This window comes from Sus scrofa, chromosome 3, assembly GCF_000003025.6.
Source record: "Sus scrofa isolate TJ Tabasco breed Duroc chromosome 3, Sscrofa11.1, whole genome shotgun sequence".
NCBI classification, from domain to species: domain Eukaryota; kingdom Metazoa; phylum Chordata; class Mammalia; order Artiodactyla; family Suidae; genus Sus; species Sus scrofa.
This window is the reverse complement of record NC_010445.4, coordinates 23,026,659-23,170,837: the sequence shown is the minus strand read 5'-3', so window position 1 is coordinate 23,170,837 and position 144,179 is coordinate 23,026,659. Positions and strand designations below refer to the sequence as shown.

Genomic DNA, 144,179 nt, shown 5'->3' with positions numbered 1-144,179 from the left:
TTCCATTTTAAAAAATGAGTTCTATTTTAAAAATCTAGGATGCTCCCCCCAAATCCTCTGCATTTTGTCAAAAACCAGAAGACCCGATGATGTGTCCCTGATGGCACCATCGGCTGAAGTGGGTCCTGGGAAACCCCATGGACAGGTGCCCGAGCTCCAGGGAACTGAGACACCACCCCCACCCCCACCCCGCGCCGGACACTCCCTGATACCCCTGGACCCTGAGGTCACAGGCCAATCACCATCTGCTCTCACACTTGCCCTATTCTTTCATTCACACTCTGACTGCTTCATGTATTTATGTTACATTCCTGTCCTGGAGTCATTTCGGTGTTCGAGGTCATGACCTCCAGGCTAAGGTAATAAGCTGAGACATAAGAGTTTCCTTGTGACCCATGGGGCTGGAGGGGAGCTCAGGATCCCTAGAGGACCCAGTACTCTTTAGACGAGCCTGTAATTGTTGGAGCGCTGCCTTACCTGGTTGACGGTGTCCTTCCCATTCTCACAGAAGCTGTTAAAATGTACCTGCATCCCTGCCCTCTCCCCCCAGGTGACATGCTAGCCTTCATTCCCCTCTTCCCGCTGAACCCCATACTTCTCTTTGGGGAGCACTCATCACAAGCAATATCTGACACCCATCAGACCATCAGCTCCACAAGGGTATAGACAGTGTCTCTCTCTTTTTTTTTTTCTTTTGATATTTTTAGGGCCACATCCACAGCATATGGAAGTTCTCAGGCTAGGGGTTGAATTGGAGCTGCACCTGCCAGCCTACACCACAGCCACAGAAATGTCAGATCTGAGCAACATCGGTTACCTACACCACAGCTCATGTCAATGCCAGATCCTTAACCCACTGAACAAGGCCAGGGATCAAAACGGCAGCCTCATGGTTTCTAGTCTGATTCATTTCCCCTGCGCCACAACGGGTGCTCTCTTGGGAGGGATTAACGCACCACCCAGGAGAGTTATATAACCTGGATGCCTGGGGCCTCACTGGCCCGGGGGCACAAATGAGGTCATATCAGCATTTAGACTCATAATTTGCTTGCTCCTATTGACTGTATCAGTTAAGGCACAAGATTCGTTGCTAGAACAGAGAGATGCAAATACAGAGCAGCTGAAAATAGAAGTGTCTGTCATGTAACAGCCCAGAGATGGGGGACTGTGACCCGAGCAGGGAGGTGACTCTACAGTGTTGCTGTTGGTCCCGGGTTCCCTCTACCTGAGGTGTTGTCCTCATCCAAGTCAGAGCTCATGCACCACCACCAAGTCCCCCACATTCCAGCCCCCAAGGAGGGGGAGCAGGGGGGAGACAGGACATAAAGGAAAGCAATTTCCTTTGTTTAAATTCTTTTTTAAAACATCATTGTCAATTTACAGTGTTGTGCCAATTTCTGCTGTACATCACTTGACTCAGTCATACATATACATACATACATATATATATATATTTTTTTCTTTTTCTCAAATCCTCCCCCATCATGGTCTATCCCAAGAGACTGGACACTGTTCCCTGTGCTATACAGTAGGACTTCATTATTTATCCATTCTCAATGTAATAATTCCAAGCAATTTCCTTTTAAGGAAACCACACATCACTTCCTCTCACGTTCCATTCCTGGCCATGCCCACCTGCAAGGGAGCCTGGGAAATGTACTCCACACTGGGTAGCTGTGGAGTCCTATTACTACAAGATGGGAAGATGACATTCTGGGAAGCGATAAGGAGTTCATGAGACGGCACCACCCCGAGTGTTGCTGGGAACCTTGGAGTATGTTTCTCATGGACTTGAACACCATCTGAGCACCACAGGTCCTGGGCATTGGCCACCTCTGCTCTGTCAGAGCTCTGGAAACCAGCAGAGAAAGCCCTGCCCTGCAGAGCGCTAGCCCCTTGGGCTCCCAGCACTGGGTGACTGTCTTAGTTTGTGATCCCTCCAAGCAGAGCCAGGGGCAAGATTGGTTTTTTTTTTTTTTTTCTTTTTCTTTTTGCTTTTTAGAGCTACACCCATGGTATATGGAAGTTCCCAGACTGGGGGCAGAATAGGAGCTACAGCTGCCAGCCACAACCAAAGCCACAGCCACAGCAATGTGGGATCAGAGCCACATCTGCAACCTACACCCCAGTCAGTTCACAGCAATGCCGGATCCCTGACCCACTGAGCGAGGCCAGGGAGTGAACCCGACTCCTCATGGGTTCGAGTCAGGTTTGCTTCCACTGCACCACAATGGGAACTCCAGAGGCAAGTATTTTAGTGTGGGGAGGTGATTTGAGGGGTGATTTCAAGAAGCAGGATTAAAGAAGCAGGGAGAGGAGTTCCTGTCGTGGATCAGTGGTTAACGAATCTAATGAAGAACCATGAGGTTGTGGGTTCGATCCCTGGCCTCGCTCAGTGGGTTAAGGATCTGGCATTGACATGAGCTGTGGTGTAGGTCACAGACACAGCTTGGATCCTGCATTGCTGTGACTCTGGCATAGGCCAGCAGCTGTAGCTCCGATTGGACCCCTAGCCTGGGAACCTCCATATGCCTCAGGTGCAGCCCTAGAAAAGCCAAAAAAAAAAAAAAAAAGAAGAAGAAGAAGAAGAAGAAGCAAGGAGAGTAATAAGAGAAGGAGGAAAAGCCAATACATGCATGCTGTGCCCTTGACCTGATTATCACCAGCGGTAACTGACACAGTCCCAATATGGACATTCCAAGGAACAGGCTCTCTGAAGGATGCAAGGCTTGGGGTATTTATCTCTTGCCCCCCAAGCCCCTTGATTGAGGACTATCCCTGGGGGCAGTACCTCCCACGGAGGCGGAGAAGCAGAGACAGAAGGTGGGCGCTTGGAATGGGCCATCGTCCACATGCATGAGAACTGCCCACCGTGGCTGCAGCTGACATCTAACGGGAGACAAGGGATGTGGGGTGGGCTGGGCTGGGCCAGGCCATCCTGTCTTCTCTGAGCGTAGAAACAAACCCTTAAAACAGCCTCATCACAGTCTCCTTGTCCTCCTGCAAGCCACCCATGCAATGAATGCCTCGGGGAGGCCCTGGGCTTCTGGGTCCAGTCTTGGCTGGGGCACAGCCTTGCCCATCACGAAGCGTGACTATTGCTGGAGATGAAGCAAACTCATGACTTTCAATAACACTGATAATAGCAATATATTTATGACACAGAATGTGTATATATTATGTTTATATCATATATGCTATAGATTATTATAGTGACGGTTTATGAACAATGCCCAGCTCCCAGGAGGCAGGCGGAGACAACATTATTTTAGGCCAAGATTACGCAGTTATTATATGGGGCTAGGATTCAATGCTGGCAACCTGATTCCCATCTCTCCAGACTAACCACCAGCTGGCAGCTTGATTACATCATAATATAATTGTGATCCTCCTGTACAGGGCTCCCTCAGGAAGTGCCCAGGGATGAGAAGGGACACTGCAGAAATTCACGAGAAGACGCCTCCGAGGCACCTCGCTCCATCCTGCCCACCTCAAGCAGGGCCAGGCATTCGGCCCTGAGATGGTCTCCGCAATTATCACCTGAGCCCTTCGACCCCTCCCAACAGATGGAAAGGATTAGGAGGCAGGGATGAGGTTGGGGCCTTGGAGAACCCTAAATATTGGTACAGGGGTTTCAGAGCCTTGGTATCAGCGACTTCAGCGTGGTTAGCTTTTTAGGACACTGCAAAGAGACTGGACGTGGAGGGGCAGGTGCAGGGAGCAGCCGCTGGTCCTGGAAGGCTGCCATGCCACCTGCCACAGGAGCCAGCAGTGGAGGAAGCTCATTAACCATCCCCGGATCATTAACTCTCTGTCCCCAAGGGCACAATCACTGAGTTTGGACTTTCCATATATCCCCAGGGGCACAATCACTGTGAGTTTGGACTTTTCCTGTCATCAGTCTCTCTGCAGAATCTCTGGGGGCTCCAGCCCGGACCAGGGCTCTCATCTTGGGGAGAAGGAGCTACAAGCCTCCCTTCTGAACAGAGCAATCAATGACTATTATTATTTGGGCAAAATAACAAAAGCTGTTGTTTACTGAAAGCAGCTCTGCTCAGGTGGGGAAACCGAGGTTCAGAGCAGTTAATTAACTGGCCCGGGGCACACAGCTTGAAAGTGACAGAGCTGGAGGCCAAAGCAAACCCATCTAGGTCCCCAATCCATATTCTCTTTCGTTCTTTCTTTTTTTTTTTTTTTTTCCTTTGTCTTTTTAGGGCTGCTCCTGAAGCATGTGGAAGTTCCCAGGCTAGGGGTCCAATCGGAGCTGCAGCTGCCAGCCTACACCACAGCCACAGCAATGCAGAATCTGAGCTGCATCTGTGACCTACACCACAGCTCACAGCAATACTGGATCCTTAACCCACTGAGCGAGGCCAGGGATCGAACCTGCATCCTCATGGATGCTAGTCAGATGCATTCACTGCTGAGCCCCAACGGGAACTCTGGGATGCCCAGTTTTTATCGTCAGGTTTCTGTCTCCCTTCCTCCAACCCTTGCCTCTGATCTTACTTTATTTTCAGGCCCACTATTTCTACATGGGGAGAAAATGGCACTCAGAAATTTGTTTCAGTTTGGGATTGACAGATGCACGCTTTATACGGGATGACTGGCCATTAGGGACTTGCTGTAGAGCACAGAGACCTCTACCCAATATTCTGTGATAATCTGTCTGGGAAAAGAATCTGAAAAATAATGGATGTGTGTATATGTATGACTGAATCACTTGGTTGTGCAGCAGACTTTAGCACCACCTAGTAAATCAATGATCCTTCAATGAAACTTTTAAAAATGAACAAAAAAATGTAAGAAATGAAAGGAAGTTCCCTTGTGGCTCAGTGGTAATGAGCCCAACTAGTATCCATGAGGATGAAGTTTTGATCCCTGGCCTTGCTCAGTAGGTTAAGGATCCTGCGTTGCTGGGAGCTGCATTGGAGGTCGCAGATGCAGCTCGGATCTGGCATTGCTGTGGCTGTGGTATAAGCCAGCAGCTGCCGCTCTGATTCAACCCTTAGCCCTGGGAACTTCTACATGACGCAGGTGCAGCTCTAAAAAGACCCCCCCAAAAGTAAAACAAAGACATTTCCATGTCAGTGGTCCTTTCAGAACTAAAGAATCTCTCCTTCTCGGTGTCGGCGTTCATTCCTCTAACCCGAGACACGGCTCCCAGCCGCCCTGCCTGTCCCGCACTCTGTGTTGTGGGAGTGGTGGGCGCAGAACTCACATGGGCCGAACCTTGAGTGTGGGGAAGAGCACGGGCCTTGCAAGGAGAGTTCAAGGCCCCTTTATGGACCACATCACTGGAGTCAGAGGCAGAGACAAGTGGAAGGTCCCAGCCATAGCCCACGGAACAGTCTTCTATTGGATGGGGAGGCAGCACAGAGCAGAGGATAGGGACCCTAGGAGTCCAACCGCCCAGTGTGTGGACTTGGATAAGAGCCTTTGCCTCCTCACTCTGTCCTCCCTCCACCCACTTCTCTCATTGATGTTAAACAACAACAACAACAACAAAAAAAACAACCTTTTCACTTTAAGAAATCGTGGCTCCCATTGTGGCTCAGTGGATGAAGAATCTGACTAGTATCCGTGAGGACACAGGTTCCATCCCTGGCTTTGCTCAGTGGGGGAAGGATCCAGCGTTGCCGAGAGCTGTGGTGTAGGTTGCAGACAAGGCTCGGATCTGGTGTGGCTGTGGCTGTGGCTGTGGCTGTGGCTGGCAGCTGTGGCTCCGAATTGACTCCCAGCCCTGGGAACTTCCACATGCTACAGGTGCAGCCCTAAAAAGAAAAAAAAAAAAAAGAGAGAGAGAGAGAGAGAGACAAGAAAGAAAGAAATTATAGCTTCACGTGCAATTTTGAGAAAAAAAAAAAAAAAGATCGTAGATCCTTTTACCCAGTTTTCCTGCAATGGTAACATCTTGCATAAATAGGGGATAATATCAGAGCCAGGAAATTTACATACAATCCACCAATCTTATGCAGATTTCACTGGTTTTACATGCACTGTGCCTTCGTGCGTGTGCGTGTGCATGAGTGTGTGTGTGGGTGTGTGGGTGTGTGTGTGTAGCTCTATGGAATTTTATCCTGTGGGTCAATTTGTGTCACCATCCCTACAGTCAAGACCCATCACCACAAAAAGCCGCTTGTGCTGTCCTTTCAGAGCCACAGTCCCCTGCCTCCCTGTCCTACTCTCTAATCCATGGCAACCTGGATTCTCCACGTCTGTAATTTTGTCATTTCGAGAATGTTATTTAAATGGAATCATATAGAGTGTAATCTTCGGGGACTGGTTCTCCCCTCTCTTCCCCCCTCCCCTCAGCCCAGCCTAATTCCCTTGAAATCCATCCAAGTTGTTGCATGGATTGGTAGCTTGTTTCTTTTCACTGCTGGCCAGTAATTCACAGTATGGATGTTGCAGTTTTTTTAACCATTCACCCGCTGAGGGCCATTTGGACTCCTTCCAGTAATTGGTTATTATGAATAAAGCTGCAATGAACCTTCATGTATAGGCTTTGGTATAAACATTAAGTCGATTTCTCTGGGACAAATGCCCGAGAGTGCGATTGCTGGATGGTATGGCAAGCACATGTTTGCACATGTTTAATGTCATAAGAAACTGCCATATCCACTCGTTTTGTTTTTGTTTTTGTTTTTGTTTTTGTGTTTTTTAGCCACGTCCATGGCATGCGGAAGTTCCCAAGTCAGGGCTCAAAACTGCACCATAGCAGCAACGAGAGCCACAGCAGTGACACAATGCCAGATCCTTAACCCACTTGACCCATCAGGGAGCTCCTGCCGTATTCTTTTTTGAGAGCTACTGTATCATTTTATTTTATTTTATTTTATTTTTGTTTTGTTTTTTTGCTTGTTAGGGCCACACAGGCCACATATGGAAGTTCCCAGGCTATGGGTCGAATAGGAGCTCCAGCTGCCGGTCTAGGCCACAGCCACAGCAACTCAGGATCCAAGCCACAGCTCCTGGCAACTCCGGATCTTTAACCCACTGAGAGAGGCCAGGGATCGAACCTGCGTCCTCATGGATACTAGTCGGATTCCTTTCCACTGCGCCACGGCAGGAACTCCCAACTGCATCATTTTAATCCCCCCAGCCATGAATGAGTGATTCAGGTCTTCCACCTTCTTACCAGCATTTGGTGTTCAGTTGTTTTTTTGTAATTGTAACTGTTCTGAAAGATACATGGTGATATCTCCCTGAGAGTTTAATCAGCATTTCTCTAATGACTAATGATGTGAACGTCTTTTCACATGACACCCACAGACTTTGAAAAGCTCAATCTTGAGAAAGTTTGCTCACTTAGTAAACGAAGCTAATAATGACAGGACCACTTTCCACGCAGAGAGGCTGTGAAGCCTCTGAAGAGTGATTGGCACAAAAGTATTCAGGAAATGTCAGCTGGTACTACTTCTGTAAGACAGGGGGTAATAGCATCTGTTGCAAAGTCGAACAGAACCCATTCTACGGTAGCGGAGAACCCCCTCCCTAAATCTTACCTTACCGCTCTCTAAAATGGGAAGAAAACACAGCCTAGGAGTTCCTGTCATGGCGCAGTGGTTAACGAACCCGACTAGGAACCATGAGGTTTCGGGTTTGATCCCTGCCCTTGCTCAGTGGGTTAAGGATCCGGCGTTGCCGTGAGCTGTGGTGTAGGTTTCAGATGCAGCTCGGATCCTGCGTTGCTGTGGCTCTAGTGTAGACCAGTGGCTACAGCTCCAATCAGACCCCTAGCCTGGGAATCTCCATATGCTGTGGGAGCGGCCCTAGAAAAGGCCAAAAAAAAAAAAAAAAGAAAGAAAGAAAGAAAGAAAGAAAACAACCTACAGGGCTGCCAGGAAACTCAACTCAGATAAGACAAGCAAGGCCCTTTCACCTGTGCCTAGCAAGTACTAAACTCTGCTTTTCCCTCCAGTATTCAGTTTTTCAGAGGCCCCTATTAAGCCTTGTCTTTTTTTTTTTTTTTCTTCTTTTTTTTGGACCACAACTGCAGCATGTAGAGGTTCCCAGGCTACGGGTCGAATCGGAGCTGTAGCCACTGGCTTACACCACAGCCACAGCAACGTGGGATCCGAGCCATGTCTGCAACCTACACCACAGCTCACGGCAATGCTGGATCCTTAACCCACTGAGCGAGGCCAGGGATCGAACCCACATCCCCATGGGTCCTGGTCGGATTCGTTTTGGGGCACCACAGCGGGAACTCCAGCCTTCTCTTCTTAACCGACTCTCCCTCTGCTGCTTTTCTGTCCACCATGGTCACTCTGCTGGGGCTGAGGCTGGGGGAACCCCAGATCCAAACTCTCCCTCTGAGGACTTTTATTCCACAGGGGCCCTCCAATGCTCCAGAAGAAGCAACAGATTTGGCCAGGGAGCTGGGTGAGATCACATTTATCTAAGAAGCGCCCAAATGAAAACTAGCATTTGTACTTATTGCATTTCACCTCCAAATTTGATTACATTTCTCTCCCGCTGTAAATCTGCCTTCCCTTCTGCCAACTTATTATTAAAACCAGGATGGAATTGGTGGAGTGATACGTAAAATTTCCATCTCGGCTTTGACATTCCAGGAAGTTACAAACCAATTACAGCTGCTGAGCCTCAGGCCCTGATGAATCACAGAGCACAGCAAGGCATGGAAGGGGCCCGAGCGGGGATGCAAGGGAGATAGTGAGCCGGGCATCAAAGGTCAATTAAAATAAAACATTCAATTTTAATTGGAATGTCTTGCTTCTCTTCATATCCCTTGCCCCTAAATGAGAAAGGAAATGAAGTTTTTTCATTTGTGTGGGTGTGTTGGTGTGGTGTGTGTGTGTTTTTTTGTTTTTTGTTTTTTGGTTTTTTTTTTTTTTTGAGGACAAGGAGGGCTTGGGAAGTCATTTCAGCATCTCAGAGATGTGAAATTTGAAATCCCCTGGGAAGAAAACATGCAATCTGGTGACCTGCCCACATGTCAGCAGCTGCCTAACAAAGAGCCATCAGCACTAGCCTGAGGGGTGTGGGGGTCAAATGTCATCCATTCCAGCAGGCGGAATAAGCACCTCTTTGCCTGGGTCCTGGCTCCATCACTTAACAGCTGTATGAGCCGAGCTAAAGTGTGAGTGACTTCCCTGTGCCTCTATTTCCTCATCAGTAAAATGAAGATACCTGTGTCTACCCCTGCTGGGTTATTTTAAAGATGAAGATAAATGACATACCCAAGGGTCAAGGTCAGGCACGATGCCTTCAACATTATTGCCTTTCTCTTGGGTCAGTGGACCAGCCCAACTACAGAACTTCAACCAACAACAGTTTAATTAGATTGGGGGCGAGGGGGCTGCACCCACAGCATATGGAGATTCCCAGGCTAGGGGTCGAATCAGAGCTGCAACTGCCCGCCTACACCACAGTCACAGCAACACAGGATCTGCGCTGCCTCTGCCACCTACACCACAGCTCATGGCAACACCAGAGCTTTAACCCACTGAGGGAGGCCAGGGATCAAACCCGCATCCTCATGGATACTGAGGCACAACGGGAACTCCCTAATTAGAACTTATGCACTTTCCTGATGGGGACTTAGGTTTCAGGACAGTTTTTGTTTGTTTGTTTTGTCTTTTTTTTTTTTTTTTTTTTTTTTTTGCCTTTTCTAGGGCCGCTCCCACGGCATATAGAGGTTCCCAGGCTAGGGGTCCAATTGGAGCTGTAGCCACTGGCCTACGCCAGAGACATAGCAACACGGGATCCGAGCCTCGTCTGCAGCCTACACCACAGCTCACAGCAACACCAGATCCTTAACCCACTGAGCAAGGCCAGGGATCGAACCTGCAACCTCATGGTTCCTAGTCGGATTTGTTAACCTCTGCGCCACGATGGGAATGCCTCAGGACAGTTTTAATTTCCTTCACATGGTCTTCTTGATCCTGTTCCTCCACCCAGAGGCAAATGGGTGGAGGTTTTCAGCACCATGGACAGCAGTTGGAACGCCTGCCCAGGAGGTCAGAGTTCATTTCCTGACTGGCACTTTGTCCCCTTCTGGTCACCTCAAGGCTCAGAGACTTGCTATGAACTGTGCAACTGACATGGTGTCAAGAGGGCGTCTTGTGGCTCTGGCCTCAGAAGTGGGGGAATTTTGCTTCCAGGTTTGTATTTCTCTTCTCCAGGTCAGAGCACAGATTTCTCTTAAAGCAATTCCCTGTCTTTTCTTTTGAGGAGGCTCTGTCTGCAGGCATGGGTGCTGGAACGGGAAGGGTGAGACAAAGTTTACTAGGGAGAATCAGGAGCAGGAATTTCCCATGGTAACGCAGGCCCGTGCAGCTTGGGTAGAGAACTCAAAGAATGTTTGAGAAGAGCAAAGTTGGTGTGAGTCTGAAGGATGAGGAAAAGAGACAAACCAGAGAAGGTGTAGCAAAATCAATAGGCAGAAGGGTCAAATCCACAGCGAAGCAAGGTGCAATGTATGCATGGATCAAAGGGGTTCAAGAGTAGGACCGTGAATGGAGTTCCCGTCTTGGCGCAGTGGTTAACGAATCCAACTAGGAACCATGAGGTTGTGGGTTCAATTCCTGGCCTTGCTCACTGGATTAAGGATCCAGTGTTGCCATGAGCTGTGGTGTGGGTCTCAGATGCAGCTCAGATCCTGAGTTGCTGTGTGGCTGGTGGCTACAGCTTCGATTAGACCCCTAGCTGGGGAACCTCCATATGCCGTGGGAAGCGGCCATAGAAAAGGCAAAAAGACAAAAGATGAGAAAAATAAGACCATGAATAGCGAGTAGGCAGGATAACCCTTCTAAGTTGACGCATAGAACATACAGGAGAAGGTATCTTGTTTGTTTGTTTGTTCTTATAATGGCTTTTATTTTGTCCATGATAGCTGGTTTTGGAGAAGGTATCCATTTTAAAGGAGCTGGGTCAGCCTGGTGAGAACAAAAGATAGAGCATCGGGGGAACAGAGAGCAGAAATGGAACAAGGCCCAGATTGTGAGTGAGGAGCAAGACAGTAGCAGCTCTTGTTTGTTCTCTTGCATCCCTCCTCTGACCTTTCTTAGGACATTGAGAAAAATCCTAGCAAAAGTGGTGGTGGTGATGGGATTGCGGGGGTTTCGAAGGGAGATACCCCCCCCTCCTTTCTCATATTCCTCATTATGCCTCAAATCATTGCTCGGGCTGAAGAAGCCAGAGCAACACTCTGTACGTAGGGTAACGCCCCAAATTAAGTCCCAGGATGCATACAGGGAGAGTTCAAGGGCAGCTCTAGCTGAGGAGGGTGAGGTGGTGGTGGCATTAGCCTGAGATGGAAGGGATAGGAAGGCGGAAAACAATATCCACACACAACACACCTCTGCGTGGCAGCAATCAACACCTGTTAATTCATTTGCAAGGTTTGGCTCCTGAGAACACCTGCTCCTCTCTGCCCTGAGCATCTGACGTTATCCTTGAAAACAGAATGCCAGCTTCCCAGGGAGGAGCAGAGATGCCAACAAACACAGCTGGCAGAAGTCACCCAGCTGCCCCTGCCCCCAAGGCCTGCATCTTTGCTGGCAAAGCCAAACCACATGCCTTGCCCACATCTTCCTCCCTCTGCCCACAGCTAAGACCCGCTCTGCAGGAACCCCTGGCATTCATGTTTGCCAAGGAATCTGGCTGCTTTTACCTGATGCATGCTCTGAGGGATCAGGTCACGGCTCCAGGCCTGTGGACAAGAAATCAAAGGGAAACTCTCACCCCACTCCTGGACGTCCCTGTCTCTGACTGCGCTACTCCCAGATCTGGATTAGGTCATAGGTGAAGAAAGTTTTTCTCATTTCTCTCCATAATCCGTGATCTTCCATTTATTTATTTGTCTTTTGAGGGCCACACCTGTGGAGGCTCCCAGGCTAGGGATCGAATTGGTGCTGCAGCTGCAACCTACACCACAGCCCATGGCAACTTCGGATCCTTAACCCACTGAGAGAGACCAGGGATTGAACCTGCATCCTCATGGTTACTAGTCAGATTCATTGCTGCTGAGCCACGACAGGAATTCCCCTACCAGTGGTTTTCAAAGTATGACCACACTTTGGGACCCACAGCATCCCCTGGGAGATTATTCGAAATGCAAATTCTCTAGCTGCACCCCAGACCCACAAAACCAAATGACTCTGGGGACAAGGTCCAGCAACCTGCTTGGGCAAGCCCTCCAGAGGACTCCGATTCACACTGATGTTTGAGAACCCTTGTCTATGGGAGTCAGAGAAGAAACTGCCTCAGATTTCACCACATGCGATTATTCTCTTGTTCACGCCAGTCGCTGGGTTCCTGGGTTAGTACCGATTTTTTGGTTCCACAACAAAAAGTCTGTATTGGACATTCTGTCACACGCATCTTCGTGGGCCCATGCAAGTATTTCTGTAGGGCACATTCTTAAAAATGGACTTGCTAGGATAAAAGATGTACATACTTTCAAACACTGAACCATATGCCAAATGGACCTCTTTTTTTTTTTTTTTTTTTTTTTTTTTTTGTCTTTTTGTCTTTTTGCTATTTCTCGGGCCCCTCCTGCGGCATATGGAGGTTCCCAGGCCAGGGGTCTAATTGGCGCTATAGCCGCCGGCCTACGCCAGGACCACAGCAAAGCCAGATCCAAACCGCATCTGCAACCTACACCACAGCTCACGGCAACACCACCGGATCCCTAACCCACTGAGCAAGGCCAGGGATCGAACCCGAAACCTCATGGTTCCTAGTCAGATTCGTTAACCACTGAGCCATGACGGGAACTCCCAAGTGGGCCTCTTAAGGCAAGTTTGTATCCCCAACACAGAAAATGAAAGGGCACATGTCCTCCACAGTCTTTCCAGCTTCAACTGTGTTCTCACTGTTTCTGTTTTCTTTTCCAATCTGAGAGGTAAAAATTATATCTTGGGGGTTTTGTGGGGTTTTTTGGCTTTTTTGGTTGTTTTTTTTGGGGGGCGGGGGGGGGCGAACCAGCAGCATATAGAAGTTCCCAGGATAGGCCGGCCTACACCACAGCCACAGCAACACAAGAATCGAGCTGTGTCTGTGACCTACACCACAGCTCAAGGCAACTCCAGATCCCTGACCCACTGAGCGAGACCAGGGATCAAACCTGTGTCTTCATGGATATTGGTCGTATTTGTTTCTGCTGTGCCACAACAGGAAATCCAAATATCTTGTTTTGATGTACCTTTCCTTTTTTGCTGCACCCTCGGCATATGGAAATACCCAGGCTAGGGGTCGAAATGGAGCTACAGCTACCAGCCTACAACACAGCCACAGCAACTTGGGATCCGAGCCATGTCTGCAATGTACACTGCAGCTCATGGCAACACCAGATCCTTAACCCACTCAGTGAGGCCAGGGACTGATCCCACATCCTCATGGATTTTAGTCGGGTTGGTGACTGCTGATGTGCCTTTCTTTAAGAGTGAAATTGAGCATCTTTTTTAATGCTTATTAGTCATTTTAACATAGACCTTTTTTGATTATCTCTATTTTCAGCAATCAACAGGCATGGCTTATGTAATAAAAAGAAAAGAGGAGTTCCCGTTGTGGCTCAGTGGTTAATGAATCCGACTAGGAACCATGAAGTTGTAGGTTCGATCCCTGGCCTCGCTCAGTGGATTAAGGATCCGGTGTTGCCATGAGCTGTGGTGTAGGTTGCAGATGTTGCTTGGATCCCGCATTGCTGTGGTTGTGGGGTAGACCGGCAGCTGTAGCTCTGATTAGACCCCTAATCTGGGAACCTCCATATGCCATGGGAGCGGCCTTAGAAAAAGCAAAAAAAAAAAAAAAAAAGAAGAAGAAGAAAAGAAAATGCTGGCCTTTTTCTGGAAAGTGCTTTGCAGTCCATGAAGGAGCCAGACAGATGTTTGAGGGCTGCATGCAGGGTGACCAACTGTGCATTGGTTTCCAGGGATGGGGGTGGGTCCCAGGATGCAGGATGTCCCACGCTAAAACTGGGAAGTCCCCAGCAAACTGAAGTGATTAGATCCAGTCATTGAATGATTTGCTCAGGCTATCACATAGCAAATCAGCAGCCATCCTGAGGGGAGGCTCCCAGACCACTGACCGCTCGTCCAGGGCTCCTCCTTCTTCCCCAGCCACCTCTCGTGGAGAAGCAGAAATGGACATGGAAGTGAAACCATTTAACTCAGACTGGGACTTGAATCCACAGGCCTGGACTTGAAAGCAACCAAAAGCCAGGTTTGGTCTGGAACCCACTGGTTTTATTTTTTCATTTTTTATTTTATTTATTTTTTAAATTATTTTAATTTTTTACACTATAGTTGGAATCACTGGGGTTTTTTTAAATTAAAATCATACACCTGGGGAGTTCCTATCATGGTTCAGCGGTTAACCAACTTGACCAAGATCCATGAGAATGCGGGTTCGATCCCTGGCCTCACTCAGTGGGTTAAGGATCTGGCATTGCCGTGAGCTGTGGTGTAGGTCACAGATGAGGCCCAGATCTCATGCTGCTGTGGCTGTGGGATAAGCCAGCAGCTGCAGCTCCGACTCAACCCCTAGCGTGGGAACCCTCCATATGCTGCAGGTGGGGCCCTAAAAAAAAAAGTAAGAGGTAGATTTATTGAAAGAGATAGAGTGTGAGCCATCTCAGAAGGAGAGCAGCCCTGAAATATGGGGTAGAGAGTTTTTATGGGCTGGGTAATTTCATAGTCTAATGAGTGGGATGGTTATTCCAACAATTTTGGGGAAGGGGCGGGGATTTCCAGGAATTGGGGCACTGCCCACTTCTTGGCCTTTTATGATGAGCCTCCAAACTGTCTGGTACCTGTGGGCGAGTCATTTGGCATATGCCAATGTGCTACAATGAGGGTATAATGGGGGCTCAACGAACAGTGGAAGTCGAATCTTCTGCCATCTTGGACCTAGTCAGTTCTAATCAGTTTTTAGTGTATCCTCAGCGGCTGTGTCATTCTTTTTTTTTTTTTTTTTTTGCTTCTTAGGGCCACATCTGCAGCATATGGAGGTTCCCAGGCCAGAGATTGAATTGGAATGACAGCTGCCAGCCTACACCACAGCCACAGCAACATCAGATCCTTAACCCACTGAGCGAGGCCAGGGATCAAACCCACACCTCATGGTTCCCAGTCGGATTCATTTCTACTGCGCCACATTGGGAACTCTGGCTGTGTCATTCTTGAAGGGTTGTGCCCTGCTTTCTTCCCTCTTATTTCAGGAATGTTAGGTGACAGGGCTTGTCCATCCCACCAAACTAGACAGGAAAGCTTCTTTCACTCATTTCCCTCTTAAACCTAGTGCTTCTCCCAGAGCTTGACAAAGAGTCAGTAGCTCAAGTTAAAGGAAAGGCATCATCAGAGGGTTACGTAAGGGGAGAGACCCGACACTCCAGCCGTACAGTCTGACCTTGGAATTTCAGCCGCAGGTGGTCCAATCCACGGGTTTGGAGGGCCCACTGTATTCATTGGACTGCATCATTTGATATAAGGGACCTGAGGATTTGGGTAACCATGGGAGCTCCTGGAACCGTGGAATCCCCATGGATACCAAAGGATGACTATATCCTGATCACAAAAAGTCAGAATCTCTCCAGGGAATTTCCAAGGAAATGTAGTTGAAGGACCACAGATGTTGGACAGATTTGTCTTTTTTTTTTTTTTTTTCCTGTCTTTTTGTCTTTTCCAGGGCTGCACCCATGGCATATGGAGGTTCCCAGTCTAGGGGTCGAATTGGAGCTGTAGCCACAGCCACAGCGATGCGGGAGCTGAGCCTCATCTGCAACCTTCACTACAGCTCATGGCAACGCCGGATCCTTAACCCACTGATCGAGGCCAGAGATCGAACTCGCACCCTCGTGCTTCCTACTTGGATTTGCTAACCACTGAGCTACGTGGGAACTCCCAGATTTGTCTTCTAATCATCCAAGCCCAATCACTTACAAGCTGCATAGCCTTGGGAAACTGCTCGGATCCTCAGTTTTCTCATCTCTAAAATGGGACCCACAGTCCCTACATCATAGCAAACGGTTAAGACGCGGGGAAGATGTTAGATTTGCCAAGGGAGGAACATGCAAGGTCAAGTTAGTAAAGCGAGAGATTCATGAAGATATCAGAGGGGCATGGGCTGAGCTCAAGATGGCACCAGCCGTGACTATGAGGAGATGCTAGGCTTATAAAGGATCTGTGGTGGGTTAGGGTTAGGCATCAGTGGCTGGAGTTTATGGCGGGAACTTGAGGCAGGAACAAAGAAGAAGGAGGAGGGGACGATCAAGGGAGGGGGAGGGGGTTGAGTCCCGAGACAGAGGGCAGTTGTTCCTTGCAGGTGGTTAATCTATACGGGCAGTTGTTTTCCCACTGGCCATTGGTTCTTGCTGCCCAACTTGAACCCACATTGCAGGAGAGCGTGTCCACAGCAGGTCTCCCGCATTTGGGGGCTGGGGGAGGATCTGTCTCCATCCTCCTGGGAACCTATCAGAAGACAAGAGAGGAGAAGGCAAAGAGGTTAGATTACTCTTTCCCTCCAGTGCGAAGAAATAGCACGGGGAGAGGTTCACCCAAGCTCCCACAAGAGAACCAGTGGCATTTGCTTCAGGGCTGTCTGTGTTCTAAAGGGCCCGGCCAAAGAGTCAAGCAGCCATGAAATACAGTCCATGCCTCCTCACCGTGGCACAGGGCTGATGTGCTGGGAGAGAGTCACATTTCTTCCTAGAAGGAGCCATCCTCTTCTCACTGCGGCCGTGGGGCTGTATCTACCCAGAGGAGGCAGCTTTTGCCGTATACACGGTGCTGTAGAAGCCAGCAGCAGCCCTGATCTGTAGATACCCCCGCACACCATGGCCCCTCGATCTCTCCAACCTTTAGAACACAGAGCGTGGCTTCCTGTCCTATGGACCCCAGCACTGGGTCAGGCTAACCTGGACGGATCTTTGGCTCATTACAACCCATAAATCATTTGCAAAAGAAGATGCTGCTGAAATGCTGGCATGAGGTCTCTGTGAATGACGATGTGAGGCAGATGGCTGCCCATGAAGGAGGGACTGGCCTTCCCGGATTCAGGAGGGCCTTAAATGCGGCTCTGTTCAGCGAGGATCCAGCTCTAAATCCTGAAGGACCTTTGCCCCAGAGTGGCCTTGTGTATTTACAGACCCAACAGGAGCCCAGCTGTGGATGCTTGGGGACATCTCTGGGCAGAAAACCAGTCCTGCCAGGAGCCAGTCCCCATTCAATTAAGAGACGAAGAAAAAAATGATTGCTAAATGTTTAGCTTACTTCCATCCCTACAATGATCCAACCCAAGGGAGAGGGTAATCTAATATATTCTGCAATGATTTAAAGTCATTTAAATTTAAAAAAAAAGAATTTTGCAGAAACGAGCTGCAGAGAAAACGGGGGCAGGGGTTGATGACTCCAGAAAACAAGCCAAAAATGTGGATCAGAAAACAGAGGAAATCTCTTTCCCTTTTTAGAGGTGATCTAACGTACGACCCCTCAACCAGCTAGCTAACTAGCTCAACAGATAGGGGAACCAGGGGAAGGAGATAAGCCTGCGACACCCTGTGAAATCAGGATGGATGGACCTGAGCTCTGCTTTCAATGATAAACCTGAATGCATTATCCTGGAGGAAGGAGAGCTGCTATTAATTAAGCTGAAATAATAGACTGATCAAAGAGCTGTGTGATGATAAAAATTAGGAACATCCATTCAGATGCTGTGCATACGTCTCGCGCCCTCTGTTCAAGGCACCGGCTCCTCGTCTGTCACATCCAGCCATGATGCCCGCACTCGCTCTGATGCCATTGGATGCAAACCCCCTGTCCTTCAGCCTGCACGTGGCTCACCCAGAGACCCCCCAGGGACAGGTGGGTCCACATTCATTCCTCCCCCACCCCAAAGCTGCACAGGTACCAGTGGCCAAATATCCATGCCTAATAAGACGACAGATATGCAGAACTGATTCACTTCTCCGTACCCCTGAAATTAATACAACATTGTAAGTCGGCTCTACTCCCCCAAAATGTATACAAACCAAAACCAAGATGACAAGATGATGGAGATTTTGCAGCTGCAGTGGTGTCACTCCATTCCTCAGGAAGGCCCCCCCCCCCAATGGCTTGGTGTGGCCCCCCGGCTCAGGTCACAGAGCTTGCAAGCACAGCTCTGCTCTCCCTATGAGCGTGTAGGATCCTGTCCACCTGGGGCTCCACGTAGGGTGTCAGGGAAATGTCATCTTTGGCTGGGAGCCATGTGCCTTCAGACCCACTGCAGAGAATTTTGAAATCTCCTTGTGGTTGACAGCCTCACATCACCCCCGAGGCAGGACAGATGTTAGTGAAGGAGGAGTCCTTCTGTATCCAACAAGGTTGGGTGGTTGTCATCCACCCAAATGAGCTTCTCACATATTTGCAGTGTAGACAATCCAGAGAAGAGCTGGGAGTTCCTGTTGTGGCTCAGTGGAAACAAATCTGACTAGCATCCATGAGGACATGGCTTCAATCCCTGGCCTCACTCAGTGGGTTAAGGATCTGGCATTGCCATGAGCTGTGGTGAAGGTCACAGATGCAGCTTGGATCCTGAGCTGCTGTGGCTGTGGTGTAGGCCGGTGGCTGCACCTCTGATTTGACCCCTAGCCTGGGAACCTCCATAGGCTGCAGAAGCGGCCAGAAAAAGACAAAACCAAAAACCAAAAAACAAAACAAAGAAGAGCTGGACAAGGGAGGGGAGTATCTAGGGGAGGCAGCTTTCCTGAGTTCCAAAAGCCTTGCAGAGCAGCGTTTGCTTTGGTGCATTTCACAGGTTCATATTCAAGTTCTCAGTTTATTAGGCTGAGATGTCATCCAGACTCTGACAGTGGACTTTTACCAGAAGAGTGGCTCTTGTCTAACATCCAGAAGTGAATCGTCCAGAGTTCCAGGTGTGACACAGCAGGAACGAATCTGACTAGTAACCATGAGGATGTTAACTCAACCTGGCTGATGCCCTGGCTGATGCTCTCTACAGAGCACCTGAGTAAAACGTCCTCTCACATAGGTGTTTTAGAATTAGCTTCCGGGAGTTCCCGTCATGGTGCAGCGGAAATGCATCTGACAAGGAACCATGAGGTTGCGGGTTCGATCCCTCGGTGGGTTGGGGATCCAGCATGGCCGTGAGCTGTGGTGTAGGCTGATAGCTGGAGCTCCAATGCCACCCCCCAGCCTGGGAACATCCATATACCATGGGTGTGGTCCTAAAAAGCAAAAATAAATAAATTAGTAATAATTATTATTATAATTATAATTATAAAAGAAATGAATTGTCCAAGGAGATACACGTGCTACGAAAGCACAAGACTTTATTGGGAAGGGGTGCCCAGGGGGAGAGCAGCAGGGCGAGGAAACCTGGGACTGACCTGCCATGTGGCTGACCAGTCTTAGGGTTTATGGAGGCAGAGTTAGTTTCTGGGTTGTCTTTGGCCCAGCATCCTGCTCCTGCCCACATTTGGTCCAAATCAGGGCCCTCCTGGCAGCATGTGCATCTCTCAGCCAAGGTGGATTCCAGTGTGAGGGTTTCTGAGAGGTTGGCAGGACGTATTATGGGCTGGTGTTGCCTCCCTCCTTTTGGCCCCTCCCAGATGCTTCCAGTTAGTTTCCTGTGGCAGGCAGTACCGTGTTTCTTAGCAGGACCTCCTGTTGTGAGACCACCCATGCAAGGGGTTAATATCAGGCCAGGCCAAGGTGAGTGGTTTCTGCCAGCGGTTCCCTAAGAGACCCATTTCTCTGACGTGGTCTCACCCGAAACTGAGGCTGGAACGTAAGTTATAGTTCCATGCATTTACAATGAAAAATACAGTTGCCTACTTGAGGCTAGTGGCCTGCATGTTCCTTCCTATAAAGAAGCTTGCATGGGAAGCCCAATTATATTCCAAGGCTTGCCAATTAAAAATAAAGCTGAGGAGTTCCTGTTGTGGTGCATCGGAAACAAATCTGACTAGTATCCCTGAAAACTTGGGCTCCATCTCTGGCCTTGCTTAGTGGGTTAAGAATCTGGTGTTGCTGTGAGCTGTGATGTAGGTCACAGGTGCAGCTCAGATCACGCATTGCTGTGGCTGTGGTGTAGACTGGCAGCTGTAGCTCCAATTCCACCCCTAGCCTGGGAACTTCCATGTGCCATGGGTGCAGCCCTAAAAAGAATAAATAAATAAATAAAAATAAAGCTGGGAGTTCCCATTGTGGCGCAGCAGAAACGAATCCGACTGGGAACCATGAGGTTGTGGATTAGATCCCTGGCCTCGCTCAACGGGTTAAGGATCCAGCCTTGCCATGAGCTGTGGTGTAGGTCGCAGACACAGCTTGGATCTGGCGTTGTTGTGGCTCTGGCATAGGCTGGCGGCTACAGTTCTGATTCAGTCCCCAACCTGGGAACCTCCGTATGCCGCGGGTGCAGTCCTAAAAAGGACAAAAGATGAAAGAAAGAAAGAAAGAAAGAAAGAAAGAAAGAAAGAAAGAAAGAAAGAAAGAAAGAAAGAAGGGAGGGAGGGAGGGAGGGAGGGAGGGAGGGAGGAAGGAAGGAAGGAAGGAAGAGACAGAGAGAGGGAAAGAAAGCTGAAAAAAAAAAATTGAAAAAGGAGCTCCCATCATGGCTCAGCGGTAAAAAAATCCAACTAGTATCCACTGAGGACTCAGGTTCATTCCCTGGCCTGGCCAGTGGGTTAAACGATCTGGCATTGCCATGAGCTGCAGCATAGGTCCCAGATGCGGCTCAGATCTGGCATGGCTGTGGCTGTGGTGTAGGCTGGTGGCTACAGCTCCCATTCCACTCCTAGCCTGGGAAATTCCATATGCCACGGGTGCGGCCCTAAAAAAGACTACAAAAATAAATAAATCTGAACACAATGAGCTTGATTAACCTCAAATGTGGCCAGGATGAGTTTGGCCAGGACCCAGGGCCCCTGATTTTCATTCGGATGCTGAATGCCATCGCGGGTTCTCAAAAGAAGGCATATGTTCCAGGCAAATGCACCCTTTGCACAGAAAGGTGTTTGTCCCATGTCTAAACCTTTGGGCCCATTCTAGAGGCAGACCAAAGTCCTCCTTCAACACAAACTGGTCTTCCTCCCAGCTCCGGCCCCCTGTGCTTACTGCTGGATCTTGGGACTTATGGAAGACCCGGAAATGCACCATGTAATTCTCCCTTCAGGAGATGCATGCTGCCCAGCGGCAAGCAGTGTGACTGACTGGCAGCCTCCAGCTGGCAGCTCCTTCCAGAGCCTCAGCTCTTCAACCAAGGTCACGGTCCTCTAGGGCTGGCCTTCGGCTGATGCAGCAAGGCAGTGGTACCATGGCCTGGCCATTTCTGCCCAGTGCAGGACCTCTCTAATGGGAGACCTGGGCTCCAGAGTGCCCCCTTAGACTGGCAGTGACCTTATACGGTCAGCAATATGGACTGCCTTCTCCCATTTCCTTCTTTTTCTTTTTTTAAATTTATTTTAATTTTTTCATTTTTTGCTTTTTTAGGGCTGTACCCAAGGCATATGGAGGTTCCCAAGCTAAGGGGCCAATCGGTGCTGTAGCTGCTGGCCTACACCACAGCCACAGCAATGCAGGATCCAAGCCACGTCTGCAACCTACACCACAGCTTGTGGCAACTCCAGATCCTTTGTTTGTTTGTTTGTTTTGCCTTTTCTAAGGCTGCTTCCGTGGCATATGGAGGTTCCCAGGCTAGGAGTCTCACTGGAGCTGTAGCCTCTGGCCTATGCCACAGCCACAGCAACACAGGATCCGAGCTGTGTCTGTGAACCATACCACAGCTCACGGCAATGCCGGATCCTTAACCCACTGAGCGAGGCCAGGGATCGAACCCACAACCTCATCGTTCCTAGTCGGAATCATTTCCACTGGGCCATGATGGGAACGCCAAATTCATTTTTATTTTGTTGCATTCTCTTTTTTTTTCCTTTCTTCTTTTTTCCCCTTTTCTGGCCACCCTTTGGCATACGGAGTTCGCAGGGCAGGGATGAGATCTGAGCTGTAGTTGCAGCCTACACCTCAGCTGTAGCAATGCTGGATCCTTAACCCACTGTGCCAGGCCAGGGATCAAATCCACACCCAGAGCTCCAGAGACACAACCGATCCCGTTTCACCACAGCAGGAACTCCTCCCATTTTCCTTACACAGGAGTTACTCCTGTAAAAATCTCTTGCTTCTGAGTCCATTTCTTCGTCCTGAGGAGCCCAGCCTGCAGTCATCCCCTAGATCAGAGGTCAGCAAATTATGGCCCATGGTAGTTCCCACTGTGGCTCAGTGGAAGCAAATCCAACTATTTTCCACGAAGATATGGGCTCCATCCCTGGTCTCGCTCAGTGAGTTAAAGATCCAGTGTTGCCATGAGCTGTGGGGTAGGTCAAAGATGCAGCTCGGATCCCGTGTTGCTGTGGCTGTGGCGTAGGTCAGCAGATGTAGCTCCAATTTGACCCCTACCTAGCCTGGGAACCTCCATCTCCCACTTGTGAGGCCCTTAAAAAGACAGAAAGACAAAAAAAAAAAAAGAGAGAGTGTCTCTTCCCAAGGCCTAGATCCACCAGCCTGAGGCACCCACTCTTGACCTCAGTTTTGGCCTGTTTTTCCCTGACTCATAACTGGTTTCAAACAAGACCCTGAGGTCGATAAAGTACTACAGGACTAGAGTTGGACCTAAAAGATTTCAGAAGATCAAGGGTAGGATCTGTGTCATCTCACTGTGTTCAGACTGGCTCTTCCCACTGGCCACTGCCTTCCCGATGAGGTTACCAAGCCATCCTGCCATACTCAGCATGTGGCTGAGCTTAAAGGGACCTACAAATACAGGGGGCCAACAAACACATGAAAAGATGGTCCACATGACTCATTGTTAGAGACATGCAAATCAAAATCACTATGAAGTGACACCTTACACCAGCCAGAATGGCCATCATCAAAAAGTCTACAAACAATAAATGCAGGAGAGGGTGTGGAGAAAAGGGAACCCTATGACACTGTTGGTGGCAATGTAAATTGGTGCAACCACTGTGGAATACAATATGGAGATGCCTCAGAAAACTAAAAATAGAATTACCATTTGATCCAGCAATCCCACTTCTGGGCGTCTATCCAGAGAAAACCATGACTTGAAAAGATACATGTACTCCAATGTTCACTGCAGCACTATATACAATAGCCATGGAAGCGACCTAAATGCCCACTGACAGAGGAGTGGCTACAGAAGATGTGGTACATATATACACAATGGAATATTACACGGCCATAAAAAGGAAAGAACTAATGGCATTTGAAGCAACATGGATGGACCTAGAAATTATCATGCTAAGTGAAGTTAGTCGAACAATGAGACACTAACGTCATATACTCTCACTTACATGTGGAATCTTAAAAAAAAGGACAAAATGAACTTCTTTGCAGAACAGATCACTGATTCAAAGACTTTGAAAAATGTATGGTTTCCAAAGGAGATGGGTTGGAGGGTGGGGGAGGTGGGCTGGGAGTTTGAGATGGAAATGCTATAAAATTGGGTTGTGATGATTGTTGTGCAACTATAAATGTAATAAAATTCATGGAGTTTAAAAAAAGGGGCGGGGGGACCTACAAGATTTTGACCGTGACCGTGAAAACCAGGAGGCATGGATGTGGGTAATCTGTTACTATTACCAAGCAAACATCTGCCCCTTTGGGGACAGTACTCTGATTTTCCTTCAGGAAACCAGCCCTTTTTCATTCATAATCATGTGGTCTCTGTGGAAAATCATCTCACCTCTGGATCCAAGAATGAACATATGACATGAGCCGTCTGAATGTTCCATTTCTCCTGCCACCTTAACTGGATTGGGGATAAGCACATAGGCCAAGATGATCTTTGGGGTTTTTTTTTGGGGGGGGGTGTCTTTTTAGGGCCACACCCACACATATGGAGGTTCCCAGGCTGGGGGTCAATTGGAGCTGTAGCTGCCAGCCTACACCACAGCCACAGCAATGCTGGATCTGAGCCACATCTTCGACCCACACTCACAGCTCATGGCAACACCAGGTCTTTAACCCACTGAGCAAGGCCAGGGATCAAACCTGCATCCGCATGGATACTGGTTGGGTTTGAGACCTACTGAGGCACAAGGGGAACTCTGAGGTGAGTGATTCTAATTAAGCCAACATGGGTTCAAGTCCCACTCTGTGTTTTGGCTGGGTCTGAGTCTCGGGACGGGAGTTCGAGTCCCAGTCTCGCTTCTGGCTAGGTTCTAGTGGCAGGTGTTTTTAGTTTCAGAACTCCTAGCGAGGGGAGGGAGATGCTGAAAGGATAGAAGGAGGAGGTGACCTGGGCTTGCGCCTCTGCATCCCTGGTAGCGGGAGTCCTGTCTGCAGAGACTCAGATCTCAGCAATGGATGGGATCTTTATCCCAAAGCCTGTGCTGTGACGGTGGTGCCCCAGCAGGCATTTTTCCAGCTGCAGGGAAGCCATTTCTTCATGGAATGGTTTGAAGTTATTTCCAAATCCTCAAAGCTGGGTAACCAGGGGACTTTATTAGACGTATTTAGTCTATAATCCAGCATCTCACCAGACATCCAGGAGTGTCTTTTAAGCTGCTTCTCCTCCCTCCCAGGCAGAATTCTCATGTTGCTGCTCAGACAGTAAAAATAAGATGAAAAAGCCCCTGTTGCTCAGGTCCAAACCAGCCTGGCTAAAAAGCTCCTGCCCCCACGCCAGCCAGCTGGCAGACACGTGCTTCTTCTATGCCCTCCCTGCCCATGTCTTCATCCATCCTGATCACACCGGCTTTTGGATCCACAAGGCTGATGAAACAGTTGAAATGCAACACAAAACTACACTATTTATATTTTCATTTCTATTAGACTTTTATAATGATTTCTTATTGAACAAAAGCTTAAATGGCTCAAGACGGATCGTAATAGAACGTTTAATTGTTTGCTTGTCTAACTCTCTCAGCCCTAATTAAATATTGTTTTTCACGGAGCAGCTTACACAGTGATGTTTTTTCCCTGTCACTGAAGAGAGCAAGGGGACAGAGGCAGAATTCCGATGAGCCAGGCTCACTGGGCTCTCCTTCTGCTCATTTTTCATCCAACGATGGGAAGCAGAGCCCTCTGGAGGGAGAACCACGGAGTGCTAGGGAACAGATTTTGGAGATGATCTCACGCTGATCCTTGGAGATGACCAGGGTGGTTCAAAGATGACTTAGGCGCTCACGTGCCCTTGTTAGGGTTTCCTGTAGAAGGTATGTGTTCTTCGCATTAAAAGCTGGTGTCGGTGCCATTGCCAGCATCTTTCCTTCTCCCGTGCTCCCCTTCTCAGGGGCACTACCTTTATTTATTTAGTTTTGTTTGTTTGTTTGTTTGGTTGGTTGGTTTTTGTCTTTTGTCTTTATGGGGCTGCACCCATGGCATGTGGAGGTTCCCAGGCTCGGGGTCCGATTGGAGCTGTAGCTACCGGCCCATACCACAGCCACAGCAACTCGGGATCCAAGCCGCATCGGCAACCTACACCACAGCTCACGGCAACACCGGATCCTTAACCTACTGAGCAAGGCCAGGGATCGAACCCACAATCCTCATGGTTCCTAGTCGTTTTCGTTAACCACTGCACCACGATGGGATCAAATACTCTTCACGTGCTTCCTCTTTAGGGCTTATCAGTTGTCATTCCTTCTTCCAGGAATATGTCCCTTCCAGAAATCTGTATGCTCATGCCTTCCCTCCTTCATGCTTTCATCCAAATGTTGCCTCTCAGGGGCGCCTCTAACCATCTTATTTAAAACTCCAACTACCTCATACTCCCTCCCTCCATCCAGGTTTTATTTTTATCCATAGATTTTACCACTGACCTACATTTTTAGCTCACCTATTTATTTTCGTTTCTTGTTTATCCACCCTACTGGAGAATGGTAGCTCTCCAGTAGGGCAAAGATTTTTCTCTGTTCATTTCACCACTGAATTCCACGTCTAGAAAAATGCCTGGCACTAAGTAGGTGTGCAGACAAATATTTTTTGAGTGAAGGGAGTAAATAAAGAAATGTAAATATGTATAAGTGAATGAATAGTCTGTCATTTGTTTCTGGCCATGAATTCCAACAGCCAGGGTCTACTGCAGGCCAGGAACGTGGATGCATTTGCACTTTGCATTCTAGGATTCAGGGTGTTAAAGAAATCTTCCCATGGGATTTGGAGATGCTAGGGGCAGAGTGAGGTCCAGAGCTCAGAATGAGCCCTAACCTTCCAGCCATAAGTGCAAAATGGTGAAAGAGGAGGAAACTTGAACCTGAGTCGGAAAAGGTCCCTGGTTCATAACATGAGAGGGGGCAAGTTGACTCAAGGAGCATCCCTGGAGGTGTCAGAGACAAGGGCAGCTCAAAGAATGCATAAGGCACTACTGTGAACACCCCTAGATTTTGTGGGTGTTTGGGGAGATGATTCTGTCTTTTGGAGCACCAGGACAATCTAGGAAACCTTTCTGGAAGGGGGAAGAAGGAAGGAAGGGAGATAGTATAGCAAGGACCATCCCCCTTGTTCAGGATTCATAGGATCATGGGGCCAAGGTCATGTGGTCCATCTCCAGGAGCCAAGGGATTGAGACACATCTTTCTCCAAAGGCTGTTGGAGAGGGTGTTCCACTTTGTCTCTATGTACCAGGTCCAGGGTTCCAAACTTCTTACAAAAAGTCTTCTTTCCTGCGAGGCTGCATTTGAGAACCTCATTCAGTTCAATCTAACATTTACTTGTTCATCAAATTTTCAAGGTATGCATATTTTACATTTTGACAGTTGCATCAAACCTCCCACAGGAAATGTTGTGCCAATTTATACTGTCCTGTTTTCATACCTTACACTGAATATCTATCATGTTTTCACCTGCTTTGAGGGGAGTCAAGCTTCCCAGAGATTTGTCTATATGATTTATCTTTTCAAAGTTCTGGTTCTTGATTTGATTAATCAATTCCACTGACTTTTTTCCTTGTGATTAATGTAGGCTCTTATCTTTATTAATTTCTCTCTCTCTCACTGTTATTTTGCTACTTGTTTCCCAGCTTCTTATTTTGAATTCTTAATCCAAGTATTCTCAATTTTTTTTCAACATTTAAGCATATTTATTTCAGTAAGAAGAGGTTTAGCTTATGGGGTTTACTAAGAATAACTTTAGTTGTATACTCATGTGTACTTTTGTAAACTGGTTTCATCAAGATAAATGTCTTTAGACACTTCATCTGTCTTTTCAGTATCGATTTCCACTTTGACAGAAGAGTTATTTTTTACTTTGATTTCCAAATGTCTATCATTTGTCTTAATCTAGACATACTCTTGCTACTAATATAACCAGGAAATATAGTTTGTAAAATTTTAATTTGGGCTTTGTTGTGGATGTCTTTATCTGATACGTACATTGTATCAGTCAGGATAAGTTAGTTTAAGCTGCAGTAACAAACAACCCCCTCAAAATTCTCAGTGGTTTAAATAATGTGGGCAAGCTGAGAGTTCTAATCGCAGCCATTTAGGGATGCAAGCTGATGGAAGCTCCATTTGAGACATACTTCCAAGATCACAAAGGCAGAGAGAGAAGCCAAGCTCTTTAAGCCACGTCTGTGCCTTCATTGACCAAAGAAAATTCAGATTCCTGAGTTCAATGGAGGAGGGATAGCTTATCCTCTAAAGGAAGGAGCACTGAGTATTTGTAAATAAACATTTTACCATATGCATTCAACAGATATTTATGAAGGACTATGGGGAAATCTACCATATTCCAAAGACTGTTGGGATCCTGGTGGATGATTTTTAGTTGGCATCCTCCCTTCTTTTCCTATCACTCTCCAGGCAGAAGTGACCATGGGACACAGATATAAATGGAAGTTGGCGGAGTTCCTGGGAAGGATTTTGTTTTTCCGCCCTATCTTCTTCCTCCTTCTCTGTCTTGACTGCTAATGTGAGAAAGGCCAAGAGAATCCCAGAAATACTTGTCTTGGCCTTGTTGAGCATCTGAACCACTACCAGTAGCAATCTACTTCCAGATTCCTCAGGTGAAGAAAAAAATAGACTCATGTTTGTCCAAGCCACTATTGCAGTTCTTGTTACTTGCATCTGAAAGCATTCCTGAGCCACAAAAGAATGCAGCATTCAACAAGATAGACAGTCTCCACCTTCAGTGACTAATAATCCTTTGGAAGTATTCTATTGTGAGATAATAGGAGAAATATATGTATTTTTACCTCTGATCCTGGTTGCTTACACAGCTCTCCCTAATCCCTTGGAGTTTTCTACATGATAGCAGTGTCTTTTGCTCCAGTGAAGCCACTCTTGGTGGACTCCTGGATGGAAATCGATTACCAGAAAAACCAGAGACATAATGAGAAGCTTAGAATTTTCAGCTGCACCCCCATTCTGGAAATGAGGTGAATAATTGATCATGCCTATGTGAGGAAGCCGCCATAAAAAAATCCAATAGTATAGGGTTTGAAGAACATCTAGGTTGGTGAATACATTCACATACAAGGAAGGTGACACACCCCTTCACAGGGGACAGGGACAGACGCTTCTGTGCTTAGGGCCCTCCCCAATCTCACCCTATGTAAGCACTCCATCTGGATGTTCATCTATATCCTTTAACTTTTCTTTTTTCTTCTTTTTTTTTTTTTTTTTTGTCTTTTTGCCATTTCTTGGGCCGCTCCCGAGGCATATGGAGGTTCCCAGGTTAGGGGTCGAATTGGAGCTGTAGCCACAAGCCTACGGCAGAGCCACAGCCATGTGGGATCTGAGCCACGTCTGTGACCTACACCACAGCTCACGGCAACGCAGGATCCTTCACCCACTGAGCAAGGCCAGGGATCGAACCCACAACCTCAGCGTTCCTAGTTGGATTCGTTAACCACTGAGCCACGACGGGAACTCCGGTATCCTTTAACTTTTATCATCTCCTTTATTACCCTGGTAAATACATGTAAGTGAGTTCTGTGAGCTATTCTAGCAAATAACAGATTCCACCATAGGGTGCACGGGTGGGAGGGATTGTGGGAGCTTCCAATTTATAGCTACATTGCACAGAAGCTGTGGGTCCTGGGAAACTATTACTTGCGATGGGCATCTGAAGTCAGGGGCAATCTCCTAGGGCTAAGCCCTCCAGTTAGTGTAAGAATGGAATTGGGTTGTAGGACACCCAGCTGGTATCACAGAAAATTGCGTGGTGTTGGAAAAAACTCTGCACATTGGGTGTCAAGAGGCTCAAGAGTGTGGTAGCGGTAGCAGTGTGAGAGTTAAGGGGGAAAGACACAAGCAGGGTGAGTTTTTTCTCTTTATCTGTAGACAGCTGAAAACAATGCTAAATATGCCTTCTAAATATGCAAAGGAATTTATATGGTTCCAAATGATCACAACATATTTATCTTTAAAAGTACGCCATGGAGTTCCCCTTGTGGCTCAGCAGTAGCGAAGCCAACTAGTACCCATGAGGATGTGAGTTCAATCCTTGGCCCCGCTCTATAGCTTGAGGATCTGGTGTAGCTGTGAGCTGCTGTGTAGACCGCAGACACAGCTTGGATCTGGCATTGCTGTGGCTGTGGTGTAGGCCAGTAGCTGCAGCTCCAATTCAACCCCTAGCCTGGGAATTTCCATATGCCACTAGTGCAGCCCTAAAAAAAGATAATAATAATAATAAATAAAAATAAAAACATGCTATGAATGGCGTTCTTGCTGTGGCACAATGGGATCAGCAGGATCTCTGCAGCATCAAGACACAGGTTTGATCCCTGACACAGTGGATTAAAGGATCTGGCATTGCTGCAGCTATGGCTTAGGTCACAACTGCAGCTCAGATCTGATCCCTGTGCTGAGAACTCCATATGTCACAGAGCAACCAAAAAAGAAAAAAAAAAATGCTATGAAATAAGATTTGCAAAATGTTAATAATTGCTGTACAAAGAAACTATTCTTTCTCAATAAAACTTTTTTTTAAATCTTTTTCTAGGGCCACTGTGGTGGCATATGGAGGTTCCCAGGCTAAGGGTCTAATTGGAGCTTCAGCAGCTGGCCTACGCCACAGCCACAGCAACACCCGATCCTTAACCCACTGAGTGAGGCCAGGGATCACTCATGGATACTAGTCGGGTTTGTTACTGCCGAGCCACAATGGGAACTCCTGCAGGGTATATATTTTTTACATCCTTTTACTTCCAACCTACATCTGTCTTTGAGTCTAACGTGTATCTCCTGTAAACAGCTCTAAGTATAACTATAAACCTGTAGGAGATCCCTTCATGTTTCAGTGATTAACCAACCCAACTAGGATCCATGAAGTTGTGGGCTCAGTGGGTTAAGGATCTGCTGTTGCCAGGAGCTGTGGTATAGGTCACAGACATGGCTCAGATCTGGCTTTGCTGTGGTTGTGACATAGGCCAGCAGCTGCAGCTTTGATTCAACCCCTAGCCTGGGAACGTCCATATGGCACAGGTGTGCAGGTGTGGCCCTAAAAAGTAAGTAGATAAATAAATACCTATAAATATGGTTATATCTTGTTTTTAAATCCAATCTGACACTCTCAGCCTCTTGATTGGATTATTTAATCCATTTACATTTATGGTTATTATGGATATATTTAGAACCACTGTGTTTTGACTATCAAGTCTTTCTTTTGTTTATTTCCTTTGAAGTTTCTCATTTTTCTAGAGAGCTGCTTCTAGTAAATTTCATATGGCTCTATGTGGATGGTTTCTTTTCTGAGTTTTTTATTTTGTTTTATTTTTTGGGCTGCACCTGTGGCATGTGGAGTTTCTCAGGCAAGGGGTCAAACGGTAGCTGTAGCCACCAGCCTACACCACAGCCACAGCAACTCAGGATCCAAGCCACATCACGACCTGCACTACAGCTCACAGCAACACCAGATCCTAACCCACTGATCAAGGCCAGGGATGGAACCCACGACCTCATGGCTACTAGTCAGGTTCATTACCACTGAGTCACAATGGGATCTTCCTCTTTTTTTGAGTTTTTGAACATCTATTATCTTTAGGCAAAAGCAATAGTTTGGAAGGGTATAGAATTATGGGGTCTCAATCATTTTCCCTCAGCACTCTGTACATTTTTTGACATTGCCTTCTAAAATTCAGAGTTTCGGGGGGCAATCTAATGCATCTGCTTTATTCCTTTTTAATAATCACATTTTAACCTGATTTTAATATTTTTTCCTATTTAGCATTTATAAAAATCCACAAAATATATCCAAGTGCAGATTTTTTTCCCCAATTAATCCTGAGGATAAATCAAGAAGCCCCCCTCCCCTTTTTTTGGTCTTCCCTCGGCATATGGAAGTTCCCAGGCTAGGGGTGGAATCAGAGCTGCAGCTGCCAGCCACAGCCACAGCCACAGCAATGCAAGATCCAAGCTGCGTCTACAGGAACTCCCAGGAAGCCCTTTTGACACAAAGGTTTAAATATTCGGGTCAAGCAAGTTTTCTTCTTTTCTTCGATTATTTCTTCTCCTCCATCTACTTCACCAAGTATTTCTGGAATGCCTTTTACATCATCATTGAGTCATTCAATTTAGTTTGATATCTTGTTTTGACTTTCAGGATTTTGTCTCTTTGTCTCTGACAAGTTCTAGAGGAGTTTCTTGTTTTCTTTCTTTTCTTTTTCTTCCTTCCTTCCTTTCTTTCTGTCTTTTGTCTTTTTACGGCCACACCCATGGTATATGGACGTTCCAGGCTAGGGGTCGAATTGGTGCTGCAGCTGCTGGCCTCCGCCACAGCCACAGCCACAGCCACGTGGGATCCGAGCTGCATCTGCGACCTACACAAGCTCATGGTAATGCCGGATCTTTAACCCACGGAGCAAGGCCAGGGATCAAACCCACATCCTCCCTCATGAATACTAGTCGGGTTCATTAACCACGGAGCCATGACGGGAACTCCTAGAAGAGCGTCTTAATAAAGACTTTTAATTAATTCGATGGTGCGATTCCATTTTTTCAATCATGGTTTGTAGCTCCCCAAATTCCCTTTGCTTCTCTGATCATACCTTTTCATCAGAGCCTGCTTTCACGTATATCATTGCTGTATCCTCCCAAATCCCACGTTAGGAACAGACTTCGCAAGAGGTCACTTGTTCTGAGTCCTCAGAGACTCACTCTGATGAGTGTTTTCACACAACTAGAGAGTTTTCTCAGAAATAAGGGGAAGATAGTTCAATGCCAGTAGCTGAATGAGCTTCATTAGCAAGTCCTCGTGTTGACGAACTGTGAGACCAACAGAGAAGGCAATTCTACCTTAGAATGTTTATCGGATTGACCTCAGGTGCAGGAAGTTGAGATACACATACCCCTCTGTTGATGGCCTATGACCACCTTCAGTCCATGAAAATCCTTCTTCTCTTCTTTATGCACCTATGTCACTATGCCCCTCCCCCCCTTTAGTGGACACCCCCTTTCCAGCTGGCTACACAGCAGGTACGGATCATGGCATGACCTGCGAGTGGTGAGTACAGTGGCGAACGCAGGCTCCAGGCAGCACGTGGACACCCCCCTCCCTAGACCCGTCATCCATGGTTGGAAGCTCAGGACTCATCCCTCTGCTTGTTCTTGTCTCCATCCTCCCGCTGATTCCACAGAGTCGATGGGGGTGAAGGTGGTTGGAGGTAAGGGGATCCTGTCACCACTTGTTTGGCAAGTATCTTCTAAAGGCCATGGGTTGAGCTATTCCCTCCCCTACATGGAGCTCTCCACGGATGTCTTGTAAGGTTTCAGGCACGGAGGAATCCACTTCTATGTCTAGGAGTGGCTGAGAGCTTTCTGTTTTGTTTTTGGTGGGACACGTCAGTGGGATGTTGGAAGAGAGAGAGTCAGACACACAGCTTTACATAGCCCTTGGGTCTGTAAAAATCCTTTTCTCCCCTCATTTCTTTGTTGTCTCATCAGAGGGAAAAATCTAAAATCACAGGAATCAAAACGACACTAGGATTCTTTCTTCCAAATTTGCCAAACAGAAAAGCTACCAGTGGCTACTATTGCCCTCTTATTTTTTTACTAGACCTGAGCAAAGTAGAAAAATACATATGTTTTTCTGCAAATAAGGTGGGTCAATGGGCTTATTCTATTTCTATCTTCCCCTTATGGTCACAGAGCACATAGGACCCCACATAAGATCAAAGAACGGTTTTGCCCAACATTCTGTCCGCAGAGTCTAGCAGAATGTGGCTGACACACAGTAGGCATTCAACCAATGCTGGTTGTGGCAAAGTTAGGAGGGATTCCAGACTAAGAAAACAGCACAAACCAGGAGAGAAGTAGCATCTTCAAGGCAGGGCTGGCAGATAGTCAGATTAGCTCTTTGTTGTCAGCACTGCGGTTTCTGCCTTTTGTTGTCTGAGGCTCCCATTTGAACAAGAGAGCAGGTCGCCTCACAGCAGGAGTGCAATTGTGCACCTTGTCATCTCCCTCCCATCTTTGTCCCGCACTAGAGACAAAAAGGCTCAAGTGAGTGACTGTGGCCTGAAAATCTAGGGTCCACTTTTTCTTGTCATCATTATTCTTTTACTGAGCACCAGCTATGTACTCTGGGCTGCATGAATTTTATGAAAGGATCAAGTTCTTTCTTCTCTAAAAAAAAAAAAAGGAGATCCCGTCGTGGCTCAATGGAAACGAATCTACTAGGATCTATGAGGACTCGGGTTCGATTCCTGGCCTCATTTGCTGGGTTAAGGATCCAGCGTTGCCGTGACCTGTGGTGTAGGTCACAGATGTGGCTCCGATCTGGCGTTGCTGTGGCTGTGGTGTAGACCGGCAGCTGCAGCTCTGATTCGATCCCTAGCCTAGGGACCTCCACATACCGTTGGGTGCAGCTCTAAAAAAACAAAAAACAAAAAAACCCACAAATATTTGTTGAAAGAATGAGCAGATCTTCAGCAAGACACGGGACAGCCAAGTAGAATTACAGTGGATATGCAGGGCAACAGCGGGGCCTGCAGCTCCATCTTTGGACCCCAAGAACAGGGCATGGAATCTGAATTGTGGCTTCCTAAAGCTAGTGGGAAAGGGGGGTTCAAGGAATATGCTGCTCCTCTCTGGCAGGCTTCAGACAACACACCTAGAACCTGAGCCAGGTGAGAGCCAACCCGGAGGTGACACAGGAGTCAAAGGCATGTGTGGTGCGCCTGTGACAAATGCTGTATAAGTCAGGAGGAGGCCTTTGGTGGTGAAGTTGGGGGGCCAGCGGGGATGGACTTGGTCGCAGAGTCCGGGAAGACTTTTCGGGTGCTTGAGAAGAGATCATTTCAGAGTGACTAGGTGATGAAAGGAAGGGGAAAACCTCCTCTTCCCTCCATTTGTCTTCTCCCTCCTCTCTCTCCCCTCCTCCTGTTTTTTTTTTTTTTTCCTTTTATTCTTTCTTTTTCCTTCCTTTTTTTTTGGCTGTGCCTGAGGCACATGGATGTTCCCAGGCCAGGGATCAAACCCACTCCGCAGCAGTGACCCGAGCCACGGCAGTGACAATGCTGGATCCTTCACCTGCTGACCCACACGGCAACTCCTCAATGTTATTTTTTCATAAGAAGTTTTAAAATTACTCCGTGAATTTTATTACATTTAGAGTGGTACAATGATCATCATAACCTGATTTTATAGCATTTCCATCCCAAACCCCCCAAGCCCATCCCCCACCCCCCAACCTGTCTCATTGGCTCCCTCCTCTTTCTACTCTGCTTGTTCTCATCCTAGAATCCTGACTGGGCCAAAGTTAGGGCCAAAGGAGGCATATATTTGTTAGGCTGCAGGCTATGCTGTTGAAACAAAATCTAACAGTGAGATATCATAAATAAAATGATGGGCTTTTGGGAGTTCCCATTGTGGCACAGTGGAAATGAATCTGACTAGGATCCATGAGGATGTGGGTTCGGTCCCTGGCCTTGCTCAATGGGTTAACCCATGGGCTGTGGTGTAGGTTGCAGACTCGGCTCGGATCCCGAGTCTTAGTCTCATGGCCATGCCTACCTGTGCAGGGAAGAAGGGATAAAGAAGAGGAGTTACCAGTTTTGACGGGCAGAGAAATAAACTCACTCTCAAATCCTCTTAGCACTTGCCGAAGTGGTTTTGTGTGTGTGTGTGTGTGTGTGTGTGTGTTTTCATTTTTTTTAGGGCCTCACCTGCAGGATATGGAAGTTCCCAGGCTAGAGGACTCATCAGAGCTACAGCTGCTGGCCTACAGCACAGCTCATGGCAACGCATCCTTAACCCACTGAGCAGGGCCAGGGATCAAACCCACGTTCTCATGGATACTAGTTGGGGTCTTTACCACTGAACAAGGGGAACCCCAGCACTTGCTTAAGTGTTGCCAGAAGTTCATGGGCTAGAGCAGGAAATCTGATGGCCCCCCTACCCCAAACCACAGTAAATGATCAACCCGAGTTGTTTCCCAACTTCAGTCATTCACAGTTTTTGCCATATTTGTGTGTCCCATGCAAAATCATGTTGCAGCTCTTGTACCCGAGCTGCCTGCAGCTTCCTGATCTGTCCTCATCACTCCTCCAAGCTCCCTGAAGATGCTTCCGACTCTTTCATCACATCCCTGGTTAACACGGGAATGAATACACCCCATCTGGGAACCACAGAACTACCCGGTCATCCTGACCTCACGTTGGACCCAAGGGATCGGATCTGAGACAAAGGTTCCAGATTTCAGACAAATTTTAAAACTCCCCAGGGATGGAGTTCTCATTGTGGTGCAGCAGAAACAAATCCAACTAGGAGCTATGAGGTTTCAGGTTCTATCCCTGGCCTTTCTCAGTTGGTTAAGGATCCAGCGTTACTGTGAGCTGTGGTGTAGGTCGAAGACGTGGCTTGGATTTTGCGTTGCTGCGGCCCTGGTGTAGGTTGGCAGCTACAGCTCCAATTCAACCCCTAGCCTGGGAATCTCCATATGTCACAGGTTCAGCCCTAAAAAGCTAAAAGGAAGGAAGGAAGGAAGGAAGGAAGGAAGGGGGAGGGGGAGGGGAGGGGAGGGGAGGAGAGGAGAGGAAAGGAAAAGAAAAGAAAAGAAACGCTCTTCAGGGAATTCTAACATGCTGGGAGGGAAGAGAGCCACTGCCTTAACATTTAGGAATGCTTCCCAGGTTCGATCCCTGGCCTCGCTCAGTGGGTTCAGGATCCCGCGTGGCTGTGGCTCTGGCGTAGGTCGGCGGCTACAGCTCCGAGTCAACCCCTAACCTGGGAACCTCCATATACCACGGGAGCAGCCCTAGAAGTGGCAAAAAGACAGAAAAAATAAAAAATAGGAATGCCCCCAAATTTCCATAGAGGACAGAGGAGTTTCGTTCCTGTTTATTTCCTAAGGAGCGTGTGTGTGCCTTGCTCAGCCCTGGCTTGGATGAGGGTGATCCATCTCACAAACCTAACCTTACATTTTACGCTCATCCCAAGTGAGAGGCAAAGGAGGTTTCTTTTTTCTGGTGGGTCAAGCAGACACAAAAGGATGTATATGTCCCCAAGGCCAGTCAACAAGTCAACAAGCTCCAAACTCCCTCCCAAGCTCCATCCACGTGACCTTTGCATGAGGTCACTGAGCCTCACTGCCCTTCCCCAGCCTCATCCCCTGGGTGAAGGTCAGGGAAATCCAGTCGCTGGCCCACTTAACACTAAGCACCAGCCCTTCTTCTAAGTACTTTACCTACATGATGCTGAGGCACAAGAATGTTCCACAATTTGCCTAAGGCCACAAAGGGAAGAAGGGGTAAAACTGAGATTTGAACCCAGGTGGTCTGGCTCCAGAATTCATAATTTTTATTTTTATTTTTTATTTTTTGCTTTTTAGGGCCACAGGAGGTTCCCAGGCTAGGGGTCCCATTGGAGCTACAGGGGCCAGCCTACACCACGGCCACAGCAATGCAGGATCCGAGCCTTGTCTGCGACCTACGCCACAGCTCTCGGCAATGCTGGATCCTTGACCCACTGAGCAGGGCCAGGAATCGAACCTGCATCCAAATGGGTGCTAATCGGATTCCTGAGCCACGACAGGAACTCCCATAATTTAAAATAAAATTTGTTTAAGTTTTATTTATGTCTAGTTGATTTACAATGTTGTGATCATTTCTACTGTACAACAAAATGATTCAGATTTTCTTTTTCAGATTCTTTTTTCCAAATAGATGATCACAGAAGATGGGGTAGTTCCCTGAGTTATACAGCAGCTCCCTGTTGGCCAATCATTCCGTGTATCTCAGTGAGCATCTGCCAGTTCCGAACCCCCCCATCCATCCTCCCCCCACCACCTGTCCCCTTTGGTAACTGTAAGTCTGCTTTTGGAGTCTGTGAGTCTGTTTCTATTCTGCCAATAAGTTCACTGGTATCCTTTTTTTAGAGTCCACATATCAGGGATATAGTATGATGTGTGTCCTTCACTGTCTAACGTCACTTAGTAGGTCTATCCGTGTTGTTGCAAAGGGCATTGTTTCATTCTTTTTTAATGGCTGAGTAACATTCTGTTGTATGCACGTACCACATCTTCTTGATCCACTTCTCTGCCGATGGACGTTTAGGCTGCTTCCACTTCCTGGCCATTTTTACAATAGTGCTGCAGCGAACATTGGGGTACTGTTTCGAGCTGTGGTCTTCTCTGAAGAGATGCCCAGGAATGGGAGGGCTGGATCATATAGCAGTACTAGTTTTAGTTTTTTGAGGAACCTCCACATTTTTTTTTACACTGTTGGTGGGAATGTAAGTTGGTTACAACCACTACAGAATCCATGATTTCTGCATCAGACCACCTCTGCTGCAGGAAGGGGGTGGCTATTCCCACCCCATGATGACAGATCAGAAAGAAGGCAACTTGAGATTCAGAGCTGAGTATCTAAATACATGGGGAAGCTTCTGCAACCTGAAGGTGAGCCCTTGCCATCAGCCTCTACATGGATGAAAACATGAGCCATTGCAGCTGCCAGCCCCCTGAGCAGATCTCACCAGGAGTGAGGCACTCTGGGCTCTGGGAGACCTGGAAGAGCAAGTCTTCAGATAATTAGATATTTTTAGGAGAAGACGGTATGAGCCTACTTCTTGTATCTCCTCATATCTAGAAAAACAGGAAAACCCTTCATGGTGATGCCTGCTCCTCGTGACGAGTAGTCACTGTCCCGAGAGCAGCAGCAAACTTCTATAAAGTGTGTGCCTGGCTGCAGGCATCTCCCCCTCCCCCTTTACCACTTGGATCTGGATATTCCCCCTTTCCTCTTTGGGGTGGTGTTTCAGAGCTGTCTGAAATACTGCCTCCTGGGCTGTAGTTAAGGGGACAAAACAATAGATGTCACAGTCATCCGTGAGTGCAGCCATTCCCAAGGGTGAGCTGGTGAGCCCTGAGGGAACTCAGGAGAGAATCAAAGACTGGCCCACAGCTGACGTGCATATCAAATGCGTGATTCCACTAAGCCCAGGCCTTTCCATCTTTCCGTAGAAACTAGTTTTCTGTAAATCTGGTTCTCTGTAAACCTTTTGTTCCTACTACCTTTCCTTTGTTGCAAAAACTTGTATGTCCTAGCTCCCCCCTCACTTCCTCAGAGAGGTTTATTCAGGGCTACCTGTGATGCGGTCTCCTGGGCTTAAGTCCTAATTTCACCCCCAATAAAACGTAACCCTCAATTTTCAGGTCGTGGTTTTTTTTTTTTTTTTTTTAAGTTGCCACTTACACTCTACCTCTTGCGGAGGTTCTGAAGCAATAGACCCTCAAGCCTTCTCCCCTTCGCTTCCTTCCCCCCACCCCGACCTGTTCCCCAAGTAATCTCTCTGGCACATCTCTGCCCCAGCCTGCTCTCTGACGACCCTCTAGGGGAGCTGCCTTCCTCCCCCTCCTTCTCTAAGCCCAGGATGGTTCAGCCAGGACTGGTCAACTGGTCACCCTGCCCTGACTACAGCCACTTCACTGCAGACACCCACCTGCACTACTGCACAGAGGGAGGGTCTCCACCCTCAGCCTGTGGGGAGGGTCTGGCTGCAGAAGCCCCATCAGTCCAGACACGCTGGCTCAGGGGACAGCAGCCAGGGGACACGAGAGTGGCTGTTAAGTAGAAAGCACCACGCGTGTCGCCCCTGTTACTCCCTTTCTGCACTGTCACTCTGACAAGCTCCGACACGGGGGCATTAATTTTTCATGCCACCCCGCTGCAGACACACAGATTTGTTTGGAGCGACGATAAAATGAAATGCAAATGTGGCTGGAAGCACAGGCTGAGATGCCGAGACCACAGGTCACATCCTGCGCCCGCCTCATCCGGCGGGTCCCGTGACACCCGCCGCCACCGCCACATCCTGTGGCTCCGAGGAGCCAAAGGTGACCACCGAGGAGGGGGAATATAATATTCTCGGCGGGCAGAGTAGCAGGAAAGTGGATTAAGACAAATTCACTCCCTTAGTGTGGCTTTAGATCTCCTGTTTATCTTCATTCGAACCGTCCTGGGTAGATGTGTTTTAATTGCCAGCCACTTCCATTCCTTTTCCAGAAGCAGGCAGGGCATACATTATAAAATAAATAAATGATTAAGAAACATCTAATTATTGTGATTAGTTTCTTACTTGAAGGTACATCTCAGCGGCTTCTTATTAAAGTCATTCATCAAGGAGCCACCGTGCCCTTTCTGGAGGCGCTGCTCCCACGACCGAGGCAAGGCTCGCGGTCTCAGGAAATGCGCTGCTTAATAAACACGAGAATATGGATGGCTGGGAAGTCCTCCCGCAGCCTAAACTCCAGCTTGATGGATTGATGCTTCCTTAACATGGCGAATATTTCTCGGGCCATTAATCAGCCCCACCACAAATACAGGTGTCAGCCCCGGCAGACGTCAGCCTTCAACTGCCTCCCCGAGAGCAGACGTGGAGAGAAAGCCCCGCATTTCCCACTCAGGGACCTCATCCATTTTTCATGTGCTGCAGTCCCTCGACTTGTTAAATATTTATCACAATGTCATTATTTACCAAACAGGCGACCAGGCTGTGTCCGAAGCCCTCAGAGCCAGACTCCTGCGTGGACAGAGCAGAGCAGGGAGCTCCCTTTGGCACCCACTCCCCTTCCTGGGGAGAACCTGCTTGGTAGGCTAGCGGATGGAATTTTCTGCCTTCCTGCACAAATGCTTCTGGGGGTCTCCACGCCCCTCCAACCCCGGTTCCCGGGCTTTGCTAGCAGGAACTGCGGGGCCAGAGATGGATCTTCCTGCTAGGGAGCAGAGCATGAGGAAGCTAAGATCACAAGCAGAGGAACTCCCACCAGGGCTCCCTGGCCATGCTACATCCTTGCCAGGCTCACCTGACCAACCCCCTGACCCTCTCCCCCCATCACTCTTCCGATTCTACAGTCGAGAGCTCTAATGCTTCCAGGTCATGGCAAGATATGTCTCCAGAAAAGGGACAAAGAGCTTGTTGGCTCCACAAGGATTAAAAGAGCACCCACAGGTACAGATGACCGTCTTGGGTGCTGGGGACGATGCCATGTGGCAGACACTGGGGCTGCCTCCCCAGCACTGTGTCCCCCCAAGTTTCTTCTCTGTCAGAGCCCACATTCGCACCCCAATTGGCTGGAAATGCCAGCTCCTCACTTTCTTAGCTTTCCTTGCAACTTCGTCATAGGTAGGCAACCAAGATCCTGGTCAATGGGATCTGAGGGGAGGTTTTCAGAGAAGGGGATGGATCTAAGAAACATTCCCTGGAGTTCCCGTCGTGGCGCAGTGGTTAACAAATCCGACTAGGAACGATGAGGTTGCAGGTTCCATCCCTGGCCTTGCTCAGTGGGTTAAAGATCTGGCATTGCCGTGAGCTGTGGTGTAGGTCACAGACATGGCTCAGATCCCGCATTGCTGTGGCTCTGGGTAGGCTGGTGGCTACAACTCTGATTAGACCCCTAGCCTGGGAAACTCCATATGCTGCAGATGTGGCCCTAAAAGGACAAAAGACAAAAAAAAAAAAAAAAAAAAAAAAAAAGAAAGAAAAGAAAAAAGAAAGAAAAGAGCATTCCCTGCCCTGGTCCAGACACCTGGGCAGAGAAAAGTCCCATCTTTTTCAAATGGATGTTGTCACTGAAGGCCAAATCTGAGTCGTCCTCAGTCCCGACTGAATCCATTGAGGCACTGAGCCAACTTTGCACCTGTCCTGGAATCTGGAATTCTTGTTAAGTGAGCTGTTTTTTGTTTTGCTTTGTTTTGTTTTGTTCTGTTCTGGCCTCACTTGTGGCATGCAGAAGTTCCTGGGCCAGGAAATCCATGCCACAGCAGTGACCCAAGCCACTGCAAGCGACAATACCAGATCCTTAACCCACTGAGCCACATGGGATCTCCCAAGTGAGGTTTTTAAGATGTCTTTCTTTCACCACTAGAGTACCCCAGTAATAAATATTGGGTGGTTTTCGGTTTTTGGGTTTTTTTGTTGTTGTTGTTGTCTTGCTAGGGTCACGCCTGAGACATATAAAGGTTTCTAGGCTAGGGGTCAAATCAGAGCTGCAGCTGCCGGCCCATACCACAACACCAGATCCAAGACACATCTACAAACTTCACTCCAGCTTGTGGCAACACCGGATCCTTAACCCACTGAGCAAGGCCAAGTATTGAACCTGTGTCCTCATGGATACTAATGGGTTCATTACCTCTGAGCCACAGGGGGAACTCTCCCCCCACCCCCCCGCCCGTAATAAAAATTGTTGCAGGATCCTTTGCTGGATGCTAAACTTAGCCAAAGTTTGAGGAGAGACAAGGTATTTGCATGATTTAATGTTATCTCTCCAAGACATTTATTCGGCACATAGGGGAAAACAGTAACTTTAGAGAAACCCAGAAGACACCACCTCAACCAAGTGGCCAAGGTTCTAACATCACCAGTAAGAAGACATACCAACATCACGTTCTCCCCATGAGGCACTGCTTTGGCGATATTCTTGTTCCCAAAATGCAAAATCTCAGTCTAACCAAGAATGAGATAAGTCCAAACTGAGACACATTCTATATAAGAGCTGGCTAAATCCTCTTCAAAATTGTCAAGGTCCTGGAAGAGTCAAGGGCTGTCAGGTTGGAGGAGCTAAAGAGACATGATGTTTAAATGTAACGTGGGATCTGGGACTGGTATCTAGAACAGAAAAGAAAAAAAAAAAAGGCATTTTTTCCAAAAGTAGAAAAACGGGTAAAATCCAAACAAAGTCTGGTTGAGGTCACAGTATTTGATCCATGTTAATTTCAGGTGGTGATAAGCATTATGGTTATGCAGTGTGCTGACATTAGGGGAAGCTGGGCAAAGAGTATGTGAGAATTCTCTGAACTGTTTTTGCAACTTTTCTAGAAATCTAAAATAATTTTTAAACTTTTATTTTATGTGTTTAAATTAAAGTTTATTGGAGTATAGTTGACTTGGAATGTTGTGTTAGTTTCAGGTGTGCAGCAAAGTGAATCAGTCATCATATGACTATATCCATTCTTTTGTCCATATAAGTTATTACAAACTATTGAGTAGGGTTTTGTTTTTTTTTTTAAGTTTCAAAAAATTAAGCCAAAGACACTCCAAGTCCTATTTTCAAAAAGTAGCAGTTTCAGGAGTTCCCACTGTAGCTCAGTGGTTCATGAACCCAACTAGCATCCATGCAGACACAGGTTCAATCCCTGGCCTCGATCAGTGGGTTAAGGATCTGGCATTGCCATGAACTGTGGTGTAGGTCGCAGACGCGGCTTGGATCCTGTGTTGCTGTGGCTCTGGCGCAGGCTGGCAGCTACAGCTGTGATTCAACCTCTAGCCTCCATGTGCTGTGGGCGTGGCCTTAAAAAGACAAAGACAAAAAAAAAAAGGAAAAGAAAACACATAGTAATTTCATTTCCTAAATGTGCTGTAGTAAAGATTACTCAGAGATTACACACAAAAAAGAACTTTAGAGGATGTGAAAGATTCCCCTTCTAGTAAGTGCATTACTAAACACAGCTGTATATGTAGCCAGCCGTGGTTCATGACCAAGATGTAGCACTTATGACTGGTGTGACTTTTAGGTAACTAATTACTCTCTCCTCGATTCAGTCTGCATATGTATAAAACTGAGATAATGGAGCCTACTTTGAGTGGACACTTCGCTACTGATAGCTGAAAGTCTCCCAAAATGACATAAGTTAACAGAGCAAAGACAGAGATGCTGCTCTCATGGTTCCTGCATTCTAGTGGGGAAGACTTAAGATGAACTAGTGCTTGTGAAGAAATAAATAAGAATTGCAGGAATTCTCGTCATGGCTCAGTGGTTAACAAACCTGACCGGGATTCATGAGGACGGGGGTTTGATCCGTGGACTTGCTCAGTGGGTTAAGGATCCAGCGTTGCCGTGAGCTGTGGTGCAGGTCACAGATGCGGCTCAGATCCTGCATGGCTGTGGCTGTGGCTGTGGCTGTGGCCAGCAGCGACAGCTCTGATGGGACCCCTAGCCTGGAAACCTCCATATGCCATGGGTGGGGCCTTAAAAAGACCAAAAAAAAAAAAAAAAAAAAAGATTGCAGAGACCAAGAAGTACTATGAAAATACAATAGGGTAATGAGATAAAGAATGACTACAGGAGTTTCCACTGTGGCACAGTGGGTTAAGAATCTGACTGCAGGAGTTCCCACTGTGGCTCAGAGGTTAACAAACCTGACTAGTATCCATGAGGATGTGGGTTCAACCCCTGGCCTTGCCCAGTGGGTCAAGGGCCCGATGTTGCCGTGAGCTATGGTATAGGTTGCAGACGTGGCTTGGATCTGGCCTTGCTGTGGCTGTGGCATAGGCCGGCAGCTGCAGCTCCAATACGACCCCTAGTCTGGGAACCTCCATATGCTGCAGGTGCGGCCCTAAAAAAAAAAAGGAAAAAAAAAAACTAAATATGTGGGTAATTCTACTGAATATAAATAAACCAACCCACCCAATTAAGCCTCCCAACAATCATATAGATACTATTACCCACTCTTAACCAGTGAAGAATTTGAGGCACAGAGAAGTTAAGTAAGCTGCCCAAGTTTGTCCAGCTAGAAAGTCATGGTACCAGGATTCAAAGCTAGCAGCCTGCCCTCATCACATCACATTGGCAGCTCTTCAGCTGCTCCCTCCTCTCCGGCCATCCAGCGCTGCTTTAGGTCAGCCCTTCCACAGGGTTCTACCCAGATTCCTGCAACAGGTTCCTAACCCGGGGCTCGGCTGGGGCCCATCTTTGCCATGGTAACCACAGTACTCACCAACTGGATTTCATCTCTCTCCTAAGTGAAAGTCTCTTCCGCATTCATTGACTTCAGGACAAATGGGAAAGGTCAGAAAAGGTCCTTCTAGATGAAGCCCCTGCCAGTCTCTCCCTTCAGCCACGGCTTCCCGCCCAGCCTTCCTGCCCTCCATTCCAGGAAGATTGGACTCCTGGGATTTCCAGGAAGCACAAGCAGTTTCTCTGATGGCCCCTCCTCTGTCAAGTCCCCATGAAGGTCAGGGTCAGCCCCTCCTCCCCATCCCCTGGGCACTTGCTCTGTGCCAGGCACTGCGCTGGATGCTCTGTTAGCATCATTCCCATTTAACCCTCACAAGGCTACGAGGCAGGTACCATCATCATTCAGCCTCTGGTTAGGAAGGCAGAAACAGGAAAAGCCATTAACCCAGTTAGTAACTATTTACTTAGTAACTGCCGCATGCCTGGCACTCTCCTAGGTGGTGGGAAGAGATCCGTAACAGAACAGGCAGACACCCCTGCCCTCCTGCGAGCACATATACCACTGATGCGTATGTACGACGTGTGGCAAATACCTATGGTTGTTGGCACTAAGTGAGGTAGAGAAAATAAAGTAGGAGGGAGAGAATGGGAAGCTGGTTGCAACGTTTTAAAAGGCAGGCAAGGGAATTCCCGTCATGGCGCAGTGGTTAACCAATCCAACTAGGAACCATGAGGTTGCAGGTTCGTATCCTGGCCTTGCTCAGTGGGTTAAGGATCTGGCGTTGCCGTGAACTGTGGTGTAGGTTGCAGATGCAGCTTGGATCCCGTGTTGCTGTGGCTCTGGCGTAGGCCGGTGGCCACAGCTCCGATGAGACCCCTAGCCTGGGAACCTCCATATGCCATGGGAGCAGCTCAAGAAAAGGCAAAAAGACAAAAAAATAAAATAAAATAAAATAAAAAAATAAAAGGCAGTCAGGGAAGACCTCGCCGAGACGCCCACATGTGAGCAAAGACAGAAGATGCTAAGGGAATGAGCCACGGGGCATCTGAGAGACAAGGCTTCTGGGCAGAACCGCGGGGAATGGCTGGAGGTGGGGTAGGCACAGGGAGGTGCCCCGAGGAAGGAGCCGTGAGTAAAAAGCACAGCAGCACATTCTGAGATGCTCATGGTCTATGAGATGGTGAGTGGCTCAGAGCATGGTCCTCACTCAGGAGGCATTGCTAAGTGAGGAAACCCGGCCTTGAACTTTGAACAAGGCGGTGAAAGGGGAGCCTTCCCCAGCACAACCTTTTATGGATTGGGAACCCTGAGACTGGCTCTGATCACCCTTGGGCCACACTGTGCCAGCCACCACCCCCAACCCGAAGGATGGAGGCATCGGACGCCATGTCCCTGTGTCCTGGGGATTGGATCTGTGCCAGTGTGAATTCTTCCCTCGTGGCTCAGAGGGTTAAGGATCTGTAGTTGCTGCTGCTGTGGCGTTCCCCCACCCTCAACCCAAGGAAACAGAAGTCTTCCGTTGTGGCGCAGTGGAAACGAATCCGACTAGGAACCATGAGGTTGCAGATTTGAGCCCTGGCCTCGCTCAGTGGATTAAGGATCTAGCATTGCTATGGCTGTGGTGTACGCCAGCAGCCACAGCTCCAATTGGACCTCTAGCCTGGGAACCTCTGTATGCTGTGGGTGCAGCCCTAAAAAGCCAAAAAAAAAAAAAAAAAGAAAAGAAAAATCCAAAAAAACGAAGGAAAGGTACAGGAGAGCCTGCCACCAGTGGGGAGGCCTGATTTTGACGACAACACTAGTTTCACTCACGTTATCTTCCCACTTTAAGAAAAACTGAGCTGTAGTTCCTTTTGTGGCTCAGTGGTTAATGAACCTGACTAGGATCGATGAAAATCCAATCCCTGGCCTTGCTCAGTGGGTAGAGGATCTGGCATTGATTGCCATGAGCTGTGGTATAGGTCACAGACTCGGCTCGGATCTGGCATTGCTGTGGCTGTGGTGTGGGCCGGCAGCTGTAGCTCTGATTGGACCCCTAGCCTGGGAACCTCCATATGTCGAGAGTGCGGCCTTAAAAAGAAAAAAGAAAAAAAAGAGCTGTTCTAAACAGGAAACAGGATGCAAGGCTAGTGGGTCATGAAGCATGATGCAAAAACCTATCCTCTGTGTGGCAAAAGCCGGCAGGGGGTGAGAGGCAGGGCTAAGGCCAGACCAAGGCTGAATTCCAGAGGGTTCTGCAGGGGGTAGATCCAGCTCACACGGAGAGGTGACATCTACCAGGTGACCCATGTGGAGATGTCTAAGGCACAGAGCAGAGCCACACAAAACTCCTCCAAAACATCCAACGGGGAGCTTTCAGGAGCTGCCTGGGAAAGAGGAAGGGGATCTTGGGGGCTGGCAGGGGGCGCTGACAAGCCTCAAGTCACATCTTCAAGTCGCATGTGACAAGCCTCAAGTCGCATCACTCACACGGAGTGACAGTGGCCTGGAATCACTCACAGGGCCCACAGGAACATGTGGTCCAGGACGAGGGGCTTCATCAGGCCTTTGCTTCTTCCAGGAAGGCTGGCAGAGGAGGGAAAAGTATTTGGGGAGATATTGATCATTCAAATATTTGAAAACAGGAGTTCCTGTTGTGGCACAGCGGAAGCGAAACTGACTAGCGTCCATGAGGATGCGGGTTCAATGCCTGGCCTCGCTCAGTGGGTTAAAGGATCTGGCGATGCTGCAAGCTGTGGTGGAGGTCGAAGATACGGCTCGGATCCCGCGTTGCTGTGGCTGTGGTGTAGGCCAGCAGCTGCAGCTCTAATTTGACCCCTAGCCTGGGAACCTCCATATGCCGCAGGTGTGGCCCTAACAAGCAAACAATTTTTAAAAACCCACAAATATTTGAAAGTAATCTTCCAAATTCTGAGACAGATCTTTAAATACATGCCTATTAAACCTATGTATTTTACACCATGAACACTTTCAGACATAATGATGCCTCTTGAATGATCAGTGGACTACATGGTTAAATTCTTTGACACAACCTAAAGCCCAATTTCACCATTTAAAATTAGATTTATAGCGTTGTACCTCAGATGTTGTGCCAGATGGTACATACTCACCCTTGGTTAGGAAGAGTCTCCCTGCCCCAGCCCTAAACCATAATGCTGGGCTCTAGGAAAACTAGATTTGTCCAATGACCTGTATTCAATAATTTTTAGGAAAAATGATGGCTGGTGGTAGTTATCGATACTGAAAACCCTGCTCCCTGATCACACCCCTCAATTCATACTGAATAAGCATTTCCGCAGAGGCCAAGAACTTGGAGGCCGAACTGGTAAAATATCTTTGCTAATGGTGATCTCCAGTGCCCCCAAGTGGTCACAAGTGGATGCGACATCCTCAATAGGGAGTCCTGTCCTGAGAAGGTGGTATATTTTTACCACCTGGAAATTGTTATCAGAACGGGATGGTTGAAAATGAAGCTATCAGGGGCAAGGGAGGGTCCACAAAAAAAAAAAAAAAGGTTCCTTTTATATTGCTATTTTCTCCCACCATAAAGGTTGGGTAGGAGAGGGAAATAATTCAAAATGCTGAAAAAAAGCCCACAGGAACCTAGCTAGCATGTGAGTGCCTGTCCGGGGCCGTGGCCCAGGATAAACAACCTCTTGGAGAAAATCCCCTTGACTGTGAAAATTTAAATAAGCATGATGGTTTTTTTGCTTTAAAATATTACTTACAGAGCACCTGTACGTGTCCTTCCGTAGCCCGTTTTCATCTAACACTGCCGTTTGTATACAAAGTGTTTTGTACACATCAGTAGAGGACAAATATCTGCTGAATTTCCAAGGCCAGTTAACATCAAACAGATCCAGGTTGGCAGGGGGGAGAAAGAGGAAAATGGCTCGAACAGGGCATCATGTAATAAATTTATTATATTTTGTTACATTTTCCACTTTTTTCTTAATTCCAACTGTATTACTGTATAATCAACCGTTCCAGAAATAAAACGTTTGAAACATAAAAATAGAAATTCTGCTTCTTAAAAGTGCACACACCTTGAATAATAAAACATACACATAAATAACAGAAGTCGGGGACACATTGCATGCACTTGTTCAGAAATAATTTAAAAGGTATGAGAGATACACTTTTCTTGCAGCCTCAAGGCAAGACATCCTGCCTCCCAGGTTACTGTACAACGAAAGGAGAAAATTCGACACACGTCACTAGGAATGGGGCATGAACAATACCGAAGCATTTTGTACAGTGATACGACATGCAGCTTTTAAGACAACTATAGAAATTCCAGTGTAAAAACAGAAAGAGTTCAATCAAGAAACTGCTTTTGTGACGGGGCGCGAATTCAATTTTAACCAGTGGTGAGAGGCACAGTCGGTGAGCAAACCGATGGGGAGCATAAAATGCGTATCTGAAAGGCCTACAAAGAGAACTTGAGCTTCTGAGAGACACCGTAACCCCCTCCTCACTGGGGAGCATGACAGCTCTCCGTTTAGAATAGCACCTAGGAAATTTCATATTGCATTTTCACCGCTACGACAGGTATCACTCCTCCGGGCCGGCCTTTCTCAAGGAGCATGTCCAGCTTGGGTTTCCACGTGTATCTCATTCCTCGAAATGTGGGGAACGCCGGGTAAAGGAGTGTGTATTTTTCTTTCTTTTTTTTTTTTTTTTCAAGACAGCATCCTCCTCCACAGGGGGAAACCGCCAGAGGAGCACAGCAGCTTATCGTGAAGACATTGTCATGCACTCAGCTCACCACAGATTAAAACTAAATTTCATCTGCCTCCATAGGTGACAGAGACGGCCCGAGGTGGGGCGCACTATGATTTGATTTTTTTAAAGACATGAAAAAAATACCCAGGGTGCCAAAGAAAAAAAAGACCCCCCATAAAATGCTTCACATTCACTTTTAAACGAAAAAGACAGACAGACAGAAAGAAAGAAAGCAAAAGTCCTGAAACTTCATTCTAGACAGCAGAGTGAGCTACAGAGGAAGGACACTGGGCAGCAGCCTAGGGTTTGCTATTATAATGACTACAAAGTGACCATCGGTTTATTGAAATCAAGGACGGGTTTTCCAAAGCCACTGGAAGCCTTGGCTCAGCATTTCTGGACGACTGCCTTCCTCCTGCAAGGGTCTGGCCCAGAGAAAAAGTCCTGGGAAGGATGCAACCCCCACCCCCGCCCTGGACACTCCTGCTGGTTCCAGCAAACTCAAGACCCCCGGCTCCCACCAGGCGGGCAAGCTCTGAGCTCCTGAATCAGAGCTCGAAGCAGAAGAAGCCCCCCTTGTCTCAGACAGGGTTGATGTCAGAAGCTCACCATCTTTTCTTCTTTCTCCAAAGCAACAGAGGAAACAAGAGTCGCTCCCGGGGCCTTCCCACGGCAGTTCTCAGCCAAGGCAGGGTGTTGCCACAGCGGTTCTCAGGTCTGACTGCAAAGCAGAAAGAGCTAGGAGCTTTACATGCATACGGGAATTCCTGGGCCCTGCCCTACACTAACTAGATCAAAAGTTGGGGAGTGGGACCCAGGCGTTTTTTTAAAGTTCCCTCGATGATTCTAGTGGGTGTTGGGTACCAGAATCTCAAGACTGCAGAAAAGGCTTGACAGAACCCAGGGGAGAGTACACGTGTGAGGTTTGAAAAAGGCTGTGAGAGATCTGCCTGCTCCCCCAAATCGGGAAACACTGGTTTCATATGAATGTGAGGTGACTCTAGAACCAAGTCCACTGTCAACGCTACCGCAAGCTCCACAGCGTCCTCGTGACCCGTGGCTGGGAAGCTCCGAAGCTTTCCAGAACAGCTCTAAGTCTCTACAAAAGTGTTTGAAAATTGTTAGCACTATTAGAAGCCACATTCTTCCCTTGTGACCACGAGAGAACCCTAGAAGATATAAAAAATGAAGATCTATAAAAAATGGCAGGTTATTTTTAGAACAAAATTCTTTAGGAAAGTCTTCAGGCTAAAGACACGGTATTATAAACCAGTGTGTGTTCAACATAACCCAATTCCACTCCTGTTTGCAAAATATGCACTTTACACACAAGCTTGCCTGTGATCCAAAAACCAAAATCGGCAGAGAAACATGTGCAAAGCCAAACAAGAAATCCAAACACGAAAGCACATTCATGCTCTTGATACTGATTAAGCCATATTTAAAAAATTACAAAAATAGAGCTCCATAATCTAAGCGTTGTCTTTTTTTTTTTTTTTTAAACCCTTACATTGAGTGTTAAGTAGTCTGTATTTCTTATTAATTGCTTGCATAGATAGTAAGAGCATGCTTTCTGGGTTTAGGTGGAGGCCATGCAAAATTATTTTCATTAGTTGGGGGAAAAAAATGAGTGGTCATGCTCAAAATGCAGCTGCCAAAATAAACACGAAAGGGAGTGTGAGACTGAGCGTTCGTTTCAGTCAGGTTTAGCAGAAACGTACCCTTTGTGAAAGCAAAGGCTGCCTGCGCAGGAACAGCGATCTTGTGTGTTTATGTTGACGACATAGGCACTGGTTTGTCAGCAAGTTTTGCTCTTCTCAAATTCCAAATAAGACAAAGCGCGACGCGCCTCACAGAATATGCGTTTTATTGAAACTGTGCTTATGATGTGCATACTGTCTCAAATACCCGACCTGGAGACACTGGTGATCTTTGCATCCGAGAGTTCCTGTCACCTACACAGGAAACTAACTGCTAACTGCAGCTGGTCACTAATTTGTCCAAAAGGAAACTTGACGTCCGATGTGCATCTACGTTTCAAAACATATTATTTGAAATAGAGGAGCGTTGTTCACGGCTCTTCGGCTCCACGGTTCCTCAAGGCGGCCACCGCGGTCGCCTTTCCACTCTGCTGCTGTGTTTTGTCGTGACAGCTCTTTTAGAGGGCTGACTGCTTTCCTCCCCACCCCCATCCCCATCCCCAGAAATCTCTGCAAATCGCCTACCAACCCAGGTGACCACATTCTAATGCAAAGTGACTTCGTAATGGATTTCCAGCCCCTATGGGGCAGACAGCTCGGTCTGAAAAAGAAGATGTGACATTAAAAATGTCTCCAAAAATGAAGGGCACTTTTGGTTTCCAGGACAGAAGAGACGTGCTCAGGAAGCCCACGAGCCTCCGCCGATCACCAGGATCCATTTGATCTTTCCGCTCGGGAGGACTGCGGCTCCACCTAGGACAGCCTTAGCTACTAGCATCCCCTGGTTCACCAGCCGCTCCCAGGGCGCCTCAGCTACAGCAAACTCCTGAAGCTCTCAGCTGGCCTTTCCAAGCAAGGCAGGCCCTCAACGAAATGTTTGCAGAATGAAGGAATGAATGATGAAAGATGAATGACAGGAGAGGTCAGGGCAGCTTCACAGATAACAACAATATCTACCCACGTCCATTTCTTTCTCTTTTTTTTTTTTTTGGCCACACCTGCAGCATGTGGAAGCTCCCAGGGTCAGGGATCGCGAACCCACGCCAGTGTCGACCTGAGCTGCTGAGCTGCTGCCGTGACAACTCCGGATCCACTGTGCCACAAGGGAATTCCCCGCACGTCCATTTCTATTGGTCCAGTGTAGCATGATTTACTTTCAATTAGGCTGCTTTCAGGATGAGGAAATACAAAAACAAAACAAAACAAAACCCAAACACCAAAAAGAAAAAAAAAAAAAAACAAAAAAACAAACATGGGAGATAGTCTTGAGAGCACATGAGTTTAAGAGTTTCTTTGTGCTTCCTTCCACATTATAGAAGGGATTACAAAGGCAAGCTATAGGGCTGTCTTAAGGAATGATACAGACTCAGTACACTGGATGTTTACAGGAAAAGAAATCGAGAATACAAAGCTTTAAGAAAGCTCACCTACACTACATACGCAATGCTACTGTGGGTGGTTATTTCGTGACGACCAGGAAATGACAGCTCTAATCAGGCCCACCAGGCTGTCCACCCAAAACCCTGGGCTACCATCCTTTGCAGGTGATTTTTAACCCCAAACACATATAAGCTCATTGTGCCAAACAGCACTGGGAAAAGAAAAGAAAGAAAAAAAAAAAAAATCAAGTCCCTCACTCCAGAAAAACTGAATTGAACCAAGTAACAATTTTTCCGTAAGATACTTCACATCAAAGAGCATCTCCAAACTTTTGGGCAAAAATATCTTCTCTGCGGCTTAGAGGTTTTACCTCTTAATTATGGCTGAAATTTTCATGCTGACCAAGCACAGAAATAGCCTAAAGATGCCTAGACACTGCCATAATACTTCCTGATTTTTTTCTGTTTAAATCTAAAACAAGAACTAAACTCCACAGACATACAGTTTACAGATATGGAAAGTTTATTTCTGGATCCCATGGAAAATTAATGGAGTTTGTAGAGGCTTTTTGTTTGTTGTTGTTGTTGTTTTCAGTTTTGTTGTTGTTGTTGTTTTAAAAAGACACCAGACATAACAGAAAATCCATTCCTGGAGGACCCAAGAATAAAAATATTCACCACTGTGGAAATTCAAATAGATTCCATTAATGCTGAACTGTTTATAGCTCCCTCCCCCCAAAAGTGTTATTAAAACACTCTGTGTGGTCAAACGACGATTCTGAGACGGTTTCAGAGTTTCGGATATGAAATTTCAAATGAGATCTACCTATTAAAGGAAGAGGAGAAGTTCAAATTAGACAAACATTCAATTCCTGACATCGAAGATCCCGCGTTTGGTGCATTTTTTTTTTTTTCTTCCCAGGGAATACAGGAGCCACAGGAAGACTAACGGTGGCTAAACTCGGATCAGGCTGTGGATGTGCTGCTGGAAGCAATGATGTCACAGGCGATCACAGCAGAGGAGGAGGGTAAGGCTGCTTTGGGAACTGAGATGCCTACACAGCGAAACGAGGACACCTAGCGAGGTGCAGGTTCAAGTGCAATGGGCAACGTGAAGTGAATGTCATGGAGTACGAGGGTAACTTCCACGAGGCTGAATACGTGAGTCTTCAACACCGTAAGGGCCTAGGATTCCAGCTACCCTCAATACACATGGCCTCCAGACTTGCAAGTTACCTGCTAATGCTCACAGTAGCAGCAAAATAAAGTAACCTCCTGGAAACACTTCCCAAGAGGTATTCATAGGAAAGAAAGAGGACCGAGGGGAAAAAAAAAAAAACAAAAAAACACCCAAAAGGCAGTGCAGATTTCATAGCTATGCATATAATATGTGTTCTGGTTACTGCACACACAGCAATACTGAAAACGGAGATTTTAAGATGGACCTGGGCACCAAGAGTTCAGGAAGAACTCAAAGAGTCCATGACTTAAAAAAGTTACCATGTAAAAAAGCACACAAAGTTAGCACGCTACATTGCATGACGAAGTGACAAATGCTGGGCAAAGAGAATCAGAACCGTGGCTCCCTTAACATTAAAAAAAAAAAAATTACAAAAGAAAAAAGCGAAAAGTTCCAGAACACCTCCCCGAAACTTTAAAAATACCTATCTGACTTATGTGTGAATTTCTGCGAGGTTCCCTTTTCTACTCAACACAAAATGCCATTTGCACTGATGACGCCAGAGAGAACATGCTCCATCCTGCCTGTGAGTTTCTGGGTAAGAGCTTAAATCTTTAGCACAAGGAAGAAACAAACACATTCCTGAAAGCCATCACAACAAAGACTGCCAGGCAGGACTGGAAGTGTGCACGTGACACATTGTCACATATCGCTCCACTATGCCAGACCCTGACGGCTGGCAGCATGGAGCTTTCAACGTCTAACGTAGAAAAAAAGCAACCCCAAAGAAGGAAAATGGCACAGATTCATGCATCCAGTTTAGAATCCTTTTTTTTTTCCAGGAATCTTGCAAAGGTATTAACTTCAAAATCCCTATGATCTTAGCTAGCGAATTTAGAAGGGAAAAAAAAAAATTTTTTTTTTTTGACAAGTGACTTGCTTTCTGGCTATCCAGTTGGCCACCTCTTTTGGGACATATCCCAAGGTCAACACAACTTACGATACACACATCTTGGCGGCTATGAAGGTAGTGAAAGACTTTGTTTCTACCTCCGAAAACGTGTACCTGTGGCAGTAGGAGAAACGACAGCCACCCGCAGGCCACCTTCTTTGACTGTTCACACCCATCCTAGCCTAGCCGAGGATATACCTGAGAAACATTAGTGTTAAAATAGTGCCCTTTACAAGGACTGGTAGATGGGGCCAAAGTGCAGGAAGCGACAGTTTTCCCTCGGTTTCGCTGTTTGTGTCACAGTTTTTAGAGCTCCCAGTGCCACGTGACAATCCACGGTAAGGACAAATTCCACTCCGATGAAACCCAGGTCAAAGAATTCATCCTTTTCAGGGCACACGAATGATCGCTTAACTGGTTCACAGGTTTCAAATCCCTAGTGTCCAACGAAAGGCATTAGAGTTCTCGAGAAAGAAATATGTACAACCGCGAAAGGGACCATCCAGGGTATCGTCTACGATATTCCAGTTAGCTTGCTATCAATGCTTTGCCTATGGCTGTTATTTGGTTCAATGGCAGAATAAGGCGACGCTTGTAACAACCTGCAATTCAGTTCTCCTCACGCACACACACACATACACAGGCGCGCACGCGTGTGCACGCACACACACCCACACATCAGGCACGTGACCCCAAAAATACAAAAGCATAGGGGGCTTTGGTGGGAGGGAAGGGGCTTCTAAATAAATTAACATCTTCACAGATAAAACACTTGGACTGCAGAAATGTCACTGAGGTTTCGGAGAAGGCCGTGCAGAGGTTGGCATGCTAGAAGGTAACTTTTTGGAGGCCGTCTCAGCAGACTGCCTGCAACTGGGAGATGCGGGCGCTCCGGGATCTAGCTGGGAAGACTTGGCTTTGCGGGCGGACAGCAGCGAGTGTTTCGCAGAAGCGGGGTCCCTGGGGGCGGGCTGCTCTTGCGCGCCCGCGGTGGCCTTCGGCTTCGGGGAGCCTCTGTCGGCCTTGTCGTCGGGCGCCGCGCCCCGGCCGCCCGCCTTCTTGGAGAGCAGGCTTGTCTTGCCAAGGTCCGTGGAGCGCCGGGTCTCCTTCTGCCGCAAGGCTGACTTGAAGAAGGACAGCCCCTTGTCCTCCGACTTGCTGTCCCTCTTCAGGCCAGCCTTCCCGCTCACGCTGGGCGAGCGCAGGCTGGCCATGGACGAGCTGCGCACGTGCCGGCCGTCCCCGCGGCCGTCGCCCGCCCGGGCCTGGCTCCCTCGCGGGGAGCTGGGTTTGGAGCTGGCGGGGACGCCGGCTCTGTCGGACGCCAGGCTCTGTCTGGAGCCCTCTCTGCTCAGGCTCCGGTCTGAGGTCCTGCTCTTGCCGGGAGGGAGGGGGCCCCGCGGGGCAGGGCCCGAGGCCTTTTTGGGGGACGCCGAGGAAGCAGGGTACGCTAGGGAAGAGGCCGACTTCTGCTTGAGGAGGGAGGGCGACGACGCGGAGGCCTGGGATTTGGGGGACGAGTCCTTTTTGGGGGTGGGGGCGGGGGAGGCGTGCCGCCCGCTGGCCCGGGAGGAAGACTCTGCTTTGCTCCGGGAGCGGGAGGGCTTCACGGAAACCTTGACGGGACCAGGGGACGAAGGGGACGGACTGGAAAGAGAGGATTCCTGACTGGCCAGGGCAGGTCTCCCCTTCCGCAAGCTTCTCTCCGGCTCAGAAGCGCCTTTGGAGCTGGGGGATCGCTTGGCTGTGCTCTCGGGTTTCTTTGCCAGGGAGCCGGCGTGGCCTGGGGGTTTCACCTCTTTGACTGGAGAGCTGTCTACTGAATCGCTCTGATCCACATAAGCAATCTGGTTATTGTTATCAAACGGAACAGAGACGGGGGGCAGGGGATCCCCTTGTGCTGGGCTCTTGCTCTGGGTGTCTGCCACCCCCGGGTTCAACCTGCGGGCGTCCGCCTCGTCTTTGAAGACACCCTCCATGACCGCCAGAGGGGCCCGCCCCACGGCCTTGTGCTCCCGCCGGCTGTCGCTGGAGTCCTGGTAAAGGCTGGCGAGGTTCCTCAAGCTGCCGAAGCAAGAGATGGAGACCTTGTCGTCCACCGCCTCCCCGATCTTCTCCAAGGTGGAGGCGGAGCTGTGAATGGGGGAGTCCCCCGAGAAGCGGGAGGGGGAATTGGAGCGCATCTGCAGCTTAGCAGACAGGGACCAGGAGGGCCTCATGCAGTTTTCGTTGACAGCCAAGGGGCTGGTGACCGAGGATCGGGCTGACAAGCTCTGGCGCTGGACACTTCTCACGAATGGTCGAGTCGAGAAACCTCCTGAATGCAGCAAAGAGAGTTCTGTTACGCCAAGCTGACACAATGTCCTGGTAATAACAGATAGCTAAGGATGGAAGGAAGCTGGAAGGAAGGCCAGCCTAATGGGATGACAGGCGCATGACCTCCAGAGCCCGGACAGCTGCGGTCAAGGAGTCGCCCTGAGACTTTGACTCTTCTGAGCCCGGTTTCCTTATCTGTGAAACAGGGACATTCTAACTTGGAGATCAGCAACCTGCTTCTTGTTCTACACCAGGGGTCCGCAGACTTTTCTTCTAAAGGCCCAGACAGCAAATATTTCAGGCTTTGCAGGCCGGCTGCTCAACTTTGCCACCTTAATGCAAAAGCAGCCCCAGGCAGCACAGAAACACACGGGTGTGGCTGTGTTCCCACAAAACTTTTGTCTTTTTAGGGCCACACCCACAGCATATGGAGGTTCCCAGGCTAGGGGTCGAATCAGAGCTACAGCCGCCGGCCTGCGCCACAGCCACAGCAACTCAGGATCTGAGCCGTGACTGCGACCTACACCACAGCTCTCGGCAACACTGGATCCTTCACCCACTGAGCCAGGCCAGGAATCGAACCCCTGTCCTCATGGATACTAGCTGGGTTCGTTAACCACTGAGCCACGACAGGAACTCCCCAACAAAACTTTTTTTTTTTACAAGTAAAGGCAGGGGCCACGTTTGGCAGATGGGCTAAGGCTTGTTGATCCCTGCTGTAACTCACAGAGCCACTGTGGAGAATTAAAGAAAATCTTCAGAGTCCTGTGCAAGGCAGCCTGGCCCTGCACGGCTCATCCATCAACGTGAGCCCCTTCCTTTACGGCTTCATCTTACTAAGGACACGGGGGCTCATAGCAGGGAAGCCCCGGCACAAGATCCCACAGGTAACTAGAGGCAGAGCTAACACCAGGACCACCCCTTCCCCCCAGCTCAGTGCCCACAAGGAGGCTGGCCCGTAATCTCTGACGAGGAAAGCAGATCAATTGGTGGGAAGAACCCAAGAGACAATACGCTCCTACCCCGAGTGACTTAAAACCTCCAGGAAAACACTCATCATTAGAACAGCATGCCTCTATTTTAAGGGACTTAAAACTGCCAAAGAAAACATTTCAAATGAAATTCTGCCCACACGTGATACCATAGCTGAGGTATTAATAAAACTCGGTCTGGCTGAGATCCTAAGAGACAGCCCCAACTCAGTGGGCACCAGCCAGCCCCACTCCAGCATGACTGTGTCATGACGCTGCTCCCGGGGATGATGATTTCATCAACACCATGGTTTAAAAACAGACGGGGAGGAGTTCCCATCATGGCACGATGGTTAACGAATCGGACTAGGAACCATGAGGTTGCAGGTTCAATCCCTGGCCTCGCTCAGTGGGTCAAGGATCCAGCGTTGCTGTGAGCTGTGGTGTATGTAAGTCAAAGACGCGGCTCCAATCTGGTGTGGCTAAGGCCGTTGGCTGTGGTGTAGGCCTGCAGCTGTAGCTCTGATTTGACCCCTGGCCTGGGAATCTCCATGTGCCGTGAGTGTGGCCCTAAAAAGACCAAAAAAAATTTAAAAATGAAATATAAAAAAAGACGGGGGGGGGGGGGGCAAACCATAGCTAGGCTGGTGCTTAAAACAAGAGGGGATTCTAAGTTTAAAGGCCATGCTGAAAATAACCTCTAAAAAATAGACAAGCCAAGATGCACTGGTCAGTTTTTCAGACAATGTCAGGAGCTACAGATCAGGAACACGGCAATTACGGACTAAGACGCTCCTTCTACAAATAAAGCAGCAGAAGGGGCACAGTTGGAGCCATGACGGAGCTCTTGTCATCTGGCCCTCGTGCAGCCTCCTGCTTTTTCTCCTCCATTTCATGTTCTCAGAATTAGCCATCGCTGCTAGAAGCGGTTTTCTAGAAGTGATCAAAATGCTGGCTGCAGAACGAGACTTGTTGGGAGGTGAGTCACGTCCTCATTATAGAAGCTGAGCTCACTCCCTCTTCCTTCCAGCTCTCGGGGCTCCGGGCCCTGATCCTCCCCCACCACCTGGGGTCCCTGTTAGAATGGAGGCTGTGCTGCCACTACTGAGGTGGCAACTGAAGGCAAAAAAAAAAAAAAAAAAAAAAAACCAGAGCTCAATCTTTATCAGATTTCCAAAGTTTTATACTGTGACGATCTTCAAAATTCCTAAAAACTACCTTTGTGCAAAGGCAGGAAGTCTGGTCCTAGACGCTTCTGTTCATACAAGAACACACCACCCACCCCGCTGTGCGAGGCGGGGGCGGCGGGAAGGTGAGAAGCTGAGGGGGTGGAAGCCTGCACCCCAGGCCCCGCCCAACGACTCACTAGGCCTCACGGGGCCAACTGAAACCGTGCCCGGTGACCGGGAAGATTTTAAAAGCACATGGAGGAGTTCCCTGGTGGCTCGGTGGGTTAAGGATCCAGCCCTGTCACTGCCATGGCGTGGGTTCGATCCCCGGCCCGGGAATCTCCACATGCCTCAAGCATGGCCAAAAATTAAAATTAGGAAAAAAAAAGCACCTTGAAAGAAAAATGTATATATGATCATGCAGAGTTACAGCTCCAGCCTTCACATTAGACCTTAAAAGTGGAAAACAATGAAGTGAAGGGAAAAGGCCTAGGTCACTGAAAAAAAGGCAGATGACCCTGTTACAGAAAACGTGACTTAACAACAGTGCCCCACAGCCACGAGGCCCGCTCTCCGTCCCCCCTCCATGTCCTCCTCTCCCCTGTTCTCTCGGGACTTAGTTCCTACGCACAAGGGAGCCTGTGCTGGGTCCACAGGCTGCCACTGCGGAATCTGTCACCAAAACCCAGACCCACCATCGTCCTCGCTCCTTTCCCCAGTCATCTCCACGGACTCGGACAGCGAGGCCAGGGAGGTGCGTCTGGAGGAAGCTGCAGAGGTCACGCTGGCTTGCTTGCTCCCCGGGAGTCGGCTCACCCAGTGTTCGCACAGGGAGGAGCTTGTGGAGCCTGCAGAAAAGGAAGCGGGCGTCAAGGTCAAGCCAGAATCCCCGGGGCCGGCCTGCGCCGCTCACACCCTGGTGAAGGGCTGCCGCCTGGGCTGCGCGTGGCTGATGTCCTCACCGCCAGGTCGGCATTCACTCCCGGACCCCACGGGGCGCCTGCTTGAATATCCTGTGGGGGGGGGGGGAGGAGGACAGACTACCACACACTTGTGCAGTAATAAAATCCAAGCCCGGGGATGGATACTCCACAATGCAAAGTCCAAGTCCTAAGGGCTGGCAACAGAATGGAACAGATACGGTGGTTAACAGAGTCACCTAATCTACAAATCATTATCAAGCACTACTGTTCTGAGCGCCTGCAGTAATATTTCTGGTGCAAAGAGACGAAAGCCAGCAGCAGTCCACGACTGCTTTCTTGGCCTCCTTGCTTGGTGGAGTTTTTAAATCATTTTCACGATATCAACAGAAACACACATATGCGCATATGCCGGGCCACATACCATTCTGTTCGGGGCGGCCCTTAAATATATACTAAAGCAGCAGTAACAGCCCTTGGAATGGAGAACATGACAGAGCATGACTATCTCGAGGCGGCCTCAAGAGGGCGCAATTTCCGAGCATATGGCAGACTCTGGAGCGCACTGAGGATGCACGGAGCCCTGAGCTCCCACTTTCTATGAACTATGAGAGAGGCTACCAGCAGAGGGGGTGTGTTGGGAGGGGCTTGACTCCAGCAAGGGGTCCCTTTGCTTTAGCGACGCTGCCTCTCATCGGCTTCCAACTTACCTCTCGCAAACCTCCAGGGGAGCAGGGGTTACCAGGCCCTAACCTGACCACACATGGCCTCATCCTAGTCCTCCGTCCTATCTTCTAAGCTCCAACTCTGCATCAAGAAGCATCCAGTCTCCCTATTTGGACTGTGGGCGGCTGCATCAACACCATGTGTGGCTACTGGTTCCTGCATTTATTAAAGACGACAGACTAGATCCCATCAAGCTAACCCCACGCCACCAAATATGATTATAGCCTTCAATCCTCCCCCTAACAGAACAAGCTGATCTTACTGGAAAAAAGGACAATTTCCAACGGTGCTTCACCCTTTACAAAAGTCTTCACAGAGTTCCCGCTGCAGCTCAGCAGATTAAGAACCTGACTAGTATCCAGGAGGATGCGGGTTCAATCCCTGGCCTCGCTCGGTGGGTTAAAGGGTCTGGCGTTGCTGTGGCTGTGGTGTTGGCCAGTGGCTACGGCTCTGATTGGACCCTTAGCCTGGGAACCTCCATATGCCATGGGTGTGGCCCCAAAAAGACAATAAAAAAAAAAAAAAGAATTTACCGCACATTTACCTAATCTTGCACACAACGACAAGCGTAAGGCGGGCAGCGTTATTACACCCATATGACAGATGACAAATACGTAGCGTGGATAGGACATGCTCCAGGGTAACCCAACCATACACGGCAAAGCCAAGTGTCAGTTCTCTGTCCAAGTCCCTCAGCTCCTCTACTCTGAGAGCAGCGTGCCAGGCTGCTCTGAGCTGCTTCCACGAGCAAACACCACGAGCGTGCTTTGAGCCAGGCTCTACTCCACCTCCACGGGAACTCCTGGCTCACAGGTGCTCGCAGGTCCACCCCCACTTCCTCGACTGCAAGCATTCTGGATTCCAGATTTAATGCAGAGATGAGAAGTGACCCAATCCAACCAACAGCGTCATGAGCCCTCCTGGAGAAGTTTCTGGACCACCAATCACAACCGTCCACTCTCGGCAAAAACACCCGCCCACCGGCAGAGTCGGCCTTACCTGCCACCGAGCTGTTGGCCGACCACGACGGTATGGCCGTCCGCCTCTGGTAGAAGAGGATGTAGGCCGTCTGCGTGCAGACCTCGTCTTCCGACAGCTGCTGCACGTCGCTGTCGTCGAAGCAGTACCAGAGGCCGTCCACAGAGTTCTTGCAGTAGGCTGCCAAAGAGAGCCGAGCAGCCATCAGCACTGGGGTGGCGGCGCGGGCCGCGCCTCTCTCCCCACAGACACCATTGCTTTGGCTCCCAGAATTAATTCAATAACTTTCTAAGGCTGCAGGGAGCGACAAACAAAGAGGTAAAGAATCCAAATTCCAAATCGCGCTCGAGTCAAACTTGTCGAGAAATCCCAAACTACGCCAAGGGGATGAAATGCTAGTTAACCTCAGAAAACACAGGATACCTATTTATTTAAACCAGTGGTTCTCGACCAGAGAGGATTTTTGCCCCAAGGGACATGTGGTAAAGAAATGGAGACACGGCTGACTGTCACCACCGGAGGTGGGGGTGGAGGGGTTTCGAGGAGCTTCTGGTGGCCAGAGATTAGGGACACTGCTAAACACCCCACCATAAACAGGACACCCTCAAACAACAAAGAAGTACCCAGAAAAATGGTACCGTGCTAGGATTGAGAAACTGTTTTAGGCATGCTGTGACATTTTAGTGTTTATTAGAGATAGAAAATAATAGAACTAGAAATAATAATATTAATCATAGGAGCAGCTAACATTTGTTTAGCACGTATTATGTGCATCTCTTTTGATTCTGCAAGATTTGTTCTGTTATTATTCCCATTTTACAGAGGCTCAAAAAAGATGAACCAGGAGTTCCCGTCGTGGCTCAGTCGTTAACGAATCCGACTAGGAACCATGAGGTGGCGGGTTCGATCCCTGGCCTTGCTCAGTGGGTTAAGGATCTGGTGTTGCCATGAGCTGTGGTGTACGTCGCAGACGTGGCTCGGATCCTGCATTGTGGCTCTGGTGTGGGGTGGCAGCTGCAGCTCCCATTCGACCCCTAGCCTGGGAACCTCCATATGCCATGGGAGCGGCCCAAGAAATGGCCAAAAAAAACCCCACAAAACAATGAACCAGCTTGCCCGGGGTCATGCAGCAGGTGAAGGGGTGGGCCCACCCAGGTCCTTCCAGGATTATCTAGTCCCTGAGCTTGCTCTTAAACCCCCACCCCACCCCGCTCCCCTCAGAGGGGGTATGTCCCTCATGGAAGTCCCCGGGCACACGGAGAACACTGGAGCTCATGAACGCACGTGCCTTCTCTCCAGCTCAAATTCTAAGCCTGCGAGACAAATAAAGAGCATTCAAGTACCCGCAAGAACAGACACGGCTTAGCAGTCACGAAGCCACATCACCATATACGGACACATCAAGGAGTGTGATAAGTTTGCTCCAGAAAGGTACATCCGTATCACACTTTCTAAAAAGACCCATTTATTGCGGTGAAAACATGCGCTGCAATACTTCCCTGAATACGGGAGCAGACTCAGGAGGGCCCTGGGGACAGGGCACGTAAGGTCCATGGGAGCGCCTGCCCTCGAGAGGCCACAGCCACCTCGTAAGAATGGACTCCTAGGAGATAAAAGGAACCCAGGAGAGGAAGGGCCGTACCATGCAGGTCCCGAAAAAGAGCAGGACAGGAATCTACGACTGCAGGGAGGGACGTCTGCGCTGGGGAGGCCCTAGAGGCAGAGGGCGAGACGGGCAGGCCTATGCAGCACGTGGAGCTGCTGGAGCTGCCACTATTGGGTCAGTGGTGCCGCCAGGCTGGATGCGCAGATGACCCGGCTGGCAAGGGGCGGCCACTAGGCAGCAGGAGCAGAACTGAAGGGGGAACTCGCCCAAGGTGACAGGGCAACCTAGTGCTGGCTTCCACCTGCATCTCCGCAGGATGGCCTGTCCTCAGTCACGGCGTGGAACCTAAGAGAGCACAGGGACTCATTAACAGGTCAACGATGTAGTTACAAAATAATCCTAGGTGCTCTTTTTTGCCTAGCGCAATTTTCTGAAGTATTTCCTAGACCAGTGCTACTCAAATCGTGGCTCACAGACTGGTGCCTGTTGACAGCATAAGGTCCGGAATGAGGTGAGCATTTAAAACTGTTCATAGCACTCTGATAATGCAATACATAGATATTTGGCGTATGGAGGTTCCCAAGCTAGGAATCAAATCAGAGCTGCAACTGCCAGCCTATACGCCACAGCCACAGCCACGCCAGATCCGAGCTGCAACTGTGACCTACATACACCACAGCTCACGGCAACACCAGATCCTTAATCCACTGAGCCAGGCCAGGGATTGAACCTGCATCCTCATGGATACTAGTTGGGTTCACTACCACTGAGCCACAATGGCAACTCCTGATACTGCAAAATATTTTTATTGTATTTTCACAAAAGGATTGGTTCATGAAGAACTGAAAAATTTTCTAAAGGTTTAAAAAAAGTTTTTAGGAGTTCCCATCGTGGCGCAGTGGTTAATGAATCTGACTAGGAACCATGAGGTTGCGGATTCAATCCTTGCCCTTGCTCAGTGGGTTAACGATCCGGCGTTGCCATGAGCTGTGGTGTAGGTCGCAGATGCAGCTCGGATCCTGCGTTGCTGTGGCTCTGGTGTAGGCTGGCAGCTACAGCTCCGATTGGACTCCTAGCCTGGGACTCTCCATATGCTGTGGGAGCGGCCCAGGAAACGGCAAAAAAAAAAAAAAAAAAAAGTTTTTAAAGCTTCTTCATTAGAGATGGTTTGAGAAGCACTGTTCTAGAATCCTTACACAAGGTAGCCATACGTGTACCATGTAATTAGAACCAGCACAAAATAAAGAACACATCAAAATAAACACTCTAAGAGAAAGCTTAGGAAATACGGTATCTCTAACGCAACAGTGCTGAGGTACTTAAAATATTTTTAGCAGAAAATCCATGCTGTGGCCTAGGACAGGAAGGGGAAACAGTGCAGGAAATATCTCAACCCCCCACCCCCACCCCCGCCACGTAACAGGCCCCACGTGGCAGACACGGTGCTTCTGGCTCCTCCAGGGGTCACGAGGTGAGAAGAAGGGTCCCCGGCCGTGGTCACAGAGCTGTAGGAAAGGGTGTCTAGCTTCTAGCCCACTCTCCTCTCACTACTGTGTACTGCCTGTGATGTGGTTATGGGTGTTCGGGCATCTGCCAGAGTCTTTTTTTTTTTTTTGTCTTTTTGCCATTTCTAGGGCCTCTCTTGCAGCACATGGAGGTTCCCAGGCTAGGGGTCCAATCGGAGCTGTAGCTGCCAGCCTACGCCAGAGCCACAGCTATGCAGGATCCGAGCCACGTCTGCAACCTACACCACAGCTCACGGCAACGCCGGATCTTAACCACTGAGCAAGGCCAGGGATCAAACCCGCTACCTCATGGTTCCTAGTCAGATTTGTTAACCACTGCGCCACGACGGGAACTCCTGCCAGAGTCTATTCTATACAAAGAACACGACAGGCTAAAAATCTGGCACTGTCCTGTTTTTCTCAATCGTCTCTTGCTAGAAACCACACAACGGGCTCGTGCATATTTTCCTGAGAAAGAGCGTCACACGTGGAGGACGTGCTCTTTGCCAAAGCTGAAGCTCGATCCACACAAACCAGGGATGCTGGCCGAGGTGTTACGTCACCAGCTAATTAGTGAAATGAAACTCCCTCTGAGTCCCTTTCGATTCTCAGAGTCCCCGAGACTCTCAAAGAACACAGACGGGACCAGGAATGCCGCAAAAGCAAAACTCCACCCGGACGCAGCACGCTTACTCTGCCAGTGGCCCCCAAAGAACAGAGCATCAAATGTGTGAGACACGAAATACAGCAGTAACATTTGGTTTAAACCAAAATACGAGGCAAAAACATCCTTAAAACAGTATTAACTTTGTTTTCCATGGACTTTTCGACAGATTCTCTATCTCCTTTTCCTTCTTGAACGTGCTTCCTCGGGCCAAGAGAGACCACCCCAGCCCTTCCGCTGGAGAAACACCCCTCCTTTTACAGGCGGCTGCTGCCTGCAGCATCTAAATACTGAAAGACCTTGAGGTAAATGGGTTTTAGGAACAAAAGACTGTTGGAGTTCCCGCTGTGGCCCAGTGGGTTAAGGATCCAGGGTTGCCGTGACACAGGAAACAGCGGCAGCTTCCATTCAACCCCTAAGCCAGGAACCCCCATAGGCCGCAAGTGCGGCCATACAAAGAAGAAAAAAAAAAAAAAGAAAGAAAGAAAGAAAGAAAAAGGACAAAAGATTTGTTGCAGCCAGTCACACTGCCTGTCCCCCGCCTCCTGGAGGGAAGAGCAGGCGGAAACAGTTAAGCGGGCCTGGCCGAGGAGGGGGTCCGGGGCCCGACAGCCCGCTTGCCTTGCTGTGGGGGCCTCGGGGCTGACTGCCAGCAAAAAGTTCCAGAGAGTCAGAAATACCAACTGGCAGGGGTCACCCTGCCCTACTGCCCCCTGCCTTTATGAGTCACTAGCCCCCTGGGGTCTGGTTGCCGAAACCACGGAACCGAGGAAACAAAAAAGACCCTGATGATGTGTTCATGCCCAACAGGGTGAGTGACAAGGACGCAGAAATCCGAGTCCCGGCCACCACGCAGACGGGGTCCCTCGCATCAAGTCCCCCAACACAGATGGCCAAGCAAGAAGCCCCCAAATCTACCTAACCGGCCTCCCCAGGGTGCATGCATGCCCTTAACCCAGGAATTCCATTTCTGAGACTCCAGGAAATACAGAATTAAAATACAGAAAAGGTGACTATGTACAAAGATGTCATCAGCTGAAAACCAAATATATGTACTCAATGATGGGAATGGTTCCACCACACTAGAGTTCTATCAACAGAATATCCTGTGGTCATTAAAGAGAATGTTCATGGAGTTCCCGTTGTGGCTCAGTGGGTTAAGAACCAGATGTTGTCTCGGTAAGGATGCAGGTTCGATCCCTGGCCTTGCTCAGTGGGTTAAGGATCTCGTGTTGCTGCAAGATGCCATGTAGGTTGCAGATATGGCTTGGATCTGGCATGGCTGTGGCTGTGGTTGTGGTGGAGGCCTGCAGCTGCAGCTCTGATTAGACCCCTAGCTTGAGAACCTCCATATGTCACAGGTACAGGCCTAAAAAGGGGCGGGGGTGGGGTGGGGAATGTTTATAAAAATGAAGTGTCTCTCCCGCTAGCCCCTCAGGGCCTGGTGGGTAGGCAACAGGTCACTAATCCCAGCAGCTTCTCCTGACCCTCCAGGACGAGGGGGCTCTGAGCGCTCTCTCCACCCGACCCCTGCTCTACCCTGTTCCCACTTCCACCACGGAGTCTAGTACCCATTCCTGCTCCTTCATTTTAGAGGACCTCCCCCCCCACCCGCTTCTTGATTACACTTGGGTGAGACAAAGGATTGCGATCTTTTCATTTCCAATGTGTCTCTGATGCGATACAGCCCAGGGCAAGCAAGACACAGAAGAGGCGAGCCACAAACATTCACCCAAACGAACACACAGCCTAATCACGACAGGGTGAAATAACGGCCAAAACTTACAGGAAAAAACTGGGAGGAAAGGCCACATATCAAAATGTCACCTACATACAATGGACGATATTTAGCCTTAAAAGAGGAAGGCACTTCTGACACATGATACAACATGGGTGAGTCTTGAAAACAGTATGCTTGGGCAATCAGGGAGTCACAAAAAGACAAACACTATGGTTCTGCTTACATGGGGAACCTAGAGGAGGCCCAGTCACAGACAGAACGGTGGTTGCCGGGGTGGAGGGAGGTGGCAATGGGGGCTTCCTGATTAGTGGACAAAGACTTTCAATTTGGGAAGATGAAGGAAGGAAATTCTTTTTTTTTTTTTTTTTTTTGCTTTTTAAGGCTGCACTTGTGGCCTGTGGAGGTTCCCAGGTTGGGGTCGAACTGGAGCTACAGCTGCCGGCCTACGCCACAGCCACAGCAACACCAGAGCCGAGCTACAGGTGCAACCTACACCATAGCTCATAGCAACACTGGATCTTTAACCCACTGAACGAGGCCAGGGATTGAACCTGCATCCTCACAGATGCTAGTCGCATTCGTTTCTGCTGAGCCACGATGGGAACTCCAATGAAGGAAATTCTGGAGATGGATAGTGGTGATGACTGCACAAAGATGTGAATGTACTTAATGCTACTGAACTGTACACTTAAAAATGGTTAAATGGTAAATTCCGTTATATATATGTATATTTTTTGTGTTTTTAAGTTTTTTTTCTAGGGCCGCACCTGCGGCATATGGAAGTTCCAAGGCTAGGGTCGAAATCGGGGCTGTAGCTGTCAGCCTACACCACAGCTCACAGCAACGCTGGATCCTTAACCCACTGAGCGAGGCCAGGGACAGAACCCACGTCCTCATGGATACCAGTCAGGTTCGTTACTGCGGAGCCACAAAGGGGACTCCTGTTCTGTATGTTTTATCACAGTTTCTAAAAACGTTACCAGTGGTTATTTCTAAGTGATAAGTTCATGGGTTGATGGCATTATTCTTTCTACCTCTCTAGTCTCTAAATTTCATATGAGGGTCACTGTTGCCTTTACAACCGAGAAAAAGTAAATTTAACCATAAAACAAAAAGAAAAACCCTTTCAAGTCATCTGAAACACACTATAAACGTGGTTCACAGCCACCCCCAATCAGGGAGAGGTAGAGCAAAACCTTAAACGGGGCGTGCCAGTGAGGTCAACAAACACACCCTGGATGAGCCAGGCGATGGCCACCCATCTGCACACACCATTCCCCGCTCAGGTCAGAGACCCGGAGGATGGAAACTGCCCTCATGGTTGGCACACTGCAAAGCGAGGTTCTTTGTTTCTTTTCTTTTCTTTTTTTTTTAATGGTCTTTTTAGGGCCACTCCCACAGCATACGGAGGTTCCCAGGCTAGAGGTCTAACAGGAGCTGCAGGTGCCAGCCTACGCCACAGCCACAGCAATGCAGAATCTGAGCTGCATCTGTGACCTACACCACAGCTCACAGCAACGCTGGATCTTTAACCCACTGATCAAACCAGGGATCGACCCCTGTGTCCTCATGGATACCAGCCAGGCTCATCAACTGTTGAGCCACGACGGGAACGCCAGGAAAGCGAGGTTCTAATGCAAAGCCATCCTGCCACAGACAAAACGCATGGGGGGAACCGTGGGCACAGGCGCCCGGCCTCGCGTGCTGCAGACCTGTGTAGTGCCCCCCTTGCATGGTGCCGTGATGGTTGCACACCGCATACAGGTCGTAGATGTAGTCCTCAGGGTCCCTCCCGAGTCCGTAGGGCCGTCGCCACGGAGACCAATGGGATGGCAAACTCCAGCTGCTCTGGCTCCTCTTAACCACGTGAGGTGTCATGTCCAGGCCAGTCAATGGGAACTTGACCATGTTCTGAAGTTTTGTACGCTTGTCTCCTTCCTGTGCCAAGAGGAGAAACAAGTTCGGATGCTATTTGCAGGCAAGCAGATGGCAGAGATCAGCTAAGCGAGGACTGCAGACTCCTAGCAGCTGAAGCAGGACCGCGTTACGTACCTGATGCTTCTAAAGACACATACAAAACAAGGAACCAGAGCATTTTAAGTACCTGGAGGAACAGGTTTTAGTGTTGCCCAACATGGAACCAGTGATGATCTCTATATAAGGCGAATAAGCCTTTTTGAGTCTTTATCTCCTTAGCTGACTGAGGGTTTCTAGGTTTGTAACCTGCAAAATGACACCTTTAGGTGGTTCTTCCTGAAACCTCTGTCACAGAGGCATGAACAGTAACGGAGTAACAACACGCGTGAAGGAAAAAGCACAGCGCTGGCAGAGAACAGCCGTTCACGGAGAAGGGCCTCTTCCTCCTCCACCTCCTCCAGCGAGTCCATTAAAAGTTCGCCACAGCTTAGGTTAATATATTCGTTGAGCTGACAATCTTGGGTAATCTGAGATTTCCCGTACATCCCATCAAGCCTACTGGGAAATCCTTCCAAACGCAACCATCTGTTAAATAGATATTTACCGAATGTTTCCTGTGTCTATGGGAGTTTTAAAAAAATTAACCAGGGAGTTCCCACTGTGGCTCGCTGGTAATGGCTCTGACCTGGATCCATGAGGACATAGGTGCAACCCTTGGGTTAAGGATCCAGCATTGCCCTGAGCTGTGGCGTAGGTCGCAGATGTGGCTCAGATCTGGCATTGCCATGGCTGTGGTGTAGACCGGCAGCTGTAACTCCGATTTGACCCCTAGCCTGGGAACTTCCATATGCCACGGGTGTGGCCTTAAAAAATAAATAAATAAACAAACAAATAAATAAATAAACATAAGATTAATCGGATACAGAGAATGCCCAGCCCAAGGAACTATGGATTCACTGCGGGAAGAAAAGTGTTGTAGGAGAAAGGTAGGTTGAGTCCAGGAGGGTCAGGGAGGTCAGGCTAAAGACTCTGGACCCTGTTCTGTAGCCAAGAGGGAAGTGCTGAGGCTCTGAGGGGGGAAGGTGATGTCATCAGAGCTGTCCTTAAGCAGCACCAAAAACCTGGTGGAAAGGCAAGAGCAGGGTACGTTTAGAACCAATGAGAAGCCACAGCAACTGCAACCAGCTGGAAAGTTGCTGAAGTCTGAACGGGCAGGGTGACAGCAAGAATGGGACGAAGGGGACACACTCAGAAGGCAGTGGAGAGGCACAGCCAAGCTGAAGAGGTGACTGCTTAGACAACAGGGACAAGAAAGAAGAGTCAACGATGACTCTGCGGCTTTGAGTTGGGGCGCATGATATGTCTTCAGAAGAAACAGAAATCAGTCCGTACATGTGGAAGGAGACAGAGAAGGCTGGGGTCCACACCCTCAACCAGTTATCCATCTGCAGAGCCCAACGGGAGCATGCCGTCGGGACACTCCCACTCTCCACTACTGCAGAGCTGGACCCCAAACTCTGTGTGAAAGCCCCACCCTGGGACAACGTGTGTGTGTGTGTGTGTGTGTGTGTGTGTGTGTGTGTGTGTGTGTGTGTCCCGGCACCTTCACTTCATCAGCGAGTCCTAGACATCTCTCGAATCTACTCAGTCTCTCCATCGCCACTGCCACTCCACGACAGCCATCGGCAGGTCTGGCATTGCTATGGCTGTGGTGTAGACCCGTAGCCATAGCTCCGACTTGACCCCTAGCCTGGGAACTTCTATATGCAGAGGGTGGCTTCGGTGGCTGCAGGGACGTCCTACAGTCTTCCTCCTTGCAGCCTCTCGGTCTCCACAGCAGCCTGAAGACTCTCTTCCAAACACTCAATTGGTCACGCTGCTTCTCTGCTTCAGAATCCTCCTCTGCCTTACGAGGGTCTGCTGGGACCACTGGCCCCTGCCAGCCTCTTCTACCTCAAATCACACTTTTGTCCACCCCCCCCCCACCCTGGCCCCCGCTGGAGCTCCAGCCACACGGGCCTCTGCTTTCAGCCTCTTGCACCCACTGCTCCCTCGGCCACTATTACATGTGTACAGCCCCGCTCCCCCTTCACCTGGTACCGGCCGACGACTCATCTCCCAGACACAGGCCTTCCAGCCAGGCCCGGAGACTTCCCCAGGGCTTACCTCCCCCTTCCCTCTCTTGCGATGGGGCTGCCCGGGACAAGTCCGACCTCAGGCATAGAGAGCCTTTTAGGGAAAAGTGACTCACAAAGCAAAACCAACGCAAAGCCGATTTTCTTACATGTATGTATGACTCATCTCCCCAACTGTATGAGAACCACAGCTCTCTGGGAGCAGGAGACACCTGTTATTACTTTAGGATGAAAGAGAATTCCACCCGCCCACAGAAGGGAGCTCAATTTTTTTGTTTGTTTGTTTTAAAGTCCAAAGTACACTTACTTGAGCACAACATGTACAAATCTACAGTAAATCCTCAGGAACAAAGTAAAGGATCTGCAGTGTGAACAAAAGTGTTTGGGATTTAAAGAGTCACCGGAGGCTCGAATTTTGCTTTGGGAAAGAACAAAAACATGGCCCTAAGCCCAGGAGCAGATGTGTGTCTGTAACAACCCCAGATCGCGGGATCCAACAGGGACCCCAAAGACAGCCCCCCGCCCCCTGCCCCGCAGGATCATAAGAAACTTGGTCACAGGTTTCTCCCCCCCGTTACAGAGGATGTCCTTACCTGTCGAAATCTCTTCAGATGTATAATCAGCACATCGGGCAGAGTCCAGAGGCTTAACGTAATGCTCCCCTGCTGCAGCTGCTTACAGTGTGGGCAACGCCAGGCGTCGTCTGGGGCAAGCTGAAAGCAAGGAGCACGACTTCGGTAAGTGCCACTCGAGGCAAGATGCTTTTCCAGGCAACGACGACGACGGCGGGCCTCACGTCGTGGCCAGAGGGTGGTACAACCCCAAATCTCTCCCAGCACAACGTGTGACGGGATCAACAGGAAAACCCAATCGAAAGCGGCGCCTGGCCAGAGCGGGCACCCCACCATGGCTGAAAACATCTCCCCAAAAGCAATGACTGCCCAAGAAAATACCGCACGGAGATGCTACAAGTCGCAGGAGCACCTCGTGCACAGCATACCCCCCAACTCAACTCCACGCCTTTCTCCTCCCCCGGCAGACACCACTACCACCGGGAAGAGCAGAGCACCAGGGGTTATTCCAAAGCTGCCCTCATCCTCCACTCCGCATCCTTCCAGAAATGCTCCTGGCCATTCCTCACACCTGTCTCCTCTCTGGACTGCCACCCCCGGCCCCAACCCATCTGAATTCACAGTCCTCACTCACTTTTACCTGGACTTGCTCATGTCTCTAACTGTTCCTTCTCTCCAATGCATCAAACTGTTCCAAGCACACCTCCTCCTCCTGCTGCTGTCCACAAGATCTCTCTCCAGAGCAATCGGAGGCCTCAAATCCCCGTACGTCACGTCTGCAGGCACGGGTTTCAGGGTGGGGACACAAAGCTACTAACGGGGCATGTCTGTTGTTATTTTAAGCCTACTCTGGAGTTCAGAAGATGCATCGGACCTGGGGCCATCAGCATGATGAGGTCAGGGAAGCCAAGGGACTGGACGGAAACAACCACTGAGGTGGAAGGGGAAGAAGCCAAGGACAGAATCTTGGGAAACACCTATTTTTAAGGGCAATGCAAATCACCAGAACCCAAGGATGCATAGTCAGAAAAATCAGCGATGCGAAGCATTCTTTTTAGGCACTAAGAAGAGAGTGTGGCGGGAACGCTGGTCATCAGCACCAGTCCACGGAGAGGTCAGTGCGGACGGAACAAAGGCCACTGAACCGAGCAAACGAGGCGCCCCCACCCCCCGCCCCGAGAACTTTGGAGAGTGATGCCAGCCATGCAAGTCGACAGATGACAAGAGGTTTGCGAGGGAGGAAGGGGAAAGAGCAAAACTATTCATGGTAAAGTGAGGTGGAAAACGCAACAGAAAGACGGGCACGGTGGCCTGAAAGCAGAACTGAGGGAATTTTTTTTTTTTTTTCTCATGACAAGGAGACCCGATCGTGTGTGCAGGAAAGATGGGGAGGGACAGAAATCGGGGTGGGTCAGCAAGTTAGACTGGAGGGACCCACGCGGTCACCTGGCAAGTTCACATCTGTGTGACGTGCTGCCGACCCTCATGGCCACCCAGCCCTGGGCATGTGGTGAAGGAGCAGGCTATTGTTTACGTAATTGCCAATACATCATAAACTCTTTCCAAAGATACAATAAGACTGTCACAACAATGTCAAACAGCTTTGACAGTTTCTTTTTTTCTTTCTTTTTTTTTTTTTTTTTTTGCTTTTTAGGGCTGCACCTGCAGCACATGGAAGTTCCCAGGCTAGGGGTCCAACTGGAGCTACAGCTGCCAGGCCGACACCACGGCAACGCAGGAACCGAGCCTCATCTTCGACCTCACAGCTTACGGTAAGGCCAGATCCTTAACCCACTGGGCGAGGCCAGGGATCGAACCCGCATCCTCATGGATCCTAGTCGAGTCCGTTAACTACTGAGCCGAAAAGAGAACGAACTCCGGCTTTGACAGTTTCTACAACATTCCTGATTTCTGTACTCAGCTCACTGCAAACTGCTACAGAGAGCTCGGGCCGGCAGAGCACACCAGGAGCATGGCCCGTCCAGCTAAATGCCCAGCAGAGGAAGGAGGCGCACTCAGGAGGCGGCAGCTCCATTTTCAGACCGTCTGTTACCAAGTTCTTCCGAATTATTAAGACAAAATCCAAAAATAACTTGGAACCTGCATCCATTCAATTTTGGAGATTAAGAAAGCAACAATTGAGCCTTGAGAAACTTTTAAGACTGTTTCTTCATCTCTAACTCTTTTAAAGTGTATGAGAATGAAGATAATGAATTGCAAATAAAATATTGTTTATAATGAAAAAAAAAGACAAAATCACTCTCCCTGTAATTTCCAATCTTTTAACTCTGCTTTTTAAGATAGAATTAAGTCCAATCCGTCATCCACAGCAGAATAGTCTTTAAAGGGTGTGAAAATAACCATCAGATCCCTATTTAGGGTCTCCTGCATGACACGCTCAGCCGCCCGAGGCTTTCCAGGCACACCGTCCCCCGTCCACACACCGTGCTTGTCCCCCAGTAGGTCGGCCTCTGCAGAGTGAGCATTTAAGGAAATGAATGGGAAGGGTAGTGCTATCACCATCTGAGTTCTGGACACTGTTTTGGGTTTTGTTGTTGTTGTTAAAATTTTTTTTTTTTTTTTTTTTTTTTTTGCTTTTTTAGGGCCACACCCGCCAGCATGTGGAGGTTCCCAGGCTAGGGTTCCAATCTGTAGCATCAAATTGGAGCTACAGCTGCCAGCCTAGGCCACAGCCACATCAGATCCGAGCCTCGTCTGCCACCTACACCACAGCTCACGGCTACACCAGATCCTTAACCCACTGATTGAGGCCAGGGATCGCACCTGTAACCTCATGGTTCCTCATCGGATTCATTTCCGCTGCACCACGACGGAAACTCCCGGACACTGTTCCTAAAGCATCCTCAGGCAGCTGACACCCACATGACATTGCTGATCATGACTAAGCTTGCGGACGACTTGATCTCCAAATTATCATCACACAGCCTATTGCTAGGGCCTACCTTCTCCTCTTCCATAACCTACTGTTACATTTGGACTCAATGACGGAACCTCCCAAGAAACACACATGCTTTCATTCATTCATTCATTCCGGTATATATTTCCTGACTACTTTCTATGTGCCTGACACTGCTCTACATACTAGAATCATTTTACAACCAGGACAGATGCTCTCACCGGCTGTGGCCCGGCCACACCAGCCTCATTTCTGTTTCTCAACCTTCCTTCCTACCCCGGGACCTCTGCGTCCTTTACTTACTTATGTTATCCCTACCACACTGTAAACAGCCTGGGGGCCAAAGCGCTGTCTGTCTTGGTCCCTGTGATATCCCCAGAACCCAGCAGAGTACCTGGCACAAGGCATGTTCTCCACGAACATGTACTGGGAATGAATGAATGCCTGTTAAAATGTCTCTGGCCAGCCTGCAGGATCAGTGAGATGTTCTACAGAAGACCAGTGCTGCCATTTGCTCACCCTTGGGCCTTGTGACATCCTCAAACATCTCCCGAATCAATTTTTTAAAGAAAGCCAACTAGGATAAGGTGCTGCACACAACATGTAATCAACCAGTTCCAAAGCCAATTATTCCACACAAGCCCAAGACTGGAACACCACATCTAATGAAAATCTATGAAAAGAATGAGCTATGAACTGCTGGAGGGAGAAAAGACTTAGTGAGAAGATGAAAACCATTTTCACGTATGTGAAAGACACACAAGTAGAAGAAAATGAAGACCCATCCTCCATTGATCTTCGTAATCCAACAGAACACCTGCTGGCTGTAAGAACCAGGGATGTGTTTCAGGCTAACGTCTGTCACCATTGGCGACACGCAAGGGGGGAATGAGGTATGTCTAACAAACACCGGTGGGACAGTCATCTATGAAATTGGGTAGAAGAACTCAACCATCAGGAAAAAGAAGTTTTATTTTATTTTATTTATCTTTTTAGGGCTGCATCTGTGGCACATGGAGGTTCCCAGGCTAGGGGTTGAATAGGAGCTGCAGCTACCAGCCTAAACCACAGCTCACTGCAACGCCGGATCCTTAACCCACTAAGCAAAGCCGGGGATCAAACCTGTATCCTCACGGATGCTAGTCAGATTCGTTTTCGCTGAGCCACGATGGGAACTCTGAGGAAAAAGAAGTTTTAAGTTCCCCTCCAGCCCTGAAATTTCATGATTCCTTACATGCAAGAGTGAGCAGTAACAATCAGTCAAAATTACGATCCTGGAGTTCCCTGGTGGCCTAGTGGGTTAAGGATTCAGCACTGTCACTGCTGTGGAATGGGTTCGATCCCTGGTCTGGGAATTTCTGCATGCCATGAGTACAGCCAAAAAAAAAAAAGAAAAGAAAAAAGAAAAAAAAAAAAAGGAATTATGATCCTAAATATCAACTCAAGATTTAGATGAGCTCCAAGTGCTCCTGTCAAGGTTTCTCGAGGTGCCTAAACCTAGACGGGTTTAAAACCACACAGGCCTGCTGCCCAGTGAACACCAAGAGTGCCTTAGTTCCTGGGCTCTGACTCTGTGCTAGAGCCATGTCTGTTCTTTTCCTCTAGAGTTAAAGGGCTATTTGTCCTTTACAATGTACTCAGAAAGTCAGAACAGCATATGACTTGTATTAAAGGGTGTGAATGATTCTGAATATCCCTCCATAAATCGACTTTATCATAAAATATAGTGGCATCTAACTCCAGATCTCCAATGTCAGGGGTGTCTTTATAACTGTGTTTATTAATAGGCTCTTTGTCTCAGAATAATAATGGAAGGAGCTGAAGCTACAAAGGAAAAGGCACTTCAGCTTGGGGAACAAGTCAAAACATGCAGAGTTGGGCTTCTGAAACACTGACAGATGTGGCCAGAACATCTTCACATACTAAAGTTCCCGGTAAACTTGCTGGTGCTGTTTTGTTTTAGGTTGTTTTGGCCATGCCCCTGGCATGCAGAAGGTCCCAGGCCAGGGATCAAACCTGAGCCACAGCAGTGATCCAAGCCACAGCAGTGACAACATTAGATTCTTAACCACTAGGCCACCAGAAAACTCCAAAACTTAACTGATGTTTTGACACAAGCTGTTTGGACTCCCTTTTGGTGATGAAAAAGCAATATGAATGTTTTCATCATGGTTGAGGTCATGGAGATGAAACATAAATCTGAAACCTACACAAGCTTAATCGAAGGTTTTGTTCTGGATCATGGGACATGGCATCCTGACATGAAAAACAAAAGTAGAAGGTACACATGTCTTCACATGCAATGTGCATATACATGAAAAGCAAAAGTGAATTCTGCCCTTTTTTTAAAAAGAGTGCAGAAGAGAGAGATAAATTATAATAAAGCCTGAAAGAAAATTCACTGATAACAGAGTTAAATAAATAACAGAACTGAGGAGTTCCCTGGTGGCTTAGCAGTTAAGGACCTGGCATTGTCGCTGCTGTAGCTAAAGTTTGATCCCTGGCCTATGGAGCTTCTGCATGCTGCAGGCGCAGCATTGGCAGGGGGAAGAATTGAAAAACAAAGTGTGGGAGTTCCCACTGTGGCTCAGTGGGTTAAGAACTCTACATGGGTGTCTGTGAGGATCCTGATCTCACTCAGTGGGTTAATAAGCTGCAAGCTGCGGTGTAGGTCACAGACACGGTTCGGATCCGGTATGGCTATGGCTGTGGTGAAGGCTGGCAGCGGTAGCTCTGATTGGACCCCTAGCTTGGGAACGTCCCTGTGCCATACATGTGGCTGTAAAAGGAAAAAAAAAAAACAAAAAAACTATGGTGGTGCTTTGGGTAAAGGATCTGTGGTTATTCATCAAAAGGGAATGGACCCTTTTGCCGAAGATGTTCCTGCAAAAGAAGGCGCTGTCACTCTACAGAGCTGAAAGGAGACATGTGCAAAGGATTACCCTGGCTTGTGGTGGGGTAGCCCTGAATTCCTTGGATGACCATTACATACTGACTGTTTGGGCCACGCAGGACAGTGACCTCACATGGGGAGAAGAGAAGTTTGGCTTTTTTGGGAAATGTAACATCGTCACATTACTGGTCAGAGGAGCAAATAAGGACACACTCACGCACGTCAAAGATGCCACAAAAGAGGGCTGGAGGGCTGTTAAAAAACGCGAATAGCTACGTCCTTCTGTACCAGTTGCTGGTGCAGTGGAAATGGCAACGGCAGAAGCCCTGATTGAATGAATGGCAGCTTAGTCGGTGTAAGGGGCAGGGCCTAACTTGGGAGTTGAAGCTAATGCACTGCTCGCTGTTTGCAAGGTTCTTGCTCTGAACGCTGGCCTTCGAGAAATACTAGTTCAAGCAGAACATTCCGAAACAGGTCAGCTTGCAGGTGTGGACCTGAACACGGGCGAGCCAGAGGGAGGCTTGCTTCTGGGATAACTACCGTGAAAAGAAACAGCTTCTTCACTCCTGCACTGTGTGTGACTGCCACCAATTTTTTTTTTTTTTTTTTTTTTTTACTGATTGATGAGATCATGAGAGCTGGAATGTCTTCTCCAAAAGGCTGAACTGAGGCTTCCCTTGTATCATCGGAATCACAAAGACACCACAGAGTGGACCCTAAGAATACAAGCATGGAATTTGGTTCCAAGCTTCAAAAGAGTTTCAAAAACATTTTTTTCCACCACAGGAAAAAAAGGTGAAAACACTGGCACCTATTCAAATTCGGAAGTTCTGAAATTATAATTAGAGAATTTTTTAAACTGCACGACAGTGTACACACACACAACAGGCCGTATTTATCCGATGAACAGGATGTTTAGCTTTAGGTATATAAAAATACATTCCATAAGAATATATTATCTACCCTGTTATTAAACACTCCCTGTTAAAATATTCTGAAAACCCACACAGGCATGGATCCCATCCACTCTCTATCCATTCATGCCTTCAAGTATCTACTGAGTCCCTACTATCTGCAAAGCCCTGTGCTAAGCAGTCTGAAGCATGCTGTCAACAGAACTTTATGTCTTTGCACTGTCCAATAGGAGAGCCACAAGCCACAGGTGTCTACTGAGCCCTTGAGATGCCGACTAATGCAACTAAAGAATGGAATTTTTTATTTTAAGTAATTTTAATTTTAGGAAGTCCTGACACTTATGTTCTTAGTACCAAAAGCTGAGAACCACTGATCTAGTCACTAAGGAAAATAATTTAAAATCTCTAAGTTGATGGGAGTTCCCGTAATGGTGCAGTGGAAACAAATCCGACTAGGAGCCATGAGGCTGCAGGTTCCATCCCAGGCCTCGATCAGTGGATTAAGGATCCGGGGTTGCTGTGAGCTGTGCTGTAGGTCACAGACACGGCTCGGATCTGGCATGGCTGTGGCTGTGGCTGTGGCCGACAGCTGTAGCTCCAATTCAACCCCTAGTCTGGGAACCTCCACATGCTGCGAGTGCGGCCCTAAAAAAAAAAAAGACATAAAATCTCTAAGTTGAAACAAAAAAAAAAACTTTATCATTAATCATTAAAAAATTTAAAAAGGGGGAGTTCCCACTGTGGTTCAGCAGTTAGCAAACCCTACCAGCATCCATGAGGATGCGGGTTCGATCCCTGCCCTCGCTCAGCAGGTTAAGGATCCAGCATTGCCATGAGCTGTGGTGTAGGTTGAAGACATGGCTTGGATCCTACGTAACTGTGGCTGTGACACAGGCCGACAGCTAGAGCTCCGATGGGAACCCTAGCCTGGGACCCTCCATGTGCCGCAGATACAGCCCTAAAAAGACAAAAAAAAAATATTTAAAAAAAAAGAAGTTTAAAGAAAAGAAAAAGAACTATACCAAGGTTCATTTCTAGAGCATTTCGGTTAACTGAGGTTTTTCCAGAAATGTAAACTACTTTTTTGGTTCAAGCCCTAAAAAGGATAACACTCAGACGTCCATCACATGTACAGAACCTACATAAACACCAAATCTCTGAGAGTTTTCTGGGGCATAAGGTGTTTCTCCACGGTCATCTTGCCCCGGCCCCTCCCTTCTTCCCTCACCGCCTGATCTTTACCCGTTCCTCTTTGGTGTAGAGTTGGAAACACTGGGATAAAGTGCAAGTTTGAGGCTGATGGTGACGCTCCCTTTGCAGACGGACACTTTCTGCATCGGGGATATATTCCTCTTCAGTATTTACAAATAAGCTGCAGTTAGGGGAGAAAAAGCAGCATTCGTCAGAGAATGTCTTGCAAAGCTCACACAAAAATACAATTAACAGCTTCACAAGGTGGCTATGTATTCAAAACCAAAAAGACCAATATGCGGCATGTGGAAATTTCTGGGCTAGGGGTTGAATTGGAGCTGTAGCTGGGACCACAGCCACGGCCACAGTTCCAAGTCGAATCTTCGACCTACGCCACAGCTTGTGGCAACACCGGTTCCTTAACCCACTGAGCAAGGCCAGGGATCGAACCCACATCCTCACAGACACTACGTCAGGTTCTTAACCTGCTGAGTCGCAATGGGAACCCTGTAAGACTAAGTAAAAGTGCCAACCCAACTTTTCTACGTTCCAAAATGTTCTTGAAGAGTTATTTATCAAAATTATTTTCAAGAAAGAGCTTTGAATTGGTTTTTCTGGGGTTGGCCACAAACTGTTGATAAATTCACACATTCTTGTCCTTTGTTTCAAAGGGTATGCATTTGGCATTACTTGCTACTGTAAAAAAAATAATAATAATAATTTGACCTACACAACAGTTAATGAATAGCTTCTGTCTCATTAGCAGTAAAATGTTCCAAGGTTTTGAGATCTGGACGACAAAATGCATAGGAAAGAAGTAACAGACTGCTTAAATAAAGGATTAGCAACACACTCAGCTACGTCACGAAAGAAAAGAGAGGTCTGTGTTTCAGCTAATTTGAAAGATCTAAGGTATTCTATTAAAACGATAATTAATGATAATTAATTGATCTACAAACGCTAAGTTTAAAAAAATACTTACAAATCTTTTGTCTCCTTGTCCCATTCTACCACTAATTTCACATGAGCAGTGCCACCTGGTCCACAAGATTTTAGTGCCCTAAAGAACAGGGAAGGAAGTCATATATTATTTTCTAAATAAATGGTTTTCATGAAACATAACCGTCCTATCTGAAATCTGAAATCGTAATGTGACTGCTGAAAATCTTCATCACTGTTCCCCCGCAGAGAGTGTTTTCTTGTGAGGCCATTCTAACCTCATTTTTAATAACTAGATTACAACTAGACTGAACAATCCTTAGATTAAAATATGCAATATGGAAATACATGGGAAGAAATTTAGCACCACATTAAAAGGCAATCCACAATAACTCTGGGAAGTGACAATCTTTCCCATTTTTGTCCAGTTTCTCACCAACACAAATAGAGACTGGATGACAGTCTCTCTGGGAACAAAGTCTGCTTGTGTGTCCACTTCCCCCCAGAAACCATGCCTAGTCCCTGGACTGTGCCTTCCTGCAAGGCACCCCTCAAGTTTCACCTTCCTTATTTTCTCTGGGCTCCTGAACTCCTTTGCCAGCTCTTGAGACCCTCAGATTAACAGTCAATATCATTTGAATATTTTCTGTTTTGCAATGCTTTGGATCACTATCTAATCTATTAACTCCCTAAAACCAAAAAGTGAGTGCTTTCAAACAAAACCATGCTGCATAGTTTTTTGGAGCCCTGAAATGCAGGCACAATAATGTTTATTTAAAAAGTCATTATAGGAGTTCCCGTTGTGGCACAGTGGAAATGACTGGGAACCATGAGGTCACGGGTTTGATCCCTGGCGTCGCTGTTCAGTGGGTTAAGGATACAGCGTTGCTGTGAGCTGTGGTGTAGGCTGCAGACGAGGCGTGGATCTGATGTTGCTGTGACTGTGGTGTAGGCCAGTAGCTATGGCTCCGATTAGACCCCTGGCCTGGGAGCCTCCATGTGCTGCAGGTGCGGCCCTAAAAAGACAAAAAAAAAGTCATTATAACAAAAACAATAATGTGTTTTTATATTTATACATATCCATATATGTATACTGTATCTATAAACACATCTCTACTATTTTATTGATATGGCAGAGTGTTATAATATAACACGAGTATGTAGAGAGCACAGAGGCTGGAGTTCCCTCATGCCTCAAGGGAAACAAATCTGACCAGCATCCCTGAGAATGCAGGTTCGATCCCTGGCCTCGCTCAGTGGGATCCTTAGATCTGGTGTTGCTGTGGCTGTGGTGCAGGCCAGCGGCTACAGCTCCGATTCAACCCATAGCCTGGGAACCTCCATATGCCATGGGTTTGGTCCTAAAAAGACCAAAAATAAGGAAAGAAAAAAAGAAAGCAAGCACAGAGGTAGCAGGTCGGAGAGACTAATTCTAGGGGAGGCAGGGGGAGGAGAAGAGAGACTCAAAGGGAAGGAATTATCAGAGGACACTGCAGGTGCAAGGGCACATATAAAACGCTACTGCACATTCCCATAATCCTCAGTACTTTGATGCTGCTGACGGTCTAGGATAGCAGGGAGAAGAATGAGACCTGATAGAAGGGACGTAATCAGGATTCAAACTGGGGGGAATTTCATATGCTGTGGAAACTGGGCTTTATCTTTTAGGCCATGGGTTGCCATAAAGAGTTCAAGGAGGAAAATGTTATGATCAGAACTCTACTTTGGGGAGTTCCCATTGTAGCGCAGCAGAAACGAATCCGACTAGGAACCATGAGGTTGTGGGTTTGATCCCTGACCTCGCTCAGTGGGTGAAGGATCTGGCGTTGCCGTGAGCTGTGGTGTGGGTCGCAGACGCAGCTCAGATCTGGCGTTGCTGTGGCTGTGGTATAGGCTGGCGGCTGCAGCTCTGATTAGACCCCTAGCCTGGAAACCTCCATATGCCGTGGGTGCGGCCCTAAAAAGCAAAAAAAAAAAAAGAAGAATTCTATTTTGCAAAACTTCAATCTTGGTGAATACAAAAGTGCAATTCATCTGCAGTTCTGAGCCATGGATTAATTTACTTTCCTAAGATAAGTACTCTAGGCCTCCCCGATTCCAAAAAAGATCATAAAACATATCCTACTCAAATAGGAACCAAAAGTAAAATAAGCACTTACTTTCTAAATGAACCTACCACACACTTAGGTGGAAACTGCATCAGACATCGTCGAAATTACACACGAAAATCTATGAAAGTCTAGAAGGTGATTTTTTTTTCTTTTTTTCTTTACCTTTCTACTGTTGGGTGGCACAGGGGCTGCTCTTCCTGGGGCAGCAAGTATGTTATTCCCACAACACTGACCACACGCAAGCTGAATGGACACACCTGCATCGGACAACAAATTAAAATTAGGCTGGGTTTCTCTTCAAGGGCATTTGTTCCACCAGGGCATGTTCCCAAACCAGCTCAGAAGGAGAGCAAACTGTCGTGCAAAATGCTTCCCTACCCTATTCTATTATATTGCTGAGCCGCTCTAAGACCCTTTAAATACAATTTACCCAAATGCAATTTCTACAGCAAACATGCTATTTAAGACACGCACTGTGTTGCTTTCGCTGAACCTTAACTTAATATACGCTTGCTAATGGATCACCTTAACGAAGTAATCCTAACTTTGCAAATACACAGACAGACTGTCCACAAAATCTCTCCAAGCTGATCCTGTGCTAAACTTTGTCAGGCAAACAGGCAACAGGAACACCCAGCAGTTCATGGAAAACCTTCCGGGGAGGTCAGCTCCTTTCATAAAATGAGGAATAAACCCTCAGGCTGGAAAACCTGAACACAGCAGATGTTACGAAACAGCTTTGCTCCAGGACATCCCAACCCTCCTGCGCAGGGTCGGTCTTCCCTCAGGGCAGAGGTCTAGACGCTCCAGTTTCACTGCAGTGACCACGGGGTGCGCACATGCTCTGCTGGATATTGAAAGGCTTACATACCTGAATGCACACCGTTGGCCTCAAGAAATACTTCATCTTCTCCAAGATTTCCTTCTGCAGCAGGTCCCATGCTACTGTCTTCTCTAAGTGCAGCACGAAAGGTAGCCCGAATCTAACACACAGAAAGACTGTCATTACCTTAAATGAGTAGACAATCCCTTTAATGCCGTGATTCCTTCTTCAGGAGCTTTTAAAAGGGCATCACGATACAATCGGTTTTAGGACAGTTCGCGAAACAGGAAATTCAATGCTCTCATCAGAGGATGAAAGAGTTGAAGAGAAACTTAGATTCTAAAACGAGATGTAACAACCAGTGGCTTCTTATAGACCAGCAAGATGATGGGATTAGCGGAGACAGTGAGGAAAGTGGGTGCGAGTGGACTCGAGTCTAGCAAGGAGCACGGGTCAAACATGTAAGCAGCCGGGTGCCAGAGGAAGCGACAGAGAGGGCTGGAGGGCCTGGCAGGGAGGCAGCCGTATCCTGGCAACGAGGAAGGCACTTGTGAGCAAGTGATGCTAAAAGCTCCTGGTCTCAGATAGAGGCCACGTGGCCCCTGCCAGGTGTCCTAGCAAGTGCTGGGCCCACAGGGGTTGGAGAATCAGAGGCAGAGCTGTGGTTCTCAGCCATGGCTGCAGGCTGACATCACCGAGGGAGCGTTAAAACACAACGATGCCCACGTGCAGGGCCCCCAGATCCTGCTGTAACCGCTTTGCTCTGGGGCTCGGGCACTGGGCTTGAGAGAAGGACTCCTCTTCTAACACGCAGCCAGGGTGAAGGAGCACGGGCCTGGCCTTGACTCTCACCCAAGCCCCAGCTAATCAGACCTACTCGCTGTGCCCTGAATGCGTCCAACTCCCACACCCCGTGTACAGCTGATTCCCTCGGCCTGGAATACCCCTCCCTCTCTTTCTCTTAGGCTCCTTCCTACTCATCCACTGAAGGACCCAGGGGAGGGGTCTCCTCCAGGAAGAAAGCCTACTGATTCCCGGAGCTCTCCGTACCAGGCACTGCACATCCTGCACCGCAAGGACGGCCTGCTGGTTTTTCTGCCTCCACCAACAGACTGAGTTATCTGCCAGCGGAAACTGTGATCGACTTAACTCAGTAGCCCAGTCACTGCCTAGAAAACAGCAGGCGCTGAATGAATGAATGAACTAACAAACAAACAAATGAATAAACAAACAGATAAACCCTGACTCAGGCCAAAGCAGAGGCGCCAAGGTCACCAAGACACCTGTTCCTAACAAATATCGGTGTACTCACAGTCGTGGTCCATAGCGGGCCTCCCTGCTTAAAAACGACTGTGAGGTGAAAGAAGCACGGTAAGTAAATCGTGATTTACAAGCTCGAGATGTACATCAGCCAGTCATCCCTGGCATGACAATGCCTTCACTTTCAAGAGACTAGCATCGTGAAGAGGACTCCATAAGTGCTTTATTATTTTTATTTTTTGTCTTCTTAGGGCCGCACCTGCGGCATATGGAGGTTCCCAGGTTAGGAGTCGAATCGGAGCTGTAGCCGCCGGCCTACGCCACAGCCACAGCAACATGGGATCCGAGCCAAATCTGCGACCTACACCACAGCTCAAGGCAACGCCAGATCCTTAACCCAGTGAGCAAGGCCAGGGATCAAACCCACAACCTCATGGATCTTAGTCGGATTCGTTAACCACTGAGCCATAACAGGAACTCCATAAGTGCTTTATTAAATACGATGAGCTGCCTTTCCTTCGGTCTCTTAAACATGCCAAGCTCCTCCCAGTCTCAGCATCTTTGCCTTCGATGCCCCTCTTCCTGGGATCCTTGCGCTGGAGGCAAGGATCCCAGGAAGAGGGGCAGCAGCTTCCCCCAAAACCAAGCACCTTCCTGGGATCCTTGCGCTGGAGGCACACACAGCTGGCACAGCATCACACTTAGATCAGCCCGGCTGCCACCTCCTCGGGGAGGCCCTCCCTGACCGCTCTAACGCAGTTTTGCCAGCACCTTCCCCCAAAACCAGCATGTTTTAATATCTTCGAAGTGGTAAGGACTGAAGTTAAATGTGTTTGGTTTTTAGTGGCTCTGTTCTAACAAGGATGCAAGCTCCATGAGAGAATACAGATCTTGCTGTATCCCTAGTGTCTGGAACGCTGCCCAACACAGCGGGAACAGTAAAGTCCTTTTTAATGAACGTCGTTAAGTATGCAAATCAATATATTCTGCATTTATGTTACCATTCTTAAGTAAGAAATTTATTTTAGGAGTTCCTGTCGTGGCGCAGCAGAAACGCATCTGACTAAGCATCCCTGAGGATGAAGGTTCCATCCCTGGCCTTGCTCAGTGGGTTAAGGATCCAGCATTGCCGTGAACTGTGGTGTAGATCACAGACTCAGCTCAGATCCTGCGTTGCTGTGGCTGTGGTGTAGGCCGGCAGCTACAGCTCCGATTTGACCCCTAGCCTGGGAACCTCCATATGTCACGGCACGGGTTCCGTTCAAAAAAAAAAAAGAAAAAGAAATTTATTTTAAAGCAACAGTTTTCTTTTGGCTGTGCCCATGGCATGTGGAAGTTCCCAGACCAGGGATCAAACCCATACCCCAGCAGCAACCTGAGCCACTGCAGTGACAACACCAGATCTTTAGCCCACTGCGCCACCAGGGAACTCTCTCAAAGTAACATTTTAAACGGTTACTATAAATGCCACCCTGACAAATATTTAGAAGCCCAGTATACTTCCTCCCTGAAACATATCCATATCTTGTTATTACTCAGGTTACATTACTATTGTGATAAAATTACTTTAAAAGATAGCCTAACTCTCCCACAAATTCTTACAGAGGGAAAAGATCTGAGAGAGATTTCTAACTCCCAAAGGTCTGCCTAAATGCAGCTGAAAGAAGAGCGGTGCTGAGATAGGAAATATGGGAAGGCCACGTTTATAGGGAAAGACAATGAGTCTAGTTTGGAACAGACACAAGACTAAGGTACACATGCCATCAAGTAGATTTCTTAAGAATTTAAAAAAAAAAAAAAAAAAAAAAAAAGCTGTTAAGAAAGTAGCTGGATCTGGGTCTACAGGTCTAGAGCCCCAGGAGGATCTTGAGCTGAAAATATACAAATGAAATGAGCCTTTAAAAACTGCATGAGCTTGAAGAGCCAGTCTACCTCAGATTCTAGCATCCTAATTTTATATTCTTCCCCTCCCAACCCTCAAAGCAGGTCAACTTACACACAGGCACAGCATCAAAAGTAACTACTCAAAGTGAGGATTTTTCTATCCCTACTTTGAAAAACATTTGAAAACATTAGACTTTAAAAGTCGCAGTACTTCTTGGAGGATAAGCTGGCTTTCACCTCTTCCCCTGCTGCCCAGTGCAGGCCCGGTTACACACTAGCAGAACGATCTTGTCGCTTCCTGCTCTCGTGGCGGCCGAGTCCGCTTTCCCTTGCTTGGCGGCTGCTTGTGCAGAAGACAGTCTATAATGATCCAAGCCAAATTTCAAGTGGTTTAGGTTGTTGTTTAAGTGGATTCCTAAAATGAAATGAAAAACTTACTTTTATCTCTTCAAAAAAGTTTTTATTCTTTCATTACAAAACAAAAAAATTCTACCCACTAGACAAATTAAGAAGTTGTCATTAGGTTATTTAAACGGCAACTGAAAGAAAGGAACAGGAGTTCCCGCTGTGGCACAGCGGAAACGGATCCGACTAGGAACCATGAGGTTGCCCGTTCGATCCCTGGCCTCGCTCAGTGGGTTAAGGATCCGGCCGTTGCCGTGAGCTGTGGTGTAGATCACAGACACGGCTCGGACCTGATGCTGCTGTGGCTGTGGTGTAGGCCGGCCGCCGTAGCTCTGTTTAGACCCGTAGCCTGGGAACCTTCATATGCCTCAGGTGCGGCCCTAAAAAAAAAAGAAAAAAAGGAGCAAATGATGGACTTTGGGATTACTCATCTAGCCATTAAGATAATCTGTAGCACCCATTATTTCATTTAAACTAGTCTTACCTACCTTATCAACTGAAAATTTGCAACCAAATAATTTCTCAATAAAAAATAAAAACTAGTACATGTGGAATGATCTTTGAGATTTCAATAGCAGTTTCTTTTCCCCGACTGAAGAGCCAGGCTTCTAAGAAACTCAAAGCCTTTGTGGAACTTTAATATAATCAACTGGACTCGATCGACCTAAATTAAAGTGGACAAAAATACACGTTTGACCAGCATAGTGCTTGGCTGCTCAAATCCAGGTCTTTGGACACTCCCCAAAGCAGAGCTATCTGTCAATCAGAAGCACTCAGCAATTGGGCACCTGGCACAAGGCCTTGCCCTTAGTAGGAGTTCAATAAATGTCTGACTAAATAATCGCTCATTTCTTCAATCCTTTGGAGATATGGCCTGAGGAAGTGATACCCCAATTAGAGAATGACAGAAGCCCTCCACGCTAACAAGCCCAAAAAAATAACAGCAATACCACCAGAAGGAGAATCAAATAAGAAGTGGTTTACACAAGAGTTTTCACAGCAAAACTCCAGCCATAACCTCAATATCCAGCCCCAGATTTGCTAAACCTATTAAGGCACATCAGTGTTGGAGCAATTGAAAATGACAAACGCACGGTTAACAGCAAAATAAATTCCAGATTCATTAGGGTGTAAAAACGAGAACACAGAAACTAGAAGAACCGAATCTTCACCAAGCCATTAGCGGGAAGAACCTTTTTTTAGGTTTAAATGCCATACAGAAATCACCAAAGAGCAGCAGATTTCACTTCACAGCCCTTTTAAACTCTGGTATGAGAAAATAAGCAGACGTCTGCATTTGAGACAAGGAGTGGGGGCTCATTTCCCAGGTTCTTGGCAGACGTCAGGCCGGGAAGACCTGTTCTGCTAAAAGCAATCAGGGGTCCCAAAGAGAGGAGAGGATGCCACTCAACTGCTCAGAAATGGAGCTGCGTTCAAAGCCCAGGCCCGTGAACCAGCTGTGTGACCCACGCCGGCGACCTAAGCTCTCTAAGTCTCAGCTCCCACACCTGTACGCTGGGAAAAAACCTCAGATGTACAGGACGGAATATTTATAAGGCTTTTATTATAAGAACAGAGGCTCACACAGATTCACTAAGTGCTGTGTTCTTCCGATGAAAGCACTCTGGCTAGACCTCGGCCCTCACCAAATGCACTTAGAAACACAAACGGTGTTGAGCCTCAGCCACTGGGGTATGAAGCGGGATTCGGGGAAAAGTTCAGGTGAACAAATGTTAACTGGGTTCTTGTGGTGTATTAGGAACTACGCTGAACGGCTGGAACACAAAGATGAAGCAAAAGGTAGCCCCAACTGCAGAGAATTCACAGTGTGGTAGGAAGGATAGAGGGGGAAAAAAAAAAACAAAAAAAACAAAAAACCAGATCATTTGCACAGAACACGCTAGTGTCAGAGATGAGCAGAAGCTGCACTGGAACACGGGCAGGCAGGAGCCAGCCAGCCAGCCTGAGGTGGACGAAGGAGGCAAGGCTTTCGGGACGAGGTGATGCTTGGCTTTTTTTTACTACCATGCAATAAAATTAGAAAACAACTTAAACAAACAAAGGCGCATGCCTGAAAACACAACTAGGAAATAAAGAAAGCTCCTACGTCACAGATTGAAAACTGAAAGAACAGACTGTCTACAAAACAATAATGGAAATATGAGTAGACCAGAGAAAATTTAATCCTAAACTGGCAGGAGAGAAAGCGGGCCAACCCAAAATACACAATGACCAAAAGGTTCAGAACCTGGAGGCACCAGAGACCTCTAGAAGCAGAGGTGAAGGAAAAGAACTAAAATAAGAACTGTCAACGGGGGCACTAAGGCCTTTCAACAAATGAAATAGCAAACGAAAGTAAATTTTTTAAAAAATAAAAGGGGAGTTCCCGTCGTGGCGCAGTGGTTAACGAATCCGACTAGGAACCATGAGGTTGTGGGCTCGGTCCCTGCCCTTGCTCAGTGGGTTAAGGATCCGGCGTTGCCGTGAGCTGTAGGTTGCAGATGTGGCTCGGATCCCGCATTGCTGTGGCTCTGGCGTAGGCCGGTGGCTACAGCTCCGATTGGACCCCTGGCCTGGGAACCTCCATATGCCGCGGGAGCAGCCCAAGAAACAGCAAAAAGACAAAAAATAAATAAATAAATAAATAAATAAATAATAAAATAAATAAATAAATTTGTAAAAATTACTGTGGTGATCATTTCACAATAAATGCAAATATCAAATGAAAATTAATGAATTAATTTTTAAAAATTAATGGTGCTGGGACAACTGAATATTCACATGCAGAAGAGTGGAACTGAACCCTTACTTCACATCATTTACAAAGGTCAACTCAAAATGAATCAAAGACATAAATGTAAGAGCTGAAACTATAAAACTCTTAGAAGAAAACACAGACGTAAATCTTTGTCTTTTGATTTGATGATGGACTCTTAGATATGATATCAAAAGCCAAAGCAACGCCAGTAAAAAGAGGTAAACTAGACTTCATCAAAATGAAGAATTTTTGTGCATCAAAAAACACTATCAAGAAAGTAAAAAGAACACCCGCAGAACGGGAGAAAACATCTGCAAGTCATATATCTGACATGAGGCCAGTATCTAACATATATAAAGAACATGTACAACTCAAAAACAAAAAGACAAGCAACCCATTTTCAATTAGAGACCTGAAGAGACATTTCTCTAAAGTTGCTCCACAAATAGCCAGAAGCCACATAAGGAGAAGATGATCAACATCATTTATCGTAAGGGCAACACAAATAAAAAACACAGTGTTACCCCACTTGATACCAACTAGGATGGCTATCATCAGAAAGACAGAAAAGAGCCAATATTGGCAAGATGGAGAGAAACTGTAACCCTCATGTCTTGTTGGTGGGACTGAAAAATGATGCAGCTGCTCTAAAAAAATATCCTGACAAATCCTCAGAACGTTCCACACAGAATTACCACACGACCCAGCGTTTCCGCTCCTAGGCATATACCCCAAAAGGACTGAAAATAGGTATTCAAACAAGTACTCACACATGAATGGTCAGAGCAGCACTATTTCATAATAGCCAGGAGGCAGAAACAACCCAAATGTCCATCAACAGATGAACGAACGGATAAACAAGGAGAGGTGAATACAGACAATGGAATAATATTCAGCCACCTCAAGGAAGGACTGACAGATGCTACCATGTGGATGAAGCTTGAAACAGACTGCTGAGTGGAAGGCGTCACAGAAGGCCAAGTATGATATGACTTCGATCGTATGGAAGCCTAGACGAGGTAAATAATACGGTGACAGAAAGGAGAACAGGGGTTGCCGAGGACTGGGCGGATGAGGAGACTGGGAGGTATTTATTCTCGAGAGAGAGAAAGGAGGAGCTAGTGAAGCAGCAGTGGCAGGAAGGGATGCTCAGCGAAGACAAGAGTATGGAAAGTAGAAGGGCATGTGGCATGTCTGAGAAATAAAGAGCGACAGGGACAGGGGAGACGGGGAAGAAGAGGGACTGTAGCAGAGGGGCTGGAGAAAAAGGCAAGGACCAAATCACGAAGGGCCAGGCGCTCATCCAAGGTGTTCGGATTTAACTGCAGACAAAGGGGAACCACCAGGAAATCCATCAGCACGTCACATGATCCGAACTGTCTGTCCGAGCAGTCTGGTGGCACTGCGAAGAAATAACTGGACCAGAGAAAGCCCAGGGGTAAAGAAGTTACTAGAGAAGCCCAGGTGAAACTGGCCTGCACTGGGCAGGTGGCAGCAGGATGAAGAGGAAAACTGCAGACTGTCTGATCAGCTCTTTGTGAATTTAAGTCAAAAGCTGAAGGAGAAGTATTGGGGTCCAGCTTGGGTGAAGAGAAGAACGGTGATGCCATATTCTAGAGGAGAAATGCAAGAGGAACGAGGAAAGAAATGCTCAGTGTAAGATGCCTGCAGGAGGAGTTCCCGTTGTGGCTCAGGGGTTAACGCATCTGACTGGGAACCATGAGGGTGCTGGGTTCGATCCCTGGCCTCGCTCAGTGGGTTAAGGATCCGGCGTTGCCATGAGCTGTGGTGTAGGTCACAGATGAGGCTCGGATCTGGCGTTGCTGTGACTGTGGTGTAGGCCAGTGGCTACAGCTCCAATTCAACTCCTAGCCTGGGAACCTCCGTATGCCGCAGGTGCGGCCCTAGAAAAGACAAAAAAATAAAATAAAATAAAAAATAAAATAAGATGCCTGTGGGAGTCTAAGCAGAGATTCCAGTGGACTGCCCGAAGTCAGGGAACGCAAGCAGAGGAAAACTGCAGGCTAGTAGAGCGTTCAGTTCTAACTAAACTAGCGCAGCAGCAGAAAATTCTAGGAAGACTGGGTAAAGCAGCAGTTCTCCAACTTTGATGTGCATCAGAATCCCTGACAAACAGATGGCTGGGCCCTGCCCCAGTGTTTCTCGTTCAGCAGCTCTGGGGTGGCATCCAAAATCTGCATTTCTAACCAGTTTCCAGGCGATGCTGCTGCTCTGACAACCACTGGAGTAGAGCAAAAAAAGAAAAAGAAAAAACAAAAGCAAAAACAGAAGCCTGGGATCCTGAAGGACACCAAGGCCCGGAACAAAGCTCTTCCCAGGAACTGCCTTCGTCCAGGAAAATACGTTCTCTAACATTTACACCGTGATAAAAAGTCGTGTTATGGGTATTTTACCACAGTTTAAAAGAATTACACCATCACATAATAATCTAAAGGGGGAGACGGTTGTTAAACCTGCCAGCCCACATGGTACTATGGAAACAGATGCTCATTTACCTCTTTGGCTGAGAATTCCTTCAGGCCTAAATATTTCTGGAGTCTCAAAGGCAAAAATGCAGTCGCTCTCATGGACTGTTTCCAGGTCGTCTGTGTCACAAAAGGAACGATGGAACCCATCATAATACATTTCTGTTAACACAATCTAAAAATGGGAAAAATGTAAATAGTTGGATAACTGGTAAGTCGATGTGAACGGATCTCCCAATCCAGCTGTGAACCTCTCCGGACTATCAGGGCTGCAGGGACCTGAGGGCTCGGAAACCCTCATCGAGCCCATGTGATTTGCCTTTAATAAGAAAATCTGAGAAGCACAAGATTCTCTGTGACTGTGTAAAAACATACTCTGATTTCTTCCTGCCTTCCTTCCGGAATTTCTTTTTTTTTTTTTTTGCTTTTTAGGGCCACCCTGGTGGCATATAGACGTTCCCAGGCTAGGGGTCGAATTGGAGCTGCATATATCAGCCTACACCACAGCCACAGCACAGCAGATCTGAGCTGTGTCTGTGACCTACACCACAGCTCACAGCAACAGTGGATCTTAACCCGCTGAGCGAGGCCAGGGATCAAACCCGTGTCCTCATGGATTCTAGTCAGTTTTGTTACCTCTGAGCCACATTGGGAGCTCCAACCGAAAGCAGAGCGCTGTGACACTAAACCCAGAGTTCTCTAAGTTTTGGTGAAAAGACTCAGCAGATATAAAGTCTAATACCCTTGTTTCATGGGGGGAGAAGTAAAGAAAAGCGGGGTTACTTGCCAAAAGTTATATATTCAGTCTGGCAGCCAGGACAGAGTCCATATCTGACTCCAAGACTTTCTCTTATCATTAAATTCCTTCTTTTCAGAAGAAACTCATGGACATGGAGAACAGGCTTGTGGATGCCAAGTGGGGATGAGTGGGAGGGACAGGAATCTGGGGTTAACAGATGCAAACTATTGCCTCTGGAATGGATCAGCAATGAGATCCTGCTTGTAGAGCCCTGGGAACTATGTCTAGTCACTTGTGATGGAGCATGATAATGCGGGGGGAAAAAAAAAACGTATACACGTATGTGTGACTGGGTCACCTTGCTGTGCAGCAGAAAACTGACAGAACATTGTGAACCTGCTATAATGGAAAAAATAAAAATCATAAAACAAAGAGTTTAAAAATTAAAAAAAAAGAAAAACAAAATTCATATATTGAAGTAGGGAAGAAATATCAACACAAAACACAAGTTACTGATTCACTGAAAAAATAAAATTGTCCTGCTACAGAAAAATAAATAAATAAATATTCTTCTTTTCGGGTTCAAAAATGTCAAATAACCATGCATATTTGTATTAGAAAAAAATGAAATCAACTCAAATGTCCAACAACAGCAACTAGTTAACCATACTATAGTCCTACTCAAATGATAAAGCTATTGCAAAGAATGAGCTGCATGTATTTGCACTAAGAAAATATAAAATACAAAAAGCAGGTAACAAATTCAACTGGTGTCCACGTGGGTTCAATCCCTGACCTCCATCAGTGGGTTAAGGATCCGGCGTTGCCCTGAGCTGTGGTGTAGGTCGCAGACGAGGCTCGGATCTAGCGTTGCTGTGGCTGTGGTGTAGGCCGGCAGCAGCAGCTCTGATACGACTCTCGGCCTGGGAACTTCCATATACCCCAGGCAGCCCTAAAAAGCAAAAAAAAAAAAAGTAGAGAAAGAAAAATGTTACTACACAGTTTCATTTTCATAGAATATTAAATAGAGTATATGCACAGGAAAAAAAATATGAATGAATATACAACCTCATATTAAAATTAGTAACTCTTAAGTTCTAAAATACTTAGTACAAGATACTTGCATTTTCTAAGTTAAATTTCTGAAAAGGTTTGAGTATTTTTTTTTTCTTTGTCTTTTTGTCCTTTTAGGGCCACATCCGTGGCATATGGAGGTTCCCAGGCTAGGGGGTCCAATCGGAGCTGTTGCTGCCAGCCTACGCCACAGCCACAGCAACACCGGATCCAAGCCGCTAGTCTGTGACCACAGCAACTCGGGATCCGAGCCACGTCTGCAACCTACACCCCAGCTCACGGCAATGCTGGGTCCTTAACCCACTTGAGTGAGGCCAGGGATCGAACCCACAACCTCATGGTTCCTAGTCACATTCCTTAACTACTGAGCCACGACGGGAACTCTGATTTGAGTGTTTTATAAAGCAGGAAAAATAAAACTTGGGGGGAAAAGACAATGGGAACATTTAGAGACCGCATCACATGCTCCGCAGCACCACCTAGTGAAAAAGCACTGGGCTGAGCCTGAGGCGGTTCCAGCCCCACCCTGCCACCAACCAGGCCTGTGACTGTGAGCAAGTCACATGATCTCCCTGGGCCCCCCCCACACCCCCGCAAAGGTTGGACTGGGCCCATAAGGTCCCTCTATTATCACAAACATAATATGAGTCTATGAAGTGAAAGCTGCTGGTGGCATATTCTACAAAATATAGTCCCCAAAAACCTACTCCTGGCACATTTTTCTTCTAATGAGTGTAACGACCACACTGTTTTCCTCTGCAGGTGAACATGCAGGGATAATTCGCTTGCTCCAGCAAACTGAGGTCTAAAGCAAATCTATAATTATACCACTCCTCTAAACCACATGCAAAAAGAAACAGAGAATGCTGGAAGCTTTAAAGATATAATCGGCTCTGCCTCAGACATACACCTAAGCCTCCCTCTCTCTTTTTCCTTATCTTGAATTAAAAAAAAAAAAAAAAAAAATCAATGAGCACTTCAGAGTAAGGAAGAATATGAAATTGTATCAATCTACCAGTACTTGGCTCATCAACATGAGATACTTGCTATATCAGGGAAACTGCTGGCTCTATTTGTTTTACTGTGGTAACGACGCAAATGAGGTCATAGGAGGTCAAAGTACAAAACACCTTCATTATTCCCGCGATTACATGACAGCTTCCAGAAGTTACCTAGGGAAAAAATATTCAGCCATCGAATCAGCCCTCCTTGGAAAATTTTAAACAGGGAATTTTGGTCCCAATTAATTGTAATGTGTAATTAAGTTTAAAAAAAAAATGTATACATCAGTGTGTCAAGCCACAAACAGGCCAAAAGGATTTGGGGTTAATTTAATTACTTACCAAAAATTTGCCCAAAAAAGAAAGGGGGGGGGGTAATACAACTTTCCTTTCCCTCATCTAAACAAGGTAAGAGACTCCAGTTCAACTTTACAAAAATAAACCAAATCTAGCATCTATACGTACTGTACTAGCAAGAGCGACTGGTTGAGTTTTCTAAGCCTCTCTGACCTTCAAATCCCACAGGATGCCCTTGCTGTTGCTCACACAAGCATCCATAAGAATGATTTAAGAGGGGTGAATGAATTATACTTTATAAAGCTAAAGAAGACAGTCTTGGTGAAAAGCCACAGCTTTTCCTTTTAAATACACACACGCACACACAATTAAATGAAGCATGCAAAGGTTTTGCATAGATTTTTCTCGTTTGGATCTATCTTGATTTTTTTATGTTTCCCTCAGCACTAAAAGCAACTGGTTCAAATGTCTATCTAACCCTATTTGGCAGAGAACTGCTCAAAAAAATTCCCGGAGACGAGAAAGCAGCACTTTTGTGGCTCATGTGTAATGGGGCTCAGCAAGCTTATTACCTGATCAGTGGGGATCTTCGTTTCCATAGACACTGCTTCCCGAAGTCTGGCGACAGTCCCAGACAGAGGCACGGCCACGCCAATCCGCATGCAATGAGAACATTTCCCTTGATACACTACAGTGACATAGAGAGGCCTGTACAGATCAAAGTCACATCTCCTCATTAGTCACTTACTTCAACTAAAATACAGAAGCAAAACCCTGATCTGAAACCAACAAAACTGATGCTAACCCACACCTTTAGCTGGACCTGAGTAAAACTATCAAACAATAATCAAGAACTCTTGGAGTTCAAGTTGTGGCACAGTGGCTAACGAATCCGACTAGGAACCATGAGGTTGCAGGTTCGGTCCCTGGCCTTGCTTAGTGGATGAAGGATCCGGTGTTGCCGTGAGCTGTGGTGTGGGTTGCAGATGCAGCTCGGATCCTATGTTGCTGTGGCTCTGGCAGAGGCCAGTGGCTACAGCTCAGATTCGACCCCTAGCCTGGGAACCTCCATATGCCGCACGAGTGGCTCAAGAAAAGGAAAAAGACAAAAAAAAAAAAAAAAAAAAAAACCTCTTGGGAGTTCCCTGGAGGTCTAGTGGTTAAGACTTGGCACTTTCACGCTGTGGCCCAGATTCAATCCCTGGTCTAGGATTGTTGAGATCCCATAACAAGACACTGCCCACCACAGCCAAAATTTAAAAAAAGGAAAACTTTGGAAAAGGCAATCTTGATGCAATAAAAATACAGCATATCGATACTCGGTTCTATGCTTTGCATTTTCTTTAAAACAGTGTTAACTCCTAGAAATTCTGAGAAACAGTTCGAAGAAAGTAATTAATTAAAAATGGAATGTGGAGTTCCTACCGTGGCTCAGCGGAAATGCACCTGACTAGCATCCATGAGGATGGAGGTTTAATCCCTGGCCCTGCCCAGTGGGTTGAGGATCCGGCGTTGCCATGAGCTGTGGTGTAGGCCAGCAGCTACACCTCCGATGGGACCCCTAGCCTGGGAACCTCCATGTGCCTCGGGTTCAGCTCTAAAAAGACCAAAGAAAAAAGTGGAATGTAAGGTCTCTACAGGCTCTAGAAGGCACTTGACAACCTTCCCCTGCCCCCATACGGTGGGTGGATGACCCGACCAGCCTCCAACCAGACCAACCTACTCACCCTGCAAACTAGACAGGCATTTCTCAATTTCTGTAAGGCTTTCATAATGCTTATATTCAATTTATCACTAATCCTATTACGTGTTTAAATGTGCAAGAAGCCCTATTAGGAGTCTACAGAGGAAAAGGAATACATAGAAATAACGGTCTTAGTTTTATTAACTCTGTTCTTACCTTGTGTGGGGTAGAGGAATTGGCAAAGAAATGCAGAGGAAAGGATCAAAAGTGTTGCTCTGCTTCTGACAATGAGGACATGTCAAAGAAGATCTTCAAAAAAATAAAAGCGTAAGAAGACATCCACATTAAGATCACCTAGAACTACTTAAGCAGACAACATAAGGGACAACTTAATTTGCACATACCTGTACTGGGCTTGAAAAAGTTCTTGTACAAAAGTGCTACAGACAGGAAAAGACGGTCCCTCGGGCATCATATCAGTCTCTGACGGTGGCTAAAAAAATAAAGTACAATTTCATAGACTTAACAGCTGCCAATTCTCGACTGAAGATGAACCTGAAAACATCACGAATGTCCCTTGACCTCCTTTACCAGATTCAGAGGTTTGAGGGAAAGGCACCTGCTAAAGGAACCAGAACACAGCTGCCGGGACACGGGTCACGTGCGTGCATCTTCCTCACAGGCTCTCCCAGACGCGATGCGCACCCCCATCTCGCCACCCCATCCACACAGTCGGGCCATCCTGCCCCAGGGTGCTCCAATCCCCCTCCCACTCTCCAAGGGCCAACCTCTTCCAGGAAATAATTTCCTCCCAACCATTCAAAAGCACCAGTTTTGGGAGTTCCCACTGTGGCTCAGCAGAAACAGATTCAACTAGGAACCATGAGGATGTGGGTTCGATCCCTGGCCTCGCTCAGTGGGTTAAGGATCCGGCACTGCCCTGAGCTGTGGTGTGGGTTGGAGATGCGGCTCGGATCCTGCATGGCTGTGGTGTAGCCCGGCAGCTGTGGCTCTGATACAACCCCTAGCCCAAGAACTTCCATTCACTGCAGGTATGGCCCTAAAGAAAGCAAAAAAAACCCCACAAAAGCACCAGTTCCTCCCGAGCCTCAGTTCTCCAGGGCTTATTATTAGCTCTGATGCTCCTTTAGGCCTAATCCTCCTCCTTCACATTTTACTTTCCCGTGTTGTGTCCCTCCCCCTAACAATCAGTGCTGAGTACCTGCCGCCGTGTGCAGAGAGCAGTGCCAAAGGCATCAGGATACAGAGACACTAAGACACTGGGCCTGACCTTGAGTTCATCTCCATCTGATGGGAGAGTCAGCCACCAGCACAGAGTCATGCGATGGGACAGAGCATTCAGGCACCAAGGATCCTGAAGCAGGATAATTTAATGACTCACCAAAACGGGCAATTTAAAATGTGAGGGACAGCATTACCAAAATTCATAAAAGCTGTGAGAGGAAAATAACACTTTGGTCTTAAATATTTCTATTCCATAAATTATTTTACCCATCACATGATGACTACGTAAATAAAAATAGCATGAGTCGGTTTCTTAGGAAGCGTAATCTAGGGTTCGGTTCCTACACTCAAATCTAATCCGAACAGCTGAGACGGCCACACGCTTCCTTTTTGATTGTATATTCATTCATTCCAGGGATCTAGAGGCCAGGTCTCATTGGAATAGAAAGCGCATGTCTGCTTTAAAAACAGTATAGTAAGGAGTTCCCATCGTGGAGCAGTGGTTAACGAATCCGACTAGGAACCATAAGGTTGCGGGTTCGATCCCTGGCCTTGCTCAGTGGGTTAAGGATCCGGCGCTGCCATGAGCTGTGGCGTAGGTTGCAGACGAGTCTTGGATCCCGAGTTGCTGTGGTTGTGGCTGTGGCTGTGGCATAGGCCGGTGGCTACAGCTCCGATTCGACCCCTAGCCTGGGAACCTCCATATGCCACGGGTGCGGCCCTAGAAAAGACAAATAAATAAATAAATAAAAAATAAAAACTGTATAGTAAGATGGGATCACTTAATGTTCGTCTAAAGCTGGTCATACCTGCAAATGTGTCCCCTCTCATGAACAGGTAAGCTCCTTGGAGACAGCGTCTCATCTCTGATGCTGCCAGCACAGTGGTAAATATGAGGAAATAGCCTCTAAGTACCCATGAATTTATACTCACCCAGAGTTTGGTCAATTTCACTCTAGCAACTAACTGCAACCACAACACACTCCTCGGAGGAGGTTTGGAAAAAGAATCTACACTCACTCCTTACACTGTTCACCGCTTGGCCACTGGGCACCTGCTCGCTGCTCCCTGACTGCCCTGGGGGGTGCCCTTACCTTCAGAGGAGGCTGCCCACTCTGCTTCACCGCATGATTGAGGTCTTCATGAACTCGGTCCAAAAGCCAGAGGAGAAACTCCTGGGCGTCATGCTGGGAATTTCCTCTATATTGCAGTGCATTCTTTGACACGATACTCTAGACGGGAAACAACAACGACAACAACAAATCAACATGAATAGATGTGAGTTCCTGGCTTTAAAGATGACCTCTTCATGGGAGTTCCCATTGTGGCTCAGTGGTGAACAAACCCGACTAGCATCCATGAGGACGCAGGTTCCATCCCTGGCCTCGCTCAGTGGGTTAAGGATCCAGCGTTGCCATGAGCAGTGGTGTAAGTCACAGATGCAGCTTGGAGCTGGCATTGCCGTGGCTGTGGTGTAGGCCAGCAGCTGCAGCTCCAATTTGACTCCTAGCCTGGGAGCCTCCATGTGCTACAAGTGTGGCCCCAAAAGAGTAAAAAAAAAAAGAAAGAAAGACAAAAAGAAAAAAAGAATTTTTAATGACATTTTGGTCAAATAAGTATCACAGTGTTAGATTATAAGCCAAAGTATAAAATAAACACGTCATATACCTTAATAATAAGGTAAATGATTGGGTGAATAAATAACGGGAAGAGACAAATCTTCCTTTACAAAGAATCCTAAGTAATTTATGTCACTAATCCCCCCTCCAGGGGTTGGCCCTTAACCCCCGACCTTGAATATGGGCCCTGAGAGTGACTTGCTTCCAAAAGACTGGAGTATGCAAAGTGAAAGGCTGTGGGTGACCTGGTTAACTGAAATTAAGATCATGGGCTCTGGTGCATACAGCCCAAATTCTAACCTCTGTCCTACCACTTACTGTATTTGTGAGGCCTGGACCACTCTGCTCCAAAGTAAAAGGAATCATAATGACTCAGTGGGATGGGTAGGTGAGAATGCATTCAAAAGATTTCACATGTAAATGACAGATAAGCACTAAAATGTGAGCTCTGAGCACTGGATCTGGAAGTAAGGAGAAAGGAGGAGAGACAACTGCACAGAGGGAGAGCACTCGAGGAGACAAATGAACCGATGAGGCAAGAGATAAGAAGGGTCTGTGATGCTGAGGCTCTGAGGGCAAATCTGAGAGCGATTTCAGAGTTAGGGCAGGAGAATCAATGGCATCTGTGACCTGGTGAATGTGGAAAGTGAGGAAGGAGGCACTGATGTCATTCAGGTGTCATATCTGGATGAAGGGGCCACTGGTAAGTCCCCTCATGAAGACATGATAAATAAGGAAAATGGCTGGAAAAGAGGGTGAGGAGTTCCCATTAGAATCCACTGTATTTGCAGTTCTGTGGAGCCTCCAAATGGAAGGATCTGGTGAATACCTGAAAAAATACAGATCTGGGGCTCAGTGGAAGACTCTGTGCTCAGGACCAAAATTTGGGAGTCAATACATGGGGGGTACTTGAAATCATGAATATAACTAAGACTGCCAGACAAGATCATGAGAGGTCAAGCCAGGCGACAGCATATGGAAGACGGCTATAGGTAGGGGCCCTCAAAGGAGGCCAGAAAAAGGCCATCACAGGTGTGGCACGTAGTTCCCGGTGGCTCAGAGGGTTAAGGACCCAACACTATCACTACTATGGCATAGGCTCCATCCTGGGCACAGGCACAGAAAAGGATGGAGCAAGAAGGTCAGAAGAATGGAGTCCCGAGAGTCAAGAGAGCTACCAAGGAGAGAGTGATCCATAGTGTTAAAAGCTGAAGAATGATAAAGTGCACCAACGAACAAATAACTGTCCATGGTATTTTCCAATTAAGATAATAAGAGGAGTCCCCTCATGGCTCAGTGGTAACAAACCCAACTAGTACCCTTGAGGACCCTGGTTTGATCCCTGGCCTTGATCAGGGGGTTAAGGACCCTGCATTGCCATGAGCTGTGGTGTAGGTCGCAGACACAGCTCGGATCCTGTATGGCTGTGGCTGTGGTGTAGGCCAGCAGGTGCAGTTCCCATTAACCTGGGAACTTCCATATGCCGTGGTTGTGGCACCAAAAAAAAAAAAAATAGTGATAATAAAGATGAAAAAAGGGCTAGAATTTTAATTCAGTTATGAAGAACCAACACAACCTGACGAATAACAATGTGAATAACAAAAAGATGATTTACAAAGATTCGAATGTAAGGAGGAAAAAAGCCAAAGGGACAGAAACAAGAGAGACTACGGAGGCGTCACTGGCAAAACTCTCTAAGTGAACAAAGTGAGCAAAGGAGACGAAGGACCCGGGTTGTGAAAGGGTTTCAGGGACTTGAAGAACACCAACTGGATGCCACCTCAGAAACGGGTACACGAAAGGAGGAATGCTCGTGTGGGAACAGGTCTTCTCTGCACCACCGAACTTCCCCCAGGGGTCTGATGCCACCCGAATCACCAAATCTAATGTCTTCTCTCTCCGTCTTCACTTTCCTCCGTCTCCCTATCACATTCATATACCTGACATCACACTCCATCTTGAAATGGCTTGGCTTGTGGCTCTAATTATGGTCTCGTTGAGGAGAATCCAAACCAGAGCCACCGTCATAGGCCGCAGTAGAATGTGGGCTACAGAAGAAAGAGATTTCCCAGCAAGAGAAATGGGTCCATAAAAAACACCAGCAGCACCAGCAGGTGAACCTGTGGCTTCAGGATGGCAGAGAAACAGGTGACTGGGTGACACTATATTGAGTGACATAAAGAAATCAGGGATGACACCAAAGTCTTTAGTTCCTGGCTTAGGTGGATGATGAAATCGGGAACAGAGGAAGAGACTGGGGACTACAGAGCTTCGAACGTGCTGAGTTTGAGGTACCTACAGGATCCGCAGCGGAGTTAGGTCTGGTGCTCAGAAAAGAGATCTGGGCTGGAAAGGTAAATCAGAGCACATACGCCCATCACATGAGCATAGAGGAAATAACCCAGGGAACACTTAACGAGAAAAGGAAGCAGCTTGGACAGAAAGCTAAAGAATGCTAGCACAGAAGGGACAGGTCACAGAAAAGCAGCCCAAGAAGAAGGACAGCAGCCAGAAGAGAGTGGCATAACACAAGCTGAGGGAGAAGAAACTTCCAAGGGGATGGAAGCCACCATGTAAACCACTGCACAAAAGGTCAAGTAGGACAAGAAAAGTAAGAGCTTTGGGAACAGAAAAGTAAGAGCTTGACTGCCTATGCAATCTCTGTGATACAGATCAGAGAGGGTAAAGGAGAAGAAAGGAAATTGAATGGTTGTGCACGAAAACCACTCTTCATGCCAAGAAGCTTGGTTTAAAAAGGAAGGAAGAAAGATGTGTAACTCTCTGGAGGGGGCACTTACAGGACAGAGGGACTTTCAATGCCGAGGGAAGAAGCTAACAGAAAGGAGATTCTTGAAGAAAGAGGGCTCTTCGGGAAGCGGAGAAGGAAGGAGTGATTCAGAAAAGAGGTGGAGTAACTGCCTTAAACAGAAGGTGAGAGAGAGCGAAGAGGAGCTAAGCAGAGTTAGGGAGTCAGAGAAGTTATAAACAGAAAGGCAGGGAACCTCTGTTTTTCTTTTGTGGAGGAAGCAGAGGCCAGATTCCAAGAGGAAGTTTTAGGGACAGCAAGGTAAAGACATCTCGTGGCACAGAGTCGGGGCACACAAAACGCCGCAAGCATTACAAGCATCTGTTCAGGACCCTTGCTTTTACTTACTACCAATGGGGGGCTGGGGGTGGGGGGGGATTCTTTGCACATGCATCCTAAGAAACCCATCAGCTGAAATTGAATGCTTCCTCATGTGTCAAAGCAGAGATAGGATGAATAGTGTCCATCAAATTCACAGGGGAGACAAATCAATTCTCTATCAGGATTGCATCAAATCTGATGTATGCTTCCTGCCACTATCACTTCAGCTCCCCCCACCCCCAGCATTTACCTTCCAATCGCTGGGTACAAGGTGCTACGCTGAAGCTGCTCAGCAAGATTTCTGTTGGACACTCGATTAAACAGGCCACAGGACTTCTACCACCCTCTGTAACGAGGGTCAAAAACCTGCTCTGGATCAACCCCGCCCTGAATCACTACATCTCAAACTAACTGAAATTTCATAGCAAGCCTCACTGACCGCAGACAACACAAAAGGCTCCCTTTCCCTTCACAAGCGGGCTTCTTCCCGCCGCAGAGACCCCAAGGGAATACCTGGTTTACTTCTTTCCGAGACAAAAACAAAACACAGAATAAGCTAACAACCATCCTTTAGTGTGTGTGTGACAGAAGGAAGAAACACAAGTAGGAGTCAAGAAACCTGGGCTCGAGCGTGGCTCTGCCACATGCCACACACCCCATAGCACTGGTTATCTCGGGCAACTCCCCAAACCTGAGTCCTGGTTACACAACGAAGCAGCTGATCTGGACCACTGTGGAGAGCCTGGCCGCCCATATCTTTGGTTTGTCTTTTATGATTTCTTCCCTCATTAAATCTTAGTTTATTTGGGTTTTTTTTTGGTTTTTTTTTTTTGTTTTGTTTTGTTTTTTTTTGTCTTTTTGCTATTTCTTTGGGCCGCTCCCGCGGCATATGGAGGTTCCCAAGCTAGGGGTCGAATCGGAGCCGCAGCCACTGGCCTACGCCAAAGCCACAGCAATTCGGGATCCGAGCCGCGTCTGCAACCTACACCACAGCTCACGGCAACACCGGATCGTTAACCCACTGAGCAAGGGCAGGGACCGAACCCGCAACCTTATGGTTCCTAGTCGGATTCGTTAACCACTGCGCCACGACGGGAACTCCAGTTTATTTGTTGTCCTAAAATTAACCCTTCTCTATTTTTGCAGGCTTCTCCCACCGCTCCCCGCCTTTAGCCACCCCACGGTACAAGGAGTTCCTGAGCCAAGGATCAGACCTGAGCCGCAGTGTGACCGAGGCCACATCTGCAGCAACACCACATCCTTTAAATGACTGTGCCGGGCCAGGGACTGAACCTGCGTCCTGGCGCTGCAGAGATGCCGCCCATCTCGTTGCGCCACAGGGGGAACTCCTGCAGTTTTTTTTAAGTTGACCACCGCTAGAATGTCATCTGAAATATAAGCACTTCTACAATCTGAGAAATCACTTAAATTTGCCACTTCTATGAAAAAGAGAGTTATGAACTTTTTAAAAACTAGCCTTACGTATTCGTATCTATTTTATAGAATTTGGGTTTGGTGCTGGTTGCAAAAATATTAAACTGAACCTTTTGCTTTCAATCCTTTACATCCTCTTATACATAAATTTAACCATCATTCCAATTTTCCACCATCTAGCTACTAAACAATAAAAGTAAAAGTCAAAACGCATTTGTAGGGCTTTCAAGCATCAAAAAATTTCTTTTTACCCTTCAAATAAAACCTCAAGGCCTAGAACTAGAGAGACCTTTCTTTATCTCTTAAAGAAAGAAAAAGAAAAAATGAGCTGGAAGAACAGCGCTGAAAAGAAAAAGAACGAAGGGAGTTCCCTTCATGACTCAGTGGCTAAGGAACCCAACCAGGATCCATGAGGATGCGGGTTCAATCCCTGGCCTCGCTCCGTGGGTGAAGGGTCCAGCATTTCAGTGAGCTGTGGTGTAGGTCACAGACACAGCTTGGATCCAGCATTGCTGTGGCTGTGGCGTAGGCCGGCAACTGTAGCTCTGTTTCGAGCCCTAGCCTGGGAATTTCCATACGCCGCGGGAGCAGCCCTAAAAAGCAAAAAATAAAATTAAAAAAAAAAAGAAAGAAAGAAAAGAAAAAGAATGCAGTCTATCCAACTACAGCTATAAAATTAGACATGAAGTTCTTTCTTTCCACAGAGCCCTATAGGAAACCTGGGCTCCAAGGAAAAGCCAGTGGCTGGTTCACGACCTCCATGGGACTCCAGGAAGATGAGAGAGCAACGGCTTCTGGTGCTTTCCTTCCAGGGAGAATGGACATGGCAGTTATTGGTCTGACATGATCAGGAGGCAGCTTACTCTTGTGGGGAAAAGGCAGCTTCCCCCAAATGCATCAAACCAAATCATCATCCGCTTTCCTTGATTTTATGCCAGGAGGAACACAGAATTTATTTTCAGTGGTTCTGGGAAAAATGCAGAACTTGGGAGAACAATGTATTTACATTTTAAGAGAAAGACGAGTGTAAACAGCTGGTTCATAGATGGTATCTAAGAGTGGTTTCTGGACTGCGCTAGAACAAAGCAGAATGATAAGCACTTGCTTGAGAAGAAAAGTTTCATCTCTTGTATTTGACTTTCTGGTTGATGAAGAATACTTAACTAACAACACAGGGGATGAGAGGGGTACGAGTGGATGAATACTATAAAAACAGAGTAAAAAACCGTGATAGAGAAAGTGTCCAGACAACAGAATTCCCCGCCAGGGTACAGAGCACAGCCACTTCAGGGACCTTCACCCAGCCTTTCCTCCTGCATCTCTGGTGGGGGTTCTGCTCACATAACAGCACAAATGGCTGAGAGGCCCTCAGCCTTAACCAGCCAAGGCAACTACGGGCCCTTGAAAGAGACTCCCAGGTCTCCAGACTTTCACAGACACCAACCCTGACCCCGGAACGCCTTCCTCTCCCGTCTCCCAAACACGCGCCCCCTTCCTCAGCAGGATGGAGCTGGGACTCTGGGGGGAGAGGAGAGAGAAAAGGAAAGGAGCTTCCATGCCGGACGGAAAGACAACTCAGGGAGACAGATGAGAATGCGCCAAGCCCAGCCTGCTCAGGGGCTCATGTTTGCTCATAGGGGAAAGGGAGTTGATTCTGGCACAGAGCTCCTCCATCCTTCCAGACAGAGCCTAACAAAGGGTAACTCAAGTACAGGTGGTCCCTTATCTCCGAGTTCTCAAGATCCAAACTCAGGAGCTAAAACCGATTTGGGGAGTTCCTGTTGTGGCTCAGTGGTTAACAAATCCGACTGGGAACCATGAGGTGGCGGGTTCGATCCCTGGCCTCCCTCAGTGGGTTAAGGATCGGGCGTTGCCGTAAGCCATGGTGTAGGTTGCAGACACGGCTCGGATCTGGTGTTGCTGTGGCTGTGGTGTAGGCCGGCAGCTACAGCTCCGATTCGACCCCTGGCCTGGGACCCTCCATATGCCGTGGGAACGGCCCTAAAAAAGACCAAAAAAAATTAAAAATTAAAAAAATAAAACGGATTTGGATAGCAAGGGATAGCCACAGTTACAAGATTAGACAAGATTAACTTTCCGTATTAAACAAACTCATGGGTACCACGGAGATTTGGTGGCAGGGACTCGCTGCGGAAATAGAACAGGAAAGGGTGTATTATTTTTTAAGAGAAATGGCTACTGCATTACAAGAAATTATAGCTAAGACTGGAAGTAGGGGCAAGGGTATTAGAGCCAGAATAAAAGGGAGAAATATAAAAAGAAATATACCACAAGTAGTTCAGCCAGGTGAACAATGAGCAGAGATTTCTCAAAAGATCATAAAGCTATCTACATCGGTAGAAAACATAGCACCAACAGAAGACGTCAAAGAATTTAAACAGGGGTTGGAAGCTTCTGCTAGAAATGCAGCAGAAACACAAAGACTGCATTCTCAACATCCAGTTTTAAGCCCCTTCTCCATCCCCTTTAACTTAGTGTGTCGTTTTTCTGAGCCTTGGCTATTTTTTCTGCAAAATGGGAATGACAATACTTTTCTAAATTTATTATTATGAGGGTTTAATGCATTTTACACTCATTTGAAACTCCCAAAAATCATTCTAAACTCTAAACAGGTGCTATTATGTTAAGTTTCAAGCTAAGAGAAGAAGAAGGAAGTATCCTATAGTACTGTATAATCCTGGAAAATGCCAGACAATGAGAGGAAAATACCTAAAGCATTGGCTCTTGACCGTGGCTGCACATTAGAACCACCTGGGCAAATTAAAAACAAACAAACAAACAAACATACATGCATGGCAGCAGTCCCAGAGATGCTGATTTAAATGGGTCTAAGGTGGGACCTGACTTATCCCTAATTTTTTCTCAAATGCAATTTTCTTTTTTAACAATTCCACTTCTAAAGTGAGGCCGAGACCGAAAAAGATCCGTGGCCAGAGAAACTCTCAAGCTTCACTTCCAAGAGCATTAAAACTTATGGGAGGCTCTTTTGTCATAAAGTATTATACTAGTTATCAGATGTTATTCAGATTACCAGGACATACACTCTTGTATCTGTCTCCACCACTAGTCAGTGATCAGGAATGTCTTATTCAATATTATTTCCCCAAACCTAGCAAATACAACACTTGACACGAAAGTAAGTTAATATTTGAGCACTTGTATCAGGCTTTATACTAATTGCTTCCTGGCATTCTTTCCTAAAATTAATCCTCAGAAATCCCCTAGGCTGTTAAGTATTAACATTTTTACAGACGAAAAGCCTTGGGCTCAATAACGTGAAAGTAACTTGCCCAAAGTCACCACTCTTCTTCAACTTCATCTGATTAAAATGGCCTTAAAACATTTTTGTCCATAATCATTGTGTTCAAGAAATAATTTTTTCTCTTCTTTTTGTCTTTTTGTCTTTTATAGATCCGCACCCATGGCACATGGAGGTTCCCAGGTTAGCGGTCTAATCGGAGCTGTTGCTGCCAGCCTACGCCACAGCCACAGCAACGCCAGATCCGAGCTGCCTCTGCGACCTACACCACAGCTCACGGCAACACCAGATCCTTAACCTACTGAACGAGGCCAGGGACCGAACCCACATCCTCATGGATACTAGTCGGGTTCATTAACCACTGAGCCGCAACGGGAACTCCAGGAATTTTTTTCTCGTGTGCAACTTGGGACCACCTGGGGCCTGAGATTCTTCATTCTGAACGTCGTGCTCAATGCAGACCCAAAACATGTGTGGGAGACTGAACTACAGCTGCACCAAGCCTGAGGCTTCAGGGAGTTTATTTGCTTTTAAATAAATCCTTGTTAACCAGTGTTTGTTTTGCTGTCATTTGCATTTTTTCCTGTGACTGAAATATGGCCCAGAGACAAGAAGTTCATCCAACTGAGACTTTAGCATTTGAGGAATCAATCAGGAGGAATGTGGACTATGTCGGAAGATCAAGTTGCAGCATGTGGGGAACCATGCCCGGCCCCGCGTGTCCCAGGATGCTGGAGAAAGCAAACCCGCGTCGGCCATCGGCCCACCCAGGACCGCATCTGTCTCTCGTCAACAAATGTAAAAGGGGGGTGTTCCCCTTATAATGCTCAAGCTCTTAGGCTGGTGGAGATGCTTCTGATCCTGTCCATTCTTCCCACAACACTCTAACTAGCAAAGCCCAGCCAACTCCACAATCAGCCTGGGTCACCAAAATGTGTTTATGTATTTATTAATCCAGTAACTTGGGAGGGTCTTCTTTTTAGTCTCCTTGACATTTTCCAACGCAGTCTAAGATTCTTCCCAACTACGGCAAAACAGAGCTTTTAAAAAAAAAAAAAAAAATTAAAGGAGGAAGAAAGAGAATTCTGGCTACCAACCAACACAGAAAAAAACAACTATTCAGGGGAGTTCCTATTGTGGCTCAGTGGGTTAAGAATCCAACTAGTACCATGAGGATGCAGGTTCAATCGCTGGCCTCGCTTAGTGGGTTAAGAATCCGACTAGTACCATGAGGATGCAGGTTCGATCGCTGGCCTCGCTCAGTGGGTTAAGGATCCAGTGTGGCGTGGGTTGCAGACGCAGCTTGGATCCTACATTGCTGTGGCTGTTGCGTAGGCCAGCAGCTGCAGCTCTGATTCCACCCCCAGCCCGGGAACTTCTATGTGCTGCTGGTGGGGTTGTCAAAGGAAAAACCAAACAAACAAAAAACAAACACTCAGCCCTGATGTGACTAAAAGGTCATCACACGGGAAGAATAATAAAAATCTTCAACAGTGAAAACAGAAAAACTGAAAAAGCCATTGTAAATATCTAAGAAATTATTATATATCCCAATACCATGGAATGTTACAAATGTTTGAGAGTTTTAGAAAACACGAATAAACACATAATGAAATTAAGTGGAGGCGGTCCCGTCACAGCTCAGCAGGAATGAACCTGAATAGCATCCATGAGGCCTTGCTCAGTGGGTTAAGGATCTGGCGTTGCCATGAGCTGTGGGTAGGTGGCAGATGCAGCTTGGGGATGGCATTGCTGTGGCTGTGGTGTAGGCCGGTGGCTACAGCTCCAATTCAAACCCTAGCCCAGGAACATCCACAGGCTGCAGGAGTGGCCCTAAAAAGGAAAAAAAAAAAAAAAAATCAGGTGGAAAGAAGATACAAAACTACATTTGACTTTGATTTCAAACTTTTAAAAAACATTTTTAAAGCCCTTTTTGTTTTCTACCCTTATAAATATATACCAAAACATTAACAATCATTTTCTTAAATTGGTTAAGTTTGGGGGTGACTTCTATTTTGCTTCTTTACACATTTCAATATTTTCAGTTTTCTAAAATGAATTTGTTGATAACGATAACCAAGTGGTAAGGGTGATCGCAGGATAGCACACCCTGGTATTTTGGCCAAGGAACCCAAATCTAATGGATGGAAGACAGGGCCGGCTACAAACAAAGAAAAACAGACCTTATTTCTAACTGGGGTTTCGGTCCCAAATCCTAGAGAGTCAGAATGCACCGTTAAGAATTTCTCTTTTCACTGCTAGACAAACTTAGGGAGCCTTAAATCAAAGTTTTCTGCCTATGTTAATCCTAAACCCTTGGATCTTACCTCCAGAGGGAAAAGCGACAGCAGCCAGCATCAAAGAAGAATGAGGGAAAAAGAGAGAAAAATAGAGAGTTTATGCCTACAGCCACCCACCACCAGGGGCCTTTTTAGGCGTCCCCGGTTTGCCAGGTGGGAGGTGAAAGCTTAGCCTGAGAACAAGGGAAAAAAAAACAAAAAACAGCGAAAGCTTCCTGATCCAGTGGAGGGAAGCCGAGGGGAAAATGGGCTTGGCTTATGAACTCAGCACAGGGCCCTGCTCACCAGCACAGGGGTCAATGAATGTTCTCGGCGGACTGTCACTCCTCTTTGGGGTGGGAGTAAAGGGACCTACGGATCATCGGAGGGGAAATACTTCGGGAAAGACAAGGAGTGGGGCGGGCATGAGGTCTTGAACAACTCCAAGGCCAAACATGCATTTATTCCTTCTATAATCTGTGTGTGTGTGTGTGTGTGTGTGTGTGTGTGTGTGTGTGTCCACTGGCAAAATATACATCCTCTTGACTTTGAATATTTCGGTACTCGACGATAAACTGATCTAAAATGTTTTTGACCAAACAGATGATTTTATAAAGGGATCAAAATATTCTGGAAATAATCTTGCCTTGAATCAATATTCTATTATTGCATTTTGATAGCTGAAATGTCAATGAGTAGTCATCAGGAGATCTGATTCATAAGCAGACAGAGATCCAGCAAGGTTCACTATAAATTACGCATTCATATTGCCATAAAGCCAGAGCACTCCAAATACATTTTAACTGGCTAAAGAAGCTTTCAAGTCATGGGCTACCATATCACTCTTTCCCACACCCAGCACTGTGCGTGCTTGATAGTTAAGCCAAGCTGACTAGTAAGCTGCACACAGGTATAAGGCTGACCTGACCGCTTTGGTAACCATACGTTTGTTTTCGAAGTCTGTGAGTCTGTTTCTATTCTACAAATAAGTTCATGTGTATGCTTTTTTAGTTTTTATTTTATTTTATTCTGTCTGTTTACAGCCGCACCCACGGCATATAGAAGTTCCCAGGCTAAGGAACTGGGAACAGCCACAGCCACAGCAACACAAATCCAAACCCGGTCTTTGATCTACACCACAGCTCACGGCAGTGTCAGATCCTTAACCCACTGATCAAGGCCAGGGATCGAACCCACATCCTCATGGATACTAATCCTTGACCACTGAACCACAACAGGAACTCCTGTATGCTTTTTTTTTAGATTCCACATATACTGTGTTATCATGTGATGTTTATCTTTAACTGTCTTAGTATGATAATTTCTAGGTCGATCCATGTTGCTGCAAATGGCATTATTTCATTCTTTTTACGGCTGAATAATACTTCATTGCATATATGCCCCACATCTTCTTTATCCAAACCTCTGCTGATGGACACTTAGGTTGCTTCCATGCCTTGGCTATTATGAACAGTGCTGTAATGAACACTGGGGTGCATGTATCTTTTCAAATTACGATCTTCTCCGGATAGGTGCCTGGGAGTGGGACTGCTAGTTTATACGGCGGTTCTATTAGTTTTCTGAGGAAACTCCATACTGTTTTCCATAATGGCTGTGCCAATTTAGATTCAGGAGGGAATATTGTTAAAAGAAGAAATAGGAATTAAAACAATATGGCAATCCAGACCATTCATTATGTCTTACAGAGTCTCACTGTATAACAGAAGAGTGCAATCGAAGATGCTCATAATAAAGACCCTAAATCATCAGAGAGGAGGTCCTGTGGTGGCCCAGCAATAAGGAGCCCAACTAGTATCCATGGGGATGCAAGATCGATCCCTGGCCTTGCTCAGTGGGTTAAGGATCCAGCATTGCCGTGAACTGTGGTGTAGGTTGCAGACATGGGTCGGATCTGGCGTGGCTGTTGTAGGCTGGCAGCTACAGATCCGATTCAACCCCTAGCTTCGGAACTTCCATATGCCGTGGGTAGAGCCCTAAAAAGACTATAAATAAATAATCAAAGAGAGAGTAAAGTATGTCCAGGAGACCCTGAAAAAGTGAGTGTATAAAATACGCTATCAAGCCATCTATTAAAAAAAGTTAGGAGGTCCCATCGCGGCACAGCGGGAATGAATCCGACTAGGAACCATGAGGTTACAGGTTCGATCCCTGGCCTTGCTCAGTGGGTTAAGGATCTGGCGTTGCTGTGAGCTGTGCTGTAGGTCGCAGATGAGGCTTGGATCTGATGTGGCTGTGGCTGGGGCGTCGGCCAGCAGCTGTAGCTCCAAGTGCATCCCTAACCGGGGAACCTCCATATGCTGCGAGTGCAGCCCTAAAAAGCAAAAAAAAAGTTAAACTTTTAAAGACTTGATATTTAAATAATTATCTAGGAAATAACTTATATAAAAGACTTATTCCCTCAAAAAGCCAGATGAATGGGTTCTTGCTATGTTACTCAAAAAAGCTCATACAACAACAACACAAGGGCACAGAATATATTACGCTGAGAGGTACCCTCTTGGGGGACAGATGCCTCAGGGAGTCATCCAGCACTGTAACACTGGAGACTGAAATGCCATTCCTTCACGATAGCCTACAATTCAAAAGGTCAGCACACAAGCATCAAAGGTGCGCTCAAAACAATTAGAGTCACGAGGCCCAGAGAAAATTTTAGGTGGAACACGTTTCTCTTCAGCACTGAACCTCAGCAGCCTTTTGCAGGGTCCTGCACGCTGTCTTCCTACCAGGGTCCCTGTCCTACCTTCCAGGCTTGCTTTTCCCAGGCTGGGAAGATGGGAGCAAGGGCGGGTGGGCTGGCTGGTTGGTTTTTCCTGCTCAAGTGTCTCCATCACTCAGGTGTAAAGAAAACAACAGTTGGTAAACATCACAACCTGTGAGGCTGACATTATCACATGGCGATGAAAAGGAAAATAGGGAAACTACGGCTCAGTGACCACCCCAAGATCTCAGCCCTAGCAGGATTCTGAATTCAAATGGCATGGGTTCACAGATTTTTCAAAAGGAAAGGAGCAGACCTGCACCCCGCCTGCCCTCACCTTCCTCCCAGCACCATCCTCCCAGCGAGGCTGACAGCCTGACGTCTGAGAGAGAACTGGGCCTCACCACCAAGTGGGTAGGGCAGTTCCTACAGCCGAACCCAGCAGCCTGCCATCACAAGAGAGCCTCAGAGGGTTACCACCAACAGGTCTGCAACCTAGCTGACCCTTCCTCCTGAGGATGTAAGATAAAAAGCTGCCAATGCTCCTCTTTCTCTCCAGCCTGCAGGGAAATGAGGCTACCCTCCCTTCCTTCCTGTCACTATTAAAATCCTGAAATCATTAACTAGCAGCTAGTTCCCATCAGCTGCTGCTCTTAAAAGGGTTTGTCTTTCTACTTTATTACAATTTCCATGAAATCAAGACTCTAAAATGAGGGAGCGGGAGTTCCCGTGGTGGCTCAGCATTAACGAATCCGACTAGCATCCATGAGGACATGGGTTCAATCCCTGGCCTCGATCAGTGGGTTAAGGATCCAGCGTGGTCGTGAGCTGTGGTGCAGGTTGCAGATGCAGCTCAGATCTGGCGTTGCTGTGGCTGTGGTGTAGGCCGGCAGCTAGAGCTCTGATTTGACCCCTAGCCTGGGAACTTCCATATACTGCAGGTGCGGCCCTAAAAAGACAAAAAAATAAAAATAAAAATAACAAAGAAAATAAAATGAGGGAGATTTACCAACTTGTCACTGCTGTCAAAAGAGACTCTTCGTTTGGGGAAAGACTAAAGGGTGTTCCAAAGTAATGCATCTTTACAAAAGCAAAAAGAAACAAATGAATTTAACTGCATATCAAGTTGGTGATAAAGCCACAATAAGAACTATTTCAGGTGACATTGAAAAACACAATAATGTGACTATACAAGTCCTAGTAGGACATATTCTTTGGACAAAGATAAATACATAAATCTTAAACCTTTTTCAAATATTCACACTGTTGAAGGTAATACTGCGATTAGTATTCTGAGACTTAGGAATGCATTATGAGATAATGTACATGAGAATTTACCCTAGTGTTAAGAATAGGATTTTCAGTGTGGCAGAAAGGCAATACGGATGTAAGACCCACGGGGTTAAATAAAAACCCAGACATCCCGAGGGGAATTATTTACATGAATTCATGAGGTACTATCTCTTTAAAACAAATTACATTCCTTCCTAGCTCTGTCTACTTAGACACAGAGAAACTGCGCATATCCCTGATGCCCAGATTATGGTCTCTCGATACCATGTGCCACCAAAAGGAACCAGAGTTCCTTAAAGAAATGATTCCAGGTGTAGAGCAGGAAACATGAAAGATGAGCCTGGAAAAAACGTCCTGTGTCTTGGTTTGACACCGCAGATTACTAGGAGTATTGTGTGTCAAAAGGACTGGGTAGCCAACTTGCCCCAATCACCAAAAATGGGACAAGCTGGGCAAAACAATCGTACCTAACTGTGCAATTGACTGAAACACATCAAATATGCTTTTAAATCCATGAGTTCTTGTGGTTACGACAAAAAACTCACTAGCTTCGCTTGGAAATCAAGTAATTATTTTGAAAAACAGAAGACAAAGGGAAAAAAAACGCCATGTATTTATTTTGCCTTTCTTCTCCAAATTTCCTTTGGGGTAACCAGACAACCGACAACGGCAAGAGTCTCTACAGTGGCATTCTAGCTAACAAGGGAAGAGGAATGTTAAAATTAAAACATCACCATTTTTCAACCCTTAATGAACCAACTAATGGATCAGGGACAAACCACTGACAACTGCTAACACTGCAAGAGACACAAGCAGAAAGGACAGGCTTCCTGATGGAAGTTTATAACACATCCTACAAACTAGTTTTATTTAAAAAAAAAAAGAAGAAGAAGAAGAAGAAGAAGAAGAAGAAGAAGGTTTTTTAAAAAAACTCAACCCTAAGTCTCATTAAGCTTCTAGGTCTAACTTCCACCTTATAGGAAAAGCAGGGAAAGAAAACCATTTTCACTGAAACTATAGAAATGAACAGACATAATCAGACCACAGGAAGCTGCCCAGCAGTGCACTTCAAAGTGTGATGCACAGACAGGCGCCCAGCTGCGACGTTTTTTCACCAGTCCCGTGCTGAGACAGGTACGGAAATCAGAGTGAGCATTTAGAAATATTTAGAGCACACTGGCAAGTCCACGTATGTCCCCTGAGCCTCACAACATTTTCTTAATGGGGCTGGTTTTGTGGATGCCTTCTGAAACTTCATGTTTCTGGAAAAGTTTAAATGCCAAGCTAAGAAATGGATGCCACGTTTTGTACATAAAAGAAAAGGTAAAGGGAATTTTTGAGAAGTGAAATGATGTACTTACAGGGAAGCTTAAAGATTAATCTGGCAGCAATAAAAACTGCCAACAGGACAGAGCTCAGAGACGCAGAAGGTACGTAAGTGACCAGAGTTGGGATAAGCGCCGTCTTCATCACCACCTTCCGTTTCTGGAAGACTTACACGTGCAAGTTTCTGTACTAAACCCTTACTTACAGCTTCTCCTGTAACCTCATAAAAAGCACGTGAGGCTGAAGTTCTGGCTCTGCGACTCACTAGCACTGAATCCCTATATCCTACGTTCTTAATGGAACAGCAATGCTCCTTTCCCAGGGCTGTTGCCAAGATGAAATGAAAAAGTCGTATAGGAATGTACTTGGTAAACGATCTGGTTCCATACAAATAAATGGTATTTTTATCATTATGATTATGGTTATTTCTAAAATCTCCTGAGAACCAGACAGCTCTGCTTTTCTCTTAAAGATGGAAAGACCAAAAGTTAAAGTCAAAAAGAATTGCCTGAGCGGGTGATGCACTCATGAAGGTTCTTTTCGGCAGAAGCAACAAAGGCATTTCCTGACCAGTGCCATGCAACCTTCTAAAGCGTGAACTCTTTGTTTGCGGACACGCTGTTTGCTGCCATCCAAGCTCAACAACTGGAGGGAAGAAGCAACAGATGTTGGGCGACTGGCCAATTCCTCTAGGAGCTGCCACAGTCCATGGCATAAAAACAGTGATTTCTAAACAGAGAAAGATCACAATCGGATGAAAGACAAGATCTCCCGATGTGCTCCGTGGCAAAAATGTCCTTTGTTAAACACAAAAGGTCATCTGAGGAACAGCCAACGGACGACTAATGAGCAGAGCAAACAGGAAAATTTTGGAAGGAAAAAGCGACCAAGGACAGAACTTTAAATTGGTCAGTTTTGAATGATTTCTTTTCCACCACGCTACATAAAAGGTTTTTTTGTAGAAACCATGAGGTCATTGTTTTCCAGCGTCTTCACTATAGGAAACAGCTGTGGGGGACTACACAAACAGAGAACACTGTCCCATTTAGCAGCCCTCATTGTGACAAGTGTATAGATGGGGACAGGAAAAATCCATCAAGCCACACAATGATAACAAGCGGCTGAGTCAAACTCAAACCTTTAAGCCTACATAAAGGAAGATGTAAAACAACTCACTCAGGACAAGCATTTGTATTGGTACGTCTGTACCGATTTAAGGGAGATTTCCATGTTCAGGCCAGATCAGCTCCTTTCTAAATGGGTCACCCCAAATTTAAATGATTCACTTCACATAGTGCCAACCTGATATCTGACAGACATTCAACAAATATAGTAACAACAACAAGGCTTGTCCAGGGCTCTCATGTTCAAACACCACGGGGCCTAAAACCAAATGCATCCACCCACCTCCACTTTCCCTCTGTGCTTCCAATCGAGGGGGGCGCCATCCCAAGACACTCGGTTTCAAAACCTCCAACTTATCATCTCATTTTAGTCACTCTTCACATAAAGCTGCCAAAAGCTGTCAGTTCTGCTTCAAATACACATTTTGCATTATGTCCAAAAGTCACAATGGAATACTACTCAGCCATAAAAAAGAACAACATAATGCCATTTGTGGTAACATGGATGGAACTAGGGACCCTCATAATGAGTGAAATAAGTCAGAAAGAGAAAGACAAATACCATATGATATCACTTATAACTGGAATCTAATATACAGCACAAATGAACTTTTCCATAGAAAAGAAAATCATGGACTTGGAGAACAGACTTGTGGCTGCCTGGGAGGAGAGGAAGGGAGTAGGAGGGATCGGGAGCTTGGAGTTAACGGATGCAAACTACTGCTCCTGGAATGGATGTACAATGAGATCCTGCTGTGTAGCACTGAGAACTATGTCTAGATACTTACACAACAATGGGAGGAAAAAGTATGTATACATGTATGTGTAACTTGGTCCCCATGCTGTACAGCAGGGGGAAAAAAAAAAAGTCAGAGGAGGAGTTCCCTTTGTGGCTCAGCAGTTAACGAACCCAACCAGGATCCATTAGGATGCAGGTTCAATCTCTGGCCTCACTCGGTGGGTTAAGGATCACAGTGTTGCCAGGAACTGTGGTGTAGGTTGCAGATATAGCTCCGATCTGACGATCTGATGTTGCTGTGGCTGTGGTGTAGGCCAGTGGCTACAGCTCCGATTCGACCCCTAGCCTGGGAACCTCCATATGCTGCAGGAGTGGCCCTAGAAAAGGCAAAAAGACAAAAAGACAAAAAAAAAAAAAAAAAAGATTGGTTCCTGAAATGTGACAACATGGTTTTATTTTATTTTTTTCTTTTTATGGCCACACCTGCAGCATATGGAAGTTCCCAGGTTAGGGGTCGAATCAGAGCTGCAGCTAAGGCCACAGCCACAGCCACGGCAACACCAGATCGGAGCCACATCTGTGACCTATGCAGCAACGCCAGATCCTTAACCCACTGAGGGAGACCAGAGGATCAAACCTGCATCCTCCCAGAGACAATGTCAGGTCTGATGAGCCACAACAGGAACTTCTTTTCTGCCCTGGTTTTAATCATCCCTAATATTATAGAACAAAAATTAATGTTTCAGAGTGAGGGGAAAAAAGAGCATGAAAAGAACAAACAATAACAACACCATGTGGTACCACTAAAAGTACTGATGGAACAAAACACAAAATTCAGAAATAGACTACAAGACTCTAAACATGGAGAAGAAGGCTTTTATAAATAAGCAGGGTGATAACAATAATAATAAGGCTGGGGTAACAATACCAGCCAACACTCACTTGGCACTGATAGTGTGCCAAGCCCTCAGCCAAGTTTTTCTCTTATTTGTTTTTAAAATGACAAATTGAGATAGATACAGTCTTATCCCCATTTTACAGATGAAGACACTAAACCCAGAGAGTTAAGTGCCCAAGGTGCCATGGCTAATAGTGGCCCAGCAAGGACTGGAACACAGGCTGTCTGGCTCGGCAGCTGCAGCTCGGATTGAACCCCTAGCCTCAGGGGAACTTACATATGCCATGTGTGCAGCCCTAGAAAAGCAGAAAATATATATATACATACACACGAAGTAACATAACTACAAGAGGCAAGGGACTGAGAGAAATAGCCACACCAAATGTATCAAGGCTCAACGAAGCTGTTACTTTAGACACATCTGCAGTCTATGAAGAGCTATTCTAAAGTTTTTTTAAAAGAAAAGAAGCTTCAAAATCCCAAGAGACTCCATGACTAAGTGGGATTTACTTCTGGAATGAAAAGAGGTTCAAAATACGCAAATCAATCAATGTGATATACCATACTGAACAGAACGAAAGAAAAATACAGGATCATCTCCACTGATACAGAAAAAGCACTTGACAAAATTCAGCATTCGTTCATGATAAACTCAACCAACGAGGAACAGATAAAAACTTCCTCAATCTGATACAGGCCCTATCTGAAAAGGCCACAGCTAACATCATACTCAATGATGAAAAAGTGAACGTTTTCCCCCCAAGGTCAAGAAACAAGACAAGGATGCCCACTTTCACCATGTCAGAAGTTCTAGACAGAACAACTAGGCAAGAAAGGGGAAGGCGAGGGGTGGGTAGGTGAGGATAAATTAAGGGTTTGGGATTAGCAGATACAAACTACTATATATACAATAAACAACAAGGTCCTACTGTGTAGCACAGAGACCTATATTCAATATCTTGTAATGGAAAAAAATATGAAAAAGAGTACGTGTGTGTGTGTGTGTGTGTGTGTGTGTACACATGCATACACACTGAGTCACTTTTCTGTACACCAAAAACTAACACGACATTGTAAACCAACTATAAACCAATTTCTTATTTTTAAAAAAGTACCCTAACTATAAAGATGGATTTAAAATTATCTCTATTTGCAAATGCCATGACCCTATGTGTAGAAAACTCTGATGATTCGCACGCGCACACACATACACACACACACACACAACTGCTAAAGCTAATAACGAATTCAGCAAACTGCAGGGTACAATATCCATATACAAAAATCAGCTGCATGTCTATATACTAGCAAAGAAAAATCCAAAAAGGAAATTAAGAAAACAGGTCCATTTACAACAGCAGCAAAAAGAATAAAATACTTAAGGACTAAATTTTATGAAGAAGGTGAAAATCCTGTAAACTGAAAACTGCAAAACTTAACCAAAGGAAACTAAAGACAACATAAATATGTAAAAAGACACCCCATGTTCATGGATTGGAAGACTTCCTATCGCTATGATGACAACTCTACCCAAAGCAATCTACAGATTTCGGTGCAATCCCTATGAAAATCTTCATAGCATTTTTTTTTGCAGAAAGAAAAACCTATTCTAAAATTCGTATGGAATACGAGGGACTACAGAACTAAAACAATCCTGCAAAAGAAGAACAAATTTGGAGGACCCAAACTCCCTGATTTCAAAAAAACTTACTACACAGTGACAGTATTCAAAACAGTGTGGTACTGAAACAAAGAAAGGCATATAGGTCAACGGAACAGAATAAAGCGCCCAGAAGTAACAGATATATAGTACTATAAATAGATAAACAACAAGGACCTCCTGTATAGCACAGGGAACTGTATTCAATATCTTATAATAACCTATAAGGGAAAAGAATCTTAAAAGAAAACAAATACAAAAGATATGTAGAAGAGTTACCATGGTGGCTCAGCAGTAATGAACTAGACTAGCATCCATGAGGATACCGGTTTAATCGGTGGCCCCAGTCAGTGGGTTAAGTGAGCTGTGGTGCAGGTCGCAGATGCAGCTCGGATCCTGCATTGCTGTGGCTGTGGCGTAGGCCAGCAGCTGCAGCTCTGATTTGACCCCTAGCCTGGGAACTTCATATGCCGTGGGGGTGGCCCTAAAAAGACAAAAAAAGAAAAGAAAAGAAAAATAAACATCATCTGGAGTGCCCGTTGTGGCTCAGCAGTTAACGAATCCGACTAGGAACCATGAGATTGCGGGTTCACTCCCTGGCCGTGTTCAGTGGGTTAAGGATCCAGTGTTGCTGTGGCTGTGGTGCAGGCCGGCAGCTGCAGCTCTGATTAGACCCCTAGCCTGGGAACTTCCATTTGCCACGGGTGTGGCCCTAAAAAAAGACAAAAAGACCAAAAACAAATAAATAAATAGACATCATCTCCTGACTTCTCAATAAAAAATTAAATATATTTATGTCCCATTAAAAAAAAAAATATATATATATAGCTATATAACTGAATGACCTTGTTATACTCCTTGAACAAATCAACTATACTTCAATTTGGAAGAAAAAAAAAAAGACCCAGAAGTAAATCCTTACACATGCAGTCAACTGATTTTTGATGAGGCACCAAGACCATTCAATCAAGAAAGAATAACAGTGCTAGGAAAACTAAATATCCACACGCAAAAGAATTTAGTTGTAACCTTACCTTACACCATATGCAAAAGTTAATTCAAAATGGATCAAAGACCTAAATATAAGAGCTAAAACTATAAAGTCTTTAGTAGAAAGCATAGAGGGAAAACTTCCAATCCATGACATTGGATTTGGCAATGATTTCTTTGATAAGTCACCAAAAGCACAGGCAACAGAAGAAGAAAACAGATAAATTGGATTTCATCAAAATTAAAAATACTGGGAGTTCCCACTGTGGCACGGTGGGTTAAGAATTGGACTGCAGTGGTTAACAAATCCGACTAGGAACCATGAGGTTGCAGGTTCGGTCCCTGCCCTTGCTCAGTGGGTTAACGATCCGGCGTTGCCGTGAGCTGTGGTGTAGGTTGCAGACTCGGCTCGGATCCCGCGTTGCTGTGGCTCTGGCGTAGGCTGGCAGCTACAGCTCCGATTCGATCCCTAGCCTGGGAACCTCCATATGCCGCGGGAGCGGCCCAAGAAATGGCAAAAAGACAAAAAAAAAAAAAAAAAAAAAAAAAAAAAAAGAATTGGACTGCAGCGGCTCAGGTCGCTATTGAGGCATGGGTTCAATCCCCAGTCCTGTGCAGTAGGTCAAAGGATCTAGCGTTGCTGCAGATGTGGAATAGGTCAAAGCTATGGCTGGAATTCAATCCCTGGTCTGGGAACTCCCATATGCCACAGGTACAGCCACAAAAAAAAAAAAAAAAAAAAAAAATTTGTACATCAAAGGAGAGTTATCAACAACAACCCATGGGAGAAAATACTTACTAACCATATATCTGATAAGGGATTCATATCCAGAATAAAGAACTCTTACAACTCAGCAACAAAAAAAAATCCAATTCAAAAACAAGGAAAGTACTTGGATAAACATTTCTACAAAGAAGATATACGAATGGCCGATGAGCACTTGAAAAGATTGTCCAAGTCATTATTAAGTCACTAATGACTAATGAACAATGACCATTACTCAAGAGAGAATAGTCATTAGAGAAATGCAAGCCAAAATCACAACGAGATAACACTTCACACAGCAGGATGGTTATTATCAAAAAAAGAAAAAAAAAAAGGAAAATAACAAGTGTTGCCAAGGATATGGAGAAACTGGAACACTAATGCATTGCTGATGGTAACGTAGAATGGTGCCACCACTGAGGAAAATTGAGTTTTTCAGAAAATTAAACACAGAATTAGTATATGATCCATAACTACTGGAAACAAGGACACACTTAGATACTTGTAAGCTTATGTCCATAGCATCATTACTCACAAGAGCCAAAAAGCAGAATCAGACAACTTAACTGGTTGTCCACCAAGAGATGAATGGATAGGAGTTCCCGTCGTGGCTCAGTCGTTAACGAATCCGACTAGGAACCATGAGGTTGCAGGTTCGATCCCCGGCCTTGCTTAGTGGGTTAAGGATCTGGCGTTGCTGTGACCTGTGGTGTAGGTTGCAGACGTGGCTCAGATCCCCACGTTAGTATGGCCCTGGCATAGGCCAGCGGCTACAGCTCTGATTCGACCCCTAGCCTGGGAACCTTCATATGCCGAGGGAGTGGCCCAAGAAATGACAAAAAGACAAAAACAAACAAAAAAAAAGAGATGGATGGATAAATAAAATATAGTATATACATATAACAGAATAGTATTCAGCCATAAAAAATGAAATTCTGCTACATGCTTCAACATGGATGAATACTGAGAACATTATTCTAAATGACAGAAACCAGACACAAAAGGATTGTGTAGCGTATTGTGTAATTGTATTTACGTGGGGTGCCTAGAATAGGCAAATTCAGAGGGACAGAAAGTAGAACCCAGGACACCAGGGACTAGAAGGGAGCGACTGCTTAATGCATACAGAGCTCCTGTTTGGGATGATGAAAAAGTTCTGGAAACGGACAGTGGCTGATGGTGGCACAACATTCTGAATGTCACAGTCCAAATAGTCAGTTGTACTCAAAAGCAACTAAAATGGTAAATTTTATGTAACATGTATTTTACCACAACAAAAACAAAAACAAATTGGGAAAAAATGCCAAGAGACAAATGAGCAAAGAATAAATACAAACTGACAATAACAAAGTTGAATTATAAAGTCCAAAAAAATCGGGGAGTTCCCGTCGTGGCGCAGTGGTTAACGAATCCGACTAGGAACCATGAGGTTGTGGGTTCGGTCCCTGCTCTTGCTCAGTGGGTTAACGATCCGGCGTTGCCGTGAGCTGTGGTGTGAGTTGCAGACGCGGCTCGGATCCTGCGTTGTTGTGGCTCTGGTGTAGGCCGGTGGCTGCAGTTCTGATTCGACCCCTAGCCTGGGAACCTTCATATGCCGCGGGAGCGGCCCAAGAAATAGCAAAAAGACCAAAAAAAAATAAATAAATAAAGTCCAAGTCATTCTACAAATGGGTTGTGAGCATCCACCACGCACCATTCACTGGGCTGGGTGACGTCGGTGATCAAACTAGCAGCTCTGTAACTTTCGTAATGTCAAAAAAATGTTCCTAAGCTTTTGATGCTCTGAGAACATGTCTAGATGTTTGTCCTAAATAAATATCATGACAAAGCAAAAAGCTGTACACATGATTCACAATCATTATAATAAAGAAGAAAGTGGGAGGAAATCGCCCAATAAGAGGACTCGATGATTAAATTATCCTTTAGCAATATGATACCATATTTTATTATACATTAAACAGTATTATGAGTACTATTTAGAAACATGGAAAAATGTTTTATAAATCACATGAAAAAAAATCATAGTCCAAATAGTCTGACCAGGATGACAGCAACGTAAAAAATACGCAATATATATGGACAAGTACAAAACTGTAAAGTGATGGCAGGTTTTTTGTTTTGTGTTGTTTTTTTGCCATTTCTTGGGCCGCTCCTGCGGTATATGGAGGTTCCCAGGCTACGGGTCGAATCAGAGCTGTAGCTGCCAGCCTACACCAGAGCCACAGCAATTTGGGATCCGAGCCGAGTCCACAACCTACACCACAGCTCACGGCAACGCCAGATCCTCAACCCACTGAGCAAGGCCAGGGATCGAACCCACAACCTCATGGTTCCCAATCAGATTCGTTAACCACTGAGCCATGACGGGAACTCCCGTGATGGCAGTTTAAGCAATGTGTTCTGTAGAGTGACAGCATGAATGTTCTCATCACGCTGCCCAGAGTTCACGTTGAGGCTCTGCCCCTCCAAAGGTGCAAAGAACCAAACTAGATCAAATCAAAATAACAGACTTAGTGCTAGTTTATGTTGCTGGTTAGACCTTGGAATGGGGGTTTCACAGCAAATAAAAATCTCTAGCCAAAACTCTATCCTACACAATTGAACACTTTCCTCCATGAGTTACCATGGGAACCTTGGATATAACATGTCTCAAGCAGAATTTAGCACATCTGAAAAGTTCTATGCTGCCTCAGTTTCCCAAATGTGATCAGCTCAAAGAAGCTCAGATTGTTCTGTTCTCCCTGAATCCCTCCCCCGAGTTCTGTCCCCACCCTCTCTCATCATCACCCCATCTCTCCTCAAAGTCCCTGGCCTCTGAGTGATCATTGTTTTAAAAAATAAATAAAAGAAAAAGACAATCCTACCATAAGCCTGTATGAAATTCTTTGGTGGCTGCCCTCACAAGATGCTATTCTCTGACACGACACCCAAGCACCAAGGTCAGGGATCTAATCCCACCCAAAGCATCACTCAGGAACCTCCTCCCTGTTCTACACCCTCCAGCACCACCTTGCCCCTTCTGCTCCAACTACCTGGACCTTGAAATTTTTTTGAATAATCCACATTTGAGGTTCCAAGCCTTTGCGCTTGATGGGTTTTCTGCCCTGGAAAGGCCTTTCTCACCTCTCCCCTAGAGGATTCCTACCAAATCCTTCAAGACAGGTATCACCCTCCAGCACCCCCCAACAACCCTCCTCTTTCCCCCCACCCCCATCAGATCGCCTCTCCCTTAGATTTGCCAGGCCCTCTTGTGCAGGCCTCCATCACAGCACTCAGCCTACCCGATGGCAACCACTTGTCACCCCAGCCTTCCCTTCCGCACCCTGAATTCCGTAAGGACACGGACCAGCTCACTCATCTCCACGTTCCCGGTGCCTCCCAAGAAAAGACCAGCATGAGAAAGGTGCTCAGTAAATCTGTGGACTTAATGAATCATGCCTACAAAATACCAACCTGAATTTGATTCTCAAAAGGAATAAACTGATGTTTCCGCAGCTCTACACAATATTCAGAGCCAATGGCAGGAGGTCAGCCTGAAGAAGCTGCGTTTCATGACTCTGCTTTCCTGGTTCGCCACCCTTCTCTCTGACTGCACCTTTAACTATTCCAACAAGTCCCACCCATCCTGTCCTCTTATTTATTTATGTATTTGTTTGGCTTTTGTCTTCTGCCTTTTTGGGGCCACTCCTGCGGCATATGGAGGTTCCCAGGCAAGGGGTCTCGTCAGAGCTGTTGCTGCCAGCCTATGCCACAGCCACAGCAAAGCGGGATCCGAGCCAAGTCTGCAACTTATCCTATTTCCAACTGTCTATTAGACTCCTTCCATATTCCTTGACCCCCAGCCCCCCATGTTCAAACTAAACTCACAATCTTCCCAGCCCCTTGCACCCCTTCCGACTGCTCCATCTCTATCAGATAGCCCTTATTTTCTCCATCACCCAGTCGGAAACCTCCGTGTTGCCTTCCCCTCTCCAGCCTTTGGAGTGTCCTTAATGACGTCCAGATGTCTCCAGATGGCTCTTTACTTCCTTTTCGAGTCTTACCTGTGACTGCCCTCTCCCGGCAGGTACTTTCTGCTCCATCTGATTCCTTTCTGCTCACCATCAGACACACTTTTCTAAAACATCTTTTTCCAGCAAATCAGCATCTGCACAGCTCAAGAAGCTTCCACTGAATCACTACTGATTGCAGCCTCAAGGCTAAACTGCTGTGACAGATTTTCAAGGCCACCCATAATTTGTCCCCTCTCATGTCAGCCATCTACGTTTATTTCCCCTTCTCTCCAAATCTGTGGTTCTCAACCAGGGGCAATGTATTCCCCCCAACCTGCCCCCCTACCAATACACACCCACCCGGAGACACTTGACAATGTCTGGAGACAGGTTTGGTGATCGTGGCTGGGGTGGGGGAAGGGGAGCACTATCGGCATCTAGTGGGACATGGAGGACAGGGACACTGCTCAACACACTACAACGCCAAGACAGCCCCCCACAACAAAGACTCATCTGGCCAATGATGCCAGCTATGTCTGCAGTGCTAAGGTTAAAAAGACTGATCCAAATCCAGTCTTCACAGCAGGCAGCCCTGAACCTAGACAATGTGCCATCGCTATGCCTTTGCTTAGAAGATTTCCACTACAGTCTGGAATGGTGCCTCTTTGCCTTAACAATCCAAGCCTTATTTATCTTCAAATCCCATTCTAAGCCATATCCCATAGCTTGAAATGCCACCTCAAGACCAACGACTCCCAGATCTTTATCTCTAGCCAGTCACAATCGTCTGAACTACAAACTCCCTCATCCAGCTGCCTGCGAGCAATCTCGAGAGTGTCCTATTTAACACATCTGAAACTGAACTCTTTCCTTCTTTCTCTTTTCTTTTTCTTTTTTTTGTCTTTCTAGGGCATATGGAGGTTCCCAGGCTAGGGATCGAAGAGGAGCTGCAGCTGCTGACCTACACCACAACCACAGCGATGCGAGGTCTGAGCTGTGTATGCAGCCTACACCACAGCTCACGTCAACGCCGGATCCTTAACCCACTGAGAGGCCAGGGCTCGAACACACATCCTCATGGATACTAGTCCGGTTCGTTACCACTGAGCCATGATGGGAACTCCTGAGACTGAACTCTTGATTCCCCCGAACCTGCTGCTCAAGTCCCTGCACAGCAGCAGTAATCACCCTGTGGCGCAAAACGAACATCTGGGCGCCATTCGGGCTGCTTCCCTTTGCCTCAGTGCTTCCCCAAAATCAATCCTTTCGCAAATGCCGTCTAGTCTACCTCCAGACAGATCTCGCATCCTTCTGCTTCTCCATCCCATCCCACCCCCATCCACCGCCTCTTTCACCTGGCCTATCGCAAAGCCTCCTAAGCGGCCTCCCTGCTTCCAGTCTATATTCGCTCTTCGGCACTCCCAACCGGAACATTACATGGCCATGAGCTCAGGCCAGAGCTCTGCTTAAAACCCACAACAGCTCCCCACTGCTCTCGGAATCCTATCTAAACCCTCATCATGGCCTACGAGGGGGTCCAATACAACCCAGCCTCTGCCTTCCTGGCTCCTTTTCCAGCCTCATCTATCCCAGGCTCCTCGGAGCTCTCTAAACCACGAAAGAGGCCTGTCGGACCTTCAGAAGTACCCCAGCCTCGCTCCCTGCAGAGCGGTCTGATTATCTTTTATCCCCCCGTCAGATCTGAGCCACGTCTTCGACCTACACCACAGCTCGCGAATACTGGATCCTTAACCCACCAGATCCTTAACCCACCGAGCGAGGCCAGGGATCGAACCCCAGTCCTCATGGATGCCAGTCAGATTCGTTTCCTCTATGCCACGACGGGAACGCCAACGCTTACCATTTTAAATTACACATGTATCAGTGGGTGTTTTTGTGTTTGTTTTTTTTTGTTTTTTTTTATCTTTTTGTCTTTTGTTGTTGTTGTTGTTGTTGCTATCTCTTGGGCTGCTCCCGCGGCATATGGAGGTTCCCAGGCTAGGGGTTGAATCGGAGCTGTAGCCACCGGCCTACGCCAGAGCCACAGCAACGCAGGATCCGAGCCGCGTCTGCAACCTACATCACAGCTCACGGCAACGCCAGATCCTCAACCCACTGAGCAAGGGCAGGGACCGAACCCGCAACCTCATGGTTCCTAGTCGGATTCGTTAACCACTGCACCACGACGGGAACTCCTCAGTGTGTGTTTTTGAATACCTGCCTCCCCCTTCACAATACAAGTTCCAGGAAGGAATGGACCACATGACCTCATTTTTTTTTTTTTTTTTTTTTTTTTTACATTACCCTACCATTTGGTTTACCCGTGTAGACCCCATGACTAGAACAGCATGGGGCATGGAGTCGGGAGCTCCATAGAGTCATAAATTTGTAGCAGCTTCGCAAAGAATGGATGACTCTTCTACATATACCACAGCTCACAATGATTTTATCCTTCGCTGAACTCCCCTTGAACCTTCCTGGTCAATACAATTTTTAAAAAACTTCCCTGGAGTTCCCGTCATGGCGCAGTGGTTAACGAATCTGACTAGGAACCATGAGGTTGAGGGTTCGATCCCTGGCCTTGCTCAGTGGGTTGAGGATCTGGCGTTGCCGTGAGCTGTGGTGTAGGTTGCAGACGCGGCTCGGATCCTGCATTGCTGTGGCTCTGGCGTAGGCTGGCGGCTACAGCTCCGAGTGGACCCCATAGGCCGAGGGAGTGGCCTCAGAAAAGGCAAAAAGACAAAAAAGAAAGAAAAAGAAAACTGAAGAACAAGAGAGTCACTAGTAGGAGGAAGCACATGTCAGAGGCGGGGTCCTTGCATGCAGCAAGGATGGGTCAGAGTCTTTTGCTAGGCAACCTGGCAAGGTGTGTCAACAGTGTAACTGCACTCCCTCTGCCCCGGCAACACGGCATCTACAACTTGCTCCTTAAAAAAGGACGCTTGATATATGATATACAATGCACGTGGAAGAACTGGCTGCAGTGGCTAAAAACTTTATACAACTGAAACATCCATCAGTGGGCTTCTCTACAGCAATTAAAAAAGGAGGAGCTGGAGTTCCTGCCCCTTGTGGCTCAGCGGGTTAAGCATCTGACTAGTATCCATGAGGATGCGGGTTCGATCGCTGGCCTCGCTCAGTGTATTAAGATCTGGTGTTGCTACAAGTTCCAGCATAGGTTGCAGACGTGGCTCGGGTCTGGCCTTGCTGTGGCTGTGATGCAGGCCGGCAGCTGCAGCTCTGATTCAACCCCTAGCCTGGGAACTTCATATGCTGCCAGTGCAGCCCTAAAAAGAAAAAAAAAAAGAAAAAAAAGAAAGAATGAGATGGACTTGGACGTTTTTAACCAAAAAACAATGGAAGCTGTGCTAATTGTGATATATTTTCAAGTCCAGGGAAGGGCCACAGGGAAAAGCAAGTTACAGACTTCTATGGGGAATAGGAGCACATCAGGGTAAAAGATGTGTTTATATGTGCATTTGAATGGTCTGAAAGGATACCTTTTTAGGGAAGATTTCCAAAAGTGCCTAGTCTTGGGAGCAACAGCACATATATAAAGCTAGCTGCAACTGACCGAACCGCAACCTTAGACCGGAGGAAAAATGCTACTGTTTCAGCACATCCTCTCTGCCTGTTTTATGTTGAGACCTGTGGTTTCAGCGGTTGTACTAACACTGATAAGGCGACCACAGATCCAGGGCTCAGTGAGTGCATCAGCACTGCAGGGGACAGAGGGAGAGGTCAGAACTGGCTCTGCTCCCTCAGTCTCTAGTCAGCAGGTGAACCTCAGTTTCCTTATCCAGAAAGGTGGAGGACCACTCACATCTCACCCAAGTCCCCTTCCAAGTCTAAAATCCTTTGGGTTTTTGTTTGTTTGTTTCTTTTTGCTTTTTTTAGGCTCGAACCCGAGGTATATGGAAGTCCCCAGGCTAGGGGTCAAATCAGAGCTGTGGCTGCCGGCCGAAGCCACAGCCACAGCAACGCAGGGTCAGAGCCACATCTTCGACCTGCACCACAGCTCACTGGATCCTTAACCCACTGAGCAGGGCCAGGGATCGAACCCGCATCTTCATGGATACCAGTCATGTTCGTTTCTGCATGACGGGAACTCCCAAAGTCTAAAATCTGATGATTCTCTCATCATCCGTCTCCTTCAGAGATTTGGAGCATCGCTAAAACAAAAGTGACAGCAGGGAACTAACTAGGAAGAAATATACTATTTAATACTCGGTCACAAACTTCAATGTGACCAAGACAATTTCATTTTTTTCCCTACTTTTCAACTGAATTCGAGGGACACCCTAAAGTCATATTACTCCCTGGGAATCACTGTGACACATCAATGTACTAAACAGCTTCATACAAACCAGAAAAACTTTTCTCATACATCTGCAGCATCAAATCAGAGCTTCCCAGCATGACAAAGTAAGGTGTGAAACCGAGCCAGTGGAAGCCCCTGATCGCAAGCTTATCTGCCACTACTCACTTAAACATGTATATTCCCTTTGTAACCCAAGAACACTAATAAATAAGCACCACCAGGCACCAGGGTTCAAGGGGGAAAATATGGGAGAGAAAATTTGATGTAGCAATTATTTTTTGTTAAACTGCAAATTTGGAAAGCATTCCTACAGTTCCTCTTTTTTTTTTTTTTTTCTTTGTAGGGCTGCAGGTGCAGCATATGGAAATTCCCAGGCACTAGGGGTTGAATTGGAGCTGCAGCTGTCAGCCTCCACCACAGCCACAGCCACTCATGCTCCAAGCTGCGTCTGCGACCTACACCACAGCTCACAGCAACGCCCAGATCCCCAATCCACTGAGGGAGGCCAAAGATGGAACCCACGTCCTCATGGATGCTAGTCGGGTTTGCTAACTGCTGAGCCACAACGGGAACTCCCCCTACAGTTCTTTTATCAGTAGATCACTCTATCCACTCGTTCTTTGGAAGCCCAATTTGAAAACCGCTGCTATAAAACCTATCCTGGTTACTTCAAAGATCACCATTCATCTTGTACCTACTGCAGAAGGGCACTGAGTGCTAGAAATCAGAGAGCACCCACCCGAACCTGGAGCACCCACGCTAGCATCCTATTAAAGTGAGGACAATAAGCTTGTGTTAAAACAGCATATTGAGCATGCAGGCTTCAAAATGATTTATTTACTCTCACAGTTTGACTAAGAAAGTGATCCAAGGATCCTGCCAATGAAGGCCAACTTTTACTCTAGTGCTGCAGCAAACACAGAGGGAAGAAAAGAAAAAAGTAACCATCTAAAGGCTGGGAGAGTAAGGAAAACGTCCACTAAGGGCGCACAAAACATTTCTCTTAACAGTTTCTCAACCTCAGCACTGCTGCCATTTTTGGCTGGATAATCCTTCTTGGGGGGATGCTGCCCTTTATAACACTTAGCCCCATCCCTGGACTCTCCCCACTAAGTTGCCAGGCGCATACCCCGCACCCCAGCTGGGACACCCAAGTATGTGCCTCCAGACGTCACCAAATGTCCCCGAGAGGGGCAGGGGTTGGGGAGGGAAAAAGTGCCTTGGTTGAGAACCATGACTCTAAGCGCGGGAGAAAAACTTCCATGCAGAAAGAGGGAAAGATCTAAGTAGCAGCTGCGGAAGTTCCTCAAAGCTTACAAAGGTTGGACCGGTCACACCATTGCATTCAGACAACAAAAACTCAACCTGAACAGTCGACCGTGACCCGGCTCCTCCACAACCAAAACTCCGTTGGTCTGGCAAGCTCCTGACACCGAAAGCAGGAGAGAATTCTAACTGAAAAATCTTACAAACGAAACTCTGAGTACCTTAGGGAAGTTTTAAGACCATCAGAACACATCTGGAGACACACGGAATGCTTTTCAAGACGGGGCAAATTTTCTCAAGAGGGCACAGTGGTTTCAACTCCTCCACCAAGTGCCAGTGGCCGCCTGGAGCCCAAAACTCAACAGGATTCCGAAGAGAAGAGTCTCTGCGTCAAATAACAATGTGTCTGCCACCACCAGGTCAGGGGGAGCGTGGCGCCCCCTGTGCCAGCATCCACTTTCTTGGTGTTCGACCTCCTTTGCGCTTCACAGGCAGGACCAGGGTCTTGCCCAAGATGAGAGTGCCCGGCACGCAGGAGGGGAGGCACTTTGTGGGGCTGCCTACAAGGCCATCCCCTCCTTTACCCATAGCTTCTGGTAAGGCAGGAAAACCCACATGCTACCTTCCTGCCTCCCGGGCGGCCAGAAGTGCTCGAGGGACATGAGTGTCGTGAGTGAGACAGGTGTCAGCAGAAGCCTGTTGAGGGGGCTTCTGAGAGAACTTGTATCTCCCTGATGATCTCCAGCCTAGACTGGGTAGAATGTCCTGAGGCACAGCCAAGGACAACAGAAATGGACGGGGTCCTAGGGGGCCTAGAAAGCCCCTGCGCCTCCAGGAACCATCTCCCTCCAGACTTCCGACAGGGGAGTTAATTCAACAGCTTTATTGCTGAAGGCACCATCAAGAAAGAGGGCTGCCTCGTTCTGGTACCAAACGCACGCCTAACAGACTCAGTAAAACTTCCAAAGATGGGAGGTGAATGAATGAATGAATGCAAAGTGAAATCTACCAAAGGTTCGGGAAGAGGCCGTTTTTTAAAAACAAAAGCCTCCAAGAAGAATCTGTTCAACTCTGCCAAAGCATGACTGTACATCAGTCTCTGCTTTTCTAGATTTACTGACCCCTTTCTGTTACAGCCTTTTAAGGGATTAAAAAAAAAAAAAAAAAAAAAAAAAAGTGAACACAAGCTCTTAAAAAGCAATGGACACGTCCACATAGAAAAATGCTGTAGAAATGGCTTTTCACATTTTGGAAAAGAAGAGAAAACCAACCTTCACCCACAGGGCTCTGACCTTGAAAAGCGTGCAACTGCTGGGGCTACTTTCAGGGACGGACACACATAAAGGAAAAAGAAAAAGCCTAAGAGGAGCTGGCTGGCTGCCACTCTCTCCTACTTCTTAGTTTGATATCTCTGACATGAATCGTCTCTTCTTCCCAGCTCTTATCCCAGGTAAGGGTTTCCATTCACATTTCCAAGATCGAGCAGCAACCATTTTTTTTTTTAATTGTTGAGAAAAACAGGGTAAAACAACATACATCATATAAATAAAAGCTAAGTAAGATGGATTAAGAGGGGAGGAGCAGAGCTTGACAATGCTGTTCCGGTCCTCAAGCGAGTGCCGATTCCTTAAACAGCTTAGCATTTAATATTTTAATCAAAACATTTACTCTTACTAAAATGTGTACTTTATTTTATTTATTTATTTATTTTTGTCTTTTTGCCTTTTCTAGGGCTGCACCTGCGGCACATGGAGGTTCCCAGGCTAGGGGTCTCATCGGAGCTGTAGCCACCGGCCTATGCCACCATCACAGCCACGCGGGATCCGAGCCGCCTCTGCAACCTACACCACAGCTCACAGCAACACCGGATCCTCAACCCACGGAGCAAGGCCAAGGATCGAACCCGCAACCTCGTGGTTCCTAGTCAGATTTGTTAACCACTGAGCCATGACGGGAACCAAAACACGTGTACTTTAGGAAAAAAAAAAAAAAACTTCACAGCATCAATGGAAAGCCAGCACCAGCTGCCATAAATAGAAGACAAATGCAAAAATAAATCCAACGAAAACATAAATGCTAGCTACTGTTGCTTATTTGAGTCTCTAAACTTGAGCCTTGTTTTCCCTTTTTTTGGTTGTTTGTTTTTAAAAAAAAAAAAAAAAAAAGAAAGAAAGAAAGAAAGGTGAGAGGGTGAGCAAGAGGTGTTAAAGACAGGCTACCATCAAGCTGAGACTTCCTCTTGGGCAGAAGCAGAAAGAGAGTGGAAAAGGAATGAACTTTTTTACTGTGTGACTTCATTCTATTGAATTCTATTTATATCTATTTCCCACCTAAAAGTATCCCTCAAACAATCTGAAATCATCTTCCCCTTCTGCTGGAATAAGAGCCCATTTCCCTAGCCCAGCCTGAACAATCCCACACCATCTGGCCCCAGCCCCCCACTCACACTCAGCTTTCACCTCTCTCACATTTGCAAGAACCCAAGAGCCACATCTAGCCCACTGCCTATTTCTGTATGGTCCACGAGCGAAGAATGATTTGTAGAGATGAGTACTTGTCATCGATTTGAAGAAAGGGACCATTAATTTTGAACTCCAATTAAGCTAAATATTCTCCTCTCCAAAAAAAAAGGAGTCCCATTCTTCTCATTCCTAGACCTGTATTACCAAATATCGTGCACAATTACTGTAATACATGTTAGGCAATAAAAATGTGCAGAAATGTGTTTTTCTCTTGTTATTTCAAGTACCTACACAATATCCTCAAGTTTTGCATTTCTGACCAGCAGAGCCTAAAACATTTGCTATCTGGCCCTTTACAGAAGGTATTTGCCCATCCCAGAGGGACACTGCTGGTGTCCCTTCTCGGGTGGGCCACACTGTCCTTAAACTTGGGAGCTGCGTCCCCCTGAGCTCCTCAGGGCTGGCTCTCCCTGGGGTTACTCAAGTCTCAGAATGTCACCTGCTCCAAGAAGTCACCCTAACCCTCCCCCTTCCCATTTAAAGTCCCCTGCTGGCACATAAATCACATCACCAAGCTTTACTTTCTTCAAACCACTACCTAACATTACCTCCGTTAACTTATTAAAGTTTCCACCAATTAAAAATAAAGATGGCAAATACTCACAGTACTACACACAATGAGAAGCATTTTACGTACTAGGTTGAAACCTGTAAAAGTGCCAATCTGGGAGTTCCCATCCTGGCTCAGTAGTTAACGAATCTGACTGGGAACCATGAGGTTGCAGGTTTGATCCCTGGCCTTGCTCAGTGGGTTAAGGATCCGGTGTTGCTGTGGGTAGGTCGCAGACGCAGCTCCGCATTGGACCCCTAGCCTGGGAACCTCCATGTGCCGGGGGAGCGACCCTAGAAAAGGCAAAAAGACCAAAAAAAAAAAAAAAAAAAGTGCCAATCTGTACGTCAGGATGGTCAAAAATGGGTAACTTCACAGCGTTCAACCCAACACAGCAACTTGTTAGCGGCTCCCAGCCACCTATGAGGTAGGTGCCAGATGAGGAAACTGTGGCACAGAAAGATCGAGCGACCTGCCCGAGGTCACACCTCCAGTAACAAGGATTCGAACCCAAGCTCAATATTCCCACCCCCAACAATGTTAGCTCCAGGAAGGCGGATGGTCTCGTCTATGGTCCCATCTCTCCCCTGTGCCCATCACGGCGCCCGGCACGCAACAAGCCCTTAACACGCGATGAATGAATGAATGAATGACTCTTCCTTAAGATCCGCGCCATCTGCCTGGCAGCGCGGCCCACACCCCTTTCTCCAGGCAACCAGTGCTTTCAGTCCGCCGGCCGCGACCACAGCGGGGAAGGATGCTCCGGGCAGGCGGGTGCCCAAGCCTCACCTTGAAGTCGCGGCTGTGCTGTGGGGTGTACTCCAGGGTCCACAGGGCCCGCACCAGGTGCGCCAGCTGCTCGGTGACCTCGCCCTGGCCCTGCGAGCCGCGGCCCGCGGGCTGCTCGGGGTCAGGCGAGGGCTCGGGCCGCCCCGCCCGGTACTGGCCGAGCGCCAGGTACTCGGCGAAGAGCTCGGTGTTGCTGAGACACTGCAGCGTGGCGTTCATGAAGCACGTGTTGCCGTGGTTCCGGAGCCCCGCCACCCCGGGCACCGGCTCCGCGGCGCTGGCGGGCGGTGCGGGCGAGGCGGGCGGCGGCGGGCACGGCGGCGGCGTGGGCGCGGCGGCCGGCCCCGGCGGGAAGCAGCTGCGGAGGCCGCCGCGGTCCGGGGCGGCGCCCTCGGAGCTAAGGTGCGAGAGCGTGGACAGCGTCTTGAGGACGCGGCTCATGAAGCTGCCCACCGAGCGCGCCGACGAGGGCGACGAGGGCGCGGTCGGCCCGGGGCCCCCAGCGCCGCTGCCGCCGCCGCCCGCGCGGCCGCTCCGGAACAGCCGCTTGCTGAAGGAGCGCTTCTCCTTCCCGCCCGCCGCCGCCACCGCCGGCGGCGGCGGCGGCCCGGACCCGGGCGCCGTTACCTTGGACATGGCGATGGCCGCCGACGCTCATCACCGCGCCCGCCCGCCCGGCCCGCGGCTCCGCCACGGCCGCCGCCGCATCCCGCCGCGCCTCGCCTCACCGGGCCGGGGGGCTAAACACCCCACACACCTCAGAGCGCCGCCAAGTCGGCGAGCGAGCGAGCAAGCTAGCCGCTGCCGGCTGGGCTGGCGGGCGAGCGCGAGATCCGCCCAGCTGGGCCGTTCACGTGACCCGCCTCCCGGCGCCGCCCGCCCGGCGCTGAAGCCGTCTCAGCCGCCATGTTGGCTACGGGAACGGAGCCTTCTTTCCAGCCGGACGCGATGACTAGTGGCTCCGGGCGCGTTCCGCTGCTTGAAGCCCAGAGGAAGCCATGTCTAGTGTGGGCAAGGTCCAGGCGCCCAGGGAAGCGCACGGCTAGCGCAGGGTGGTGGACGCCCCGGGGTGGGTCTCGGTCTTCGCTGATTCGACGGTGGAGGCTTTGGGAAAGTGCAGGGATCAGGATGTCGCCCCTTACCAGCCCCTGGAAGAGGAGATGGACATGGCCAGACCGATCCTGGGCAAGCCCGCCCCGCCCAGCTTCCGAAGGACCCTGACCGTCTGGATGCCCACCCGAACGCCACCGCAAAGCCTGGCACGTCCCGGCAGGCTTGTCTTCCAGGCGGCACTTTGGGGTCGCAGTGGAATAGTATTATCAGAATTAACTTCCTTTTCACACTAGCCTTTAACCTCCCCCCTCCCCACTCCACTGCTGCCCATCATTCATCCAACAGTTACTATTGTGTGCCAGTCCTAGACGCTGTGAATACAACGAAGTGTGAAATTAACTGGGTTTCTGCCTACTTTCCAGCTAGTGTTGCTAATAATAGCTGCCGAGTTCCAAGCATTGGGCTGAGCCGGCAATATCTCCTTCAGTCTTTTCCACTGGATTCCTTTGAGATTGGTAGACTCGTACCCATTTCAAATCCAAGTCAAAGCCCCTAGACTTGACTTCTAAACAAAAAGTCACAGGCGCACAAATATCAGAGGGACCAAGATAGGTCAAACCAGTGAGTGAAGAATTTTGATGTTTCAAATCATCGTATTGATTATTATTACTTTAAGTAACTTGACTCTCAGTGCTGGGAATAGTATAAGGATTGATGAGGACTATGGCAAACTGCAAATCAACTCCTAAAGTGAGTGGCTGCCACTCAGCTCCAGCCAGTTGTTCACGTACAGAAATGAGGGCTCAGATCATCTGATTTTTATTTATTTATTTATTTATTTTGTGGGCCGCACACGTGGCATATGGAGGTTCCAAGGCTAGGGATTGAATCTGAGGGACAGCCACCAAGCTGCATCTGCGACCTACACCACAGCTCACCACCACGCTGGACCGTTAACCCACTGAGGGAGGCCAGGGATCAAATCCGCACTCTCTTGGTTACTAATTGGATTCATTTCTGCTACACCACAACGGGACCCCCCCCATCTGATTTTTTCTTTTTTCTTTCTTTTTTTTTTTTTTTTTAAGAAAAGGTGGAAATCCTGTTTTTAAATAGGTTGGTTCAAAATTTTGGGTTTGTTTGTTTGTTTTTAGGGCCGCACCCGTGGCAGAGTCAGGGATAGAACCTTCATCCTAATGATTGCTAGTCAGATTCATTAACCGCTGAGCCACAACGGGAACTCCCAAATTTTTTATTACACACTGGGAGGGAAATTACATCTTTGTGCTACCTTCAGCCCCAAATCCACTGGTCGTGACCTCCCCTCTGTAGATTCTCCTCTGTGCTAACCCTTGGCTGAGTTCTGGTTACTGCAGAAGGGAGAAATCAGGGAGAGGAGAGACTCTCCCCCTTTTAAAACACAAACCCCCACCTTACACGGTATTGCTTTTTGTCTCTGGCCTCCACCCCATAGTAAGCAAGACCCTTATGATGACACATGAATGGATTCCTTGCCCTAGCCCCCAGATCCCTCCATTCCCATCTCCTAGTCAGACCATTCATTCCTCACTGCATCTTGAGCTCACCTGGACTCAGGAAGGCGATCTGCTCATTCATACTAAAGTATGAATGCAATAGCCCTCAAACTTTGCAGACATGTGTTAAGTTTTTTTCAAAGAAAATCATGGAGGAGGAAAGGACCGAAAAAAAGAAAAAAGAAAAAAAGAAAAAGAAACAGCTTTTGGTGAAATTTCAATTAGTTTGACAACATTGTATCACAATATCCAGACAACATGTTAAAAGTTTGCTTGCTTGTTTCTACCAGGTAAGAAGGGTCTTGGGGCTGTGATCTCTGACTTGAAAGATGGCCCCCAAGCTTTGCTGCCCTCTGCTGCTGCTTCTCCTCCTTCTTCTTCTTCCTCTCCTTCTTCTTCCTCTTCTTCCTCTCTTTCCTCTTCTTCTTCCTCTTCCTCCCCCTCCCCTCCCCCTCCCTTCTTCCTCTTCTTCTTCTTCCTCTTCCTCTTCTCCTTCTTCTTAACATGTTTCCATTTGGGGCTCATGTCTACAGCATCCATCACGTTTGCACAAAATCCGCAAAAGACTGTCAGCTCTTAAGGCTGAGACTAGATCTGTTTTGCTGACCATAGATGGCCAGCACAGACCATGGTTCTAATAAATGTTTGGTCAAATGAATAAATTGCTTTAGGAGGACATTAAGCATAGCCACAGCTTTTCATCCTTCATGTCTTTATACCCTGAGCCCATCTCTTATTTCAGCCACAGCTATAAACTCTATAAACTGTGTAAGCCATTGCAGTGTGACAGCCCCCCTCCACACATATGCTTCAAACCCCTGCTGTTTATCACTTATCTCTTTGCTTTTCTGCCTAAAGATTCTCCCTAAAGCCAGGGAACTCACTCTATGGAGTTGAATTAACAAGCTCCTTCCCTTAACAGGGGCAACCCTCAACCAGTGGGAAAGAGCAGCTGGTGGCTTCCAGCCTTCCATCCTTTGGATGGACAACTCTGAGGTGCTTCCAACAGAGTTCTTCAGAGAGTCCCCAGCAGGACTGAGCCCCCGGTTGCGCTCTGTAGTAACCAGTTTAATGCACTCTTTGCTGGATTTCTTTTCTTCCTGTCTCATTCTTCCTACTCCCTCACACCTGCTTCCAGGATCACCTCCCAAAACAGATTATCTGCATCCAGGTCTTTGTCTCAGGCTCAGATCTAAGGGAAACCCAAACTGAGACACTGAGTCACTTTCATTAGAGCTGGGGCCTTCAAACCCAAGACGGATCTGGAACTCATCAAGATCAGGTTTTCCCCTAGCTGCTGCGAACAATCCTTGGTCTTTGCCACCAGTAGACCTTGTCCTTGTGACTGTCCTGACGGCTGCTTTCCAGAACATCTTTCCTTCCTTTACTGCCATGCATGCCTAGCAGACAATAGGTGCTAACAAGCGTTTTTTGTTGTTGTTGTTGTTTTTTGTTTTTGTTTTTGTTTTTTAATTTATAAAACTGGAGTTGCCGTCATGGCTCAGTGGTTAACAAATCCGACTAGGAACCATGAGGTTGCAGGATCGATCCCTGGCCTTGCTCAATGGGTTAAGGATCCAGCATTGCTGTGAGCTGTGGTATAGGTTGCAGACGCAGCTCGGGTCTGGCGTTGCTGTGTCTCTGATGTAGGCCAGTGGCTACAGCTCCGATTTAACCCCTAGCCTGGGAACTTTCATATGCTGCCGGAGCGGCACAAGAAATGGCAAAAAGGCAAAAAAAAAAAAAAATCAATAAATCAATAAATTTATAAAACTGAGAGTAGTCAAAGACCAGTGGAAGTCTCCCACTCTGCTTCTCTTCTTTATACTGGAGCCTTAGGCAAAATATAACCCCACTCTCTGCTCTCCTTGCTTGCAGAGCAAGCCCCTTGGAATCCCATGCCTGTCATGAGCTTCAAAGAAATTAGGGCACCTTAGCACCACCACCAGCAGGCAAGCCAGGGTTCACCACATCCCTTTGACACTGTCCTCTCCCCTAGCCCAGGACTACCAAGTTGCCACTCCCACTGTTTCCCATCAGAATGTAGCTGAAATCCAAAATGTAGTTGCTAAAGAAGATGTGGTACATATATACACAATGGAATATTACTCAGCCGTTAAAAGGAGAGAAATAACGGCATTTGCAGCAACATGGATGGACCTAGAAATTATTACGCTAAGTGACGTTAGTCAGACAGTGAGACACCAATGTCATATGCTATCACTTACATGTGGAATCCTAAAAAAAAGGACACAATGAACTTCTTTGCATAACCGAAACCGATCCACAGACTTTGAAAAACTTATGGATTCCAAAGTAAACAGGTTGGGGGTGGGGAGAGCTGGGGGGGATGGAAATGCTATAAAATGGGGTTGTGATGATCACTGTACAACTATACATGTAATAAAATTCATTGAGTTAAAAATAAATCAATAAAGGAGTTCCCGTTGCGGCGCAGTGGTTAACGAATCCGACGAGGGACCACGAGGTTGCAGATTCCATCCCTGGCCTTGCTCAGTGGGTTAAGGATCTGGCATTACTGTGAGCTGTGGTGTAGGTCGCAGATACAGCTCGGATCCCACGTTGCTGTGGCTGTGGTGTAGGCGGGCAGCTACAGCTCCAATTAGACCCCTCACCTGGGAACCTCCATATGCCACAGGTGTGGCCCTAGAAATAAGGCAAAAAATAAATAAATAAATAAATAAATAAATCGCAAAAAAAAAATGTCATAGTTGAGCAGTAATCAGAGGCTGGTTTCCTTGGTCACCAGAATCTGGCAAAATACAGTTCTCTCTGATGTTCCTTAGGTAGGACTGTCCTCCAGTCCAGCATTGAGGAATGGCTTGCTCTTCCCCCAACAGGGTCAGGCAATTTAATCCAGACATACGGGCCTTTGCTCCAACTGTATTCTCTACCCCGACACCTTTCCCTGAGCCTCTTCATTTACCCAACTGTTCCTTATCCTTGAGTCTCACCTTAGGTGTCCCCTTCTCCAGGAGGCGTCCCTCCTATAGGCGCTCTTGACACTTCTCAGTAATGACACCACTTTTACCGTGAAAATCAGCTTACAATCTGTCATCTGCCCTTCAACCCAACAGAAATTCATCTTACCTGTTATCAGGTAATTGGTAAGGTAGCCATTGTATAGCATATTGATTATTTGGCAGCAGTATATCCAAACAACATCCTGGAGCTCCCATCATGGCACAGCAGAAACGAAACTGACTAGAAACCATGAGGTTGCGAGTTCTATCCCTGGCCTCACTCAGTGGGTTAAGGATCTGACATTGCCGTGAGCTGTGGTATAAGTCTCAGACACGGCGTGGAACTAGTGTTGCTGTGGCTGTGGTGTAGGCTGGCAGCTGTAGCTCCAATTGGACCCCTAGCCTGGGAACCTCCATATGCCGCAAGTGTGGCCCTAAAAAAAAAAAAAAAAAAAAAAAAAAAAAAAAAAAACAACAACAAACACCAAAAAACAAAACCCAAACTCCTTCATGAACTATTCAAGCCCCCTTCCCAATCCGCCTCTTCTACCTTTCCAGGCTTATCGGCCTCCATGGGGCCCCAAAGCCATCCTATCCCAGCTCAACCAAAACAGACTTGGAAAAGAATCCCTAATTGGAGCGCTCAGATGGTCATTCTTTAAGACCTACCCCAAACAACCTTCTGTAGTAAATCTTCTATCATCACTCTCTGTACTGACCTCTTATCCATAAACTCAGTAAACACAAATTAGAAACAACTGTGCAGTGAGTATTGTCACGATCTCAACTGGGTCCATTCCTGCAACTTGTCTCCTTAAGCTCCCTTGGGCCAAAGCTTATGTAAATTTCACATTTGGACACTTACTGTCAAATTCATCTCCAGAAAGTTTTTATCTTACCAACAGTTTGGGGGGGGGCATTACCCAAACCCAAGACAGTATTGCATTTTCCAGTATTTTTCACATTGGCAAATTCCATGAACAAATGATGGCGTATCTGTAGGAGTGAAATTGAACATCATGTTTTGGTCTTTCGCCATCCAACATCTAAACAGATGTCCTATTTGAAGAGGGTATCAAATGAGGCAGGACAATTCAAACCCCATCATGAAAACTGAGGAGGGGGCTGTGGGGAGAAGGTATTCCCCTTTCCACCCCTGGAGGCCAGGTGGAGCATCTGACTGGTCTTATGTCGTCTTATGACATCCTTGGCCCTGGATGTATGGACACAAGTTTAGTTGGAGCTAATGCAGCAAATTATTGAATCTAGTGGCTCTATATTCAGCAGGAGGTCCAGTGGTGGCAGTGCCAGGAATGCTGGCAGTGAGTGTCCAGTTTGCTGCTCTAGTGGCCAGTTCTTTCTGGTGCCTCCCTCCTTGCATTTCTGCCCAAACCTGTTTCCCCAGCTCTGTTTGTGCTGTGAGCTAACCTGATAGGCTTCCTATAAATCTCTCTATTGCTGAAGCGAACCAGTATCAGTTTCCCTTGTTTGCAATCAAGAACATGACTAGCAATGCCTTTTTATTAGCAATTTGTATTTTTGCTGCCGTAATTTACCCGTACACGTCATTTGCCTAATTTTCCTTTGCTATGTTCCTCTTGTGAATATTAGTTAATAAAAATACTTTATATATCAGTTACAATATTCTTTGATCTCTTAGATTTCATTGGTTATTTATTTCCATTTTTCCATATTTACAGTGTTTTATACCAACAAGAAAATTTAAATTATATAGTCAGATTGGTCCATTTTTTCTATAAAGATTTCTGATTTTTTTTTTTTTTTATGTGCTTAGGCACTCCAAGATCATAAGACTACTCATCTGTGTTTTCATGTAGTGCTGTTATGGTTTTTATTTTTTCTTTTTCTTACTTTTGATGTTGGCTCCATCTGGAATTTATTTTTGTGTAAGAAATGAGGTAAGGCTCTTGCCTTTTCCTCCGCCCACATGGCCAGCCATTGTCCCAGCATCATTTATTTTTAAATAATCTAACCTTTTCCCACTGCTTTAAAGCATCACTTTCTAATCACATATTAAATTCCAACTATATTTAGGGCTCTTAAAAAAATTCTCTTCTTAGAGTTCCTTTTGTGGCTTAGCTGCTTAAGGACCCAACGTTGTCTCTGTGAGGACATGGGTTCTAGCCTGGCTCAGTGAGTTAAGGATGTTAACTCACATAGGTTGCAGATGTGGCTCAGACCTGGTGTTGCTGTGGCTATGGCGGAGGCCATAGCTGCGTCTCTGATTCAACCTGTAGCCCAGGAACTTTCATATGCTGCAGGCCATAAAAAGAAAAAAAAAAAAAACTCTTCTGTCTCATTGATATGTCCTTATAGTCCATGATAATATAGATATAGGATATATTGAAATATTTGCTAGGGTAATACCTCCTAGCATTTTACTGGTGGTTCACTTATTCTCTCAGATAAATTTAATTATCTGGGGTAATTAAATTAATTTATATATTTTTTATATTTTTTTTTAATTTTTTTTTTTTGTCTTTTTGCTGTTAAGGGCCATACCCTTGGCATATGGAGGTTCACAGGCTAGGGGCCAATTGGAGCTACAGCTGCCAGCCTACACCACAGCCACAGCAACTCGGGATCCAAGCCGCGTCTTCAACCTACACCACAGCTCACAGCAACACAAGATCCTTAACCCACTGAGCAAGGCCAGGGATCAAACCTGCAACCACATGGTTCCTAGTCAGATTCGTTTCCACTGCGCCATGATGGGAACTCCCTAAAGTGTATCTTTTTAAAGTTAAATAAGGGCTCTCCATGTTCCTCAGAGTCCTATCGTTTCCTTCTATAGGTTGTGTAACAGTACGTTTGCTCCTGTTCATTGCTAATATGAATGGGATATTTTTATGCCATTACGTTTTCTGTTATTTGTCTCTAGGACAAAATTATTTTTGTAACCAACCACCTTGATGTACATTAGGTCTTTGTTGTTGTTGTTGTTTTTAGGGCCCCACGTGCAACACATGGAGGTTCCCAGGCTAGGGGTCGAATCGGAGCTACAGCCGCCAGCCTGGGCCACAGCCACAGTAATGCAGGATCCGAGCCGCATCTGTGACTTAGCCTGCAGCTCAGGGCAACGCCGGATCCTTAACCCACTGAGCCCCACTTGTTGCAGCCAGGGATCAAACCTGTGTCCTCATGAATACTAGTCAGATTCGTTTCCAATGAGCCACAATGGGAACTCCTCCATTAGTTCTTAATCATAATTTTCAGTGGATTCTCTTTGGATTTTTAGGAGTTCATATTAATGCATGAGATGATAACCTGGCCTCTTCCTTTAAAATAATTGTACCGGAGTTCCCGTCGTGGCACAGTGATTAACGAATCCGACAAGGAACCATGAGGTTGCGGGTTCGATCCCTGCCCTTGCTCAGTGGGTTAAGGATCTGGCGTTGCCGTGAGCTGTGGTGTAGGTTGCAGACGCGGCTCGGATCCCTCGTTGCTGTGGCTCTGGCATAGGCCGGTGGCTACAGCTCCGATTCGACCCCTAGCCTGGGAACTTCCATATGCCGCAGGAGCGGCCCAAGAAATAGCAAAAAGATAAAAACAAAATAAAAAAAATAAAACAAAATGAAATAAAATAATTGTACCTCTTATTTTCCTTTCTCTTATCTAATTGCCCTTCTAGAAATCTGTCAAGTAATAGCAATGAGAGTAGGAAAGTCTGCATTGTTCCTGACTTTTACACGTCACCATTAAGAATGAGGCTTGCTTTTGGTTTGCAATATATATTATTTATTGCATTGAAGTGGTATCCATTTATCTCTACTTTGGAAAGGGTTATTATCAGAAATGGATCTTGAATCTTATCAAATGCCTCTCAGCATCAACAGAGATGAGCAGATGCTTTTTTTTTTCTCTCTTTGACCTGTGTAGCCATCACAGGTTCTTATATGCAAACAACATAAATTACTTTGAGCTAACTTAAACAGAAAGGGAGCTTACTGGAGAGATGGATAGCAAGCAGCTCACAGAACTGTCAGAAAAGCTTCAGGAGTTCCTGTCG

At 47.1% G+C, this 144,179-nt stretch overlaps 1 protein-coding gene across 1 annotated transcript; it reads right to left on the bottom strand.

Moving 5' to 3' along the window:
* Positions 48,704-135,295, bottom strand: USP31 (ubiquitin specific peptidase 31). The gene is made up of 16 exons (XM_021086476.1): positions 134,578-135,295; positions 98,978-99,115; positions 97,043-97,131; positions 96,855-96,947; positions 95,527-95,662; positions 91,874-92,018; positions 86,432-86,609; positions 83,099-83,210; positions 82,390-82,484; positions 80,160-80,237; positions 79,229-79,358; positions 71,284-71,403; positions 68,351-68,576; positions 61,144-61,302; positions 59,194-59,346; positions 48,704-56,359 (listed from the first exon to the last, which is right to left on the bottom strand). Exons 1-16 carry the CDS (start codon positions 135,211-135,213, stop codon positions 54,831-54,833), a joined length of 4,017 nt encoding a protein of 1,338 aa, XP_020942135.1. The 5' UTR covers positions 135,214-135,295; the 3' UTR covers positions 48,704-54,830.

What these genes read in the sequence shown, in the direction of transcription:
- USP31 (XM_021086476.1), bottom strand. Translation starts at nt 135,213, where the DNA reads ATGTCCAAGGTAACGGCGCCCGGGTCCGGGCCGCCGCCGCCGCCGGCG. An exon ending in AGCACAGCCGCGACTTCAAG is followed by an intron (nt 99,116 to 134,577) that starts GTGAGGCTTGGG and finishes TTTCCCGTCTAG; the next exon opens with AGTATCGTGTCAAAGAATGC. An exon ending in GCAAGGGGGGCACTACACAG is followed by an intron (nt 61,303 to 68,350) that starts GTCTGCAGCACG and finishes TCTCTTTGGCAG; the next exon opens with CCTACTGCAAGAACTCTGTG.